The following is a 123,107-nucleotide window of genomic DNA, read 5'->3' as shown; positions in this document are numbered from 1 at the left end:
TCAGTAAATCGCAAGGGACCCGCCCACCACACAGGTGAGACTCATTTAGAAACAGCCGCAGTGATTTTGGAGAGCAGCGCGGAGCCTCGTGAGGAGCTGCAGAGCCACGAGGAGGAACAGCCAGAAGAGAGCCACTTGGACCGGGTAAGAGTCTTTACTATCGTTATGTGTCACGGTGTCCGTAACGTGTGCGCGGTGCTGACTAGTCTTGTATTTTACAGAGAGGGTTCACCAGCGCCTGCAGCTCCACCTGCAGCTCCACCTGCCCGGCCAGCAGAGAGGTCTCGTGACACGATGACATGATGTTATTATAGTGAAGCCATATTGTAAATAGTCAATAGTTGTGTTCTGTTTTCTATTTCACAACATGTATATAATGTAGAATTTTTTTTAAAATGTATAATACATATAAAAAAAATGTAATGGTCATTTTTTATTTGCACACACCCCATGAAACTTTATCTGCAATATGAAATCATTTCTCAGTCCCATCTTTATCATTTTGGTGAATGTGTGACAGACCACATCATTTTTACTAAAAAAAATGTTAATACAAAATTTTGTTTTCCTCATTTATTTAATTCAATTCTGTTTATTTGTAGAGCCCAATTTCACAAATTATAAATTTGTCTCGGAATGCTTTACAATCTGTACACATAGACATCCCTGACCTTTGACCTCACATCGGATCAGGAACAACTCCCAAATAACCCTTCAGGGGGAAAAAGGGAAGAAACCTTCAGGAGAGAACAGAGGAGGATCCCTCTCCAGGATGCACAGGTGCAATTACATGTATCTAGCATTGTATTCAGATATTTCACTGCTTTTGTGAACCTATGACCTTTGGTAAACCAATTACAAACACCAAAACAGTTCGTTCACATGAGTAAAGGTGTGTTTTCAGAAGAGATATGAAGAATTTTAAAAAATCGAACTTCAATTGTCAGCTTTAGGGTCATATTTTCTCGAGTAAAGCGCTGTCTGTGACGGGTTCATACACATGCTGACCAGATGATGACGCACATCGCCCTGACTTTAAAGACCCCTTTCTAGTTTCTGCTGCAGGCAGGATATTTAATACAGTCTATCTCTCAGGACAATCCGTCCATTATTTTGCGGGGTTTAAAACAATTAGAAATTATTGAGCTTGAGTATTTCGTTGGGTAATAATTTGTTTTGAATGTTGAAAGTGATTCCATTGATCTCTTTCCAGTAAATGTTGATTACTTTAACTTTGCACCTTAAATTGAAATGTATAAAAAAGACGCAATCTCCAGGTTTAATAAATTACATTGCGTGTCCAAATGCTCCTGGCCCGGCCCCTCTGTCACATTTTAGAACCGATTGTGGCCCGCGAGTCAAAAAGTTTGCCCACCCCTGGGCTAACCCCTAGTTGCATATTATTGCTTATTTAGTCGGCATATTGTATTTAACAGTAGGTATTCTAAATGCTGGCTGTTATCCATCGTAGACTGTCTTAACTTATTCTTATTATACAAGGACCACTGCTGGGTTAGTGGTAAAAACATATTATTGAATGCATTTATCTAAATGTAATATTCAAAGTAGCATTTTTACACTGCAGTCGGTGAAGCTCAAAAATACATAGCAAATATAGTGAAGTAAAGATTGCAATATTTCCCTGTTGGGCGTAGATGTAGAAAAGTAAAATAAAAACCAAACATGTCTGAGTCTAATGTTACCTTATTTTAGTGCATGGAAGTAACACAATATCCATACATGCTATCAGGCTAAATTACCGGTTAAACTAAGTGACAGATCTGAGCCTGAACAGGACACTCTTATGATAATGGAAACAAAACACTAAAATGCCATTTCAACTTCCTTTTAGCATCCTGATAAAAAAAGGTGGATTATTGTGAATAAGGAGGAAAGAGAGATCAGCAGTGGCTCATACAGGACTTCATAATATTTTGAGCTTATGAGTATCTTGACGCTTGATTTCTTTGTTTGTTTCCTGATATCAGTTTAATATTTGAAGGGAAGTACCATTCATAATAAAGCAAGCAAACGAGGATAAAGCTTGCCTTTGACAATAAATCCTGTTTGGGCAAACCAGTGGACAATGGTCCATCAGGTGATACAGTGCGACACATCTGTTGTCATATTGCCTTGTGAAAAGCTCGATGTGTCTGTGTGTCTGGGGTAAGTACAGTCAATATGAAGGTGGGCGATGAAGCTCAGAAAGCTTCAGTTTCCCAGTGACACATGAAGACAGAGTACATAACCTGACAGCTGAGTACACATCACGCTTCAAATGGCAGACTGCTTAGAAAATACTATTCACTTGTAATGTTTGATGATTGCATATACAGACGCTATCAGCAGAACATTCGCCTCGAACTATTGACCATCACCGTACGTGTGGAGATGAATGATCAGAGAGCGTCACATCCAGTGAATCGAAACAGAGGAGACCTGCTCCATGTTTTCTTCGCATATCTAGTAATGGATACAATAATACTGGCACACTGATGATTGTCGTCATCTGATTTTATAACCAATGAAAAATCGGAAGTGCAACATTTCAAGTTTCAACATTAGAATAGATGACTCAAAAAAAAAACATGTTTATGACAGATTTATAACTAGAAAACTTGACGCAGTTGATGATACTTATTAATCACTTGACACATCATTTTTTTTATGCTATAAACAACGACTGAAGCCGACATTCATACAAGCACTTAGTGAACAAGTTGCCTGTAACTTGTCCTGTCATTTTAGGGGTTGGATACAAAGAGAACTACTTCTATCTGAATGCATCTTCCTTTTTGTCTCACTTAGCAACTGAGAAAGGCCATCTCAATAGAAGTTTTAGATAAAACACATACAGTATACTCTGACACAAAAAAACATGCAAACAAGATATTCATCGTCCATACTAATTGGGATTACATGGATTAAACTGCAGTGAGAGACTGTTTGTGTCTTCTTGACCTCCGTCGGGGCTCTGCAGGAGTGATGGAGCCAGAGAGTGCATTCTGAGACTGGTTGAGAGTAACGGCCCTTGACAGAGATATTTATATTTTAGAAGCCATAGAGAAGAACCGCATGCAGACCTGCTAAAAGTACTTCCTTCAACAGCTCCACTTTTGTTTGACCTAAGAAAAGCCCAAAATCTTGACTACACAGCTGAAGAGGCGGCTTGTCTCAAAATCTCTTTCTACTGTCAATATGATATCTGTGAACCAGGAAACACTCATGTATAAACAGATGGCCCATGACGGACTGATGATGTGATGTGCAAACAGCCTTAGTTAGTGCCTCAAGTGACGATTTGAACTGTCTGAACCAACAAATGACTCCAATCAGAGGCTTTACTTTACAGGTGTGGGGCGTGGCAGAATTGGCAACCGCTGGTGAAATATTGGCTGTGAAACCCAAATCAGATTATAGGCAATAAAAGTTTTTTAAAATCCACAAATCAGGCTGTCAAAAGCTAAGATCCGGTATGAACCCTGTCCTAGATTCTACTAAATCTCTGAACTCTAATGTGTTACCTTATTTAAAACAAGAGCACATTTGTGATTTATGAATGTTGGGTTATAAAGATAAAACTGACTTGATTTAAACACTATTCCCAAGATAACACTTCATTTTGAGAGCAGTGTCCAACACGTTGGGTCAAAGATCTCCCAATCTTTTGTTCAGGGGTTTCATTTCAGTTGTCAGCTGTAGCCTTCGACCCCTCCGTGTCTTCTCATGGATCTCAGAGTGGTTATGAGACACAGAGAGTTTGGACAAATAATCCGAAATATATCTTCTTTTGATATGTTACACACACTAGCACCAGTGTCACAACATATTAGGCTTGAGTCTACTTTTTCTTTATGGTAACTCCAATACTTGCACTATCTAAATGTCTATATATAGTAAATGTGCACCTTTCCTTGAAAAGATCAATTGATTATACAAGGACATATGTGAGAGTCACTGTTGAGCACCATGTGAAGTCAACAGCAGTGTAATCTGTCAGTAATCTGATGGCACACAGAAAAATCCAGCTGTGATATTTGTGCAACAGGTTTATTGGTTTAAGTCAGCAATGGTATTCTTGGTCAAAGCTTTCTCTAGAATCTCTATAGCTATAACGTAAATATGAAATCACACACACTTAAAAAAAGATTTTGAGTCATTCATTTCAATTCCATCATCAACTTTTGCTTTCGCGTTGATGACTGCACGTGATGAAAAGTTGTCTCAACCTTTGAAGCATTCAAGATCTTTTTAAAAGTTAACCGTCTATAACAGTGCAGTAATGTGGATTATTGAATCAAAGAGGCCTCCAAATGAAATGACAATATGTGCTGACGGTTATTGAACGATCACGGTCATGTCAGTGGAGAACAGGAAGCTAACGGCAGTCTCTCGTGTCAAAGTCCAACATTTTGTTGACCCACGCAACCACAGAACTAAACATCTCCCTTCTGTGCACGAAATGTTTGATCAAAGAAAAAATGAACTAGTTGGTAAGTGTTTATAGCATTTAAATGTGGGGATCATAGTGGTTATCATCCACGTCATCATCAAGGCGTTCATCGTGACAATCGAGTCATTTGTACAAATGAGAAGTGACGGTAGTACTGTAATGGAAAAGAGAGCCGGATGAAAAACAATGTTACACTACTTCCTCCTTTAGAACTACTATTGTTGCTATAATATAAACATATAAAACCATCTCAGCCATTTGCTGAAAAGATGACATTGTTTCTCGCAGGGCAATTATTGTGTATAATGGCAAACAAGAATTTCAAACACTGGATTTTAATATATTTGTTCCTTTTTAATCGTTCAATAGAATTCACAGATTTACAGACATTAAAAAGATTTCTCTATGAAATCAAAAGAACAGAGGCTGAAGCTCAATGGCTGCCATGAGTACGTAACCTTAGGTCAGAACAGGTGATTTCTCTGTATCTCCTCTGATAACACTGTGGATCCAGGGCAAATACGAGGAAATCTTCATGTAGACGCCGTACTTGGAGCTCCTGCAGGACTTGTCATAGGAAAGGATCCCCGCAGCGTAGATGTCCCCAGTTTCAGCATCTGTGACAGCCAGAGCGCCTCCTGCATCGCCAAAACAAACGTTCTCCTCATACCTGGTGGGTCCGGTGCAGAACATGTTGTCGTCTACAACTGGTGTGAGCTCGCTATGTTCATATTCTGCCTTACAGTCAGAATGATTGGCTAGGGGAACTACGAGGTGTTTGAGTGATGTGGCCGGGGTAAGAAGGATCCCCCAGCCCCAGCCACTGATGACGCCTGACAACCCTGCGGTGTCTGCCAGGTCCTGTCCGCTCTGTGGCAGGGCTATGGGGGACACTTTATCGCTCTCAACCACAGGCTCCTTCAGCTGGATCAGTGCCAGGTCGTTGTCCCACTCCGATTGGTTCTGGAAGCCTGGATGGAGAACAACCTGCCGGAGGAAAGGTAAAATAGCAGAGATGATTGCGTGTTTGGTCTTTACTTTTTTCATTTTCTTTCAATGGAAGTGAAGTGGCACAGCTATAGGAATCATAATAATAATATTATTATATAACATTAAATGTTATATTGAATCATATATAAGTAGATGTATAAAAAAATACCATATTTTGACCCTGTCCCTTGTTTATTTTTAAATTTTAGTCTGGTGGTATTTTATATCTTTCAATGAATCCAATGAAAAGACCAAAAGTAACAATGATTTAGTTGTCATACCTGACCAAATATCCCAGCCTATCTGTAGCACTCAGTTTCAAGTCTGAGCTGGGCACTGAAGTTTTTAGAAAACATAACTCGAACAGGGATAATTAGTGTTTGACTGGGACTATTTTCAGCCGGGGATTAATACACATTTAGTGCACAAGTGAGTATTGCTGACATCAGGACTGTAAAGCAACTATTCCCAAGCCTCTGGGGACCTCAGAGCACCATCTAGTTTACCGCAGTGGTACTGCCAAAAGGTAAGATTACATTTCAAAGAAACATTTAGATAATCTAAATGTGCTCCAGAATAAATATGCAAAAGACAAATTGAAATGGATAATAATTTCAATAATCCAGTTATTATTGAATGTTGCCACGCCAATCACAACACATCATAATTTGTGACTATAAACGTGTCCCGCTGCTTTTAGCTCGCTAGCGTTCCCGGGCAGTGACACAAGATGGCTCCGATTTATAAATGAAAAAGTGATGTGGGAGCATGTGGTGAGAAATTATGAGCCTGAATACATTCGATTTGAATTCCCAACGGCATGCAGTAACTGTGAGGGTAAGCTAAATATTTGTTTTGGTCATTACAGATGACAAAGGGAGTACCACATTTTAATGTCCAGTTTATAAGTTTATTTCTCCTTTTTTTATCATGCTTTCCTTTTATTTATTTGGAAAGGTGATCCTCTGAGCAATCACAAATGGGCCTTTAGAAAGTAAAAGTTAAAAACGCCTGATGTAAAGTATGGTGTCTCGACTCAAAATAAACTACAGTGGCCATGTTCATAATAACGAGGCAAGGAATTTGTACATGTTGCTAATGGGATCAATTCATTCAGATTCATGGTCTTTGTTTGGGATTTGTCGATAGCAAGACTTATCTTTTAAAGGATGACATTCTCCTTTATGGTTGAGACTTACACTAGGCTCAATAAGGCCTAAATCAAGACACATCCTGAAAAACATGTTCACATAGGTAAAGGTTTGTATTTTTGGGGTGACTGTGGCTCAGTGGTGAGCAGGATAGTCCTTCAATCTGAGGATCGGCGGTCCGATCCCCGGCTCTGCTAGCCCATGTCGATGTGTCCTTGGGCAAGACACTTAACCCCAAAATTGCTCCCGTAGCTGTGCCTACGGCGTAAGGATGTGTGTATGAATGAACCTTAGCTCCTCCCATCAGTGTATGAATGGGTGAATGATGTCATGTAAAGCACTTTTAGTAGTTGGAAGACTAGAAAAGTGCGATACAAGCACAGGTCCATTTCAGATCAAATGTTTTTCCGGCTCATCTTCACCACAGCAACCTCTCTGGAGACATTAGCTTCTGCCCGCTCCGTGATTCCCAAGTAAACTTTAGGAATGACAGGATCTTGACCCTGAGTGTGCGGTCGACTCTTCCTGACAAACAGGTTCCTGCCAGCCGTCAAAACCCAGCGCTCAGAGATGAGAGCACCGCCTGCATAGCCTCCGTCCAGCACACTGTCAGCAATGTAGACCATGGCCTGCCACGGGACATGAGGAGCCAGGGTCCCCCCAACCATTCTTTTGGACCGGAGGGATGCTAACCTGAAGGCTGGGAAATACACAATGGGACATTTATTCATATTGTATTCATGGTATCTATCTCTGTGTCTATATACTGTTTTTTTACAACAAGGCTTTAGATGTCGTTGGTCACATTTAGTTAAAAATCATGTTTCAGTTTTGAGTATTGTGCTTACAGCTGGTTCAAATATTATCTATCTGGTCAAATTCAGGCTTTGGTTTAAAATCAATTCCCCCAACGGTTGATAAGGGGGATCCACAAGGACTACAATTAGGGCTCCTCGTGTTAACTCTCACCACCGTGCCGTCCACTGACTCCAGCACACAAACAAGACATTATCCTGTTTACAGTCGACTCTCTTTGATGGCATTTATTATTCAACTGAAAGCTCATCCTAAACTAGAAAGATAACTTGTATTTATTTCACAGAAAAAATCTCAATGAGTTCTCCTGAATATTTAAAGCTCATCGCTCGCTAACTAATTACTTAGATTCATTCCGAGACTGTAAAGATTAACTGTTTGATTATTAACGGAGTTGTTAGCATGACGGGGTTTATTTGCCAAGTTGTATTTCTGGTGTCTTAATTAAACCAATGTATTCAACACAGTAAACAATGGCTGACAAGCGCAATTAAATGAATGAATGACTAATTTGATGCAAAGTTTAGAGAGACTACATGAATAAGATATATGAAAATGAAAGATAGTTCAGTTACATTTAATGTTTTCTCTCATATGCTTTTGTCTTTTTAATGAAAGTAGCTTTGATTTATCAACATGCCTCCAGTCAGTTGTTCTCTTAGCGGCCTCTGACTGCTAAGGACCGTTTGAAGAGAAGCAGAGAAGCGATTTCCCTGTCAGATACTTCAGCTTTGAAGCCAAATGAAGGGCATTATCTGAAATAAACCGTTGTAGCCCCGCCCCCTCAGACCCTGCAAGAAAAGCCTGTGTCATTTCATGCAGGAATCATCCATCTGAACAGCCGCTATCGAGGAGCCGTTATAGTGTAGACCAGTAGCTTCAGAGAACTGCAGCATTTGGTCGCTTGGACCAACTTGAATGCATGAAAAAGGCTGCAGTTTGGTTTAGTCTCATAGACACATGTAAGGTTATATATTCTGACCGTATATAATTACAGCTTAAATGTCTTAGGATGTGTTTCTTTCTGTAGGATGTGTTTCTGTAAAAGACACAATAGCTGTTTAACCTCACAGTACACTATTAATTCAGAATCAGAATCAGAATCAGAATTGTATTTAATATAATTGTATTTAATATAATTGTTGATTGAGTTGGCTTTGGTCCAGACTCAAATATCTCAACAATTATGGGATGGATTTCCATGAATCTAACTGACTTTAGATTTCCCTGACTTTTCCTCTATCGCCACCAGCAGGTCGACATCTCCACTTTCACTTCACCTCTAGGGACAAATCTTCACTGCTGCTGATTTGCTACTGATTAGTATGGCTGTAGACTTTAGATAGTTATCACACAAATAGAATCTTGATATACAAACTAGAACTTGAACATTTTAAATAAAGACACCATGTGTATCACGTGAAGCATGTTTGTGTTTGTTAGCGCGTGCTACCTGAGGCTTGAGCCACACCGACTGCAGCCAGGAGCAGACTCAGAGAAACCCTTCAAACAACAACAAATTCACACGATTAACACACACGCAATGTGCCATCAACCATTTAGAGATTATGAATAACAAATTGTAAACAAATCAGTTTTTCAATTACAGAGTTACATAACAAAGCATTTTATTTAGTAGAGCTCACAAATCATTTCTGGATTATTATTCGAAAATTCCACCAAGTTCGAAAGCTTTAACAAATATATTAGAGCAGTCCTTGTAAACATATTATTACACTTACATCTTGTAACCCTTTTGCTGTTATACGTGCATACTATTTGGTTCTAAGGAAGATAGGTTTATTCAGAGAGAAATGAAAACATATTTTATTATCTAAATAATAATAATATTTGAACTTACCACATTTTGTTGATATTACTCATATTCTGCAGTGATGGCAACACTCTCTATCTTGAGTGTGCCGTGTAGAGCAGGGAGTATTTATGTTGAGATATTGAGCTTCTGCCAATGGAAAGTTGTCCTTGGCAAAAAAAGGGTTGATTCCTGGAATCTGAAATAAAGGTTTGCGAAATCACAGATTTGAATGATAAAGAGAATTCAGTTCAGTCTGTAGCACTACACAGCAATGTCAATAATACGACAACACAACACTTCTCGAGAATGATTTTGGTTTGATCGTGTTGTGAAAAACATCCTGATCATGATTTAATTCAGCAAATATTTACGTCTTTAAATCCTCTGTGGCGGATCCTGTTTTTTATTGATAGGATTAGGGGTTTTGCAAAGTAAAGCTTCTTCACAAGCTAATGTTTAATTTACATAACAAGACGTAGAGAGCTTATACTGGTTGCATCATAGTTTTGCATCACAAGTAAACGATGGCTGGCTGAGTCTAAAATTCTATCTCTTGTGGATGAGATGGTCATGATATTTCAACACACTGGACTGTTTAATTTGTTATTGCAAAAGATAACACATATTGCCTCATGTTACATAAAATTCCTGGCAGTAAAAGGTTATGTATGACGGCAATAAGTCAGATGTTTGCTGAAGGGAGGAAAGTCCAGCATTGCTGCTGTGGGCATTTACAAGGTCATAGAAGTGTATAATTAGTCAGAATATTATAATTAAATTATATAATTATTTAAAAGTGTGCTGCCTTGATGAATGTGGCATCATCATTTACCTTGTTTTACATTTATTCTATATGCAGTAGTTGTCAAATAGTTTAACATCAACGGCAATGTGTTCCTAAATATTCAATTTCAATTCAATTCATTTTATTTTATATAGCCCAATATCGCAAATTACGAATTTGCCTCAAAGGGCTTTACAATCTGTACACATACGACATCCCTGTCCCAGAACCTCACATCGGATCTCGAGAAATAGAAAAAAAACGTTCACAGGGTAAAAAGTGAAGATACCTTCAGGAGAGCAACAGAGGAGGATCCCTCTCCCGGATGGACAGAAGCAATAGATGTCATGTGCACAGAAGGAAGCATTACAGAGTTACATAAACACATTAAAGGAATATGACAGGTTGTATGAATAATTCATAGTGTAGGCATGGACCTTGATCCAGACCTCCACAAGCCATAAAAGTAAAGGGGGGGTGGGGGTGGGACGCATCAGCAGGACCATAGCAGGAGGCATCAGACACAGCCAGGTCCAATGGACCCTATGAGACGACCCTATCACAAAGACTCCGGGAAGGAAGCAGAGTTAGTAATATGCAGATGCAAATATACATCGGTTACAGTGTTTGGAATAACAATCAGAAAAGTGTTTGTTGCTCATTATCTTAATTTTCATTTTTTATCTTTAACATTTTTCTCCACTGGTTTACAGTTTTTCTATTACCAACAAAGTAATTAAACACACTCTCCTTTAAACTATTTCTAGTGATTTATATAATCAATTTAATGCCAAAGCAGATGATTAAGCATATGAAATACTAAAATGGGTAAATTACATTAAATGAATCTTATAGAAACATTGTTTACAAATGAGAGTGCATCCGTATATATAGGACTATGGAAGGCAAACCTCCCGTTCCCTTCCATGTAGTCAGCAACACACACATTCCCACAGGCAACAAGCCTGGCTAGGTTTCTGATTCATATCTTGGACTTGAAAGTTTCCGAAAGGTTATCTGTTGATGCATATAATTGGAAATAAATGCACCCTTAACTTGATCAAACACAGAAGCCAATCAGAAGGAAGCACTTCTCTTTTCTGGGTTTAATTTTAGAGCCAATAAGATGGAATATAGAGCCAAACTAGAAAGGTTTCCGTAGTTACAGACGACACAGGTTATCCACTGGTGAGTTTTTAGTACATTGGAAGAAAGTTGTAGAGATATTTTGGAGACTGAACACATATTATATGGCTATAGCCATACGTATTGTAGCTTTGGTGACTAACTTTTCATCTAGCATCACCAGCATGTCAAAGTTTCCAGAAAATTATCAGACAATTTCATACACAAATTCATTTAGAATTTTGAGAACCTTTATTTGAAAGTCTACCGTAGCGAGGCTCGACCGCAAAGCACTTACATGGTTAGCATGTTAGACATCGAGGCCACAAGGTCGCCCTTTCAAAGTAGCATTTAAATAAAGACATTTTGCTTTAGCCCCGGATGTTTTAGCCTAGGGACGCCACTGATGCCCTCTAGTTATGTATTTACAAAAGCCTTGAGGATTAAGTGACATAACACTGTTGGCATATACACTACCGTTCAAAAGTTTGGGATCACTTAGAAATGACTTTATTTTTCAAAGAAAAGCACTGTTTTTTCAATAAAGATAACATTAAATTAATCAGAAATACACTCTACATTGTTAATGTGGTAAATGACTATTCTAGGTGGAAGTGTCTGGTTTCTAATGAAATGTCTCCAGAGGTGTATAGAGGCCCATTTCCAGCAACTATCACTCCAGTGTTCTAATGGTACATTGTGTTTGCTAATCGCCTTAGAAGACTAATGTCTGATTAGAAAACCCGTGCAATTATGTTAGCACAGCTGAAAACAGTTATGCTGGTGATATAAGCGATACAACTGGCCTTCCTTTGAGCTTGAAGTTTGTAGAACAAAATTAATACTTCAAATATTAATCATTATTTCTAACCTTGTCAATGTCTTGATTATATTTTATATTCATTTGATAAATAAAAGTGTGATTTTTCATGGAAGACACGTAATTGTCTGGGTGATCCCAAACTCTTGAACGGTAGTGTACATCGCTGTTTATTCAACTTCACTTCAGCATTTATACTCGGAATCTGAGCTGAACTTTTACATTCCAGTTTCAAAGTCGTTGCTGTGAAATGATTTTGTATGCAGAGGTCGTGTCAGTGCAAGGGCAAATCAGTGATGTGGCAACATGCTGCCCAGTTTCTCAAATCGTATCTGAGGGCAGGGGTCTCACTTGAGTGCTGTGGTTTCTGCTCCTTGGGGGCCACAAAAAGGATGGGACATGTCCGTCGTTCCATACATGATTAAAGCCACGGAAACAGGCTGAGGCCATCGGGGGCAAAACCCGACAAATGCCCAAGAGAGGATGGATGCATTTTACCCCGCGTCACATTGTTATAGGGTCGCCTCTCGTTACTGCGATGTAGCAGTGTCTCTCTGCGGATCTAATTCAATCTCTATCTCGCTCATTCATTTTTTCATTCATTTTTTTTCATTTTTTTTGACAGGTTCTGAGGCTTAATGTAAAACAGACATTAGTTTGGGCACATCCAAGATACAAATAGTGAATGTGTCCAGTAAAAAAAGATGATTGAGGACAAAGTACAGAGTTAATAATTAAGCATGAGTTTAACAGTGATGGAGGCTGTAAGTTACAAAGCATAAGAGATGTTTGGAGAACATTTCAAAGTAGTAAGATGAGGCACATCAAAGGGTGAACGTGGGAGGAAGAGCGAGACATGAGCTGCTGTGGACTTTACCTTGAAGGGAAGAGCGTGTGCATGTGAGAAGGCTCTCGGAGGGGAGGGGGAAGCAAGAGCGATGGGACTGGAGGTTGAGCACAGAACGAGAGGAGTGGATGAGAGGCTGAATCACAGGGACAGAGAGCTGGAGTGCGTGAGAGGGTTTGTGCTGAATGAGTGTTTCTGAGGAGAATGACTACATCTCCACTCTCTTCTTCTCTGGATTTTAACTCTCCTGATTCGGCGCGTTCATACTGGATTGTTTTCCTTTTATCAACCTCTGTCTGCACAACTGCTCTGGTCCATAATAGTGGAAATGCCGGTAAGATTATCCCATCTGATTCATTTGTGTATGTGTGTGTCTGGTATTATATATACACACTCATGATGTGTGTACGGATGTGATGTTTGGACACTTCTCTGACCAACACAAGGGAAACAAACAGACAGAAGGAACAAGATGTGAAGAGAAAGTTGTCTTTCCGCTCATGTGCTGTGGCAGACGGCCTCAGGCGGCTTTAAGGCAGCCTGTCCATCATTACTGCAAATGACCCTTCTGGCCTGAGAACCCCGACAAAGCCCCCACAGTATTCCTATATGTATGGCCGACCTGTCACTCAGGGACACAGCCCTGTCAAAGGAAATTCACAGCATGCATGAACAACCTACACCTAAAACAGAGCTATTGCAGCACAATGGTCCCCGGAGGATGACAACTGTGATACCATTAAAGGGGCACAATTAAATATGAGTTTTATACTTGCACATATAATCAGATATGATGAATGAAACCATAATTAGCTAAATCAGTAGTCAGTTAAAGCTGATAACTTGATTTAGCCGAGCCATGTCAAGGAATAGTCTGGTCAGTCAGTTGGTCAGTTGATAGTCCCACGCTATGGTTTTAATGGTTTATGGTTTTAAGAGATGTTATTTGGTTTTTTTGGTATCTTAATTAAGATTGCATGTTTTAGCAAACACATTATTTCTACTCATTGTATTACATTACATTCATTTAGCTAACCTTGTTATTGAAAACAACCTGTAAAAAATGCATCGAAGAATTATACGAGTACATACATTTCAATAAATATGTTGAACTGTTACAACAACAATTATTATAGAACATTATTATTCTAGAACATTATGGCCCATGCTGTGCTGTGTTTGTATTTTACACAGACACAAGAAGGCCCAGAATTCTCAATCTGTACTAATTATGAAGAGTTATTGAGGTTGGATCTTTCTAACAGTTGTACTGTGTGTGTGTGTGTGTGTGTGTGTGTGTGTGTGTGTGTGTGTGTGTGTGTGTGTGTGTGTGTGTGTGTGTGTGTGTGTGTGCGCGCGCATGCATGCATGCGTGGGTGCGTGCGTGTGTGCTGTCTTTGCTCTCAGCTGTTGGTCTCACCACGCCTGAGGTCTTGCCACATGGAAGACTTCCACCTTTCATCTTCACTCAAGGTAAAAGCCAAAAGCCCATTAATGAGGTTCATCGTCTTTTCTCTCAAAAAAAAAAAAATGTTTTCAGTTAAATTAAAAGTAAAGGAATTGCTCTGTCAAAATAATTGATTATATATTATATATTATACAATAAAAAGCTGAAGCAAAGATACACTGATTTGTGCCAGAATATCTTGTCTTTCCCTCCCAAGCCTCTTAGTATTTTCAAGGGAAGGACTGTCACTTCAGTTTTCAAATACTCAAAAGATTCCTACAATGTTAACATTCAAAACACTATGTTCTAAATCTTTGCTTCTTGTCCTTGAAGTTATGAAATGTTGATGCAGTAGTATTACTGTAAGTAGTCAAAGGAGTGAAGTGTATATAAAAAGTATTGGTGGATTCTGCTAAACCCAGGATTACTTTTAGTTACAGCGTATATCTGAATTTATGCACCATATCCATCCAAGATCCGAAATTATTCTATCTATTAGGATTAGAAGAGGAGATTGACCCTGAATAGGTAACATCAGCATCATCACCAGGCCCGGCTTTTAGGAAAGGGATATTTTGCAATGATTGTTACTATCTACACATAAAGCTGTGGATTATATGTGACCCCAAACAATAAGTGAGTATAGCCATTCTCAACATAACGCAAGGGTTAATCTGTAGGGAGCCTAGCTGTGCCTTTAGTTCAGCATGCTTGAGCAAGATGTTTATAAAAGGCTCTGTACATGGATGCTGCTGTCTTTTGCCTAACAATGCACAGAGCCTTGGAGAAAGATCCATAACTCCGTGCTGTCCTCTCTGAAGGCTTGATGTCTAAGTAAAGCCAACACTATGCAACATATATAGAGCCTATAAACTATGGTATCAATCATGCAATCAGGTCATCCGACTCAACTGAGGCACAAATGGAGCTGATTCAATCACATAAACGAATGATGCTGACATGTCTGAAGGGAACATCAACATAAAAGTCACCAATGTCGGATTGACAGAAAGCTTCACTTGCTATGTTATATTTACTGTATTTATTTCATGTCTGAAAAGGGCTTCTGAAGTAACTTGGCGGTGAATAACTGTTAGAGGCACTTTATAATGTTTCAAGTAACAATTTCCACTGTATCCGTTAGATGTTCTCTGCTGTTAGCACTGCAAACAGATATCTAGAAAAAACAAAAAAGGATTGAAAAGTTGTATTATCTTTTACCCTTTTACATACAGATATGTTTTATTGGAGTATATTGATTTGACTCACTGTGTGACAATTCAGTGTTTTTACAATCAGCGACTTTGAATCTAATTTCTGGAAGGAAGACTGACATTCAATTCAAATCAATCATCTGTGAACTCGTTGTGGGGCTGCTGAGCTTTGAGGTTCTTTCATATGCAAATCATCTGAATCTTCATTAAATCCTGAACGTGTTGGTCGAAGACGACAAACCTTCAAGTGTTTGTCTTCTGCTTAACAACCTCTCATTATTCTAATCTAAATGGTAATTCACTGCTGATAGCTGGCAAAGGATTTCAAGTCTCACAGCAATGATGTTTAATTGGCTGTTCTTGCGCCCAAGGCCAGAGTGAGAACACATGGGGTTTGGTTGTGTTCTGGTCTGAATATGTCCATTCCTGTTACCCTGTGTATTCTTGGAAGTGTGTACCTTCCTGTTCTCCAGCCCAGTGAACGGCATAAATGATTGAAGGACCCGTGTATTTGGTTGTCAGATGAGGAAGACATGTGGTACAGAACTTTTTCTCTGTAACCGACAGCATCGACGTGCTTCAGAGCACAACAACAGCATGTAACCACACAATCACTGCACACTTTTTTCTTTTTAAATCTAGGATAGAAAAACTACCTGTTGTTGATATGTTGACCAAAGAGTTAATAAGGGAGTGGCCTGCGGTCTCAATAGTAAAAACATGGTTGATGTCTGTTGATTTGTTTTTCAGTGGGAGAGAGACTTGACATTAATGACATCAGTATATATTGCTTCTTACAATATTGGTTCATTATTTGAACGGACGATTTAACCTTCATATATTTTTTATTTCTCATCAGTATCGTGTCCCACTCAAATTCATGGTTTCCTGAGCGGTCTACACATCACAAGTGTCACAGTCTATCCCGGGCCATGACTGCCCAGCTTCCCAACACCAGTGTTCCTGGGAGTACCGCAGTTCTGCTGCCGACTACAGACTGTCCATTTAACGTCACTGCGGTTGATCAGGAAGGACTCGGTCCGGGCCAGTCACTGGCGCCGCTCTGCACCCTCTGCTGCTGTGGATTTATCAATCGCACTTTGGCAGTGGTGTTCATGGTGAGCCTGGCATTTGCCATTGTGGTTGGAAATGTGGTCACCCTTACTGTCTTTGTGCAAACAAGGCAGTCCCGAACACCCCAGGGATACCTGAAAGGTAAATGTTGTTCATCATCTTAGCATTCAATGCAAATCCATCATTAAACTAAAATAAGCTTATATTAGCGTTGAAGTAACACAGCAGAAGTTGAATATTCATACAAAATGCCATTTCATGTTTCTATTCAAATCAATATTGTTAACGAAGAAGAATACATCAACCTGCCAACAGCAAAAACCTTTAAAGGTCTAATTCCAAAGATCTAAGAAGGTCTTGGTAGTTTATTACTTTACCTTATCTAATTGAAATGTTGCCCATTTTGCACCGCCAAGGTTACAATTTAAATTCTAACACATTCTCACACTCATAGTGCAATTCTATCAAAGAGAGCTGAAAGTGTATTGACTAGACAGCTTGAATGTGTTCCTTAGCCCTCTTGTTCTTTCTCTCTCTCTCTGTGACAGTGTCTCTGGCCATAGCAGACATGATGGTCGGTGTCCTCGTCGTCCCGTTCTCCATTTACACTGAGATCTCACTGATGGTGACCAGCGCACCCCCCATTTGGTACCAGGGCAGCTCTGTTTCCCCGGCCGCCCCGTGGCAGCCCTGCATGCTGATTGGCCCTGTGTTTGCTGGATGCACCTTTGTCTCCATCAGCACCATCTTCCTCATGACACTGGAGCGAAGCGTGGCCATCCTACGGCCCCTCCACAAGGACGCCCTGGTGACCCGGAGAAGAAGTCTGTTCCTCATCCTGCTCTCCTGGGCTGCCAGCTTCCTGCTAGCTCTTGCGCCCCTCATCTTCAGCAGAAACTTCACTCTGGAGTACAATGAGTGCAGTCGTATGTGTAACTACACACCACTCTTGCTCGGCAGCCAGCTGCCACCCGATGCCAACATTTTGCTGTTATTCCCAACGTTTGACTTCACATTGCTCGGTGGCACATTGGCAGTGAACATTGTGTCTTTCACGAGCATCCGACGGTACTCCCGAAAACGCAAACTGCTGTCAGAGGGGAGTCTGAGTGATGGAGGAGGAGGGGCGGGGGTAGGGGGAGCATGCGCTCACAGGCCCTCCTTTTCAGACATCAAAGCTGCCAAGACAATTGGCATACTGACATTCGCCTTTACAGCTTCCTTCTCTCCCATCGCGGTGTTTGTGCTCGGGAACGTGGTGGGATACACCTGGTGTAACTTTTCTTTTTTAGCCTTCTGGATCCTGACAGGAAACAGTTGCTGTAATGTCATTATCTACAGTGTCAGGGACCACCGCTTCAGGAAGGGTGTGACTCTGCTCTTCCAGCGAGACCACTCCCCGCCACATGGCGAGAAGTCCTGAGGGATACGTAAACAAAGTCAACAATCACATGTTTTGTGGCTGCTTGCCATTCATTTTGATAGTTAACGAAATAGTATGACATGTTGGGAAATATGCTTATTCCCTTTTCTAGGAGCCTGGCTCTGCCTACCAGCACATCTAAAGCTCACCGTTGAACACTTATCTCCTCTATCTGTTATAAATAAAAATATAAATGTTAAAACAACAAACTGTATTTTTACAAGAGGTTATGTTGTGAACTATTTATTGGCTGTAAAACATTTTTTTTAACCTTTTTAGTTTTTACACTGTGTAAACTGTACAGATTAAACAAGCAAATGTAGTGTGCTAGTGGATATTAAAGTCTTGTGTTCCCTTCGGACAAAGTCAGGGTAACTTGCCCATTCCAGTCTTCATGCTAAGCTAAGCTAGCTGACTCCTGGCTCCAGCTTTATATTTAAGATATGCCCATAAGAGTAGTCTCATCTAACTCTTTACAAGAGCATGTCCCATACTCTCAAACTATTCCTTACATTTAAATGTAAACTCCATATGAGATAAACAAAAAAAGGTCATTGAAAAATGTAAATGGAAGATAAGTTTATAATCTTTGAAACATCTTTTCCTTGTACATTTGTCTTTCAACAACCTGTCACTTTCCACTATTGTCAAACCTCTTCTCTGAAGCTTTATATCAGAGGGCTTTTACAACCTTTTCAATAACTTCAGGGACCAAACCTACTTTACTGTATCTCCTGGTGCAGCACTGACAATCTGCAATAACCACACAGTTAACGTTTTATTTGTATGGCAGTGGTGGTTTTTGTCAATTATTCAATTACAAGGGATGTTGTTAACGTCTTTGGAATAATGTGGGTTACAATTGTTTTTGTTCCGGAAACAGTTCATAACATCGACTTGATTCTGTTGTGTTACAGACATTTATTTTTGAGCAACTAACTTCAATCTATTGTAATAATATTCTGCCTCAAATATCAGAAATGCACTTTATCAGTTACTATGTGAGCTACTTGCATGAAGCCACATGTCAGATAATGGTATTTTTATACAAGTTTTATTTTTCTCGTTTTATAATATTACGTATTTTTGTCAACCAAATGTGAATCAAAAAAGATCTGCGTATTCATCAGAAAAGACTAAATGAATGGGATGCTAACCACAGAGAATTAGTATAAAGAGCTTTTTGATTAAAGCAGACCTTCATATGGTGCTGGCCATATCTTTTCAGGGTGTAATGTACTTTTAACATATATCATTATCTATTGAGTATTGTCTGACAATATTTTAAAATGTTTAAATCTGTTTGAAGGGCATTTTGCAGCATGAGATGGATATACTTATATTCTTAAATTGGTTGCACTTCTGCATGTAATTCTGCCATAACTGAATTATTAATATTAACTATTCATATGGGAACAATTCAGCAACAGAAAAAAACAAAAACACAATAAAGACGTTCTTCTTGCTATAAATTGCTCTAAATTGTTTCCAAATCAATTGTATGACTCAAAAAGTGTTCTAATAATTCAACTAGAAAGTTGCACTTCTCAGCCAGTGTGTCAACAACAACAACAACAACGGCAACAACCACTGCTGTATTTTGTGATTGGATGAATACAACTAAACTAACTCCTCGCCTGAACACAAAATCTGAATTAAAAAACTAGCAGCGATGAATGCTAGTAAACCACTCAGTCATTGTCCGTCCTTAAATCTAATATGTCATGTATGGATGTGAGATTTTTTGTTTTGTTTAATAATCTGCCACAATCATGAAAAAGGTTGTAATCTACAGTGTCCTAATCTTCATTGGCTCTGTGTAAGAAAAAATAAATTCTTATTGTGCTAGTATTGAAAAACTGTACATAATTGTATCAATAGTGTGTTATTCATCGGTGGTGATTGCATCATATTTGGTAATAATAAATGTGTTTGGGAACATTTCATTTGTGAGTTTAATGGGGTTCAGTGTGACAGTAATGTACTCAGCTCACTGCTGTAACCTCAGCAGTTAGACAACCAGCTGTAAAACAACCTCAGCATTTCTGCATTTACTCAGGAGTATTATTGGCTTGATGCCAATGGGATTATATTCACCTTGTTATGTAATGAGGAGATCTGAGCTACAGTAACACCACAGGATACATGAAGACCCAGCTAACTGCTAACGTAGGCAATGATGTGACAGCAGTGGACTCAACCTCTCGTCCCAACATAACATGAATGATCTGACAGTTTACTGTTCATGTGATCATCATGTTCACACATGTTCTTATAATGTCATCAGAAGGAGAGCAGGGGATAAGGACAGAGACACTGAAGAGAGAGAATAAATCATGGATCCGTATATGGATTACTGTAACAAATAACCATATGAGTCATTTATACGTAATATATTATACATTTTTCCATTTTCATATGAACTGCCTGATTTGTACTTACAGTACAGACTAAATAATGAATCATTACAATAAATCCTTACATTAACAGTCCTACTAGTCCTATTCTTTGAACCTGGTTTTACATCTTTGGAAGGCTGCAGGCTGACACCGTTGTCCTCTGTCCAAAAGACTTTCATACACGGCGGCTGTGGCAGGAGACTTCCCACATAGGGTGGAACATTATGCTGCAGGGAGGTGGCAACTTTCCAAGATATAACTTGTTGTAAACTGATTCCATGTGCGCTAAGGATTTGTGGTAAAGTATTATATATATATATATATATAATACTATTTATATATTGAAGTTTTTCTGTTTTAAATCTGTTTTTACCTCATGCATCATCCTGTCATACATGCCACCAGGTCACCGGGTTTAGGCCTGTCTCTTTCAGCGCCTCTCCTGAAAAAGCCAGTCTGCTCTGATTGGCTAACGAGAAAAACACAAACGCACCTTACCAAAGGTAGTTCTCAAGCTGTGGGTGGAAATGCTCAGATAGGTGGCAGTATATTACAATGAGCCAGCATTTGAGATAGAAAGGGAAGCCAAATCTGAAATGGCTTGTTGATTCACATATTGTTATCAAAGTAGGACACCAAAAACTCTCTGGTTGTCTTTTTTGGACTGGTAATACTCCAGAAACCCATATATATATATATATATATATATATATATATATATGGGTTTCTGTATATATGGGTTTATATATATATATATAACCCAGATGTATGTATATACATATATATATATATATATATATATATTAACATGGCATATCATCATATATTATAATATATGAATACTATATTCATATATATATATATATATATATTAACATAGCGCTCCCAACCCAGTTAATCACTCACAAATCACTTCAAAGGCTCTATAAAGCTCCTTTTCATAATGAATATACTTGTGTAAATTGAATGTCAATATATTGCCATGTGTAACAGATTGTGATTGAAAACATTCATGAGAAGAGGATTCAAAATGGAAAATCCAAATATAGTTCCAGATAAAATGAGCTATACACAGACAGTAAAGACTAATTTGCCAGTAAACAAATAACTTGAAGATGGCTATTTGTTAGTCAGAATCATTTAAATGTGATCAAAGCCCATCGTGTGCGTGAGCTCAATCTCTTAAAGAGACCAGCTGCTTTGAGGAGCACCATGTCATGGCTCCTGTATAGTGATGTTTAGGGTTACAGCGGGGACGCCTTGTTTTCTATATTAGTTTCTGTATCTTTATAGTTACGCTACAACACAATCACACAGACATACATGCACACTAGTGCCACCAGACAGAGACATGTAGACGATAGGTCAGAGCACTTTGGAGCCTCAGCAAGGTTATGTATTGTTGTCTGTCCTATTTCTATTTTATCCTCTAGTTTCATTGTCCTAATGCATTTTTTATTGTCTCTTTCAGCACTTAAGGCAAGAGATGCGTGTCAGAACCAATAAAGCACAGAGACCACCTGTGGCTGGTGTCTGTTTTTGGCTCAACAGAGGAAAGGGCAAAGGCAGAGATGGCTAGGAGGGGTGATAGGAAGGGCTGGGTTTAGGAGTGATGCTGTGTTTTCCTCCACAGGGGGAACAACACGCTACGCCCACTTCAGGTTCACAGGAGGCTGACATATTACAATAATGCGTAAGATGATACCAAAAAACAGGAAGTACCTTCGTCTCTTTATCTTTCTATCCATACTATCCCGGAACTACTTCTAGTAAATGTAGTTTTTCTTCTGACAATTAAAGCAAATAATTATGTATGACAAGAGGGATATTTATCTTATTGTGCACTTTATTTTACAAATATATGCTGAGAAACTGTGTTTAAAACAGTGCACTCATGACATATCGGCTACACTAAAACGGTTCTCTTTGGGGATGATACAATATGAATACAGAAAATAAGAATTGTTATTAAGAAGCAGACAGCTTGAGATCTGGTATATGTACTGAATGTTGAAAATACACAGTATGTCAGTGTGGAAGAATATAATCTTAATGATAAAAGATATATTTGTATTGGGAAGCAAGCAACAAATTGCTTAGAAAGATGAAAACAGAAATAACATTTTTTATATAGACGATGCATGAAGAATTAATTGGCTGTTTCCTTGATATTTTGGAAAGATATGAGAACATCTGGCGGAGAACTGGATGAGAAGAATGATACCTTACCACTCAAATAAGAGCAGAATCAATCAAGTATTGGCAACAAAGTGGGTGAGTTAATTTCAAAAAGTATTTTCAAAAAGCCAAAGAGATAAGGAAGAAAAGCCCTTTATCACTTTAGAATTTAGATTTGAAAGACTGCTCTAAGAGAATTCATGATAATAAAATATATAAATGAAGGAAAAAAGAAGAACACAAGTTATTGTGCAGTTACAATGCATTCAAATTAAATTCAATAAAAGAAATGCAGTAAAAGTGCAGCAGAGCTTTTGAAGAAAGTCAAATCAAACTATCTGTACATTCACTGTGGACCACCTCCGCTGTTTATTATCTTTTGATTCAGTGCAGTAACCCTGAATAACCATGTGATTGATCACACTGCATCAAATCACCATTATTTAATTTAGAAAACACAAATCTTAAGCACTGTATCTCTGTCCCTGACCGATGTTTTGTTGATGAGAAGTTCTGTGAGCTGTAATCTTTGTCTCGTTATCCTGTGGATTGCTTTCTCTCACTCTCCTCACAGAAAGTTCATATCTTCTAGAAAAGTGAAGCTCCTTTAAGAGTCCAGAAACAGCAGCTCCATCACCTGCTGGCCGTCCTGCTGGCTCCCAAACCTCGCAGATATGCCCTCTACTCGATGATTCAGTGTGGCCCACGTGATGCCACCGGTCCAGCAGACCAAGCCACAGAGGAGTGCAGACTGCAGGTCTGGTATCAGGTCTACGTCGTCATGCTGACGTTGTAAGGGTTACAGGTACTGGAACCCAAAAGCACGACAAACACAGGAATGCAGGAGGAGGCGGTTTACTGTATGTTTCAGGCAGGGTCAAAACCAGGTAGTCAGTCCAACAAATCCAAAAAAGGGGCAGGCAAAATCTTGAGTCGGGTTAACAGGCAAACAGGGTCGTAACAGGCAGGTCAGAAATAAACTCTAATAACGCTGGACGGTTTGGCCGTGACACACAAGACAATCTGGCAGAGGACCAGTGGAAGTGAGGGAGCTAAATAGTGAGGGACTAATGAGGGGATGGGCTGCAGGTGAGAAGGGCGTGAGGACCAGATGAAGGGAATGAGGGACAATCAGGTGAGGATGACAGGATCTGGAATGACAGGAGAGTTAATTAAACGTGTAAGAAGGATGAATTTAACTAGTAAGGTGAGGAATTCGTGACAGACGTAGCCCTCTATGAGCCTCCACCTGTGCAGTTCATCCAGAGGCTCCTCAGTAAACTCACTGTTACACTTAACCTGAGTGCTCCTGTCACTGCAGCTTGTCCTCACACAGATGTTCCTCTGTAATATTTATCACAGGGGTTTTACTGTGTTTGAGGAAGGTGGGATAATAACACAGCAGATATTGCTCTTGAAATCATGAAGCAAGAAGCACAAAACAAACTTAGATTAGTTTTATGAATCTGTTACATCCATCCAAACTGATGATGCATTCATTACTATTACACACTACAATAACATATTATACTTGCATACATACATACAATGTACAAAGCCCCATCCTACTTACGAATGAATAGGGGTTTTCAGTGTTAACGTCTTAATAAAGGAATGCGTAATAACAATCAAACAATAAGAACAAAGTAATATCTTTCTTTGACGGAGTATATCAGGTTTAGCTTCTTATGTATATATGTGTGTATTTAATGTACGCATATGGCTGGGTTATCATTTTCAAGGGCTGTAGAGCCTAAGGTTGAATGATGGTTTTGCATTTCCGTTTACATGGGCGAATAAGAGCTGATGTCCCATATGGCTTCACTGCATGGCCGAGAGTGAGTGGGTGTGCGCTACACTTTGCAGAAGGTGTTGTGTAACACCTGAAGCAATTTTAGGACAATGCTAAACATAGAATAAGTGAACACGTAATATTAGGGAAGCATCTGAAGTGAGACCTTTGCACTTTTGCCTTGATACATACTATGAAGCTTATTGTGTACAGTTGATTTCATTCCTTCTTTTCTATATGTCCTTCTTTCTATCCTTCCATTTATCTCTTCTTCTTTACTTGATCTCTTCCCTCGTTTAATTTATTTCTCTCATGCTTTTTTCCTTTCAGCCGTCCTTCCTTATTTATTTTTTTCTATCTTCACATTCTTTGATTCTTTCTTTCCCTCCTTCCTGTATCAATCCCCTGCTTCCTTTGTGTTTTGGATGTAAACACACTCCCATCAGTGGTAATCGGTTATGGCAGCTTCGTGTGTTATTTATGTCTCTGTCTGCCTCGATCACACCTGTGACTTCCTGCAGCCAGAGGCTTCTCAGATTTTCACAACAGCCATCAGCAGAAGGACAGAGGGCTGTATTCTTCAGTCACAATACACGACAGACATCTTCTCGTAATGCATTACGGCTTTTTCATTGTGTCTTTATGCATTCATATTCAAAAAGGTCCGATGTAGTGACACAAAATGTGACTTATTTTTCAAAATGCTTTTGTATTATTTCATATATATATAAGAACAATGTACTGTTCTGTACATTGTGCATACCAAAGACTTTTAGAATAAAGCTTACTGAAGTCGAGATCAGAAAAAAATAATGTTTTTGGTCCTTGCAACGTGGCTGCATTGGGGAGACTCGTCATGTTGGTGCCTCTCAGCTCTTATTTGCATGCCGTGCAGTGATGTCTGAAAGACGAAGAGGGTGTGGTAACACTGGTGTTAGGTGTGGAGTGTGTACGGATGTGTTTTTGTTCAGAGGTTTAGCAAACTACGTGGCAGCATGCGGACAAATGCTCCTCTAAAAGTGTCAGTGCTGCCACCACAAATGATCTATATGAAATTGAACATGGCTCGTCATGTTAAAAATGTTGCTTAGTTTTGTTATATTTAAATGATATTTTTTATTTGAGTAAACATACAGAATGAAAAGTAAAATAAGCAAAATAAATCTACTCATGCTCGTATGAAGAAATACTGCCACAAGCTATTGATGAAGCATCCAATTCTGAAACATTGTACAGATGCAGAAAATATACATTATCCATACATTAATATTCATATAAACATGTTGACTATGGGGCCATAGATGGATGTAAAAACCAGCAATGCTAAAGATTACTTGTGTATCAGAATACTTTTTACAAACTGGTATACAAATGATTGATAATAAATTATTTGTATTATATATATTACATATACACATTTGGCGCTATCCTTAAGAATGCATAAAAATGGTTGTGAATATTATCGAGGACACTTTATAAATACCAATAAGCACAGTGACCTTTGAGGGTAAAATAACTTTTCATAATTAACTATAAATATATATATATAATGTATTAATAGTTCGATTTTTACTTACTAAATTAATTCCTAGCACAAAAAAAATGCAATGCAATCATCCAAATAACATGAAATCACAACATTTCAGCCATTTTGGTTGACCTGACTTGCAGCTGTCGTGACGCCTCCTCCTCCTCCTCCTCCTTCTCCTCCTCCTCCTCCTGGCGAACAAATACTTCAGACAGCACCTGCTGTACTCCAAGTTACATAATCACATCTCCTTGACATCAGCCTTACTGTTTTACCTGTTTATCCTAATTTGACAAGATTCATCAAGGACCCACCTTTATACAACGCCGTGAGATTTCAACCATGGTGTCCCCGTCTTTATGCTTTAGGCCATTTGAAAGTTAATTTGGATGGTGTAAGTGCCGTGTAAGATTGGATGGTACGAATCATGAGGCGTCTGCCAATGTTCACGTTCATTCTTTGCTTCACTATGAAAAGAAGTGCTACCAGCTGTTTTCCTTGATGTAGGAGAGTCAGACAGAGTGCTTTTAGTGCATGTGAGCACAGTCTGAAAAGGCGCTATAATAATCCAAATGCACTGCACTGTATACACTGTATACAGATCAGCCTCGACAACATTTTAAAACCCAACACTTTGCACACAAGAGGCTCCTTCTTTACGTTCTTTACAGGTTTTCAATGAGATTCAAGCCGGCATTGGTCTCTGCAGGGCGTTCATGTTTTTGCTCTGAAGTTAATCCAGTGAATTCGGTTCCATTGCAGGTTTCCTCAACATTTTCTTTTTGTATTTGTCTTAAATCACTTGTGTGTCAACTCTCACAGGCCTCCCCCATCGAATGAGGCTTCCATTGACACGATTCACAGTTAAATTGGTCCACGCTGAGCTAACCTTTTGTCTCTCGCTCTATGAAAAGTCTTTTCAAATGAAAATCTGACAATTGAGTTACGTAAATCTGTACCAAAAATACTGTGTTTAGATTTTTTTGTTGGTGATTATATGAACGAGTGACAACAATTATGAAAAAAACAAACTTATCAAAACAGGCCCACAAGCAGAAAAAACAGGGACATTTAGATAATGTTTTTATTTATCGGGGTCCATGATTTAACTGTATTATTTGTCTTTCACTTATTGATTATATTATTTTGTGCTTTGACTTGTTTTCCATATACTTTTAAGTATTTCTATTCCAGGCATTTTTTTATTATTTTTTATTAAATAAAAATGTTAAAAATAATTAACAAACAAATTAAAGGTCTGATGGGGTTAGATGGCTGAAGGGCACTCACAGGTATTGTCATTCTTATACATGTTTATCAAAAACTGCTTCCTCAAGCCTATAAAATATCCATTATTTGACTTAAAATAATGCTTTCATCAAATTTTACAAAAGATATCACATATTTATAAATGTCACCTACATAAAATAAAATAATAAACAATATATAAATCCCTCAATAGTCAACACTTGTAGTAATCACCTATTTGTTATTAAAGTGTCTCTGTCTGACACACACAAGCTTTGCATAATAAAACATATGAAGTTGACCGTGTTCACCATCTTGGCATGCTAACATGCCAGCATGCCGATTAGCACCAAATACAAAGAATAGTGCAGGCTTATGATAAAGTAATTAATTATTTGATCCCAAAAAAACAATTACACTTTTGACCTGAAGCTGCTGTTAATAAAGTCAGGGGATCAGTCATTATGATTCTTCCCGAGGGAGACATCAATGCCTGTACCAAAATCAAAGATATTTCCAAGATATTTTCCATCAGGATGCAAGATAACTTCAGGGGATCATCAAGGTGATGAGGGTGTATCCTCTTGGCATCAATAGTTGAGACCTGTCAACCTGGTGGTGTTGTCAAAAGAAAACTCAGGAGATCAGCAAAGTGAGTAGACGTCAAAGGAACCATACATTGGAAGGGATGACACCTCAACACCCTCAGCTCTTGACAACAGTGGGGAGTGAGGGTTCAGCTGATTTAAGGGCTTTCTCTAGAGCTTCCTGCAAAACACATTTCTGTGTAATTATTGGAGAAAAAAAGCAGTTGCACAATATAACCTTGTTTTTCTTCTGCTTTTATTAAAGTTGTACCTCAAAGCATATTTTCCGGTCTGTGTGATTGATTCACCTCAACACATGTTGACACACTGGAACAAACCTGTAATCTAAAGGATGGCACACCGTACAAGCACATTCAGATTGAAGTACATTACTCCAAACAGGCAGAATGTGACTCTCCAACAGGGACACATTTCTCTCACCAGCTTCAAGGTCTTTTGTTGCAGCAAGAAAAGGATGGTTCAAACAGCTCGACTTAACCTCACCAAACGCACAATGTAGGGATAATCTCACAGCACAATGCACACATGATAACTCAAGGATTGCGAACAGGAAATAAATCCCAATTCTTCCTCTGAGAAGCATTAAGTGGTCATCGTATCCTCATCTGACCAACAGATGTTGAGATAGTAAAAGAAGAGAAGTGACCATCGAGCCCTGGTGTGGTTCATCCTCTGGAGTCCAGGACAACACAGAAGTTCTTATGACTCAGTTCCGTCAAAACACATAAAGTGATAATTCAGTATTATAGAAATAACAAAAAAATCAAAGCTCCAGTTGAAGGTGTTGTTATTTTCTCACATGTGGACACAGATAACTTCTTTAAAAAGCATCATAATAGTAGTATGATGACAACTGACAAAACAAATGAAACAAATAATTCGTAAATACAGTTTGATCAAGGAAATATAGTGTTTCTCAGTTGCCAGGGATGGGACAATCTTATTTTTATGCAAATACCCTATTCTTAGATGGGAGCTCTGTATTCCTAAACAGAGATTTAAATTTGTTATATTATCTAAATAACATCGCGTCAGATTATTTTCTCAATAGTTTTTGAGGTTAGTTTGTTTACACTTTGGTGTCAGTATGCACTTGACAAACACTTTTTGTTGTTACACTGTAACAAAGGATGAACGTCTGAATCAGTTCCAAACACACCTCAGCTAATACAACATCAACGTTTTTCATTAACAACGTCCCCATAATGTTCAAGTGGAGGTGAGATGCCCTTCAGCATTTTCGCATCACAATTGCAGAAAATATAAACAGCCACCAGCTCGGACCATATTTCATCCTGAAATTAAGGCAGACGGCTGGACAGTCGCAATAATTCAGGATTCATCACAGTTCCTGAACGTGGAGGGTAACATGGCCTGATGGAGGAGACGGCAGCAACAGGTGCTGTGTGTCTACTTTGACATGTACCATCTCTTTCAGCAGGCTCTGCTTGTGAGACGACTTGTCTGCTCCCCGGTGATCTGCTCCAACGGCCTCTGATACGCTGCTGAAGCCTTGTTCTCTGTCAAAACAAAAAAACTGTTTGTAGAGTTTATTAGTGTTGAGAATTAAAAAGGACATTTGTTCCACAGTTAAAAGACAAAGCAATTGAGTTAAAAGAGCAATATGCCAACACAGATGCACCATCATTCATGCCAACTACAACACTATAAAGCTGATGCATAAACTCAAGAGTGGACATTTAACTCAGGATAAATATGACTTATTATGAACTCATACGCTAAGCTTGGGCTATCATTTCCATCAGTTATGATAACCTTAAAAAATTGCTGAGAACTAGGAACAATGCAACAACGCTTAGCCAGTTTATCTGAACCCATTTATCTAGTGAGTGAACTGACATGTCCGTAAGATTTAAAAAATCTGTGCACCTACAGCATTTGTTACAAATAGTTTTGGAAATAATGTTGTAAATTTTTTGGATGACCTGATGATCGTCCGACCGCTTATGTGAGTTGGCCTGCTGACTTTTAAGCACTCCAGTCACAGAGATGAGCAGCTTACTTAATGAGTGAAAATGTACCTTTCATTACTAAGAACCACTCTAAAAATCCTTCCACCTAAAAACATGTGTAACCCCCAGCCCATGTAGCTCTGTACAATATACGACGTACTCTGACTTTTCACGGAAACCCCTTTAAGTCTTAATCACAGTGATACTCACTTAAGAAGCTGTTCCAATTCTCGCTTGATCTTCGTCACGACAGGCGGACCCTGGTAAGTCAGAGCTGTGTAAAGCTGAACCAGTGAAGCACCGGCACGGATCTTATCCAAGGCATCCTGCCCACTGGCCACACCACCAATTCCAACGATCAGTACTTTACCTAAAGAAAATCATATGACAAGAGTATTTCATGTGTACTTTCTTCAAACTCAGGTCACCTGAAATTGACAGACAATGGTGGTGTTTAAATGAGTACCTTTAGTGAGGTGGTACATCTCTCTCACGGTGCTAGTAGAGAGGTCTTTGAGAGGCTGGCCGCTCAGACCACCGACCTCAGACTTATTTGAATCCTGAAGCGTTTCTGGTCTGGACACTGTGGTGTTAGACACCATTAAACCATCCACTCCCAGCTGCATGCACAAAGGAGAACAAACACCAAGCAGAAGGCAGGATAGTGCGTTACACATTTGTGCCTGCATCTTCAGGAGCAGAACTGATGTATGTAGTCGACTACGCATGAAGACCTTGAATGTGAAATGTACTGTGACAACAAAAGAGAGACTGAGTGCTGTTGAAATCCATTAAGGTGTGCCTCCTCTTCGCTCCAATAAGCACAAAAACACCACTGTGTCAGTGTTTAAAAACTAGTCAACGGGTGACACGGTTACTAGAGCGAAATATCTTTAAATGTCAACTTAAATCAGTGCTCTGCTGAGGCTGAACGTTTGCCAGTAACATTAGAGAGGAGCGAAGCTCAACTTTTAAATGAGAATCAGGATTCTCAGGGAAAGCATCAATTTTTTTTCTGTAAAAGCAGAATTATCCTGCATTTCTTGTCCGTAGACGTGTCCTTCAAAGAAACTAAGCAAGCCTCATTGTTTTGTCGAGTCACATTTATCTGGCCCCTTTGCATTGTGTGTGTGCAGTTTGCATCAGAACGTGGGATACGTGAGACTCAAGTTTTCCGTACTCAAAGTTTTTTTCCAGTGAAACATTTTCATGTTTTTCAAGGGATAAAATAACACACAACCACTAAAATAACACTTCATATTCAGGATTTACAATATAAAAGCAGAATGTGTAAACCTGAAATGTTTTTTTCTCGTAGTTTCTTAATTGCCAGATTGACATTCAGAATCATTTTAATTCGAATGTATCCCCCCCAAGGATAAACTAGTCCACAAAGACCTATTTGAATTAAAGCTGCACATGCTCATACATGTAAACCTCAGCAGAGATTATACATGAAAATATTATTCTTTGATTCCAATTAAATTAAATAAAGATATATTTTTTTAAATAAAATCAAAACACACGGTTAGGAAATAAAAATGGCATAAATTCAAACCTCAGTGACGACATCAGCAATGTCTTGTTTGTCCTGGGAAGTGAGGTCAGGAGCGATCTTTACCAGGACCGGTAGTTTGCGTTCTCCCTGCAGCGCATTACGCTCCTTCAACACCTGAGCAGATGTTATAAGAAAGTATGTTCATCAGGTGAGGGAGCAGAGGCCTGGTGGACTGTGCTGTACGAGACAAAGACTCTTGAAGCTCAGCCTTTGAATTGATGCATGACGGGCACACAACAATACAGAACAGTAACTTAGTGTAAAGAGCAGCTTAACACCACGTTGAAGCCTGAATGCATTCCCTCGACAAATTCAAAACACCTTTCAAGCCCGACGATGGGTTTGATACTATAACAGGTACAACCCCTGTGGAAAATAGCCATTTGCTAAAACCCCGTACATTAGATCGCTCCTTGTTTGAGATAAGTTAATGTTCTTTGTGCATTTTTGCTGCTAGAATAATGAAACATGACATAGCATTTTATTAAATATGAATCCAGCTCTAAATGTGCTTGTTACATTTAAATCAAATCCCTTCCCAAGTTTAAATTGTTTGGTGGTTGAATAAAATAGTCTTGTTTTTTTTTCACTCATGGCCTAAACCACAGATTCTACTGGGAATTAAAATACCCTGAAAGTTGAGTTAGTGTTGAGTTACTTCTTTCTTGTTTTCAAGAAGGGGCTAGTTGAGCTGCAAGTTGTCTACAAGTTGTCCACTGTATAAAACAATATGGCTTTGTGATTGATTGATTGATTGATTAATATTAGTTGATTATTGATTGTCTATTAGTAACATTAAGCCTTGCTCTTTTCTCTGTCAAGTAATCTAAGACATTTTTATGATCAAGATGTTTTGTATATGATGGTGACTTTACTTCTTTTTGAGGGGGAAAGGGTCAGCACCAAGGCCAAATAATGAAGTTTCATGGGTTTTTGTGTCACTGTGTTAGTAATTTAGTGAACATGTGGACAGTCTTACCGTATGTAGGAGCTGGCGGAGCTCAGCCTTCCCCTGTAGGTCCCGGAGACCTGGCGTATTCGGGCTGCTGATGTTGACCACCAGGTAGTCAGCCAGCGGGCCCAGCGCTCTCAACCCCTCCAAGTAATCTGCCCCTGCGTCCTGGGACAGCTTGTTCTTTCCCAGGTTGATGCCCAGGGGAAGGCCAGCTTAAAACACAGAGACAAGCACGCACACAAATGCAAATACACACACACAAATAAGGAAATTTAAAACACAGGCTGCATCATCAAACACATGACTCAACTGGGGCAGCGGCTGCTGATGAGCAAAGTAGGCTGGAAGCAGGTAAGGATCAGACACATGACACGTGAGACAAGGTCAGGCCAAGATCGTTCAAATAGACGAGAAAAGTCTATTTAACCACATACTCAAATTAGTATCTGGTTTCCCTTTGACAGATTACAGTAACTAATAAACACCAAATGCACACCAGAAGGGAAAAAAAAGGATAGATTTATATCAGAATATTATCGTAGTAATACAATTGAATGTTACTTTAATTTTTTTAAAGGGAAAACTAACAACAGGATGAAAACGGTCCCACTGAAATCAGAAGTCGCTGCCTGCTAACCTTCACTTCTCTGTTGCTGTGCGTCTCTCCTGGCCTCGAGCCTCTGTTGAGCTTCTGCCAAACCACAGCTGTTGAATCCATATCTGGTTAAAAGCACACAGACACACACACATGTAACATGTAACTACAGTTTTTACACTTTCCTTTCAGTGATAACTTGCTATGAACTAATTAATTTCCCCTGTAGGGAACACAACATATTTAAATGTTGCGTTTAGGAATTTGGTCAGAAGGAAATTGTGTGATTGTGTCTACGTGGGGATGAGATGCAGAGAGAATCCTCCCATAGAGACACTGCACATTGAGGGTGATGGATCATTACTCATGGGGCATCATATTTGTGTGTATTTGGAACTATGGATGAAATCTCAAGATAATATCTGGTTATTATGATTAGACATTTCTTGTTATAAAATACAAACGTTATTGTTTTTGGGGAATCTGCAGGCAGGTTAACTCATATTTCTTGGTATATCTATCCGCATGATGCTGTATGAAAGAAAATACTGCAATACATCAGCGAGATGTTGTCTTTCCTGAACATACTGATAAAGCAACTGTAGCACTCTCTCAAGAGTGTATTGTGGAAATACAGGTAATGTTGTATACATTCTATCTACTAGGTGAGCCTCAGCCTGAGCCTAATCAAGACCCTCGATACTACGGCCTCACATAACAACATCTACAGGATATGGAACATTTTAAATCAGATTGTTATTGGTGTGTTGCAGTAACTCATAAATATAAATGACCATAAATTACCAATTAAACTGTGCATGGAGAGAGAAACTAAATCAGGAAAGAGCTGGTAAATAAAAGATTTCCTTAATTTCACTCATTCAATAAAGTGTTACTAATTAAATCAGCAAAGAAAACGTAAAGCCATGAACTCTTATTCACACACAACTTCAGAAATGTGAATCCTTTGGTAGCAAACCTGTAGGAAGCATAATCTCTTTAAACATGCCGAGCGACTTGAGAACAATATACAGACATTACTCTCCTGCACTTGTTTTCTGTCTTAAATATAAACTAAGATTAGCATAAGAAGAGATAAGATTAGATATATACTTTATTAATCCACAAGGGGAAATTAGTTCTCTGCATTTAACCCATCCTAAGTTATTAAGGAGCAGTGGGCTGCAGTGATGCGCCTGGGAAGCAACTGGGGGTTCAGTGCCTTGCTCAAGGATGACTTGCAACTAATGGGGAGAGCGGGGATCGAACCGACAACCTTGGGGTTGCAGGATGACCCCCTTACCCCACTGAACTACAGACGCCCCCTTATGACTCGTATGACTCATTTATTACTGTCATTTATTACTGTTATATAAATTAAATAAACTCTTTGCGACACAAAAAAGAGCATTTAGCTACAGAACACGATCAATAAAAATAAGGAGAAAAAGTCATGAATTTCTACAATAAAGCAAGCAACTGAAAGTCAGAATCTACCTGATCCACTGAGCGATAGACTAACACAAATTGTATGTGCACAGTACCTAGTAAAATGATAAATCAAAAAAATTGTATGACATTGATTACAACCATATCACCAGGCCCAACACATTGTTGTGTACATTCAGCTGGGCAAACCTTTTACATTGTCTATTTCGTATCAAAAACGTACCTGTTAATAATTGCATGATCTGAACTGAGTCGAAACACGCGTGGTTTGGGGTTCCCCTCCTGAGGTTTGGGAGTGATTGAGCCCACTTCAACAAAGCCAAAACCCACCTTGTACAACCCGTCTACGGCCTCTGCGTGCTTGTCGAAGCCCGCTGCAATCCCAATGGGGTTTCTAAACTTTATTCCCAGGACGTTCACTTCCTGTAGACGCATAGAAATAGAACAAAGTCGTAAGGTGCCTTGGATCGATGGGAAAATATTGGGAGCAGAAAGTGAGGTCATGCGCTTACCAATGAAGCAGGGTCCTGGTAGCGGTTCAGAGGAACCAGACCCAGACCAATCACCTTCACCGCCAACACATGCGCCGTCTCTGCTCCCACAATCCTCTGCAGCAGGGGCATCAGCTGATTGGTATAGAAACGCTCATCTCCAACTGCAGTGAGGTAGGAGGCCAAGAGAAGGCTCCCCGAGCCAAGGATCTTCACTGCATCTTTTAGCTGCTTCTGTTGACAAGAGCATGACAAAATAACCCATTATACATGTCTTCAGAAGGACCAGTGTCTGACATTAATTACTGTGAATAGAGGTGATAGTTCATTAAAAACTAGTTTGCAGTAAAATAATGTTCACAATAACCTGATTTTGGATACATGTGATGACAAAAGGTCTATGGGAGGGACTTTGCTGGTGTTAAATCTGCAGTAACTGATTTTTGGCCACGTCAGTATAAACAAGTCTTTAAAAATGACAAATCACTGCGATTCAATTCACAAGAGGCCTCCTCTATGAGCAGCGAGAAGAGGGAATTTGTGCGTAAATTAATGTTCCTGTCATTTCTACATCACCTTCTATCATTAGAATAGGCAAAGCAGCCATTTAGAAGAGGTATACATACATCACTCCTTTGTTTTATGCATGTGTTGTTAAAAACATATACTTATGATAAAGACTTGGCGTCATATTTGACTCAGATCTCAATTTTGAAACCCATATCAAAAATATAATTAAAACATCTTTTTTATCACTTCAGAAACATTGCTAAGGTGCAACCGTTTCTCGCTCAGGCTGACACCGAAAGACTGATGCACGAGTTTATCACGAGCAGGCTAGACTACTGTAACTCGCTTTTGTCTGGTCTACCAAAAAAAGTCATTAGTCAACAACAAACAATACAGAATGCAGCAGCGCGAGTCCTCACTAAAACAAGACGGAGAGCGCACATCACACCAGTATTAAAATCACTGCACTACAATACTCCTACTGCAAGGGTCAAGGTCAATGGTTATTTATCAAATATGTTTACCCTGGAAAGGGGTACAAGACAGGGCTGCGCATGGTCACCAATATTATTTGCACTTTTCCTTGAACCACTTGCCCAATATTTAAGACAAAACAGAGAAATAAGAGGCATTCAACTGGCAGAAAGAGAGCATAAGCTAGCTTGCTACGCAGATGATGTACTAGTTTATCTTAGCCAGCCAACACACTCTTTGCCCCAGCTGATGCTGGCACTTGAGCAATATGGGCAATTATCAGGATATAAGGTTAATGTGGGTAAAACCCAAGTACTATCGTATAACTATAATCCAACATCAGAAATGGAAAGCAAATACCCATGGTCATGGCAAGCAAAATCCCTTAAGTACCTAGGCATAAATATTCCAAAAGATCTGTCAAAACTATCAGAATATAACTACTCACCTTTAAACAAAAAAATCAAAGAAGATATCACAAGATGGAACCTCGTACCATTCTTTAGTTTCAGCTCAAGAATACAATCTATTAAAATGAACATATTACCCAGATTGTTATATCTATTTCAAACCCTACCAATAGAAGTTTCTCAGGTCCAGCTTAATGAATGGGACAACATGTTGTTGAGATACGTGTGGCAAGGCAAGAGACCAAGGGTTCGTCTTAAAACACTGCAGTTAGTAAAGGAGAAGGGAGGATGGGGTCTGCCATCCCTCAAGGAATACTACTATGCCGCCCAGACAAGAGCTATAATATGCTGGTGCAATCCTTCATATGATGCACAGTGGAAAGACATTGAAGAAAAAATATTTCCCATTCCAATACAAGCAATCATAGCTGACTCTAAACTGCAACACTACATAAACAGTTCTGATAATCCATGGCTCAAATTGACCCTTAAAGTGTGGAAGAATATCATTAGAGAATACAAACTTGAAGGAGATCTACTGTGCCTTAAATGGTGTGGATATGACTCAGACTTCACACCAAATAAAATGGACACCAGATTCAAAAAATGGAGAGCTAATGGAATAACAGCTTTATGCAATATTATGAAGGGAAACAAACTGTTTAGTTTTGAAATGATTAAAGAAAATTATCTTTTAGAGAAACAGGACTTCTTTAGATACCTACAGTTGCGGCATTTTGTCAATGAAAATGTTAAAAAGGTAACAGAGGTAAACTCCAGTCTCATAGAACTGTTTAAAAGAGCATACAAGTCAAATTGCAATAAAGGGGCAATATCAGCCATATATAAATGCTTTCTAGAGCTTAAAACTCATTCAACAGCATACATTAAAGTAAAATGGGAAAAGGAATCTGGGATAGATATTTCTGAGGAAGAATGGACATTAATATGGGGGTATCAATGGAAATGTACCAGTTCAATGAGCTGGCGAGAGTTTAACTGGAAAAATTGTATAAGATACTTCATTACACCATCTCAGACATCTCATTATAGCGATAACATTCCTGTTTGCTGGAGAAAGTGTGGACACCAAAGCGCAAACCATTACCACATCTTCTGGGACTGTCCCATCATTAAAAACTTTTGGAAGGCGGTACACAATGCTTTACAGGACATCTTTCACGAGGACATCCCTTTGGACTTTAAGATTCTGTACCTTGGAAATATACCTCAAAGCTGGCCGAAGGGGACAGACTCTTGATAAATGCAATGCTGGTGGCCAGTAAAAAGTCTATTACCAGAAAATGGTTATTACCAGAGTGTCCTACAATCACATCATGGAGAGACATTGTGACAGAGATCTACAGAATGGAGCAGATCACAGCTCATGTTAACCAAAGAACGGAAACATTTCTTAAGCACTGGCTAAAGTGGTGCAACTATGTCACAGATAAATGGCCTGACTGTATTTCTTTACTCTATAGAAAATGATTTCTCCCTGCTTTATTTTATAGTTTTGTTACTATGGTATTGTTTTTGTTTCTTTATTTGCATATGTGTTTATTTTTTTGTTTTTTACTTCTCTTTATACAAAGAATCTGAAAAATGTCAATATGTGTATGTGAGATTCTGAACACTAATAAAATATAAATAAAAAAAATAAAAAAATCACTGCACTGGCGACCTGTTAGTTTTAGAATAGATGTCAAGGTTATCTTACTAGTCCATAAATAACTCCATAGTCATGCACCTGAATATATAACAGACATGCTCTCAAGGTACACACCCAGTAGATCCCTGAGACACTGAACTCCTCACAGTTCCAAACGCCAGGACAAAGAGACATGGGAAGAAGCTTTTAGTTTCTATGCCCCCATCCTTTGGAGCACTCTGCCAGAATACCTAAGAATGGCTGAAACGGTTGAAACCTTTAAACATGCACTTAAGACCTCTTTGATCTCCCCCAACAGCTGTCTCTTAGTTTGACGATGAACGTGCTGAGTAGTCCTTTATGGTGCCAGTGCGGTTATTACGTCATTTCCTTTTTATTTATCCCTGGCAAAATCTGTGTCTCTTTATAAGTGTTTTGTAACCTGTAAAATGTATTTATTTAAAATGTAAGTAAGATTTATTTATGTACTTATCTGTGTCTCTTTACAAGTAGTTTGACGATGACCGTGCTGAGTAGTCCTTTACGGTGCCAGTGCGGTTAGTACGGTATTTCCTGTTTATTTATCTCTGGCAAAATCTGTGTCTCTTATAAGTGCTTTGTAACCCCACCCTTTACTTTCCTACTTGGAGGCGCATTGTGTTACCTCCTTGTATGAAATGCGCCGTACAAATACATTTTGATTTTATTTGTTTTAATTTGGTGACAAGTATTCAGATTAAACTTCAAACTTAACCATGTAAATACCCCCAAACTAATCAGACGTTCCGGAAAATCCAGACAAAGAGCAAAACCTACTAGTTAGCTAGAAATTAGAAAACCTATTTTCACTATCCATCTACCTCACTAGGGGCAGAGTCTGGCACACTGGCACATCCTGGCACCTCACTGGCAACTGCTGCACCTCACTGTGCCAATTTACTGCTCACTTATGGCTCCACTGGCACCTCATACTTGAGATCTTAACCTAATACACAGACTTCACAGTAGATATTGTATTTTTATAGCTTACCCAAACTTGTTAACTATAATTATTATACCAACTGTTTTGTAAATTTGTTAATATTCTTTTTTAATACCATGTACGACTATTTATACCTGTTATATATAATTATATGCATATAATGCCCGCCTTTCTTTAATAATAAAAATATATAAAGTTTGCCACCTATTACTGCCATTGTATGCCGCATGAAATTCTCCTTGAGATACCACACTTAGCACTAAGTAACACACTGCACAAGTTAAAACGCAAAAATGCCATTAGCAACCAGCAGTTGCCGCCACTTGCCAGGTCTCGATGCCACTAGTGAACAAAGATCTAGTTTAGTGTAAAGTGCCACTACTGGTCAAGTGCCACTACGCCGTCAATGCCAGCTGCTGTGCGGGTGCAGACGCTAGATAGATAGATAGATGAATGGATATGGAGCTGCTTAAGTGAAGTAAATAGCTAAAATCATATTCATATGAATATAGTGCGGAGGGCTAGGATTTTAGTAGAGATCGATATATATAGATAGATAGTGCTGTATAGCTAGATACATTACAATATATATATATATATATAGTGTCTTCACTTGCACATATGCGCACAATATGCTGATAGTGCTGATAGAACTGTGCATACTATAGCTAATATTGTTTTGCTTCGATGGGGGGAGTAGTAATATATTGGCGACCCTGTAGGTATCTGTCAATCAAAGTGTGGCACCGTGCCGTTGTTGTTGTGCCTGTGATTTGGCGGAGTGGGGAAGTATGTTTAACTGTGGAAACTGAAAATAAGGGGTGTAATGTGGAACCGGTTGTTGCCTTGTGACCTACGTGCTAGAAGAGCGCGGCGTACGAATATCATAATATAATAAGGGTAATAAGGAGGAGTCGTTGTTAATGGAATGTGCCATCATAATAAATAGCGTTAGATATCAGTAATGTAGCACTATAATATTTCAGCTTAAGAAAAAGGTAGTACACAAATTAAAAATATGGTACTATATATATATATATATATTATAAATGTGTATATATATATATATACACACACATGTGTCTGTGTATCATATATATATAATTTTCTATCTGTATATATATACACATCCATATATATTCCATATTGTTGGTAAGTATCTATTCTCCTATCTTAGCTACTCCTCCATTTTGATATGTCGGACTCATCGCATATGTATACACACTTCTCTGTCTGTGGTAAAGACTGCATAGTCCCTGCTAACCATCAACTAGTCACTAGGCAACAATTTCATAGTTTCAACTGACTGCACTACGCTGACTACTGGATGGCAGTGGTGGCATCGGCCAGAGTGTGCTGCCGTCTGATGTGCAGTAACAGTGGCATGCTCAAAAAGGGAGTGTTCAAGGAAGGTATAACAGTATGACATGGTAAAAACTGGTATAAAAGTAAATTAAAAAAAAAGTATAAATTTGGAAAAAAAAAAAATATATATTTTATATATTATGTAAATATATATTATTTATATATTCAAACAATATAGTAATACAGTATAGTAACAATAAGCAATATAGTACAGCATATTTGTACAGATTATAATAGCAATATAAAAAAATGCATTATATATGCAATTCTGTGGCACTTGCCTGCCTTGCCATTCCAACGCAGTGAGTTGAGTTGCCGGTGACTTTGGTGCCAGTGAGTGCCCAGTAGCTGCCAGTGAGTTGCCAGTGAGTTGCCAGTTGCCAGCAGTGTGCAGCCAGTGAGGTGTGAGTGAGGTGCCAGTGAGGTGCCAGTGAGGTGCCAGTGCCACAGGTGCCACTGGCGCGGCACTTTGTGCCACCACTGCCAGTGCCGCACCAGGTGCCAGCGGCCGCTGAGGGAGGCACCATTTCTAAACAAAGGCTCCGAACACTGTGCGAATCACAATGTCGTGTCAAAAATAAATTCAAAATCTAAAAAAAAGAAGGAAATGAATACAACAAATAAACAAAAATGTGAAAACAATGCATAGATCGAATAGTCAAAATGAGGTTGATTGAATAAGTCGCTGCTTCCTCTCTCTTATCGTTCTCTTGATCACAACTCTAAACCAATCAAAACAACTCACAAGCCATCACTGTGTGTGTCCGTTATCTTGCTTAAGTCTTCGATCCTTCGATTTAAGCACTCCCTTCATTGTTGTTCTCACTTGGTTATTGTTTCACGCATTGGATTATTTTGAAGTCAGTTTGAAATGTTTGATCATGCGGCATTAATTATTGATTAGCGTGTGTTGCTTGGTGTTAACCGTGTATTCGTAGCCCAATCATTATTAACCATTATTACCCACTATTAAACTATTTTTATAGCATTTATATTCTTAGTTAAGCTCACTTAGCTATCTTGAGGCACCTCCTGTTGCCTGTCACATTACATTTAGGCTCCCTCTCCATTCTCATTTATGTTTCATGTAAATTCAAGCGATTTTGTTAGTGCCATTTGTTTCATCATGTAAGCAAATTTCTGCTATTAAAATAAAAATCATGCCATAAATAATGTCCTGGAGAGGTTCAGAGTTCTCGGGGGTCAGAGGCTGGTGGTCTGTCTGGCAGGTCAGGCTACATGCCACTGAGCGTCTTGTATCTTTGTGTTCATCCTCCACTCTTTCCCATCTGAGAGACACTGCTGTCTGAGAACAGATAAGTCTGGAGAGACGCAATATCCTAAGAGAGCAGAGCTACTTATTTATTTTTCTGCTAACTTGTTGATCCATACAATTGATGGGCGCACACTTCACATTTGCTGCTAGTTTCATTTTGGCAGCTCAGTTCATATACCTATAAAAAGTAAAAAAGGAAGGAGCACTGTAATTTCTAACATAAATTTTAAATTAAACAATTTATTTTTTTTATTTTATTTTAGTTGTTTAAGTATATTAATCGTATAAATGTTTGTTTTATTTTTATTTAAAAAATGTGTATGTATGTATACATGTGTGTGCAGCATTATATAAAAGAAGAATAATAATGTCAATAAATTTATTGCTCTTTTTTTGCACCCCCCCTTGCCCAATATAGAGAAGAGAATCGATAAGCAGGAATCGATAAGGTATCGGAATCGTTAAAATCTTATCAATTCTCATCCCTATACCTCACTGCCACATTTCATCAGCTGGAGTCTCTGCAGAGAAGGAGGAACCTTCATCTTTAACGAGCCGTGACAATGTATCAGTTGATTCTGACTTAATCTGAATCTTCAACATAACTAGTAACTAATGTTATCACATGAATGTAGTGGAATATAAAGGATATTTATTAGCTTCCACAATGTCAGGGCTCTCAAGTTTTGAAGACAGGCAAGGGTGACATTTCCATTGGCTGATAAGTACAGCAGAACTCCAGGGGAGCGCTTGATTCCTCCACGGTGAGGGCAGCGCGGCTCATGTTTGCGCGCTGCGGCACATTAAAACATTAAATAGCCGAGAGTTTTTTTCAGCGTGAGAAATACGATGTGTGGCGGGAGTGCGTGACTTAAGACCGAAATGCGTGAGTCTCACGCTCAATGCGTGACACTTGAGAGCCCTGCAATGTAGTGGTGTATAAGTTACGATCAGCAAAAGATTATTAAAGTATTACAAGCAGTTGTCTCACAGCAGAGGGCAAACGTAGTTAACTAGGTTAACTATCGTTAACTAGTAGCGAAAACCCCGCGCATGTGTTTCTGTCTGCAAAGTGACCTGCAGCGTTTCCTGCTTGAACGTTACTAACAGGCCGAGCACACGCGCGAGCAAACAGGAACTATCGCAGACAGTTTCATGACGTAGCTTGAAATAATTTCATGATACAAACAAACAGGGATATTAAATGCATTGCCTTCTTTAAATTACCTTCAGATGTCCCGCCATGGACGCAGTTATGTCATTGCATTAAAGGGCATTGGATGGATTTCCTAACATGTTACACAAACACACGCGAGAGCAGCTTCCTCCACATGGTCTCGCGATATTTCAATCCTGGGTTCGGTGAAAAGGGGAGCGAGGCGAGGACATTGGCCATTCAGTTAAGTCAGGGTGCTTCTCAAGAGGCAATATGATTTATCATTTGGGATGATAAATAAATCCTTATTTTGTTACAAATGATACAACATAAATCTTATTGTGTGATGTTCATGTTAAGTTGATACATCATGGGAAGTTCAGCTGACCTATAGAAAAAGAAACTTCACTTTGCATCTTGTTTGAGTGTCTTCAGTGATTTTCCTAATGTAATGAGAACCCATGCAGAGCATTTTCTGGAGAAAGCTCTCTGATTTACATGTGACAGACGAAGTGATCTTGCTCAGTCAGCTCCAGACGCAGTTCCTGCAGGATGTGCTTCAGCTCTTTAAATTATCATAGCTATGGGCATGTTACTCCAAACCTCTGTCTTTTTGTGGATTTCAGTTGGATTTCTATGTTTGCTGGGAAAGTCTGAGGCTTGTATAGAAAAGGAGTTCCCCCCACAGTGTGCATTTGTTTACAGAAATGTCTGTTTTGACTTTCTGGGGGGATCTGAAACCTGGTCCCAAGCCAGAAGTATCTGCGAAGAGCAAGGAGGGGAGCTCCTGAAGGTGATGAACAGCGCGATCAAATTGTTCCTGAAGAATATCACCAGAGGAGCAAACACCAGCAATATCTCCTGGTGGCTGGGAGAGATGGTCCAAGGGCAGTTCCAAATACCCATCTTAAGTGAGTTAAATACACACACACACACACACACATACACATACCCACGTACACACACACACACACACAAACACGCACACACAATATTAACAATTTATTGTATTTTTTTATTGAGATCCTTGAGACTTCTTTCTGCAGGCGTTGCCTGCGGAGTGATGAACAGTTCAAACACACACAAGCATTTATGTGTAGGTTGTTTGATTTTATTAATTATCCGAGGCCTTGTGGCTAAATGTTATTCACTTCTTCTTTTTCCCCAGAGAAAAAAAGCACACATTACAAATACCACAACATTGGACCAAGAGAGGTTTCTGAATTTCTTATGCAAATAAAAAGAAGCCTGGGTTTCAGAGATTAAAAAAATATATACAATATATATATATCGATATATATATATATATCGATATATATATCTCGTACATTTGTTGTATGTTTATATATATATATATAGTATTTTAATTTTGTCAAAGCAATGACACCATCCCTCTTTAATGAATATATCACAAACAGCTTTAAATATAAAACAAAATTCTTATTTAAGTCAGAAAATAAACTCTCAAACAACAATCAAACAAAACAAAATCAGTACTTGAGAGATTTGGAAATATGACACAAAACGTAACTTTGAGTTCGTCCAGACAGCACCGGGCCAATATGTCTTAACTGCATCATGAAATTACAGAACAAAGAATTTAGATCATGAAAGTTATTTGATATTGTTCAAAGCATCACTGTTGAGATGACTTGAGGTAGGTTTGACTGAAAGATATTTCTCTCTCGTCCTTTAGTTTGTCACTTTGAGTACTTGCGTCCTTACAGCGTTCACACTTGTAAATTGCTTGAATCTATTCTTGTGCTAGAAATTTAGGCCATCAACAAAAAATGTACGAGCAACGATGTTGATAATTGATCAATCAGGGTTTTCAGATTCCAGCTTCTAAAATATGCAAATTAGCTGAATTGTTTTCTGATCAAGAAAAATAGATGTTTTTTAGTATTGTTGGTTTGACCGTACACTGGGTGCTGGCGAACTGTAACTGATTTGCCATTTTCCACTATAATTGACCGGCCTGAATACCTGACAGATTAATTGAGAGTTGCTGCCCTAATGTCTTTGGCTTTACTGGGTAGTGTAATGCAATTGTAACTCAAACAATGCACTTTTTTGTTTTGGCAAAACAGAAAATGCCAACATTTCACAGGACAAATGCACATACATGAAACTGGATCCTCTTCTGCTCATCACAACATCTGACTGTAACCAGAGACGAGGCTTCATCTGCACCCAGAGTATGCATCAACAGTTTCCTAATCCCTGGTTTAACTTTGTTTCCTTCTTCTCTCTTATTAATAACAACTCAGTGAAGTTTATTAGTTTTCTTTTTTCATTTCACTTTCTATGCAATATGCAGATTGTTAAAAGTGTAATTCTTGTTTTAAAGATTTGTGCAACTCTACATCGAACACAAAGGTAAGAGACACATTACACGCTCAGTAAAACTCTGTATGAACGTCCATACCCACATGTTGCATTTGTTTACATTTTCTTTGCAGAACACAAGGGTGTCCAGTCATGCAACCAGATATCGTAAGTTGGATTGAAACATCAAGTTTCATCAATTCAATCAACAATGAAAGTTGGGAATAAAACAAACAGCCATGGTAACTGAGTTTGTGTTTCTTTCTCTGTACTTGTAAAACCCACTTTGATTTAAGGACCCAAAAGGGATGTAGATCTCATGGCTTTGCAAGTTGAAAACATTGAATCCCTTCTCATGGTGAGAGATGCCTTATTTATTTCACATGACCAATGAATCACGAAAGGCATTGAATAGTGATAGTAAATTAGACATCAAAGTTCTTAAGTGTTGTTTTTTTGAGGCAGGAAGCAGATAAAGAACTATACCGAATGGAAACCACAGTAGGGGAGCCAACAAACAACAACAGGGTGGGTACCTTCACTCTAGAAAGCGTGTTGTAAACAATCGTGTTGTTGTTCTTGTTGCATTATTCACCTTTTTAATGCTGAGTGTGTGTCATGGCATATCAAATAAAAGTCTGTTTTCCCATTCACAGGACAAATTTATTAAACATTTATTGAGTGGCACAAAAAAACTGACAACAGCATTTGCTTTGGAAAATGAAAACACCATCAGTCACATCATCAAATGTAGCACCGGCATCCTCCATCTCTCATTGGACAAATGTGACATCGATACTAACCCTAACCCTAAAGTAACTACTGCACTGTACTCATGTTGTTGTCATTATGCTGTTACAATCGGGTGATGTTGCTTTTATTTCCCTCTCCAGTCTTTGTTCGAGGATATCTTTGAGATCTTTCGGACAATCTCTCTGCTGATTGGTAGTGGAACCGCAAACAATGTGCTCTTCAGGCACCCACTAGGCACGATCTTTCAGAGCAGGTAAGACACCGTTGCAACATTTCTTTAATTTTTAACCATTCATAAATATGTCGGTAAGTATATATATTTTTGAAACTGCTGTATATTATTTTCCAAAATGTTATTTCCGTTCCCCAAGACACACACCATCTGATCTCAGCAACTCCGTGCTCGGTTCAGAAAAAGAGGGTGGGTTTGTCCAACTCCCCTCATTTGGAGCTCTTGAGTCTCAGCTTGGAAAGTACAACCCAATCATCGTTCAGGTCTGTGTGGTATCATCATGTGCATGTGTGTTTGCACCTTTATTTTCATCTGCAGCCTTTCAACAGAGCTTTTCTCCCTCTTAGCTGGCCGTGCTTACAATGAATCCCCATCCCTCTGAAGACAACATCACAGGAGCTATTTGCAGCCTTTTACTGAGTTTTGGAGATAAAGACTTAAAGCTGACCAACCTTTCAGGGAGTATACAGGTACAACCAATGTGGGAATTGTGTTCCAAATTGGGAAGAAAAAGTGGTACATATTAACTGAACCCGTCATGTCTAATAAAATGATGCATATTGTGAATTAAGTAAATTCTCAGCAAAGTTAGAAATATCAAGGTCAATCTCACCTTCTCCACATTTTTTAGCCAAATCATCTTCACATATGAATATTTCTCTTTTGTGTGTGTCTTCTCCGCTTTTCCATTGTTGTAAATACAGTCTTGAAGATAATGAAACTCACTTTTACACAGAGCTCACACAACTATACTAAGATATATGTCCTTGAGTTTCATTTGAATAGTAATACTAACTTGCATTCTTGGTTTCTCCAGATCTTTTTGTCTCGCCCAAATGCTACAGTACAGATGAACAGAACTATTGTGTTGGAGAAAAACACAGACGCTTTGACATCATTCAACGTCTCCGACACTAATATGACTATCATCATTAGTGTGACTCCCAATTCTGATGTGCCAGTAAATTTGAAGTTGTCAGCAGGAACGCCTCCTACCAAAACATATTTCAGCAATGAGATCACCTTGAACTATACAGGTAACTGTCAGTACAAGCAGGCACTTCTGCTGTAAAGTCATTGAGTTTAGACATCATCTGTAACGCTGTGTGGCGATAGGACCACTGTGATCGACATGGGTGTCATGATGACCCCATCAAATAGTAAAAGTAACATTTTACCCTGGGCATTATTAATATATAAGATATAATGTGCTTTATAAGTTTATTGGCTCTTTGATTATGAAGTCATATAATGGTTTATTTATGCAATAGGAGACTATCGCTGGTTCATAACCCCAGAGATGTTACAGCAAACTCCTGGAGTCTGGTATGTTTCCTCCAGCGTCTCTGATTCTTGGGAGCCAAACATGACGCTGACGATCACTTCCTTTACGACCAAGTGCTTTTACTGGGACATAGTGACGGAGACATGGAGCACTGATGGCTGCTCTGTGAGTTTCTGATGAACTTGGTTGTATATTCTTTTGACTCTACATGCACAACAATGTTGCATAACAGGAGGTGATGTGGTTTCTTTGTCTCAGGTAGGGAACAAAAGCACTCCATACCTAACCCAGTGCCTGTGTAACCACCTCACTATCTTTGGGAGCTCCTTCTTTGTCATGCCCAACCACGTGGATATATCTCGCACGGCAGAGTTGTTTGCCACCGTGACTGAGAACTATGTGGTTCTGGCCCTGCTGTGCTCTTTCTTTGGTCTCTACCTTATCACTCTGCTGTGGGCCTGCTATGCTGACCGCAGAGCAAGCTCTAAGGTCAGTCTCTGGAGTGGTGGAGAGTTTGTTTGGAAACTAAATTCTTCATATTCATTCCACTGACAAAACACAGCAATATATGCCCACACCTCCATAGTATGCACTACATTGTTTTATGTTTAACCATCAGATGAAGATGACTCTGCTGGAAGACAACCACCCAGGCGCTCAGTACAACTATCTGATCGGTGTCCAAACTGGCCAACGCAAGAATGCTGGGACTACTGCCAACGTAAGAGTCTTCTCTTATTGACAGAAATATGTTTTTTTTCTTATTAATGTTTCTGACAGATAAATGAAATAACTCATGGAATAGTCCTTTTAATGAGGGTACCATATATCTTGGCTTAAAGTATCACACGGTATGTTTAAGCCTCAAACAAATTATGTATACAGCACATCAAAATACTGAGCCTCACCATGCCCCAGCCACCACAGATGGGTTCACAATTCAAAAGTATGTCTTTAAACAATAGGATGGTCAGTATGGAGTATGGAAGGGGAATTATTACTTTTTCAGACTGACTTGAAAATTCTGATCAACACCTGAATGCATCCAAATGGCGGACCCAGACACTTACAATAATAGTTAATATACTGTATATAGTGAGGCAATTACTGAAAGTGAATACATTGAATGACAAAAATGGAATTTGATTTCTTGAAATTCTTGTGGATCATAACGTTAAATGTTAAAGAATGAGAATGAATGAAAACCAGCCGAAATGAATATGCAGTGTAAATCTATGGTTTGCTTCAGAAAATGGTCGTCTGTTTTGTCAAGTATACGCAGGTCACTGATGTGTGAACCCAGTGCTGTGACATCCGTTCGTTGTGCTGTCCTTTAGGTGACAGTGAAGCTGATTGGCTCAGAGGGCGAGAGTGGCACGTACAACCTCACGGACCCTGAGAAGCCTGTGTTTGAGAGAGGAGCTTTCGATATATTCCTGCTGGCCACACCCTTCCCACTGGGCGAAATGCGAAACCTCCGGCTGCAGCATGACAACTCTGGAGGTCACCCATCATGGTACTTATGAAAACATTTAGTTATATTCCAGATCAATGCACAGCGCTTCCCATTACAAAAATAAATGTTTTTAAACATAAAAAAGTGTATCTCCCAAAGTTATGAACATATCTTAAATCAGCATAATTTGTTTAGAACTGAGTATAAAGGAAGTTTGCTTGCAGCTTTATGTACTTTTTAGGTTGTACCTTGACGTTATGTTTACATAGTTGTGTGTTTTTTAATGCTTGTATTGATTCACCTCTACACTAAAATGTAAATAACTGCTGAGTGGCTGTCACACACTGTGACACTTTGAAATGTCAGGCCTGTCTCATCTTAGCAATACCGTGTTATCACGTCTCACAAAACACCACTCTCTGTTTACACACACATACACACAGATACACACACTTTAGTAGAAAATAGATTTTACCTATATTTAGTTCATCATAGAAATGAGGCTTTTCATGAAGAATCACATTAAATGCTTCGGTCAATTTGCAGTACTATACATCCGACAGGATGAGTGACGCACTGTCAGGCGTTCTTTGATATGGTCTTTGACAACAAGTAAGAGATATCTGGGCACAGTAAGTGGTAAATAGAAACTTAAAAGTAAAATATGTATGTATTATGGTGATATCATTATTTCCTTTTGTTTTGTCCTGTTTGCAAAGTTGCTAAGTGTAGCTTCTATATTATATAACATTTGTGTGCAATTATTGTGGTAAATGTGTAATGTAAATTGTATTTTACAAATACCCGTATAATAAGGTATATCAACAAGGTGACCATCCAAGACCTCCAAACGCAACAGGTGTTTCACTTCTTTTGTGACTGTTGGCTGAGCACTGAGCATGGAGACAATATGACCAAGAAAACCTTGAATGCTGCAAAGAACAACGAGATTGCCAGCTTCAGGTCAGATCACTTTACACCGCTGAAATAAACCGACTCAGCTCTTGAGAAATTCTCACTACGGCTGTTCTTCTTTCTCGCCAGAAATATTTTCCACAGCAGAACATCGACTGGCTTCAGAGACGAGCACATCTGGGTTTCCATAGTGGATCCGCCCTCACGTAGTCCATTCACTCGTGCCCAGAGGGTCTCCTGCTGCATGAGCCTGCTGCTCTGCACCATGGCCATCAATATCGCCTTCTGGAACATTCCTATAGATGAGGACTCAACAGTACTCTTCTCAATTGGTGAATTGTGCAGTCTTTAATTTCTTTAGCTGTCAATGAGGGCAACGTTTCATTCAAGGGGGAACTATAATCTTTATGTTAATTGAATCAGTGTGGTTGTTGGTTGATAATAATTGTTAGTTCGAGAATATAAGGCCAGTTACACAACAAACCCACAGTTTTATTAGTAAGTTACTATATAGATCATAAAATCAAACAAATGTAATATAATGAGAGGTCGTCTTTAAGTCTCAAAGTTGTGGATGAAAGGTCCAATGTAGGAGCCAATATGCGAGCTGGAGATAGAGAGTCTAATATGAGAAGATGTCTGTTAACTTCTGATGTATTCTATCTTCACATCTCCACGACCACATGTGCAGTAAATCAATGTGTAGGAGGAGAGACTGGAGCCACTATGACAAGTGGTTGCTTAATGCTGACCTTGATTCACAATGTGGATAATTGTGGGAATTGGTAGGGGGATGAGAAACGCCTCATGCAGCTATAGGTTTTTAGTTTTTAACATATGGTCAAAGTCAGCTTTATTGTCAATTTCTCAACATGGACCAAACATACAGAGGAATTGAAAAAAGGTTTTTCACTTGTTGAACAAAATAAAGGAAATACAGACAATAAAGTGCAACTCGATCAAAACACATTTCTAAAGACAAAAACACAGACAATATTTGAGACAAGATTTATATTAAAAAGAACTATCTTTCTCTATTTAGCAGTATTAAGTTCAGAAATGCTCCGTTGATGCGGACATGTTGATGTCGCCACCTGCAGGCAAAACAATAATAGTTTATTTGTAATAGTATAAGTGTAACACATGGACTGTGGTTTAACATAGAGCCTCCTGTTAAAACCTTTGATTTCTTTGTGTATCTTTCTCTGTGTTTGTTTGATATTTTATATTGTACACTTGTACCACCTGTTTAATGAAGTGACATATTACATGTACATTGAACACGAGCCACTATGTTGCACTTGTCTCCAGTAAAATGGATGGATAACAAATATTCAAACAGAAATAAAATTCAATTCAATTCAGTTTATTTTGTATAGCCCAAATTCACAAATTACAAATGTGCCTCATAGAGTTTTACAATCTGTACACATACGACATCCCTATTCCAGGACCTCACATCGGATAAGGAAAAAATTATATTAAAAAACTGAATAAACCTTTCACGGGGAAAAAAACCTTCCGGAGAGCAACAGGACTCACGTCAGACAATAAATATTGAGAATAGTTCAATAAAACATTTACTATATTTGCCCAATATCCACACTAATCTGAGTTTGTAGACAGTGTGTTTTTTTCAATTATAGGGTTCACCTCTAGAAAGGGTGTGGTGGTTTCTGTTTGGCTTTCTACCGGCTCCTGAGGGAAATGCCAAAAGCTCCACCAGCGAGTTGCTAACTTTGTCTGCATGCCGTTTCCTTGTCGTGCACGCACACACTGTACTGTATCAGAACTGTAATGAGGTTGAAGAGAGGCATACAACCAATTCAGTTGCATCTCATCGGTATCTGACACTGTCCTTGTTCTCGTTTTGTTTCTCCAGGTTCTTTGAAAATTACCTGGCAGGAACTCATGGTGGGGGTACAGAGTGGTCTACTCATGTTTCCAATCAACATCCTCATCATCACCATCTTCAGAAGCATCAAACCTCGCATGCTATCGAAATCTAAAAAAGGAGACTCCGAGGAGAACGTGAAATCCCCAGCAGTGACCGTAGCAGCCATTCTAAAGGTGTGTTGCATGACCGAGTCTTTATGGGTGTGCGTGTGTTTTTAATGAATTACACTTGCCTCATCACTGACCTTGTAACCCCACTTACTGTGAGTGCTCTGTGGCTTTGACTTTGGAGGACCTTATATTGTAAGCAATATGTCCTCTTCCTTTTCCATGTGTTTGATCAAACATTGTACATGTTGCGCATCCATGGATATCCCTAGGATATGGAGGAGGTGATTATTTCTGTGAGCAGTAGTCCTAGGAACAAGATGCCAGAGATGCAGAGACTGGAGACCACCACTGACCTCTCCCTTGCCTTGGACAGGGTGCATGACTTCATCCAACTTATGCAAGGTAGTTAAAAAAAAAAATCTGTTGTTTTTTTTCCACAAAGAAATAGCATTGACCACTTCCTGAAAGAAAGAAAATGGTTTTCTGTACTCTCTGTTCTGTACAATTTAAGAACAAATATTAATAAGTACAAATAACCAGAACAACATTAGACAGAAAACGATATTAGAGCACAGATACTGTAAATCTCATGAAAAGACAAAACCAACCATGTGCGTATCTGAAAGCTCTCCACCTCCCCCAGCCTGCCTCTCAGTCCCAAGTCAATGCTGAAGATGTGAATCTTGATGAAAACCAAGATGGGATTTGGTGCACGAGTGAGTTTCAGAGTGTATAAGCTGTGCAGAGAGATGACATGACACGCTGGTCTGTTTGTTCTCCTGTTAAAGGGGAGAGTGAGAGTGGTCCTCACTGGGTGTACTGCAGCAAGTTCATCCTGGCTGCTCTCTGTCACCTCCTGACGTGCTTGGAAAAACTGGATCAAAAGCACTTTCCGAGTGCAGAAGAATACCAGCAGACCCTCAACACCACCAACCATCTGGTTCGCAAGGCTGAGATGGTCTTCACCAGCCATTTGGCCTCCAGGTCAGCTCTCCGGCCAACACACAGAAACAAAATATCTGTATAAAGTAGATACACGATTGATTGGATTTGACTTTATTGTACTTCCTCTCCTCTTTCCTCCTCCTTGGCTCAGCCCGCTCCCTGTGGAGAAGAAGAAGAAGAGGTCGGCAAGCTGCTGGCTGCCTTGGTGGTGTGTGTTCTTGGGCTGGTTCCTGTTGCTGTCCATCAGCGCAATTTCCACTTACTTCACCCTGTTATACGGCTTTTCGTACGGTAGTGCAAAATCCATCAAATGGGTCATGTCTCTGGGCCTCTCCCTCTTCCAGAGCATCTTCATACTGCAGCCACTCAAGGTACTACCGTGTCATTTGCAAGTGCCTTCATCATTTCAAGTGTTTGATTATAAAAAGAAAGCTGGATGAAATTTTTCATCTTCAAAAGTAACTTCACTTAGCACATAGGCCTAGTCAAAAATGTTCCTTGTTAAACAAAGAAATGAAAAAGAGAATATGACTACATTTAAGACCGTTTGCTTTTTTGTGGATTGTTTTTTTTCACAGGTGATAGGAGTTGCTGTTTTTTTTGCCCTGCTTCTGAAACCTGTAGCTATGGAGGAGACTGACGAAATCAAGCAGGTGATGTTAGGTAAGAAAAACATAATGCATCCATTATGTACAGATTCCTAGCCGTAAGTAAAGTGCTGTGTAGAAAGTGCTGTGCTCCAAAACACATTTTTCTATATCTTTGATATTGTCTGTGTTCATCTGATTCGTGTAATACATGTTTATTGTAACCCGTAGGCCTATAGTAGTTTTTCATTTGTGTTGTCTTTATCTATGAATGAAAACAAGTGCTGGAGTTTAACAAACCAACATACAATTATCACCCAACTCTGCAGTTTCCCCCTTTAGTGCATTGCTTTGATCACTCTTTACGTGTTGTTTTTGGATGAAGCCTAAACTATGCACAAGCTGTTCAGCCCCAAACCTGCAGACCTAGCAACTAGCTGGGCAACAAAGTGCAGCGTTTAGAGTCAGATATTACACTCAAGAGTTGGAGGAGACCAAAAACAGAGCTAAAACAGAGGGAATAATGGACTTATATTAAAACCAGTTGCGCAATGTCTGCCAGATGTGTAAAAAGGCAACTGTTTGCTAACACGTCTGCCATGACAGCCTAAAGTTAACAATACGTCAATGTGGTGTTCACAGCTTGTTTCTGCTGCTCCCAAGTGGACAACATTTGAGTAAATGCTGGTTTAAAGACATTTAAAGAGAATTATAATACAAAGGAAATAACACTCAACACTAAGGGGAATAATAACCTGGTTTCAATTTGATTTTCTTGAAAATATTATTTCCAGCTTGTCACTTTATTTCCATTAAATAAAGATAACATATCTGTGACAACTGAAGCCTTACAACTTAGCACATTTCTTTTGTAATTAACAGCCTTTTAGGATAAACCTCTAAATTCCATGTGTTACTTACTTTATTAAGTCTCTGTATAATTCATAAAGCAGACGGAGGGATCCATTCTATGTGGTTGTTCATGCAGTGAGCTCTTATGTAATAATGCATATGAAACAGTAAAACTAGCTTAGACAAAGACAAAGGTATTACTCTTTTAGTTTTCTGCTCTTCCCAAGTGACTCAACGGGGCATCAGTGCTCGCTCTGTTTAGGAGCTGTACTGTGAGCTCACTGGACTGTCTTCTCTTTTCCAGAGCAACAAGCCAAGTGTCGACGCTACTCTGGCAGGGACACACTGTGAGGAAGCTGCATTTAGATGGAGATGTGGTCTTCTTTGTGGGCACAGCTGCAAACTACGGCAATCCTCTCTGCTTCAACACTCTTTTGCACATATTGGAAGTTTGAACTTTCTGAATCTATAATTAATTTTGGTGTTTTGTTTGTATACATATTTTCCAATGTTTTCAGAAACGGTGATTCAGGGTAAATGGGTAACTACATAACTGTAGCTGTTGCATGTCATTGTGTTGCTTTTCCCTAGTCATTTACTATCCGTGATGATGTGTGTGTATGCAAAGAAAATCTCTGGTTTCTTTCGTTCATTTTAGGAGGCTGTTATATTCATTGTCCTAAGAAATCAACCTCTATGTCTGACCCCGCATCAAACTCGCCATCACAAAAACTCCAACACTCATAACTTAGCGAAGAAGCTCAACCTGAAATTCTATGTTCAGAACCAGATCAGACCATTTATCACCCATTCTGTCTCAGACACATCAAGATGCAATTATTTTTTAAATAATTATCCAATTTGGTCCCTCACCAAAAAAGACACCATTGAACCAATAACAAGACTATAGCGCTCATGAGGTCCATTGGAACCCTCTCGGATCACCTCTTCACCGTAATTTCACATTTTAACGCCCTGCCGTTTCAGAGCTTTTTAAAAAATACATTATCTTTTGTAATAGTGTTAGATTTAGAGTTGTTAGAGGTTTTTTGTAATAATAAAGTAAAAACAATCAACTAGCAATGAAATATGGGCCTGCTAGAATGATTGAATATATTATATAAAAAGTATATACAAATATTACAAATGTGTTGCTATTATCTTTGAATCATTGATATGTTTAGCATTCAGAGACTCCTAGCAGCCACAGCCCATCGCTATCAACATGAATAGTGATCACAGTGTGTGACGTCCGACCATCGACTGCACACCAACATGGACTTGGTAGAGTGGGAGGGTGCTTCTACGTAACATATGGGACATACGGGAGCTGATTAGCTATTGATGACTTTTTTTATTTTCATATTCATGTCAATTTAATACATGCTGAAGGTGAATCTCACAACTTCTCATCATACATGCAGTCTTCTGTGAGATTCAGTTTGTCCTCCCATTTAATTATTTATGGCGCAGAACTAACTATAAAGTTTGTGCTTTTGGTTTGGGAATGCAAGCAGGCCTGAAGACACTTTTATGTCCTGTCACAAGCCATCTGTGCTTCTATCATATATGAGCTTATATCTATTCACTGATCTTTGTATTGTTTTCATTTACTGTGTACGTATTGTATGTGTGAACTTGATTAACCATATTTAAATTATCTAATGTCTTAGTGTATTTAATCTATAGAGCATTTTAACTGAAAGAGCTCCATTTATTAGCTGATAAGTCTGTAAACCTGACCTTTTTTGTTTGCCTCACTGTCACTACTATATTAAAAGATGTCTGTAGTATGTTTTCATGTATGCATATTGTCACAACCCAGCTCAAAGGCTGGAACATAGATGGGAGACCAGACAAATTAAAAGCAATGAGTAGACATGTATTTAAGAATAACACAACTCACTTAAACAAACAAAACAACGCCACAAGAGAGCAGCCAGCCAGGCAACGCAGCGAACAGCCTCGATATTCAGGGGTTGCGTCTTTATAGCTGGCTTTCCAATCAGGTTCAGGTGTGGCTCATCCGCTTTCGATGCTGAGAGCAAACAGGACCCAGACCCCTAGTGGAAGGGAGGGGTCGTCACAATATGTATCAGAATTTATATAAAGGAGAATTTCAATGTAATTGACAAAAAAAATGTAAATAGAAATAGTATATTTCACGTCATTCAGTCAATATCATTTCACGCTTGTTAGTAGTTGCATAAAAATGAATATACAACATCAAACATGCTTGTGTTTAAAAAAATCCATCACCACTAAAAAAGCAGTGGGAATGACAGCCTGGCCAATCAAAGTGAGACTTGGATAGTTCACCTGCATTGAGTCAGTCTTTGAGATCACATAGAAAACAAGTTCTTCTACGACATTATTAGATCAACATTGGTGAGATAAGCCAACAACAAAATTAGCTTGTGATTATTTCCTTTGCAGAATGCATCCTTTCAGTGAAATAACCTTTAAAGCTAAAATACACATGCTTGTTATTCTCACCTCACGTCAGCAGCCATCGTTTTTCCTCACAACATTCCAGTAGAGTAACTCAACGTGCATTAATGCCACAGTGATTGGCCTATTCAAAGAATGTGGTTACTTTGTCAATACCGCTGTATATTCTATACTACTGGTGAACAGTTTTCAGTTTATTGTGGGATGTTTAAAAGGAGCCTCGAGTAACCTCACAATGACACAACATTAAGAAGAGCAGACTGGATCTTTTTATATAGTCTTAAACATAAACCTGAATCTGTTTGTGTCACAGGGTCACCATATGTGACACACCAACTATTGTTCCAATGTTTACTTTATATCAGATAACATCCCGCTCTGGTTGTGCCTAATGTAATGCACCTAGAGTAAGACAAAATGTCTGAGAAATGCACTTCATGTAAACAAATCTGATTTGTTTATTTAAAAGAGCAGTTTAAAGAATGGTTGACCTTTCTAGCTGAACATGCCTTGCTCCTTTACGCAGAAAGCGCTTCATTGGACGAGACTATTTAAACCAAAATACGGTGTGAAATGGAATTCATTTAGATTACTATATAAAATTGTAAAAAATGTCAACTCCGCAATAAAATAAGGCACTTCATCTAGAAGTAAGTTTGTTGTAGCAAACTGCTTTTCCTTTACACTGAGGACCCTTACTGGCCACCATTTGACATTACATAATTATAAAGCAGAGGAAGTGTTGTAAATAATAAGAGCAAATAGTGTTAAAAAAAAAGAAAACAACTTCCAGTTCCAAATACTCTTATTAAATTGTTATTTTGTATACAGTGAAAAAAAACTTCCTTTTTTTTGCAACAAGACACAATTGTGTCAATGTTTAACATGAAAGAACAGTCCATCATAGAAAAGATAGCAGATCACAGTTCTGGAGTGTTAATCATCTCTATTTCGTCAACCGCTGAAAAGCCTTTATATTTGTTTTCCAGAGATTGCTGAGTCATTGTATTCAAGGCCACCGTCCATTTGCCATGCAAGCAGAGCTGGGTGTGGTTAGGTTTCAGCGACACGTCACGTCTGTACGACAACAAAACCCTCCGACTCCCATTTATCCATCAAAACATTCCGCCTCTATTGCCAGAACAGGCATTTCATAAAAGCTACAAATTTCACCTCAACAGGTTTTTAGAGAATTGTTTATGGGCAAAGCAAATATAGCAAGCTGAGTGTAATCTAAACAAATAAAACCCACAGATAACATAGCTTGATGAAAACCTAATGCATAATCCTAGGACAGATTGGCAAGGCCTCTGATGAGAAAAGGTACCTAAGGCAAATGCAGTGGTGCACAGGAAGTACGAGACACATGATCAGAGGTCAACACAAACTAATCACCTCTGGGGTCAATATTTAGATATTAATCTAAATCAATCAAATTAGTTTGTGTGGCTGCTCTCTTTGCACACATCAGCTTGTAAATGAAGTACATTAACGTTAAGACAGGGCAGGTATTTGGTGAGACCGAGATTCAAAAGGGAATTTCTTTTTCCTGTAGTTTGATTATTCGTGTCACTATGTCCATCTATATCAATGTAAATGTATTTACAGTGGTTTTTTTTCATGCAGTTTCATCACGTCTGCGTCCCACCACCCCTATAACAGGTTAGACATGTTTCACCGTGGACTTTCCCAAGAGGGCTCATACTTTTATTTCCTGGTATGGATGAATCTAGAAGTGTAAGGAGTGTTTAAAAACATCCTGCCCACTGGAACACAACTGCACACCTGAGCAAGTCACTGAAAATATGGCATAAATCTTTCTTCATACCTTTATGTAAAAAATAAATAAATTGCAGGCTGTTGGCGCCTCGTCTTAGAAACATATCCCAGCCTCTGTTAGTGTGAATGCCGGCTCCCAGTCAAACTGGGCCGGCCAGTCTGGCTTGTTTGACTACTTTGAGACTGAACTCAGGACAAAGTGACAACGATCAAAGCGAAGCATTTGGAAAGCATAATCAAGGCATGTCCTGCAATTATTTATTCATCCCCTCCTCTCCCAAAAAACCCCAGGGAGAAGCAACAAATTCAATCTAAGTTTGGTTAAATAGTACATTAAATAGACAAACTGGAAAAGTTAAAAGTCTGTGTGAACTTAAAGAGAAGTGAAGAAATTAAAACTCACCGCTACCGTCAACAGAAATCAGATTTCTGCCACAGTCATATTTATATAAATGAGGTAAGACTAAATGTTTAATTTCTGTGTAAGATTACTTCTCTGTGGAAGGACGAGAACTACCAAATCATTTCCTGTTTTGAGCTGCGTCGACGACAGCACGTGTGTGTATATATATACATATATATGTGCGTGTCGACCAGGGATAAAGCAATTAGGTCTTCTTCTTCAGCTCCTCAAACCGCCGCGTTAAGTCGTCAAAGTCGATGTCATCCGAGGTGGTGGTGTTTCTGCCGAAGGAGGTTGTGGGGAGTGTGTCGGGAACAGAGGGGAGTTCTGGGAGAGTGTTGTTGTCGAATAGCTGAGATGAAGGGCCAGGACCTGCGAGTAATGCATGGTATTTAATTTAATTTATGCAGCAGTATACCTGGCAGCTTTTACAATATGAAAAACACAGTGGTGGTGAGTAAAGGCCATGTGTGCTCTGACAACTATGTAAACGGCACATAATGGCAGATCAGAAAGCAACCTCTCATAACAGAACATGTAAATATACATATGAACAAATGCTGAGGGATAATTACAATAAAGTGATATTAAATATAATATAATTCATGGCTAAATCTTGTGCCATCTTTTTTTTTTTTTCATATAAAAAAAAAAATTCCTATGAAAAGAGCAAAGCCAACAATTAATAAATTTTTAAGTATTACAAAGCCTAATAGCGTATTCCTGTCTGCCAGTCTTACATTGTTGTTCAAAAAGTATTAATAACACGTCAGAAATATTGGCTCTGGTTTATTTTGAATCAATACCACGTACATCAACCTGCTGCAGTAAATAATCACCAAAGCTGCTACATGTGCACTTTGGGGAGATTTGTTGACAGTAAGAAAAATATACAATAAAAATACAAATAAACAACTGGTTGCGTAACTCACCTATGGCCTGGGAAGGACCAGATGAATTGTCAGTTAGATCATCAATCTTTAACACAGAGAAAATGTGTAAGAGGTCATGTCATCTTCATATTGAAATAAAAATAGTATACTTGTTAGTGTTGAGAAAGTATAAACAATTATGTTCAATAATTCGAAAGTAAAAAGTAAAGAAATAAAAAGGGAAAACTACAGGAGATTTTTGAGAAGGTATCACCTTTTGTGTCAAAAACTGACTTTAGCCCTTAGCTCTCTCTAAAATGCACTAATCTGCTCCCATCAGAGAAACTGATCAAATCAAGTTAGTGAAGTATTCATGCGGATGAGGCAGAATCTGGTACTACTCTGACTGAATTGGTGCAAAAAAAGTAGAAGACAGGCAAAAATACAAGCAAGCTGAATGAACTGCTCTTCCCTGAAAGATGCCCTGTCCGTCTGTCCATCTGTGGGAACGGGAAGGGGGCATGGATGGGAGGGGTTCAGTCACTTACAGACTCGTACGTGGGGGGGCAGGAGGGCAGCTGAGGGGGCTGCCCTCCTCCCATGGGGTGCTGGAAGTTGTTGTAGGTTCCTGCGGGATTGTTATACGGTTCCTGGAGAAAAATAACACTCAGGTATTATTCGGAGGGAGGCCGCTTACAACTTTAAATGTATAATTCTTATTTATTTCAAGCCATCCTAAGAAAGTATAACAGAGCACAATTGTTTTCAGACTATAAATCGTGTCTGGGTGCACTGCTGGTAAAACTACATCTTATCTTCACACAGTCATATTTTCACAATGACCGGCATCAAAAGTAAAAAGAATGGGAGAAACTCTAAAGGTCAAGGACAAAACAATAAATCATTGAAGATAATCCAGAGACCTCTTTGCAGGGAGATGTAGGAGGAAACAGTTTCAGAAGAAATATAATAAACTGGCCCCTGTGATTTCTATGGACTACTTTTTAGACCGGACATTGCTTTTGGTTATAAGGACGATATAGACCATGATCGAAGGTTTCATCTAAGACGCCCAATTCTACTTTACAAGTTTTACATCCTTAAATGCATGAATGACAGCAAAGTCATAAACAATGGAGTCAGTGAAAAGAATCTCTTACGGGTCCTTGAGGAGATGGATAGTTGAAAGCTGTTGGCATATGCATGGGCATGGGCATAGCCATATGCATAGGCATAGGCATAGGCATACCACCAGGAGGTGCAGTGAAATTACCACCACCACCTCCTCCACCACCACCACCTCCTCCTCCTCTTCCAGGCTTCCTGTCAGTGTCCACGTCAATCAGGTCTGCCTCCTCTCCAGGAGACACCTCGGGCTGTCCGGAAAGAGGGTGGATGAGCAAGTAAATAAACACAATGGATGATTTCATCCTTCAAAGTGAGTGATTGTTTATTTCTAAGATTATTTATAGCTCACCCGGACCATGGCATCAGGTTCATATGGCACATTATAGTTCTTGGCGATCTCGATCAAGTAGCGCTCCACTAAGATCTTAGGAGGGGCCTCCACACCCAGTTTGTGCATCAGCTATAAAACACATCAGATATTTGATGAAATGTCACAAGAAAAGTTACTAGGCTGAAGGTGAATGCATTCTTTAACAGACAGGAAAAAAATTGCTAACCCTATCGTTGACTGTGCCAATCTGGTTTGTCCTGCACAGCTTGCCGTACTCCTTGCTATATTTTGCACAAAGCTGCTCAGATACCTGATGGAAGCATTTAAAAAGATTCAACTGTCAAGACTGGCACAATAGGAATAGAATTGTTCAATATTGTTGGCAATGCAACCAGCACCATGTTCATCTCGACAGTACTTACAGTTCTTAGTTCAGTCACCTCCGCCTGGAGACGAGGTGCTGCCCAGATGAGGGTGGACACTGCCTCCTGTAAGCCGGGGTCCAGTTCCCTAATTGGTGAAACAGAAAAGGCCACAATTACAGCCGGAGTGAAAGTAAATAAAGCAAAAACCCACACACTCCCCACAATGAATTAATGCACACGTTACAGTGTGTTCAAGAGGCGTTGGTGCACCTAGTTGACGAGTTACTCACTTCATAGACTGAATGAGACCAAAGCGAGTCAGCAGCAGATCACAGTAGAGCTCCAGGATCTCCATGGCTTCCACCATATAGTCTTCTCTGATAATGTGCTCCACGCGGATCCGAGCCCGCTCATCCTTTCCTGATGACAAGTAATCTGCGATCTCCTTCCTTGCCTTTTGAGCAAGCTCAGCTTCATTTTTCATTTGTGAATGAGAGCGGGAAAAGGTAATCTGTCATTAGCTTTTAGTATTAAAAAAAATACACAAACAAAACAGATATCAATAATATTGCTAGTGAGTGCGCGCGGATGTGTCACGGCAGAGCGATGCGACCCGAGAAGTGTTAACGGGGGTGCTGAGCGATTAAATATATCTCTTGTTCTGCCTGTTTTGTGATATACATGCCGAAAAGGTGCCTAATATTTCTAGACTGAAATAATATCGGTATTATAATTATTATAACTGAGGATTTTTTTAGTTGCCTATTTTGTGGAGCCCCCTCAGGACTTGGTGCCCTACGCGCAGCGCGTAGTGCGCGTTATGGGAGCGGCGGCGCTGATCACAACTCTGATCAAAACATAAACTAGGGATGATTAAATGACCTTCAGAATTTAACCGATTAAAAATGTATTAACCGACAATGTATGTTTTGTATACCATTTTCTCCGGAGCTCATATATATTTACTTTAATACTACAAGAGGGCGCCCCATTGGACATTGTTTTGTTTGGCGGCGCCTTTTGGTGAATAACGACAGGCGGACAAGAGCAGCCGTTTCGAGCGAGAGCCTTATTGTTTTATTAATCTGTTCGTTTAAATTGTTTGTGCTTCATCAATTAATGTTTCACATAACTAATGTGCCGCTAGAATTGTTCAAATAATACTTAAACTAAGAAAAAGATGTACGTTTTGTATCTTATCAATTATCAATCGTTTTAAGTAAAATACAGACAACATTAAAAACATTATTTATTTATTGTAAATGACCTCTCGCGGCCCACCTGCAGTACCTTCGCGGCCCACACTTTGGGAATGGCTGCTGTAGGGGTATAGGACCAGGGTGTGCGTTTGTGTATGGACTTACTTTTCTTTTTCTCAAGGAGTTTGAGACGATTAATGACGAGGCGCAGGTTGACTCTCAGCCTCTCTGCTTTGAAGCCTCCTCCCAGCATGATTACTGACGACCTGTGAACACAGAGCCGCCTGAAGAGGACCGACTCCACACGGAAGCAACACAACAGCCCAAACCTGTGATCCAGTGAGTCACGTAGCTAAACATGTGAGCGCGACCAACCCGCCGCAACAGAATGACTCCGCAGATTTAACTAATACAACACACACGAGAACATGAATCCAGCATGCCAAAAAAGCAAACGTGCTGCACGTTAATTAGATGCTCTGAACAGTTAACGTTAGCTACAGACAGCGAACGCGGCTAAATTAAGGTGCGCTAATTTAGACTTTGCCATCTTATCTATTTAATGTCTCGGATGTCTGTCTGTTCACAAACCAGACTATGACATACCCGTTTGTAAACACAACCTCGGGTCTATGTTGCTCCGCCTGGCTTTTAGCCAGCCTCGGCTTTGTTTAGCTCTCTGTTCGCCCCGGACGAGCTAACGTCGACTAGCTATTGCTCAACGCTAGCGAAATAAAAAACAAACTGATCAAACATACTCGAGTAGTGTGGAGTATAGGACACGTTTGAAGCGAATGACAGTCAGGACAGATGCCGTGACTTACCTGGAAGTTTTAGCCAAGCGTACACGCCAACTTGTTTGGGTTTCTGTCAGGGATCTGTTGTCAGGGATCCGTTCGTTCACTTCCGTAATGATTTGTCGTGACGTCTTGGGAATACCTCGAGAGGGCGGGGCCTTTACGCTTTCTGCCGAACACGTTCGACCACAGGTGTGACCCAGGTACACCGAAGTACTATTATTTCTGTTAAGTAGTAGTATTTATAACTTTATTAACATATTTTTAATTGTACGCTATCACATAAAAAAAACAAGGAGTCCACTTTATGTTGCACAAGGTGGCAGGCACGTGCACAGATAGAGCCCTAGTGGTGCTCAAGCACCAGCCCTTTTGCCCTGATTGAGAAAAGTGCCCTTTCTGCTGGAGCCACATTTTTTCTTCATTATCAGTATTTAAGAAATAAAGTTACTCTCTGTCATCAAGTCCCCCCAAATATGTATGGATGTCTGTCAGGGCCCTCCCTCCTCCACTTAGAGCGCAGTAAACGCAAGAAAAAACACTTGTAATAACTATACTTACTAATTGAGAATGAGATCATGCCAGGAAATATCAGACTTCCGTGAAAACGTTATAATGCCTCAGTCTGATATTTCCCGGCATGACCTCACTCTGGGTTAGTAAGTAGTTATTACAAGTGTTGTTTTTTCTTGCATTTACTCTTTTCATCCGAGCGGTCGAGGTTAGTAAGTCGTTTATTATATGGCATTTTTTCGCTCCTATTGTTTTGTAAATAAAAACAAATTGTAATATGTCATTTTGTTCAGCTCTCATGTCTTCTCACGACACGATGTGTTTCAGGTGTTTCCTAGCAACCAATTACTTAACTTCAAGTTACAGTGATCAATAGAAAAATCATTTTGCCGATGGGTGCCCTTTTGGGGGGGTTTGAGCACCTGCCCCCCAAAATGTCTGTGCATGTGCCTGTATATATGTGTATATATATGTATGTATATATATAAATATATATATACATAGGTAGTAGGTACGTGCACAGGTAGAGCCCTAGTGGTGCTCAAGCACGTGCCCATTTGCCCTGGATGAGAAAAGTGCCCTTTCTGTATTCATGTCAAATACACATTATTGTGGTCTTCATGCTCCGGTTTATTTTTTCTGTTTTTTAGATGTGAGACGGGAGCTGTTCTTCCAGAAAGCCCGTCGGCCCAAAGATGAACGTTACGATTAAAGTCTCTGTTTGATTCACTCTACAGGTTGGAACCGACATGCCACGTTCAACGAGTCCAGAAGGCTGAGCCCTGTGTCCGGCTGCTGGGAGGCGAGGAGCTTCCAGGCGGTCTCTTCGGGAGCTGCTGGACGAGATGCCGGCTCATGTCTCCTGTCCTCAGACTCCAGAGGACGTCCATTCATGCTGGAGGTCCAGCGGTTGTGGAGACGTCCTCCTCAATGTTGTCTGTTCATTGGTTTTGTTTCAATGTTCTCCATCCAGTTAGGAGTTTGGTTTAAAAGCATAATTTCATATACTGCCGGGTTCTGTTACTTACTTTCCTATTTTTGCCAATGAAAATCTTGTAAATAGAAATGATGCATTGCTTTAGTTGTATTATTTAGAGTGAAGATATATGTTGGTATTTGTTACTGATGGTTGCCAACTGATATGACACGTTTTGCCATGTAGGATTTTTTGTACGATAAAATATCTTTGTGGTCATTAAATGACATGTCATGGCAACAGGGTCACTACAGTACTTATTCAGTGGTACCTGTACCAGCTTGTGTTCTTTGAGCTGTTAATTGAGAGGCTTCAATTAACAGCTTGTAAAACAGACTGATCCAGAGCAGCCTGTTGCACACATGATATCTGAGATTGTTACAGCGAGATGTTTGTTGTAATGAGCTCACAGACAATATAAATATGTAGGTCTCCATATATCAGGCATGAAAACGAGTCAGGGGTGAAAAAGGTGAGAAGGATAGGCGCGCGGGTGGGTGCTGGCGACTTCCACGAACATCGATGTCGGACGTTGTATAATAATCTGTAGGTCCTCCATTCTGACACCGTCAGTGATCGGGCCCTATAATAATAGTAATATTGTGTATAATATGGTCATTCATGAACCAACTTCCTTTTTTTTTGGCGTGAACAAGTCTTCAAGTCTTGTGCTCTGCTGAGCCACGAGTCTGTTCCTTGAGTCTGTTCTGCCTCTACCTGGTTGTCACGATCTTCTACATACCTTCCATAAATATCATGATACAATACCATAAAAACAGTATACCATAAATAAGACACTGGTATATTTATATATAATAGTAATAAATAAAATATCTGTAGGCCTATGGTTCACTTTTTACCAACTTTTTCAACACTTAACAAATGGCAGTAAACTTAGTATTAGCCTACAATATATTAATGAAACTACATGGAGCCATCATAGCATTGATTATACACTATGAAGCCGTTAGTCTGTATCTGACCAGATGATACAGAGTTCATCAGGATGAGCAGCTGTAGAGTTACAGAACTTTACAGACTGAACTTAAACATTTCACTTCTGGCATCTTTTTTTATTTTTATTTTTAAAGCCGAAAATTCCGCCACTTGTGTGCGCAGACAGCTTGACACGGAGCAGCGCGTGCGCTCTGATCCCGCGCTCTTTTAATGAAGTATCGATACTAAAAATATGCTAAATCACATCGCTCTTAACGTACGGGTACTTTGTTAGTATCGCTACACCGTGCAGCGTGACAGCAGCTGATGTAGCGGACTAACATCAAGCTAACCTAAACCACCAAACGCTGAAGACATCTTGACGCTGATTGGCCGAGACGTGACATGTCCCATCAAAGATGTTCTATTGCGAAGAGCACCCTCTCCACATTTTCTCCGTGTCCCACTCCAATCTCATAAACGCCGGCCGGCCAATTGACCCCCCCCCCTACCCCAAAACAAAAACTCTTCGGATCTACACGAGTCACGTAAGTCACCTATTTTGGTTTCAAAACGGCGAATTTCGCCGAAAGGTGAGGGATTCTCATGCCTGATATATCTTGTGATTTTTCACACAGTATATGTATATTTAAAAAATGTAAAAAATAAATAATAAAATATGAGCGAACAATCTTCTTCACACAGGCTCTGGACATTAATTTTCCAGAAAAAAAGTGCTCTGATGTTTTTTTGTGAATGAACATTTATTGAAATGCTTTACTCATAACCAAACAAACACAACTGGGCTCTCCATTTATTTGAATGAAAATGGAAATATTTAACAAGGACTTTCAGATTTAATATATTGCAGCTTTCTCATAAAAAAAAGAATCTGTACAATAAAAAGTTGCTCTTTCACGACAAAACCATCACAGTTGTTATAACTTGAGTTTGCTGACAGAAACCTCTTTGTGTTTCTTCTTCTTTGAAGACTGGTCCTTTGCACTTTTGATCTGACTTTTAACCTGGTCCTGCAGCTCAGAGAAGAAGGCTTGCGAGGACCGCAGAGCCTTGTCCTTCCCCTCATCCTGAAACAGAGGATTGCATTGAGTCACCTCAGGAACACAGCTTTATTTATTATCCAAGAATTCATGCAATGGTTATTTTAGCATGAAGATGGAAAGTGATGTGCCTGGATAGTGGAAGCAGTCATATGAAACTAACACATAAATAACCAAGCATTACTACTTTGATGTAAAAGTCCTGCTTTAAAAAAAATCTGTTTTATATATTCATATATATATATTAGATTGTTCATAAGTTGTGTGTAAAATGTTAGTAATAAAGTAGCTAGTGATTGACTAATAAATGACTACAATATTTCCTCTCATGTAGAGAATTAGAATAAGCATAAAATCCGAATGTTGAATTAAAGTAAAAGTACCTCAAAAGCACTAAATGAAAACTGACAACATGAGAGAAGCCACCCACCTTGAGTATCTTGGCTTTGCCTCCTTTTGTGAGTTTCTTCAGGTTTTCTGTGACTTCCGCCTTTGACTGCTTTCTGTTCTCCCCAGTTGCACTGGCCTCTTTAAGTTTCTGCCTCTTTTCTTTCTCCTTGATCTTTACACGCTTAACCGTCTTCTTGTGGCGTCTGTCGCGCTTCTTGTCCGTTGATGTCTTCTCAGTAACACCCAGAATATCTCCTGCTTTGTTCTTCTCCTTTGGTTGGAGGAGAGTATTGTTAGGACACACTTTGCAGCCAAATATACCTAAATAAAAGTTCATGTTTGAAAATTAATTGAGGACATACTTTGATTTCTTCTGGTGCGAGCAGCGTGCCATCACTGGCACTGACTGGAGCCACCTCCTCCATTGTGACAGACGGCAGATTAGACACCACTTTGACTTCGGCAACGGGCTGTGGACAAAGGGCAACATCAATTCAAAAACTGCACTCACTCAAAATAATCAGTTTACGTTTACAATTTATTAGGGATGCACCGATATCAGGCTTATACTGACTCAGGTAGCTGGATCGGTGACAAAGAGGCTGATCGATACAATTTAATTATATGTTTATATACAACATCAATTACATGTTCGTTTTGACCAATTTATTGCTACCTTTAAAAAAAGTTTACACTTAACTGTAATTCCTTTTAATTTAAAATATTTATTTTCATCAACACATTTATATATATTTTTGTTGTTGTTACATTTAGTTAACAAACCAATTTTTAACTCAGGCCTGATGTCACCTTACTCATGAATGATACCAAGTACTTCCATGCATTGAGGCATACAGCTTATTAATTAACCACTGGTATCAGATGTGTACAAAGTGTAGGCCAAAGCCCAGGTACTGAGACCGGAAAAGTGGGATTGGTGCACTCATTTGTATTTCATTTTATGCTTTGGCACTTTTTACAAATCACGTTTTTTAGGGTGATGGCACGTTATACATATACTTATGTCTCAACACTTTGAATGCATTAAGTACCACAGATTAAACTGAAGCTGTCAAAAACCAGAGTTCAATCTTGGGTAAAAATCAGGCAGGTTTTTGCGAAATAAGGCTGCGATTTCGGGTGAGTGCAGACACTTTAACTTCTACAACTTCCCGAAGGAGTCAATCTCAATATTTTACAAAACATTTGGCAGTCAGTGCTGTCAAAGTGCAAAACTTACTGGTTTGGGTGTGAAGTGGAAGTTGGAGAGCGCATCCAACTTTAGGAAGAGTGTGTCCATAAGCTTTTCAATTTCTACATGAGTTGGGTTTTCCTCCTCCTCAGTCTTTTGCTGAAATCAGAATAGAGAGCAAGGCTTCAGCACAGGTTCACGTGTGTTGGCACAGCAGTGAAAACAAGATAAAAGTCAAACCTGATTCTGCTTGAGGTATTCTTGCTCATAGATCTCCGCTAGACTCTGTTTGCTCTTCTCATGGTCCAACGTTAGCCTCTTCTTGTACTCAAACACCTCCTCTTTGGGTTTCTCTTTGCGGACCACGTCATCAAACGCCTTACAGAAACACAAGTCAAAGATACTGGGTTATAATCTATTATCACATTTGTTTCGGACAATATAAAAAACGTTGTGGGGACTAACCTGGTCTTTAATTCTCTGTTTGATGATGTCTTCCAGCTGTAGTGTGGTTTCCTCTGTGATACTAGGGGCTACAAGGCCAAAGAGAAAAATATGGTTATCCAATTAGAAGTACACATGAATAAATCTAATTTATTACAACATAAACATAATCCCAGAGTGAACAATTGTATAAATCAAAAATAACATAATCATCTGCCAACATAATGCACATCGCAATAGGAGAAGAATCACTCACCCATCCTGCCTGTCTGCTCAAACTCTACATCTTCCTCCAGCATGCTGTTTTCTGGACGAGTCTGTGCGGTAACCTCTCCCGTCAACTGCCATGATTTCTGTGCTAGAGCGGCTTTCTCCAACTCCTCTATCTTCTCTGACATCTGGAGGTTAGAGAAACAAAACAATAGAATAATTGCTGTTAGAGAGCATTCACACCAACAACCAAACTGCACTAAAACAACGTAAGGGGTTGCATTGATGAGGCATGTTGCTTCAGGTAACGCCGAGATATGAAAAACAATCCAGGAAGTCCAGTTTGAGTAGCAGATCTATGAATTGAAAGGATTCTCGGATATTTTCAGACATGCACGATGCACTCCTTCAATCTGATGGCAACATGTAGGTCTCTTGTTTGAGTAAGCGCCCATGTCACCTTAAGCAAAAGACGACAATCTTATGAAATTGGACTAAGTAACATTTACGTGTCACTTTCAACACCGTCTGAATTAAATGCCGTCCGATTGACGCAAAGGCTGCAGCAGAGAGAAACGTGCGTCTTGTACAGCCCGCTAAAATCACTGTCAAGTTCAACCACCATCTCTAATGCACATCAGTTTAATACGGTTGGAAACAATTTGTAATTGCTTAAACGATACCGCTCATATCAGATCAGCCTATGAAAAAACATTCATGGCCTACAGTTTAGCCTCAGAGTAGCAAAACAAATTAGCGAAATTAGAAATCTGATTACCTTGTCTTGCCGTTTTTCAAACGACGACTTTGATTCCGATTTTTCTGAGTGTGGAGTTTTTCCTCCAAAAATGTCCACTATGTCTTCTCCCTCGCTGTCCTCGTCCTTAGAGAGTTTAAAGGTGACTTTCTTATGAGATGTTTCGGTCTCTTCATCCCTGGCAATGGATAGACACAAACATGAGGAATCAACCATACACATTTGTAACACACAATTATACGTCTTACACAATTCAATCACACTTACTCATCGTCACCCTCCTCTTCACCATCAGAATCATCAGTCTCATCATATCTTTCTTCTCCACCTTGTTCCTGGCTTTTGTTAATTTCGCCATCCTCGCCATCTGACTGGTCATCTGCTTTAGCTGGTTCACGATCCACAGCATCAAAGTAATCCTTGTACTTGAGATTCCTTGAACTCTTTACCTGAAATGTAAATAATAATACATATATTTCCTATATTCTGTATCATCAGAACTCAGTAGAATGTGATATATTATAGAAAGTGATAAAACACATACAGTGATTTTCTTTTTCTTTTGAGCTGAACGTATTTCACCCAAGTCGAGATTGTCATCTTCCCCAGAGGGCAGGTCCTGAAAATAGTCTAGTTCATCTTCGTTTTTATCCTCCTTTCCCTCTCGCTTGTCCATATCATCCAGAAATGACTCCATCTCTGATAGTTTGAAGAATGTATCATCAACCTCAGAGGGAACCACCTTTGTTGTGGAGCCTTTCCTTCCAATCTCCTTCTTCTGTTTCTCTCGTTTCTCCAGAGCGTCCACATCAAAATCTAAATCTGAGTCTTCATCAGTGTCGTCCTCTGCCCCACCCTCAGTATCTAAAGCCATTTTCTGAGACTTTCTGGGTGGTTCCTCCTCCTCCTCAGCATCAGTCTTGACTTCTGCCTCTTCACTACTTTCTTCCTCCTCCTCCACCAGCACTGTGAGTGCGTCATCTGCCAAAGCTTCATCAGCTGCATTTTGAAAGAGTTTCATCACAGCGTTGTTCTGTAGCTCCAACTCCTGCCAGATCTGCTCGTCATCAAAGTGTTCCACCACCAGCTGAGCCAATGGGCTGCCTTTATAATTGCCAGGCTCTTCAGTTTTGTGGAGGTCATACAGGATCTTAGTGAGAGAGGTAAAGTCTGCTGCCACGCCATCTTGAAGGCTGAAAAAGTGGAAACACACAGTCAGTATGGCAAATCTGGTGGTGTATTAAAAGCAAAAGAGTGTATTTTTTTCACCGGAAATAGCAATGTATTTAATCTAAATATTGTGACAAGTTCAGTTCCTCTCTGATAGCACTGTTATTGCAGCTGGTTGTCTTGCAAAACATCTTCTATCACAATCACGTGCAGCATTTGATTTTACTTTACCGATTGTTTCTATCAACTGTTAATGTAAGCTATGTTTAAAATGCAGTAAACTATCAGTCTAGTTGTTTTCTGTGTTTGATTTCTAACATCCTCAAATCTTCTTAAATATCGAAGAGGGTTAGCAGTGCAGGCAGTTAGCTTTAGCAAACGGTTAGCTAGTTCAAACGATTCACTTCAAACAGGCGTTAACAACATTTCACATACTTTTCAACAACACAAACACACAGACAGCAAACACTTGCCTCAGAAAGTTCTCTGGTTGTGCTGTGTTCGCTTGTATTGTTTTCACACACTCCTCCAGCACGCTCAACATAGCTTCACTAGCCATCGTTTCACCCACATGCGCCGCCGTCTGTACTGCAGGTAAACAGGTCCGGCGAGAAACTCTTCCGATGCTGATTGTGGTTCCGACATACAAACATGGCGTCCGCAATGCTGAAGGTTGCAGGTTGGTAGAAATAGTTATTGTACGACCAAACGGATATGTTGTATTAGTTGCTTCTTCCTCGAATTATTTATTGTAAAACACTAAACACTTAAACACTATTGCAACATCATCAATATCAGCTACGTTACACAACGGCACTGTCCCTAGTTACGTTACATCATGGGTTGGTCTTCTTTCAGGGTTCGGGTTACGTTAGACGACACTTTTCCGTTTTTCTCTCCTAAAACGACAGTATTACTTATATCTGAATACATGCAAATACTCTTATATTCACCAATTTCTAGAAACGTTTTATTTTATCAACTCGGAAATGGTAAAAGTATCTCCATGAGACTCTAGAACTTTACCTTTTACAAATGTCATAGCTGTTCGCTGTAAAATTGCTTTAAAAAAGCTTAACTCCCCAATGAAGTGTTTAAGTTGTGTTATAAACTACTGTGTGTGAATCAGTCATTAAACGCATGCTATGTAGCCAGACTATTTTCAAAACGACAGACCTTTATTTTGAAATCTAGTGAAAATTCCTAAATGTCAGGCAGAATTTAGGGAATGGTGTGAAATAATGCACAAATTAATACATAGGCCTATAAACTATTTAGTGTTGCAGCCATATAAATATGTATCGTGTTTACTCTGTAAAAACCACACAGCTTAATTGACATTGTTGCAACAAATAATTGTCGGCATTAATTAATTGATGCGTTAACGCAAGATTAACGCGTTAACGTGCCCAGCCCTAATTAATATATATTATAAAGAGCCAACTGTCAGACAGTGTGAAATAAGACTTGTTAAGTATTCAGAAATCCCCTGGTGCTGAACCGAAGAAAATGTCCGGAGTCGAAAAGTTATAATAAAATGTATTTAATAAAAAGTATTACCAATCGTTGATAATAACTAATAACTGTTCAGATACAGAGTATAAATTCTCGGCCGAGGACTTCTAAGGCTTCACAATGCACAGACCACTCCTGGCTAAACCAATTGCAGTTAACTGTCTCTTGCTCCACCTAAAAAAAAGTGTCTCGGCATCATGGGGTGAAACAGTGGAATAGTTTAACTGATGACATCAAGGAAAGTAAGAATCTGGTGATATTCCAAAAAAAAATTTAAGACATGACTCTGGACAAGTACAGACGTATCAGCATTGATGACGCATCATAAGTAACGGATAATGGGGACAAGCTTTTTTTGTTTTTGTTTTGTTGATTGTTTTATGTATATGTAGGTATGTGTGTGTATATATGTTTATATGGGTGTGTGAATTTGTATGCATGTGTATATGTTTATGTATATATATATATATATATATATATATAGGTATATGTAATGGTTCTCTAAAATAAGTATTTTCATGAAAGCATAGGTTAGGGCACTTATAAGCTTGATAGCTTCAGCCTTGACCCTTTCGGTTGGCCACTTTCTTCTTTTGTTGAAATTTTGATTTTTGTATAGTATTGCTGATCGAAATAAACTAAACTAAACTCATCCGAAAGTTCATTTAGTATCTCCCGGGCAGGGTTGCCAGGTCTGTGTGACAAAACCAGCCCAATGGCCAATCAAAACCAGCCCAAAAACCAGCCCAATATCAGAACTCAAAATATGCCCGTGCCAAACCATATACACTGCTTTTAAAGTCCATGTCCATGTGTGTACGTGCTGATCTGGAGTCCGTTTTGTAGGATTTGAGTATAAATAATTTTTTTCATTTAAAATATGGATTTTTATTTAAAGATATTCATGTAATTTGCATGCAAAATAGGTCTACCCGAACCAGCGGACAAAAAATTCAACCCGCGGCAACACTTCAAAAGTAGCCCAATTCCGCGGGAAAACCGCGGACCTGGCAAGACAGGGGAGATATCCACTTCTTATTGGATACATTGTCTAGGTAACACCTTTCCCCAATTCGCTCATTGGCCGAGCCGTCTGGCTGTTGGTAGATTTGCATATCCACATGATGTCATCACTCCGGCCACCATTTGCCCTCTGACATGCGGCCCACTGCATGAAATGGGGTCTCCTCCAGGGGCTCCCCAGGGGTCCTCTCTCCATGCCGGGGGAAGGGGATCCCTTGCTGCCACTGATCTGTTTCTTGGCACACAAAGAGATTCATCTTTACCAGTGTGTTACAGTAATGCATTAAACAATAATCCACAGACATTCACCAAACAATATTGTAAATTATTAAACAATAACACACATTCTATAACAACATGTATGAAGTTATGGTATATTAGTAAATCCTAATTTACATATTGCTTTAGTAAATTGTCTAATTCAACAGACTCTAGATTAGAACTAATGTTCTAAAATAATAGCCACTAATAATCTCAGTATATTTGAATCTGTTTATTCAGTGGCAGGGCTATCCAGATGTTCTCGCCTCACACTCCTGAGGACGTATTCAACAAAACCACCCCTCCACCAGAGCCTTCCTGGGTCACTCTGGAAGCTTGGGAGGCTAAACCACATTGCCATCGCTGTCCCTGACATGGAGAAGGCCACGGCTCTGTATCGGGACGTGCTGGGGGCCACAGTAAGTGAGCAGGTGCCCCTGCCCGAGCACGGCGTCTACACAGTGTTTGTGGAGCTCGGGAACACTAAGCTGGAGCTGCTCCATCCTCTGGGGGAGAAGAGCCCGATCGCTGGCTTCTTACTGAAGAACAAATCTGGAGGGATGCACCACATTTGTATTGAGGTGAGACAGCATTGATAACTTGTCATAGAGATTACACTCAGGGGGTACTTTATCAGGTACATCTGATCAGTATTATGTAGGACTCCAACTCTCCCTCAGTTAAGCTCAAATAGAACTTTCTCACTGCAAACATGATCTGTCATAGCAGAATACCCACAAGTATAGCTAATAACACAGAACAAGGCTAATACCAGTGCACTGATGGCAGTGACACACCTAAATGGAAAGTATCCATTAACCATTACTTACTTTGCCTGTTTGATAAGTCAAAATCTCTGACCTGAGAATGGCATTATGTTACAAAAACATCTGTCCAGAAGCCCAAAGGTGCTCTTTTCGGTCTAAAGTCTGGAGACACTGAACTCCAGCGTTGACCTTTTCATGGAAGACTTAACACACACTTCATACCTGAAGTAAACCACCTGAAGTGGTTTAGGGGAATGTCGTGTATTTGCACAGTTGGTTTGCTTCTTATTTGTGTTCCTCAGTAAAAGCTACGCTAAACAATAAATAAATGTTTTAAATAATAATTATGCAATAGCCCAATTGATAGATGAACTGTATTTAGCTTAATACAGATATATAATTACTTTTGTATATGTTAACTACGAAGTAACAAACATTACAGAAACGATTAATAAATGTGTGCTCTAGTCATCTAGTAGTAGAAACAATATAATAGTTTGTCCACCAGAGAGCACTGACATGTCTGGTTGTAAAATGGCCCTCTCAGTAAAAAAAATGACGTTATGTCAAAATAGAAATTGTTGTCTGACTGGTCAATTATTAATACTGGTGTCGGTCTCTAATTCTTTATTGTGGCAGTAAAACTCCATTAAACAAAATAAACTGGCATTTGCACATTTCAAACCTTATGTTAACCACGATGCCCTCTTGGTTACACTTTAGAAACCATTACAGCACATTTCATACGTTCCATACTTGACGGTGCGTTGAAGGTTATCCGTATGATATTGAGTGTATCAGACTCGCCAACATTAAACATGAAGGATTAACGTTTTCCTGATGTTTGCAGGTAGACAACATTAACAATGCAATAGCAGACCTGAAAGCAAAGAACATCAGAACTCTGTCAGCAGAGCCCCGGATAGGTGCTCACGGGAAACCGGTGATGTTCCTCCATCCTAAAGACTGTGACGGTGTGCTGGTGGAGCTTGAAGAAGCCTGAACACCTCAGTCTGGCAGGAAATGTGGGAGCTGTTAATTCACATTTATATATTCCAGTCAGTTTTCTGACAAATGTTGATTTTGTAATATTGTTTTTTGTATAAATTTCGATCTCAAGTTGCCTTAAAGTTGTTCAAGTTCTGTTCTTTACTTTTGTGTTGGGACTACATTATGGTGTGGTGTTCAGTGAATATCTTTTTGCAGCTGACTTTTTTTTTAGTCGCCACACCACATCTACGTTGTTTGATGAAATCGTAAGCTTTTATAACTACGGTCTTTTGATTTTAATAATAATAATTAAATAATAAATCATATTTATAAGTCAAAAATAGTCTGTATATATACAGCCTATTTTGCATATGTGTTTTAATTGTTACTTAATATTTTTCATCGCACCACATGAACATCTTTAAAAATGTTGCCACTTGAATAAAGACTTTAAAACAGGGAGGGGACCAATGGCTGACCAGCTTGAAAAGGACCAATCAGAATCGGAATCCGTTTATTGCCAGGAATGTTTACACAAACAAGGAATTTTTTTTGGCGAAAGGTGCAACATTTGACATGACAAACAACAATCAACGCAACAGCAACAGTGCAAAGTGTATATTAACTTAAGTATAAGATAAGATAAAGATAAACAAATCAGATAAAGATAAATAAAGATAAACAAATAGCATTAAAGTGTTTAGGTGTGTATTTCAAGAGACATGTGTGTTTAAGTTAAAGTGTATGTTACATGTGACGTGTGTTTAAGTTAAAAGTGCATGTTAAAGTCACATGTGTGTGGAGGAGGCCTCCAGGAGGGAAGAAGAAGAAGGAGGAGGGAGGAGGAGTAGTAGGAAGAAGAAGAAGAAGGAGGAGAAGGAAGAGGAAGGAGGAGAGAGGAAGGAGGTAGTCCTGGGGGTGACAGTCAGTCAGTGGGGGACCCGGGCTCCATTGATGAGCCCGACTGCCGACAGGAAAACATTTTTGGTGTGGCGGGGGGTCTTTGTCCTGATGGACCGCAGCCTCCTACCAGAGGGGAGGGACTCGAACAGGGAGTGTCCAGGATGGGAGGGGTCAGTGACAATCCTTCTGGCCCGCTTCAGTGACCTGGAAGTGAACAGGACCTGGAGAGATGGCAGATTGCAGCCGATAACCCTCTCGGCCGAGCGGATGATGCTCTGCAGCCTGCACTTGTCTTTGGCTGTGGCTGCAGGGTGCCAGACGGTGATGGAGGAGCAGATGATGGACTCAACGATGGCCGTGTAGAAGTGTACCATCATTTTCCCTGGCAGGTTGAATTTCCTCAGCTGCCTCAGGAAGAACATCCTCTGCTGGGCCTTCTTGGTGATGGAGCCGATGTTCAGCTCCCACTTGAGGTCCTGGGTAATGATGGAGCCCAGGAAGCGGAAGGACTCCACAGCGTCGACGGGGGAGTCACACAGGATGAGAGGGGCGGGTGGGGCTGCATTCTTCCTGTAATCCACAACCATCTTAAAGTGAGGAGTTTAAGGAGGACCAATGGCTGAGCAGCTTGAAGAGGACCAATGGCTGAGCAGCTTTTAGAGGAATGAATAAACTGAGCCATCAGGAGGAATGGGTTGAACTATTGCACAATATACGTGATACTTATTTTAGCTGAATGGTTCAAAAGCCACAAAATACAAAAGAACAAGGTATAAGCAAAAGGATGAACTCATTTAAGGTTACTGGGCCAGAAAATGTTCCAGTAATATAGATGACCTATCGATTTTTAAAATGGCAAATTTCACAGAATGGTGAAAAGTTTGCAGGTATGACTTAAGTCCAATAAAATAAAACTGTCTTTGTGAAACATCCTTACGTTCAGAGTATAATGACTGCAGTGGAGTAAGATTCATTTTGGCATGTACAAAACAAACAAAAAAGTATCAATAAAGTGGAAAAATCATTTTTAAAACTACCACCACTACAAGTGTGCATTTCTGAAAGAAAACAAATGTCTGATTACAAACTCATGTTGATGCAAGTCAACGATCAAACATTTCATTTACAGCTCCTGTGTAACGTTTGAGTTGGAAATCCCCTGATCATAGATATAACATTTTAAAACTTTGGCACCATCGGTTGATGTCAACAAGTCACAAGTGGCTGTTGCCAATGCCTTCAGATGATAATTAGTTTCACGTCCAGCTGCTTATTTGGGATTTTTGGTGTATATTTTCTGGACACCACAGGCTTTGAGGAAACCAGTAGTCATGTTCTTCACATTCAGGTAAACATTGTGATTATTTTCTTGATTACCAGTCTGTGGAGTCTGTCTGACACCATTTAGCTGTCCGTAAGTTTAAATACAATGGCAATAGGCAGAGCGTTAAAACCACATCATTTTCCATAAACACAGAACCTACAATAGAAACTCACTGCCGAGTTCTGTTTTCTCAGGTTATGGAACTGAAACCAATCATTAACATTTTTAACCATCTGTCAGACAAGTTTAGCTGTTTGACAGATACAAACTGTCTTGTTTTTAACTTTGGGACATGAAAGAAAAAAATAAGAGACTTGTCAGAATCCAGAGGGTTCGTTTTATTTGGTTTCAGGAAGAGCTTGTGGAATAAAACACAGCAAATTCATAGTAATGAGGAAGGCAATGCCGACAGAATTGCAAGATAAAAGAGTGGGCGTGGAATAACTCACAGCCCTGGGGTTTGTTAAGGAACTCATGTTGCGTAAATGGCAACAATGTAGTTAATATAAACCGGTTTAATTACTTGCCAGTACAATGCAGATGAGATAGCTTCATATTTGAAGAATGATAGAAAGCAAAATACAAATATGCACATGCAGAAAGCATTTGTATGCGATTTGGATGATTTAGCTGCTTTCTTTGCCCAGGGTGTGTTTGTCAAACAGGTACTCGGCCATGCCGTTCTGAGGAGCTCCCATGCGGCGCAGATTGGTCACCCAGTCTCCCAGCTCTTTGATGGACTTCACCTGCTCGTCCAGGTAGTGGGTCTCGAGGAAATCACACATCTGAATAAAAATAGAGTTAAATCAAATTAGAGCTGAAACATGGACTCAGTGAATTTGTCAGTTTTGTTTTACCGTCTGAAATATTTTTAAATAAACATGAACAAATGTTACACGAGAGTTAGCTTGACACTAATGTAATGATTCTATTGCAATGGTAAGATTACTTAGATATATAACTCACTAAAGGACTGCAAAACAGTCAAATCCACTAGCTTTAAAAGAATTTACTGAATATTAATAAAAACCAAAAGAGGTAAAGCCTCCAGCATAGTACATGTGCTTTAAAACACCCGAGGTGCACGGTGTAAATACAATATTAGGCAACATTAAAGTCCATCTTATGTTTTTCACATCTTGCAGAATTGGCAGCTCATTGCAGTGAACAAATCTCTTTACTTCTAAAGTGTAGGTGCACAAACGATGTGTACGTCTAAAGCACTTGGTTCTGATTTTTATTTTATATTCTGATACATGGCAATATGTATGGGTATGCAAGAGGTAACTGGATAAGTCCGTGGATTTGCTAATCAACTAAAAAAAGCTTGATGGTTATTTTAATTTAGAGAATGTGGGATTGATGTAGTTTAGAATGTGACATGCATGGGAAAAAAATCCATTGGTTTGCAACCACCAAGCCACGAATTCAATACTCACGTGTGGGTCATTGTGATCAGCGCAGAGCTTATGCAAGTCCAGCAGTGACTGGTTCACGCTCCTCTCAAGCTGCAGGGCACACTCAAGGGCCTCAACTCCACTGCCCCACTCATCCCTCTCTGGCTTCTGCAATACAAGCAGAGAAACAGTGAGACACTTAATGAAGCCGACGACCCGACAGACAAGACTTCTGAGTCAGTTTGCAGTTTGACGTTCAACAGGTTGTGTTGGTGAAAGATAAGCAGCACAGCACTCAACCCTTTGTATCTTTTTGGCCATATGTTGCCCTCCCAACATGCACGACACGATAACGCAGAACAGGAAATCCCCACCCGCCCCCCCGGTGCTCAAGTTAAAACCAATTCATTTTCCCAAAATACACATTCGAGCAAATACGAGCGTGTACCTTGACATCTTGTAGGAAGATCTTTCCCCCCCTCTGGTTCTGAAGTTTCATCAGCTTCTTGGCATGCTCGCGCTCCTCGTGTGACTGATCAAGAAAGAACTTGGAAAAGTTGGCCAATGCCTGATCATCCCGGTCGAAGTAGTATCCCTGTGAAGAGAAACGAGGGGAATGTCTGAGGTTTAAAGCCTACATCACAATACACGTGGGGTCGATGGACAAAAGGTGCGAGTAAAGTGAAGCACTTTAAGGTCAGGCAATGCACTCCATGCCCCGTCTCTGTAGATTATCTCTAAAAGGAACTTCAACCTTTACTTTGTTTGTGACAAACCTAGAAGCTCAATCACATCGTTGAAGAGTGACTTTTTTTAAATGAAAATGGCTGCTCTGATGGTGGCTTTTAGACACAATGGCAGTTGGCTACCTGACAACCACAACTCTTGGGACAGCAGTTACAACCACACTACAGTCAGGGTCGCAAAATAAAAATCACTTCTCAATAACAACTGACACCTGTATAACTGATAAGACACGGTTCCTCTTATGATTAGTGCCACCCACTCTGGGTTTACGGCTCATCTCTGTTCACGCATCTGTTTTCTCTTTTCATTGCCTAGACACTTCTCTATTACACTCACCATAGACAGGTAGACGTAGGAGGCATACAGCTCCAGGTTGATCTGCCTGTTGATGGCAGCCTCGCAGTCCTGGTGGAAGTTCTGTCTCACCTGGGAAGTCATGGTTCTGAAACAGCCAACACAATCCTTACTAGACAAGCCACAATGATACAACTCAGAATAAGCATGTGTAACAATACACATGTGATAATCCCATATATCACATTTAACGTTTCAGTAAATAATGGGCATTTTATATGGTAAACATGGAAATAATTTATGCCACAATTATTTTGGTAAAATCTGACTCAGTAGGTGCACTGCTCTATACGTTTTAAAAAAAGCAAAATTCAGCGGAGAACAAACGATTTACATAACACTTGATATGCCAATCGATGGAGGTATCATTTTTCCAGAGCACACTGCACCAAACATAACTATCACCGCAGAATCGCGGTGTTTGACGCAGAATCGTTTTACGTCATGTGGAAATTGTCAGAAATAAAAATGTAAAAAAATCTTTAACGATTATATTTTATAAAACGGCTATAATGTTGCAGACCGTCAAACGTCGCATGGACGTAATGCTTAGGAGACGCTTGAAGCCCGACCGTTTAAACGCATCGTTTAGTTTATGGTGTGCCATGTCTTGTCGGATGTAGTCAACAGATATCACTCCGCGGCACGAGCCGACTGCGCGAGGCCTCACTGGCCGAGAGATAAACCGCACCAGCACACTTTTTTTAAGTGTTCGTTTACTTGCCTTTACATTGAGCCCACATCCACGGAGACGTCGGCCCGTCAGCGGCAGCTAAACACACATGAGAAGACGACACGCGTCGAGATTTAGTCTTACCAGATTTCAGTGGCGGGTCTTCTCGTGAGGAGGAAAAGCAGTCCCGAGCGTCGTCGACGAAACAAAGAAGTTCAGCTAGCTAGCAAGCTAAAGGTGTTCAGAATATCTCAGCTAGCTGATGTTTCAAGGTAAAATAATTTTGATTTTGATGTTATCAATTGATTTCTGAGCGATCAAATCGATTGTTGGGGTTCCGAAGACAGTTGAAAGGTTGCCGTTCAAGCACTGTTGACGCAGGTAACCTTCACTGTCCGCTAACGACTCGACCGACTAATAAGCAGATTGTAAGGGCCGTGACGTCACTGCTCGGAAGAGGCGGGACCGGGAGGAGGCTGAACCTCGCGCTGCCCGCCTCGTGCATTTCTACGATATTGTACTGAAATACATTTTTTTTCAATGGTGGCAAAGTTCATTTTAAGTACATGTTTAAGGTATGGAACTTTATTTGAGTAATTCATTTTTCTGCTACTTTATAATTCTACTAAAATACAGAAGGACATATTGTACTTCTTATATTTTATTTATAGTTACTTTGCATATCAATATTATGAATACAAAGTAAGCAACTAGAAAAGCTTCAAAATGTCCGCATGAAGCAGCAATAATCATAATCAAATAAACTATCCAGCATAATAAGTACTTTCGATAATTTTGTTAGGTATTTTGATGGTAATTGTACTTTATATGATGATACAGTATTGATGAGTATTTCTACACAGTGGTATTGCTACTTTAACTTAAGTAAAACTTCTGGGTACTTGTTCCAACATGTTTATATTCTTCTAAGAAGATATTTTACTTTTGACTCACTTGCTGATTAAGAATATTCATTGAAAACATCTGATTGGTGAATTAAATATAATACATTATAGATCTATCTAACAGATAAATCAGGTGAAATAGGCCAATTGTGACCAGCTATACCATCGAAATGCTGCCTCCATTCTAATGTATCAATAACACTAATTTAACGCTCTAAAAATAGCTTTTCAGCACAATAAACACTTCTAGGAGCATTAGCGAGTAACAAAGGGATCAAGTTTATTGGTCGAGCCACACATCACAAGTTATCAGAGCAGAGGACTAACCATATCTACAGCACACAACATCCTCTATCCTCACACTGTCAACACGTAGCTGACATGCTGACTCAGCTTTGAATATCACTCACTCTTTGGAACATTTGGTGATTAAGTAATTTTTAGAGTCACACGCATGACTAATTGATTTCTTGAGACATACTGTGTGAGTTACTTCTTCATAATGCAACAGTGTATAGTTTAATCTTTCACAAGGTTAGATTACCAAGGAAACTGTCGCTGGGCACCCAACCCCCAGGTTTACAGTCACAAAGTAAAATGAGGTTCATAAAATAAATAAATAAAGTGAAGCACAATTTTCTGTATTAGAGCTGGAAAAGGGGGTTGTTTCTTGCTTTGAAGCTTAGTCTTATATCACCCCCAAGATCCCTTTATGAGATCATTTATATTTAGGGCCTGCAGTCAGCGTAAAGGAGGAAGGGTTTGTAGGCCTTGTGTTATCCAGAAAGCAAGTGCTGTTCAAACAGGAAACAAATGTACCCATAGCGGCTGTAGTAGGATACATTTAAGTAGTATTTTAGTAACTCGGTGATTGTCAACTGTATTGAAATGGTTTTATGAGACACCGTGGGATAATAAGAGGAGGAATGCGTATCAAGAATTCACACTAAATATTAAAATAAATGTTATTTCTACGTTTCGTTGCTGTTGTAAATAATTGACATCCAGGATGTTGACCTTTGAACCAATGAATTGGAAGCACTACATTACATGGTTTGAAGTAAAACTTCAGTCAAAGTGTTTCTCTTCTCTTCTACTTCACTTATTGCAGTTAACACTAAAAAACATATAAATGCATCTTGTTATTGCATTTTTCAAGGCAACCCGTAAGAATACGTATCTTTTTTTAAATAGAGTGATATAATCTTCAATTTATCATCTGGGCCTGCTGCCTTCCTCGTCTTCTGTCTCTGAAAGAGCCGGCACACATCCTCTTCACAGACCGTCAGTGCCGGTGGGGGGTCAGGGGGGAGGGGGGAGGTGATAACAGGGGATGCAGATGATTGTGTGAAGTCTGAGTTGGAGCGGGTGAGGGGTGTGAATGTGGGGTGGTCAAACCTGCAGTAAAACACATTCAGATCATCAGCCAGTTGAGGGTTCTCCATGGAGTGGGGGGAGGGTTTCCTATTGTTGGTGATGTTCCGCAGGCCTCTCCACACAGGGTCGTTAGCTGAAAACCTGTTTTTCAGCTTTTCAGAGTAGCTTCTCTTTGCTACTCTGATCTCCTTAGTCAATGTGTTTCTGGCCTGGTTGTACAGGATCCTGTCCCCTCATGAAGGCCTCCTCTTTGGCTTGACGAAGCCGCCTGAGCCCTCCTGTGAACCACGGTTTATTGTTTTTAAAGATGCAGTACGTTTTGGTGGGTACACACGTCTTAACAAAAACTGTTTCAGTGAGTTCGTCAAGTGATGTAGATGCAGCCTCAAAGGCACTCCAGTCAGTGCAGTCAAAGCAGGCCTGTAGCTCCAGCTTCGACTCGTTGGTCCATTTCTTCACAGTTTTCACCACAGGCTTTGCAGATTTAAGTTTCTGCCTGTAGCTTGGGAGGAGATGAACCAGGCAGTGATCAGAGTCCCAAAGCTGCACAGGAAACAGAGCGGTATCCGTTCTTCAGTATTGTGTAGCAGTGGTCGAGTGTGTTTTTGTCCCTGGTGGGACACTTAATGTGCTGCCTGTATTTCGGAAGTTCGCGGCTGAGTTTTGCTTGGTTGAAATCCCCAAGGATATTCATGTGGATTGTAGTTATATCTGGTCCGTGGTCCTGACCGACAAATACTGTTGTCATTATCAGTGGCATAGCTATTATTGCAAATACCATTACTGCGTTTATTACAAGTATTCTAAATCCAGAGTTCCATTTTTTTTGTTTTGTTGCAACTTAATTTATCACGACTACTACTCATATGAATAATTTATGTTATATGCATCAAATGTGTGATAACTTTGTAGTGTTTCATTCTGTACCCACATCTATCCATCCTGATGGAAGGATCATCCCATTTTTCTCCCTCAAGTTTCTTCTTCTTCTTCTTTCTGTTTCCCAAGTTTTGCTGATGCGAGGTCCCGGGACAGAGGCGGTTGCATTTGTGCAGATTATAGCCATGAGGCAAAATTGGGATTTTGGGCAAAACTAAATAAATTAAAACCCTTAGGTAAGGGGAGGCTTTCTAATTTTTTCAAAGAGGCAGTTCACATTGTACCTCAACAGTGACGCACCTTTCTTTTCCTAACCTATTAAATACCAGGATCACTTTATGTACTGTACTTCTGCAAAGAAAAAGAAAATTCAAATGAGTGTTTTTTTATAAATTTTATTAATATCCAGAAAAGGTTTAGTCGAAGAGGCCGAATCCCATGTCGTCATCGGACCCCTCAGACTCGTCCTTCTTCTCTTCCTCCTCAACAGCAGCAGCAGCTGCGGAACAAAAAGCACTAAATATTATTTACTGCTATAGTCACCATAACATATTAGAATATCTCTGCTCACTGTTACTTCAAGCAATCATTAACATTTGTCATGACAAATTGTATAAATGTGAAGTCACATCGTTCTCTTTAAAATATGCAACGCATGACAAGTTTATCGAAAATGGCCCAAAAGTCAAATTATTGCTGACTAAATGATTTGTCTGTTATCATATTAAAATATAAGGTGGAGGCCAAGGCAGTTTGTGCCAAGCATCATTAATGGTGACAAACAAGGTGATAAGCTGCAACGCTCACCTGCAGGGGCAGCAGCTCCACCTGAGCCAGCAGCCGCAGAGCTGGCAACAGCTACAGCACCACCAGCTGGCACGCTGGCCAGTTTACCATAACCTGAGGAGACACACATTGGAAGACATCAGCTCAAGCGACAACTTTGACACTCAGCAGCCAGAAACAAGTCAGATCATAAGCCATCATTAGGCAATTTAGTATTAGATTAGGAACACTTTCAAAAATTAAATCTAAATTAAACACTAACCTGTGGCGATCACCTCCTCCACATTCTTGCCTGCGAGCTCAGAAATGACCTGTTGAGGCAAACATGTGTGAATATCACGAAGAAACTGACTAGCCATGGTACAAAAACTGCTGTCCCCGACATTAGATAGTAAAGTACAGGATGCCCGATACCTTGGCCATGCGCGTGTCATCGGCCTCAATGCCAACACTTTCTAGGATCTTCTTGATATCCTTGGATGCAGGCTTGTCATTGCCACTCAGGGCAGCGAGCAGGTAAGCAGCAACGTAACGCATTCTGCCAAAAATATAAACCAGGAAGGTTCAAAAGGTGAGCAGTTGTGTTTATGGTCGTCACTGACAAAACATCTACACATTTGGAAACTTAACATAACATTAATATAAGAAAAAGTAACCTCCAAAATAGTAGTAGTTCCAAAATCATACATTTAGGAAATTCTTACAACATATTTAGACTTTCTAAATAAACACATCCACAACTCCGTCTTTAAGTACTTGGAGGCACATTATTAGCAAAAAACAGACCAATAATTGTTTGTTACCAGCTGCAGATGTTTCTGACCCAACCATCTACAATGACTTATTTTGTCATCCAACACGCCAGATTGTATGAACAAAACGCTCGAGTTGAATAATTAGGACATGGTCACAAAACAGCGTGATGCTGAATTTCTGGCCATGAATAAAAAAAAGATAGAACTCCGTATCAAATATGAGCATCTATTGACCAGACTGAACAGCGCGATCCCTATTTTAATAATTTAGCATAAACTCTCTGGAGTGAAACTTTGACTCAGACAAATGTTATTTTAAAACGTGTGATATTATTTGTTTCCACCCATGTGGCGGTTCTTCATCAACATTAGCTAACGTTAAGCTAACCTAGCCACCAAAGACATTGCGGTGTTGGAAATCGGAATAATATCGTTAAAATTACGCTCTTTAATACTTTTAAGCTACTGGGGTGGATGGTGAACTCATTATTATCAATAGCATGCGTGTTTTCTCTGTGATTAATACATGTATTACATCTTTAAATACACTCACTTGAGCTAGACGGTGAACGCGTGTACACTCCTAGGTTAGCACGGATAGAAAGGAAGTTACGTCAGGCGATGAAGGCTGAAGAAACCTCTTCTTCTTCTGTGTTTAATAACAGACAGAGAACAGGTACACCGCCACCTGCTGTCTCAGAGAGTGTAGTGCACACTGGGCGAGTTTATAGGGCTGCTTTAAAAGAAGAGGAAGAGGCCTCCATTTCAACTGTGTAACTGATTTTACCGATATTATACTGCCAGAAACTAAATATCCATAGATAATGTTTGAATCTTATAGTGATTGTAAACCTCTAAACAAACCGACAATGATTTCATACATGATACAATAACATCTAAAAATCGAGAAAATACAGAAAACCATCGTCTATTTCTATTATCATTTCACTATTTCGATTTAAACACCAACATACAAAAAATTCATCTGAATGTGGAATTTATATTTTATTTGTATTTTATTGTATTTAAGTCTTTATATATGAAATGATAAAATGTTTGTATTATATATTTTATTTTTATATAACAATATTAAAATGGTTGTTCCATGAAATTGTACTTCAAACCAATAACATGGATACACATCATTCAAGCTGCTCAGGGGGCATTTACTGACATATTTGATATCGTAGAGCAATATTTTCAAATCTCTTCAGTTTGTGCTAACAACAGTACTCATTGCAGACATCGAATAAAAAAAGTGAAATAAATTCAAAGATGTAGACTGATTCCCAGGTGTTCAATTCCTTCCTGTATCATTATATTCCTCCAACAGTATTCGAATGAAAAATGTCACATGTGATGTGTGTCGTGTACATGCTTTTGATACAGATTGTCTATTAAACATCTACACTTACATGACAATTATCATGAAGAGTGAAGACGATGTTGCAGCCTGTAATGACGTCTTCTATAAAAAGAGACATGACTTACATGGTTACATGCCCACAGCGCATCTTATTGTTTTGATTATGAATTTGATTATCAAGTGCCCTCTCTTTTCGACCACCTTTGGTGGTTGCTCAATGTTTTTGTGCTTAAAAATAAAAATTAACGTTCAAAATACCTTTAGAAGTCAAATATGTAAGCAGTTTATTTAGTCTTTAATCCAACTGTTATTTTATTCTACATCAAAACATTTTACATTCCACATCAATGAAACACAGTAAACTGGGTAAGAAACCAGAACACAACATAACACAACACGGCCTAAAGGTAAAACTCTGAAACAAGCACAGACTTACATATTTCCAAATATTTCCAAACATTATCAAAATGTTCACAAATGTTGCAAGTTTGGTCTTGGTACAGGAAAGAAAAGACGAATCAGTTCAGATGTGCTGATGGAGGAAAGTTCATCTCCAACGTCGGGAGATCTCAGTCCAAGAGACTTTGCTGATATGGCCTTGGTACACAGTCAAAATGGAAGTACCAATTATTCCTGGGATTTGTTTTTAGGAAAATCACTTAGAAAAATTGAGAAAATATCAAAAGAAAGCTATTATAAAAAATACTCTATTGACCATCCCAATATATAGAGGAGGGACATTGGTAGAAAGTTAAAAGTTACATCACAATGTTGCAACCAAGTTCGACAATGTTCAGTGACATTCAGTGGTGAGTGTGACTGTGCAATACCAACACCAAGTCTCATTACAAGTGTTCCTGATATACTATTCATGTGTGTAAGCAGTGAATCCAGCTAGCTAATGTTTAATAAAACACAATCAATACATTATATTAGGTCATTTCGACTTCCATGTACACCCAGACTCTGCTGCTAAAATGTCTGCCTCAAAAATAAAGTCTGCTCACAGTAGTCTATGGAACGGTCTATTGCTAACCACACTTTTACATGCGCCTGTATTCGGGCCATCATCACTTAGAAAGCAAGGCTAATGTCAAAGGGAGACCGTCACCGCAGCTACTTGACAGTGATCAATATGAGAAAGTTACAAAAATTGCAAATGTCTCATAGGATAATTTAACTCCGATATGTCTAAGTGCAGTGTTCACAAACTGAGACATTTGTCCACACAGCCTGAAAGCAGTAATTTCCAATAACATTCTGCAAAAAAATGACAACTATTATGCACCATTACAGGATATGTCCAACGTTTTTTAAATGAACGTGCATAGATAATTGATTTTGCATTCAGTTTTTTGCAGTGCGTTTTTTTTATAAATACTGCATCCCAGAATTCTGCATTTTTCTTATAGTAGTGGATTACAGGCAGCACACCCACTAAAATAGAATAGTGCTCTACGTGTGTCATCATGTTTGTAACGTACAATCTGTCAAAGACACCGTACACCGACTTGAGTGAAGATAAAACCTGACATTTAACAGCAGACTTTAAGTTGACGGTAACAAAGGACATTACGTAGGGACTGTTACAAAGAAAAAAAGCTAAAGAGCGACATGTTTGCTCTAAAGTTTACTTTAGTCAACAGCCATTTTAGTTCGAATTATTATAGTTATTATTTACTTCCCTAAATGTATGTTAAGAGATGGTGGCTAACTTAACAAAAACACCCAAAGAAAAAGTAACTATCACCAAAGCAGCTGCACAGGCAATCGGTGACCACATTTCAGATGCATTTTCCTAAGCAAAGAAAAGTCTCATACTAATTTGTTTGAATGAAAAAGAAATTCAAAGAAAACGGCAGACTTTGTTTGATTGACACGTTGCATGGAGACACAAGTTTAGCATTTGAGCTTCTCCATGACGAAGGTCTTTAAAAGCATTAATATTCCACATTATAATAAGGAACATCGATATCATAGCTCGGTGAGGAAGGTCTTCACATACTGCATCTTGGGGCTCATTGACACCGTTTTGACATTAGCCGGCTTAAACCCGCCTGTCAGTAACCAAATGTCATATCATTCTTGTTTTTTAAATATTGTGCCGATTGTATTTTACATACAAAGTACATAGGTGCCATTCAAATGACGACTGAGTGATGACAAAAAACTAATGACAAAAAGATTTGGAAATAAATCACATGTTATTACATTTTTAAGTATGGGATTTTTTGAGAGAAATCATTAAAGAAGTAGTTATTAAAATTGTTAGAAATGTTTCTATACTTCTGATCCCAGCACCAGTTAAATATGTCAGACTACCAGGATAAAAAAAGGGTTAGTGGATTCCAGCTAAGTGTTGTAGCTCGTGAAAAGAAAAAAACACAACATATAGTACATTCCTGATTTATGCCAAGACAACTTAAACGGAAGTTGAACAGGTTTTATATTGTGTCATGCCAACAGCAAGGCATTTGCTTATGAAGGTTTACTACTTTACTAAAAGTAGAAACGTTAGACTCTGTGGCGGCCGCAATTTAGATTAAAAGTTGCTGAGACCCAATTACATCACTTCCAGTGCCTGCTGAGCTTTTTATAGCATGGTGTGACGTTAGAAAACAATAAATGTAAACTCAGAGAAAAATAGATAATCCATCATTTTAGTTTTGAAGTGTCCTTTCAGTGGTTTCCCTCATTATCCAGCATACTGTCTCTTTAACTGATTAAAACCTTTATAAACCCACCGAAAGCGTCCCTTCAACAACAACAACAACAATACAATTGCACCTCTTCCAAATTTGCACAATTAAAGGGTTTCTAAAGATACCACCATGTTTTTATCTAAATTCAGATCTTTGAAAATAACAGGTGCAAAGGATTTAGTAATTCCTGTCACAAGCATTTAATTACCAGTACTTGACTTTAAACCATTAAAAATAAAAACATAACGGTGAACACATTACATAAGATAAACATGTTTGCCCTGAGGCACTTGGTAGTGGCTGTGATAAAAGAATAAAAGACTACCTTTCCTGTAGAAGGAATTGTGTCGTTGGTCTCAAAAGCATTCGGAGTTGCATTCAAATTGTCAATTCAAAAATAATGCACACGTGTGAGTGACCACCTACACTGACAATCATGATCATTATAATGGCTAGAGTTGGAGTGTGCAGAGTAACAATGGTGAATATAAAAAAATGCTTCAGAAAAGGAAAGAAAATTTTAATAAAATAAAAAAACATTATTGTTTTCGGTTTATCAAGCTCGAGAAATGAATTTTAAAAACCAACCCGAACACACACGGCAAACCGAAAACCACACAACATTATTATTTTTATCCCTGGCCACCGACGATCAGTGAATAATACATATTTTATTACTGAAACTTACGGGTCCCAGCATTAAAAAAGGGGGGAAAAAATGAAAAGATTGAATAATGAACCCGGGGAGGGAAGTGCCCAAAATTGAAAACCCTTTGGAGGGGATGTGAGGAAGAGAGAGGTGGGATAAACCCTAATAAAGGGATTGCCCCAAAACGTTAACACCTAATTCTAAAAGCCCCTTCGCAAATCCAGTCAGTAATTTTAAATAAAATAGCGCTTCAGAAAAGTAAATGATAAGATAAATATTAAACCGAAAGTATGAAAATGAAAACCGTTTATATTTAAAAGAAAACGTTTGAAAAATTTCCGCAATCTTAACCCAAAAGATTAAGGAGCGATTTATTAAAAAACAATATTACCAAATTTTGAAACCCTGTCAAATACCAAAGAACCCGGTCTCAAAAAGCTTTTTGGACTTAATAATAAGCAAAAAACATTGATCAATTTAAAATTCGGGGTTTTTAAACCAGAAATTAGATGCCCTAAAAAATGGATAAAAAAGAAGCAATTTAAAAAATTTTTTAGGAAAAGGGGAATTCAGAGAGGTCACGGAGGGGGAAAACAGAGATTGGAGATGGGCGAATGAGAAATGCGTGTTTACCAGGCGCCACCAATCTTAACCGGGCCCGGAAAAAAGACCCAACCAAAACACGAGAGAGGCAGAAAAGATGGAAAAAAGGATAAAAAATTTGCATTTTTTAAACCACAAGGTAAACCCCTCCCGTTTGGTTAGTAAAATTTTGGATAAAATCGCAAGTTAATTTACGAGTGTTAAAAGCGGTTTAAACCATTCGATTGGAATAGAAATAAAGTTGAAACATTTAAAGCCTTTTAACGATTTAAAAGTCTTTTTTTAGTTAAAAACTTTCCCAAATAACTTTGGTCTTCATTTGAGTAAATTTTATTGACGAGGCCAAATAAAATTATTAAGAATTTTTGCAAATACAGTAAAAGGATTTGGAAAAGAGAAATTGTTCCGTTTCCATTCTGGTGGTTTTGACCAGTGACGGTATCGGACAAAGATCTGGTAACTGGAATAAAACCCCAAGAATGAACGGATGCGGGGGAGAAAAAAGTTTTTGGGGAGGGAAAAATTTGGGAAAAGAAAACCGGGGGGGGGGGAAAAGTAGGTAAAACCAGGTTAATTAGAAAATCAACCTAATACCGATGTAGTGTGTGTGTGCATTTTCAGTTAAGCCCAACAATAACCCGCCGTTGGCGAATCGTTACAAGCCATCAATTGAACTTTGAAACGGCCTTATTCTTAGGAAACCCAACCCGACGTTGAATCCAACACTTATGTTTTAATGATACAGACAATGGAATGTAAAAGGCCCCATTTCTAAAGAAAAAAAAAACAAAAGTTTATCAATTAAGCTGTAAGCGAAATTTTTATTCCCAAAACCGTACGACAATGAACAAGCCGACCAGAACCTCTGGAAGCCAAACATTTGGGGAAAAAGCCTAAAGAAACCAGAGGTCTGAAACGGTAGTAAGCAATGAAACTAATGTTTTCCGAGGTGTTGACAGCACAGCCAACAGTACGGGGGGGTGACACAGAGTTGATAAGAAACATGAAGACTACAGTCCTAAACACATGTAATGCATCGAGCTTAGCATAGACTGATAGTCCGTGTATTTAAGATGCATTGTCATCTATTCAGTTTCACGACACATTGAGCAACATTAAGTCGTTTAGATCCAGATCCAAGAATCTTACGAAATTCGTTGAGTCAGTGAGCATGAAAACGTCTCAGCTTTATCAAACCGTCAAGCTTTGTGAAAGCATCACAAGACTAAAACCCCTTTTAAATTTAGAGCTACAAACTTTATAAACTCATTTATAACACTGGTACTTTAATGCTCCTAACATATCCGACGATCTTGTATAAAACTACATTGCCAAAAGCGAGCGTACATAATGAGTCACTGGTGTCGATTTGCGTAACAGACAAATACAAGGCGGTCAAGATTCTGGTTAAACCAAATGTGAAAAAGGCTAGCCCGAACAAGACTGCATGACAAACTGACCTACTGTTTAACCGAATGGAGTCAGATCTAGGACAGCTTGTTAATCAAATTTACTGCAAAAACATTTGTAATCATGCTTTAATCCGTAGCTTTACACAACACAAACATTCTCTAGATTTAAGATCCAAACCTTCTTCCCGTAGTACAAATGCTTAAAATACTATTTTCTATCCGTCCAGGTTTAGCGAAGCAGAAAAGCAAAATGCTGCTCCCGTTTAAAAGCACAGCTTCTGGTTGCTGTCAGTTTCGCAAACCACTGTACGAGCCAGATCTTGTAATGTGTCGAATTTTGCATAAACCCTTTATGCCGAATAAGCTACTTCTTTGTCACTACCAACCAAATTAAGCTAACCAGTCCCGAAGACACGTGTGACACTTGCTATTTAGCATCATCGAAGACTTGTCTGTTGCCAGAAATAAACTTCGATAAAGAGCTATCCAATACCCGTAATGTCACAGCTAAACCCACCACACCTTGCCACACACTAGCATCATGCATAGTAATGCATTGCGAAAATTACATGACAATTGCTAACACATAAATCAAGCAAGCCATACTGCTTACTGCAAAAGCCATCCAAAATCTCACACTGATCAAGAACACACAACCCTCCATCGCCAACATCAACTATTGGGCAACATTAATTGCAACATCCCTTGCATATGCCATATGCTCACGTACGCATTGGCTTTCCACTTCACACTCCTTGAAGGATGTCACACCACTTCATAAGATGTCCATGTCCAGTCAGTCAACATCAGAACTTGCGTGCAGTTATGACACTTTTCTGCATTAAACCCTTCTATTTCTGGAAGAACTGTCTAACATGCAATCACTTAGAAATGTTATGTTTAAGTTCATGAACTTGACAGCTAGTCAGTATCGTCCCACCTCGTATATGATCAAAAAACGGCGTGCAATCTCTGGAATACCTGGCTGACAGCCTATGCTAATTGCATACAAAGGGTCACATGATTAAACTTAATCATAATTATATCTCCTGCTGACACGCCTATTAGATTGCATTACTATGAAAAAATTGCAAGATGTTACGTGACGTCGACATGTACAGAATGTGATCAACCATTTCAAGTTTGAAAGTGCTTCCATGTAAATTCCACTTTGTTGACAATTCTATACAACCAATGCTGATGTTCGCTGATACAATTATTCTGTAAGTGCGACAAAGAATGCACTCCATAAACACCTCTCCATTGTTTATTGGAAACTCTATGGCATAACGTTCAATTTTGTAAGTAAAGCGCCACGACAAATAAAAAATAATTAATCAATCTCAATCGGATATCTGCAAGAAAGATTTTTAGCTAGTTGTAAATGAATAATCAATAATTTGTAAACTTAGCAATCTTGATTTATATCAATTGCTAAAGATAACCAAAAAAATCTTTGTCACGAAGAATTGCTCATTTGCCAGTTAAATTACATGTAGTAATAATGCACTACTGAAAACTTTGCCGCACCAAATCTCTCATGTGGTTCATAAAGGTTTGACTGATCGAACATCTTCACATAACAGCTGTCTAAGAAATTCGGATGTTACAATCCTGTCCCACAATGTATAATTTTATCAGAATGCAGGCATTAAATAATAGCGAATAGTCTTAATATCAGAATCTGATTTTCATTATCATACAGATTAAAAATTAAATAATGCTAATTTTATTGTTTAATAATTTAAATCTGCATTAAGTATTTAAAGATAAAATAAATTACTATTCGATGATCGATCAATGTTTATTTCATTATAAAATTTTAAAGTATTTGGACGATTAAAAGGACTACTATTTCGCTTGATGAGTGCGTGCAAAAAGGAACAATAACTCGTGAAAGTATTGCTTGTGCAACATTATCTCCTAACTTGCTACACTGATTAAATATTTCTGGAAGTGTTATTAAAATGTACCTCACCTCAACGGGCAAAATCGACATGAATTGCTAAAATTTTCTGACATTGTAACTTTGCCTAAACTGATGGCTTTAACAGACTTTATTGAAAAGTATTTTAAAACCCGATCACTCATGCGGTACCACTACTTCATGCTAAAATGCTGTACACCACTAAGCTTAAAATGGGGTAGGAGAGGATCTACACTCCCTGTACACGATGGTGTCATCATTCCTTCATCGCCTCCAGTATTCAATCTTCTACTGCTCGCCTAACTTCAGCTCCCCTTTAATACATTCTTTGCAATTTCATCAATTCCTGTTTAAGCTGCCACTTGATTATTGGCTCTGCTGCTTCACATTACTTGTAGTTCGGAAGATAGTTGATTCATTCTTGCTCGACTCATAAATGTTAGCTGAGGGGATATAGTCTTGCAGCATAACTCTTGTTGGTTGTTGCGAGATTCATTTATTGAGCAGCTAGCCCCTGATGATATATGAAATGTTATTAAACTGTGCTGAATGAAAAATGCATGTGCATTAACCGTGGTTAAAGCTGAGCCCATGTTATATGAATTAATTACTAGTTAGTCTAGTGAAATACTCAAAAGCGCTACACTTGTTTACACGAAATTCCAGCCTTGATCTAACATTAGTCAATACCTGCTAAATCTCTTCACTTTCCCTTTATAAATAGTCAAATCCCGTAACGTGGCTAAATATAATTGCCTTCTGTTCTATCATAATTGTAATCCCAAAAGTAAGTCTGCTAAAACAATTAGTCGCTTATGGACCTAGTAATAAATAGCTCTGATCAAGTAGCATGTAAATAAATGTAAACTACCTCTGATAAGTACTCTTAAATCTACTGCGTACCCTGTATATAACAAATATCTGTATAAAGGAATAAACAGAATCCTGACTCGTATAATCCTACTAGTCATAACCAAAATATGCTATAACCAGCTAAATACAATGCCTACTTCTTACATTCTTTCTACTACTGTCTTCGTTCAGTCATAATTATTCTGTATGCGATAATTTCAGTCTCTGTTGTATGGTCGGGCTCTAGAAGAATGAGCCTATAATGCTATGCACCAAACTATGGCCTGCATGACTGCCACATATTACGATGTGATGGGTGCTGAGTGAATTATTTATGTTAGTGCTTGGCAGGGGAAGTAGATAGTCTGGAGTGTATGAGTTCCTGGCTTGGGACAGATCATGTTGTCTCTGCTCTTAGTCATTAGAGGATCTGATTTGCTGACTATCTGAGGTGTGAATCAAGTCATGTGTGCACTAAAGTCTGAGATGTGCTCTTGTGCTGCGGGTGGTGCTGCTGCGCCTCGGGTGTCCCGTGGCCCGTGTGGCCGCGTAGCCCTCCGTCCGATGGCCCCGCATGCCCGGGGCGTCTCTCAGGGGCGCAGCTCTCATGCAACTGAAGTATGAAATAACCATAGTAAGGAACAGGATGGTCATCACTCTTCTAACCTGGTGGAACTGGAGGGGGAGAAAAAGACAGGAAACAAAAAAAGGAAGGGGGCGAGAGAAGAAAACTGTTAGTCAATGAGCATTTTCAATGAAATTAGCTTATTATTGATCTATCATGGACCATGTAAGCCTTTATTGTTATTTGCACCATCTCGTCTTGTTTTTCAAGCCAAAACAGAGAGCCAGTTGCTTTGGAATCATCACTAAACGTTTTTTGATTCAACTGAGTCATTTTTTTCAAAATATTTGCTAACTGAAATCACTCTGTCCCTACATGAGGTCTGGCTTAGATTTGTATTCGTTGGCAGCCGCTGAGCATCAAAGAGATTGCTTATAACAAAAGATAAAATCACACAAATAGATGTCACTTCATCCAAACAGCCTTGTTATTATCATATCATAAGCTCTGTGTTAAACTGTGCAGTGTGTTTCTAGAGCGAACCAGCCATTCATCACTCACTGCTTCAATCATGTTGTTTGTTAAAGCTTAGACTGTCCTTTATTTTATTTACTTTATAAAGGAAATGGCATATATATATATGTATTATTTATTTATTATTTAAACATTATGTCACTTAGGGAAAGTTGTATGATTTTATAATACATTGTGCTCCAAACACGTGAGGATCAACTGTAAACTGGCACAACATTAGGAGAGACTCTGCATGTGTTGACATAAGGATATGGTTTTGTTTGTTTAAAGAGCTCCCGTATTATCTTTCAGCTTCGACATTACCTCACTAACAAACTCACCATTATCATGGACAGCACTTACTGGCTGACTGACGGAGCGGGAACATGTTTGCGTCAGCTTTGACAAACACCGCTGTTGCGGTATTATTTATCTTTCCTTTTTTCCCTAAACTGGTCTGCGCTGTCGGACAGGTCTGATACTAATCCCTTAGAGTCACGTATGGGCATCAGGAGTTTGTTGAGTGTTTCTGGTAGACGGATGGCGGGAGCACTGCACGATGAACAAGAGGATGTCATGCGGAAATTGAGAGGCAGAAAGATGTGTCATCCTCACTGCACTGTCAAGCACCAATCTGGAGAAACTCAGATGAGTCAGAAGAGAAGTAAAGCATAAATATATGTGTATATATAAACATATATACATCGCCTGAGCACAAATGCATCCCTTACCTTTCAGAAGCTCTAAGATTCACAGCAAATCAATGATATGGACATCCAACAGCCCGAGATATAAAAGCAACCATAATGAAAAGAAAATCTAGATCTTGCTTTCCACAGGGGCTCATTTAAAAATAGCCTGACCGAGGCTTTGACTGCACTCCGCATGTCCCAACTTGATACAGGAAAAAACTGCAAGCAATACACTCTGCCTCCACTCAGGATGGACATGAGGACCTTTACAGTAAGGGAGGAGCAAAACCCCACCTTAAAAGCTTTTGTTTCATTCTTAATTGGTATCAGGGGCCGTGGCTGCAATTAACCAACACCACGGTGACTGCCATAGAGATATCTCGTCTATAAATAGATGTGCTGGGAGTCTCACAGTCTCTATTCAGAATATCACATCCTTCTTCTTAATGAGCCACTCATTCCCCGAGCTCAGTGACGTGCATCTCCAGAGTGTGTGAGTGTGTGTGTTAGAGGGAGGGCATGGGAGGGGCTGGTTTGGATATGTTTGCAGGGAGATGAGGGTATTTTTCCTCTCACCAATTAAAACGACAATGAGAACAAAGGAGCTAATTATCACATTTTAATTAAATACTGTTCATGAAAGTCTATTTATCATCCTTTGCAACCCTCAATATTGCTCAGGTTTCAGTTCTGATGAGAAATCTCTGTGAGGCTTCCCAGCACAGAAAACCACGTAGGTTTACGGGATCGAGGCAAAACCACGTAGGTTTACGGGATCGAGGCCAGTCACGAGCTTTATGTGTAGGATGCATTTAGGCTGATATTATTATCAGCATCACGCTAAAATGGTTCCGCTTCCACGTGACGGAAATGAAGGCAGAGGGCTGATTACTGTTAGGCGTCAAACTTCATGCTGGAAATGGTGCAGACGATGAGTGCTGCATCTTCCGTAACAGACCACAGGGGTAATATTGCAGTAGCAGGGGGTGGAGAGAGTGCCAGCGTCATTTCGCAGCATAACAACCACAGATGACGTCTCTTCCAGGTCTCCATAGGGGAGAGAATGGAGGGGAGGAGGTTGCTGGGGGTAATGCCACTCAACAGTGTGCAATTGCATGCGGCTCCCCCGGGAATCCTCACATCGGGAACAACAAATGATTTTATTTCTATCTCTGTGATTTCCTGTTTCCATCAGGACAATCAATATGGCTTATGCTCTCAATCAACATCCTGTTAAAATGCAATAAAGCCAATGAATCATTTAATTGCTGTGGGACTGACGGAGATTCTCTGGCTTATATCTACTCGAGGCTGAATGTGACAACTGATTGGTTCGCTCTTGTTTTATACATCCAGTGAAGGAACATTTTATGTGCACTGCTGGATTTCTCAGTTAATGAAAAAGCGGCTTGCGAGTTAACACAATGAGCATGAATAATAGAGCGAGGGCAGAACAACATATGGAGGAATGTTGGAAATCAAATGTACTTTTTTGCAGCCTCAGGGCCAACTTTGTGACGACTGGTTTGATAATAAAAGAATCTAACAAGGAGGTGGCTGGGCACAGCGCCATTTCTTTTTATCTTGTCTTTTGCTGTGTGTTATTATTGAAATCATATCATTAGATGAAATCCAGATAGAACCCAACATTCCAGCCGTGTCAGATAATAAAGTAAGTGTCACGGATGTCCGAGTTTGACAGTTCTTTCACCTTTAAATGCAAATCACTCAACATGAGATAACAGGAAGATAAAGCCTGCAATAACCGCTGCAAACACGCCTTTATTCCAGACAACACACCCAGAGCACGAATTCCCCAGAACAATAGGAGCAGGTGAGTGTGCGGACTCTGTCTACTGTTTGGCTTTGACGTCTCTAGATGACCACCTGTTCATCTGCTTTGAGAGTGTGGCTGTATGGTTGGGATATGTAACTTATCCTCGCATTCATTCTTCGTGCCAGGTGGGGATTAAAGTGATAAATACCGCCTTTGACAGATGCTGAAAAGTTTCTCTAAAGCATGAAAGGACTGGTATTATTACACATTCAGTAACGTTCCCAAGCCTCCAAGCACATGTCAGCACACTTTATGGCTTCATCTTCATGAACAGCATGCATAATATTGTAGGAACTGTTCGAAGGGGAAATAAACATCAAACAGAGGAGATGAAAGAGGGAAATGTGCCCAGTGCATTTGAATAGAAATGTGCGACCTATAGCAACATTTGTTCCTCATTCTTGCTCCCATGGGCATCCGTCTTTGTTCAGTTCCTCAAGAAGCGTGTCGGGTTAGAGCTATTTACCTGGCAACGTGTTTTGTCACGTTCAAAGTGCACAGCACACACTGCCAAATGTTCAGGGGGAAAACATGCAGCACACGATATCAAAATTCTACCTGAGTCTGTGCCACAATGCAGCACTTAGAAAAAAGGCTATTAGAGTTGTCTGCAGTCATGGCTGACACATGTGGAAGCTTGCCTTCTCTAGATCTGTTTTCAATCTGACACAGTTTCAGAACATGTTTACTAATAGATGAGCATCACTAAGGGATTATACCTGGCCTCATGGCCAACCCTGCAGCCACGGCCACAGACAGCCCGGCAATCAAATAGCTGCTGAGTGATGTGTGCTATCCAAATGAGTGCTGCTTCCCTCCCACACTGTGTGCAGCAGTGGGCCAGGGAGAGACCACAGCAGCAACACAGGAAGGGGGGTAAAAGCCTTAAACATGCTGTGTCTGTGTTCATGTGCTACTCTTACATGTCCAATAAAGTGGGAACACAAATGAGTTCAATTTAACCCACGAATCACCGATTCTGCAGAAACTGACCACTAACATAACCAACCATAGCTCCAAATGAACAGGGCTGCAGTTCCACATATTGTCCACTAGATGGTGTGTGAGACCGTGAAATAATGAGAGCTCCTTCTCTTTCACCCTCCCTCCTCTCTTTCCCTCCCTCCTGAAACACGACAGACAGACAGACAAACAGACAGATAGACAGACATACAGACAGACATATAGACAGATAGATAGATAGATTTCCGCTGCATAATACGTCCTAAAGTTCCCTTATATGGCACTTAGTCACAACTCTGACAATAAACGTGGCTCTAGTGTGCGTTTGTTGAAAAGTGCATAATTATTTCATCATTAAACCATCACATCTACGTGTGCGCTGCTATGATCCAGACATTTTTACACAGAGTTTTCAAAGCTCAGCCAGCTTTCCACCACTCAATACATGGGACTTTACGTTAATCATTCTGGCCAGTAATTTGAAGATTCAGTGCACACAACACCAAGAAGTAGACCCAGCAGTGTGTGTTGGTCGCCGTAGCTGGGCGTCAGGTCTCGGGTTTCCTATAAAGTCTTAATGAGTTCATCAAAGTCCCCCCCCCCCCCCCCCATCCAAAACAACCATAGAACAACTCTGTGTTTTTCTTGTTGTGGATGCGTTTACAGCGCAAATGGGTCCGAGACTATATTATACTACTGTACCAACACTCTCAACAAAGAGTTTATTGAGTTCTTTAAGTGGCAGAAAGTTGCACTTATACATTTTCAAACCTGTCTGATTTCACATGGAGGCGCACTGCTGGATTGTTACGAGAAATACCAATAATAAGGCACGTTTACTCTAATGATTAAACAACACCCACCCCACCCCTAGAGATTACATCTGCTGAGCTCGAGCTCTACTCTGGAAACCCAATCAACATAATAACTCCGTTTTTTATTAATGAACGCGAGGATAAGGTTACACATATCCCCTCTCGGGCTGCGGCGCTGTCTGTTCGCGGGTTAACCTGACTTGATCGAGCCACTTTAAGACCCCCCCCCCCCCCCACACACACACACATACACGCGCGCTCGCACGCACACACGCGCACCACTATCTTTTTTTCCTGAAGCAGCATCAAACAAAGCCAAAGTGCTTAAAAACAATTCATCGAGAAACAAACATACCTTTTACTGCCCAGTCGTAAAACAGACCATTCAACAGGACAGCAGTGTCATCTGGGATGTGTTGAACAACTCCTTGAGTAATTTACTTAAGCGATATTTTCCTCTCTGTACTCTCCCGACAAGCTTCAGGATATCTCTTCAGCTTTGGAGCAAATAGATTAAATTATTGATGGTGGAAATTGCATGGATGAGGTAATGCACTCCCATGGCTGCACGGCTCCTTTGGAGATGGTCTGAAACTGAAGTTGTCGCATGCTGAAACGCCGCAGCAGCAGCAGCAGCAGCAGCAGCAGCACCACAGGATGAGAGACCTCTGGAGCTGAAATGAGGAGCCTCTTTGCAACTACAGTAACTTTACTACAGAATGACGCTGCAACATGTGACCTGCCGCTGGCTGACTGGTCGCCGCCAAACTCCTGTTTAAACAGCCCCCAGGCGGAACTATTAATGCGCTTTCAGCGCGCATTGTGTGCTGTTGTTCCTCTGCATTCCGCGCAGCCTGCATCCTAACCATAATGTCTGGCAAGATGCAAAGCAAGAGCGAAGACTCTCCTCTTCCGGATGTCTTCCGAAGAGGTGGCACATCTTCTGCCTAACAGCGCGCCTCCACCAAGTTGTAACACATTGCGTGCCATTTAGAGTTGGCCTCTTTTTTTACATTTAGATATTCATAGAATTAGAATTCGGAATTTATTTTACTGGTCTGCAGATTGTGAGGAGGACATGTACTTTATATCAAACTACGCTGAGTGTAAAGTATATATTTGTTAATGTTTGTCCCCACTAATTATTCAATTGTAAGCATTCTGATCCAACATCCTTAATATAGCCCAAGAAGATTGTCACACTCTTTTCATATAATGTCCTCTATGTGTGATCCTGAGTCATTTCTATAATAAACTTGGCCCTGAAAATGATCTGAGAGAATAATGTTAGCGCTGTGTAGTGTTAAAACATTTGGATGGCAACAGGCACTGGAGGCTAACAAATATGTGAACTGACTGAAAACAGTTCTGCTTCTCCTTGCTTTTAAAGTGAGCCATCTCCACAACAGATGGATGACTCCCCTGCAAGTGCTCTGCCGTGTAGTAACCAGCTTTCCCAGGTTATTATAACCAAATGTCAGCAAACACGTTGAAATGATATAGGCGTACACAGAGCTCACTCGGAGGGTGAAACTGCTTTGCTTCTTGATGGTCTTGTTTCACCTCGTCAGGAATGAATCGAGAACAATTCAGTCGCTTTATAATGCAGAATTCAAATAAAAATGTCAGTGAAGCCACAACCTTTCAATGGGTGATGAACTGTGGAAACTCCAACTCTGATGAATACAAGAGTGAGCATAATGGGGAAATAGCAGCTCATTATCCTCGTGAGTTGGCCCTGGTCCAGGACAAAGATTTATTGTGATGTGTTTGCTATATTGCCATCATGATTCTTCCCTGCACGAGCTTATGAGCTGGAGAGCTATTGTTTGGCATGCAGTATGGGAGTGGATGCTCACACCTGCTTAATGAGTCACTCCCACCTCCAACACACCCGGGACATGCCAAGATAGATATAGCCCTCCCGAAGGCTCACAGGAGGTGAGGGCAAACTCTGGATGACAAAGAGTTGCATCAGCAATCACTGAGCGACATGACGCCAAAGAGGATAAAAAAATAATGCACACTGCACAAGGGGGTTGTTCCAAACAAGTAATTCATAAATAAATCACTTGGCATCTCATTAGAAGAGCAAAAACAACAACATGCTCTCTCATTTCTGCTAATACAACACAACCGAAGGTGGCGTATCAAGAGAAGTCTTTTGGCTTGTATGTGGGGACTGAATTTCTGAATGAAAATAATAATGTGTCTGATAGCTGGAAGCAAAAAGGAGATGTGAGGAGCGTCCAGGATGTTTATGACTCATTCGATTGAGGGTCAAACCAAAGTGTGGCAGCAGCAACGAGCGGCGGCCTTTCTGAAAACGACTTAACCGTTGGTTCATCCGAACTGAGATGCACGATTTCTTTAGGCGTAGGATTTCTTTAGGTGTAGGATTTCTCCACAGAGCACCACGAACAATGATTCAAACTGTCCGAGAAGTTGGGAAGGAACCACGTTATGTGGCACATTTCTCCAGGCTTCAATCCCCCGTACATGGCCAAAAACACGTGAACACAGTGAAGTCTCCCCTCACATCTTACCCGCTCACAACCTTTCGCCTGTTTGTGCAGCAGAAAGAAGAACCAACCACATGGAGCCGACGATACGACACACTTGTATAACCTTTCAAGGCTTCTCTCGCCGAATGCAGCTCGATCCTGACAGTTCCGCACTACCGAAAGCTTCACTTACCAAGTAGAAGGATGCTTCTTTGTGCCAGAAAGGAACCGTGAAACGCAGACAACATGACATTTTGTGAAATATCATTTTCACTTGGTATAAAGGAAGACACTAACGGTATTTTGATCAAAGGGAAATTGCATTCCTCCTCCGAGAAGCAAACACGTCAACCGAGAAAACATTTTGTGTAATGACGTCAAACGAGGGTGAGGGCGAGCTGGAGAACAGTTGAGAAGACTCTAGACTGGAAAACAGGTAAACCCAGTACAGACCCTAATCACATGCTGGAGTGGTCGAGTTAATCTCATCCCACCCTGTGATGACAATAACCTTTATTGTAATCATCAGGCAGAAAAAAAGGACCAGTCTCCTATAAGCTTCATATACACTCCAAGCTCACAACCCCACGCAGCTGCTACATTATTTCTATACAGCACAGACTGCAAATCTCTCCATCACCTATTAAGTCTCTGTCTGTCAGTCTGTCTCTTTTATTGGCTCCTCCTCCTCCTCCTCCTCCTCCTCCTCCTCCATAACCTTTGCATGGTTTACTGATGAATGAAAACACACCAATCATGCCAGAAAATGACTTGGAAATGAAGAAATCTTTGCTATGAGAACTCAAGAAGCAGCATTTTTCATTTGCTCCTCGAATGAGGCTGTAAGGAAATTAAATGAATGGCTTGAATATGCCTCCTGCTCCCGGTTAACACGACATATCCTGCCACCATGTGCAACAAATAAGGGACTGAAATTTGATTATAAAAAATAAAAAACAACTATATATGTGTTATTGTTTCGGGGAGTTTTATTCAATGCTGCATGAGAGACATACTTGAATGGTTTGGGCATGATCGAACACACACGCGCGCGCGCACACACACACACATACACAAACACGCACGCACGCACACACCAAATCATGAATCCTTGTAGTCCCGCAGTGGTCCGACGTATCAGATGTCTTTACAGTCAGAATAACTACATCCACTGTGTATTAATAACTTATCGTGGGCTCCATCGCTATTAAATCACAATCACGCCACTGTGACGAATAACTGATAATTAAAGGTTTGGAATTAAAGGTTGAAGCCTCCGCCTCGTGCCAGAAGTTGCTTAAACAAGCCTGCTAATTGGACGACGCTGTTGATGATGAAGATGATGATGGTGGTGACTAAAGCATTAGCAGCAGCGGCGGCAGGCGATGTATACAGCCTACATTTCCATTATGATTAAGATGATTATTGTCCGCTCTAAATATATCGTGGCGTAAAGCCGTGACTAAAACTGTCCGCGATTATCGCCAGAAATAACCAATAGTCAATTTATAATATTATCAGACACCAGCTTGGATGAACAGACAAGTTATTACATTTCATGAATGAAAACGTTGTGGCAACGTGTGGCAAGCATAATCCGAAAACGAGTTTTGTTAAAGAGACACACCTCTGATTTATATTTAAAGAAAACTCAACGTCCTTAATTTAAAAAAAATTATTCCGCCAAATCTCTTCAGCTCCCAAAGTGCACGAATTGATCGCAACGGATACAATACGACACACAAAGCGACATTATCCAATAAAAAGCAACACACACACATATGAAACAACCTAATACAATATCAGTGTCAATCCGTATTTCTACACAATGCATTTATTGTTATTTGTTTCGTTAAATAAATTGGCCTACCGAAAGAATTTCATCTGATTTTTTTTGCAATGAAACCTACCATCAGGTTTGTTATTGACGCCCACCCCAACTCTGCAGAGCTGAGAGTGCAAAGAGATAGAGAGAGGGATAGAGCGAGAGGGAGAGCGAGAGAGCGAGAGAGAGAGAGAGGGGAGATTCTCGGTAAAGATAACACACGCGGAGACCCACGCACACAGGGCGAGCGCACGCAGGCGCACGCCCGCACACAAACACACGCAGCCCCATTTATGGACTGATCCGCTGACGTACATTGCAGAAAAGTGCTATAAAAAAACCTTCATACATACAAAGTGTGTCGTGCCACCCCACATACCCCTCCTAACCCGCCTCCGCTCATCCCTCCCCCTTCCCCAACACGCCCACGCCCACACCATAATCCCACGTCTCAGTAGAATTTTTTGTTGTAATGAAAATACTGCTATATGGCCATAAAATAGGTATTATGCGAAAAGATTATTACATTTATACATTTTTAAAAACCGAAAAAGATGATGGAATAGAAATACTCTAACTCGTTTGTGGTTTATGTGAATAAAAGGCCGAGTATTTATTTAATGTATCACAATTTGTACTGATCTTATAGAGACTTAAACGCGTATCGTTTCGTTAAATAAATTAATGATTGATCATTATTTGTGGAATAAACGTTTATGTGGTACTGATGAGCCGGAAACGTGGTTCCGACGAAGCAGTTATTAAAGGAGCATTTTTATGAATGTCGGGAAGTATAATAAGTAATATGATCTATTTTGGTTTCACTCTCAGATGAAATGAGGAGCAATATCCAGAAACCGATCCGCGCGCATTACATTGGTGGGTAAAAAATGACCGAAAACACCAGTGGATAGTCCATAAATTCAGATACAATTAGTAATTTACTGGGTACATTTGTTTTGAAGTATTTATTTGAAAAAGCAGCCTGCCAGAGAAGTCTTGGTTAAAACAGGACTGCCAGTGGGCGTTGGGGATTTTCTCTTCTCTTGCAGTTGTTTTGCCGTCATGCTTCGTATTGGATCAGAAATCTTAAACCGTTGGTCGGAGGGAAAAAAAAGAAAAGAAGACGATCGAGAGAGAGCGAGAGAGAGAGGGGGGACCAAAGGGGGAGAGAGATGGAGAGAGAGAGAGAGAGAGGAAATAGAAAATATCCACCGTTTCTGCATCGGTGCGGGACGAATTGTGAGGCTACATGTCCTTCAGTTGAGCAGAGAAATAAAATCCCAGAGCAGTTTTGTGTGCTGATCATCTTGTTCTAACAGCCACGCACGACGGATTGAACGCGCCTTCATTTGGAATACAAAATAAAGAGAAAGACACATCGATGCCTCCTGAACGATTGCATATCAAGCCATCTTATCTCTCTACATCGCATTCAGCCATAACATCTGACGGTGGATGCACTTTGACCACGCCCATCATTATTGTAATTTCACAGAGGAAATAATAGAACAATTTGTGTACTGTAAAAGAGACTCGCTCTGGCCAAACCGAATTACGCGAGTCAAAGCGATTGAGAATTAATTAATTTGATTTCCCATTATTCATTCGTAGCCTGCGTTTGACAGGTCGACACAGAGCCGTACGGACAAAAGAGGGGGGTAGGGGAGCAGGTGAAGTGAAAAGCACCTTATGAATGAAACCGTGGAGCAGTCGTAGTAAAAACACAAGTGATTTGATGGCGATGACGGGAGGGGGGCGATGGAGGGAGGGAGAGGGGTGGGTGGGGGGTGGAGGGGTAAAGAGTAGGGCTATTTTTGGTCGATAACAAAATCCAGAGGGTTTGACATCAAGACAAAACATGAATGCAGCAGACCAAACATGAACAATAAGCTCAGATAGATAGATAGATAGATAGATATAGTTGTTCCTGATAATTCTACGATGTGCACCGTGCATCAGTAGCCTCCTCCAGTTCGTGCAGGCTGACAGCATCACTGCGGCGTCTTAAGTCCCATATTGGGAGCATGATTAGGCACAACGCAACGATTACGCAAATTATGTTGCAGCAGGCGGTGTTCGGAAACTCCACCAAAAAAAACCGGCTTCAAAAAGCTCTGTTTGAAAAATCCCAAGCACGAAAACGAGTCACATTTTAAATGCTTCCCATAACTCAAAGCTATTATGAATGCGCACGCACAAATCTTGTATAAAAATAGCCGAACTTTAATTTTTTTTAAAGGAAGATGGTTTACGAGATATTGGTCACTTGGATCGGATTTCATTTCGGAGTTATTTCGGTCACTGATGCACACAATGAACACAGTGCCGGGCGAAGGCTGCATGCTGTAGTTTTAAAGCCGAAGTTCATTTGGGAAAAGCCAGAAGAAGCCCGTAAAGACGACAGCAACAAAAGAGTGACATGAAAACAATGGATGGTGCTCTTACCTTTACAAGGGCTGACAACCACTATGTGCGTGGTTAGATCTCCGCGACCAAGACTTGCATGTCCCAAAGTTTAACGCAGTGTGGGGGGGCTTAGGTACCGACAATGTGGTGTGCAAAAGACCAGACGACCTGACATGTAAACTTTCACAATGCGCTACAAAAACACATCTTAAAGCACGAGCTCTTTTAATGCCAAGCGCTTTTTCCCCGTGTAGTTTAACAAAAATTAAAATTATTTTTTTCTTTATTTTCTCCTCTCTTTAGAATCCCGTTTATTTTCCGTTTACAGACCACAGGCTTCCTCAGAATAAGCTTACCAAAAGTTGAAAAAACAATCCCAGGTTTGGCAAAGGGGGGCTGGGGAAAGAGAGAAAGAGAGTTGGCGTCCAATCGGCGGTTTAGTCCATGCACGACTCCGGTGCCTCTGTCCAACGTGCTGAAAGCATAACACAGCCTGGGTAACGATGAGGGGCCGAGAAAATATCTATATACTTTTGTTTGAGCTCCCACTTTAAACTGCTTTTTCTTTTTTTTAACTCCGCTGCTTCCCCGCGTCTTGTCACGTGTATCCCCAACACCCCCACCCCTCTTGCCAAACCAGTCCCGTTAATATTTGATCACATGTTGGTCGGACATTTCCTTGCAGATAACAGCACCTATATCACAAAACGCCGGTTCGATTCTGTGTACAACCACCGAAAATAAATAAATAAATAAACGGCTCCACTCTCACGCCGAAGGACAACCGGCACCGCTGATACTGAACACTATTGTTCTTAATGTCATGCGAATGGCAAGTGTCACAGATATTTGGCACATGTTGCTTTAAAAAAAAAAAACACCGCACAAAAAGAGCATATAGCCTATACATGCATAAAATATAAAGCCCTCACTGCCAACACACACACACAAACACACACATACACACACACACAGACACACACAACCCTCCATATACCCAGCCTATACATCACATTGCGCGCCGACACAATGTAATATTTCCTTACCTCTCTCACTGTACCGGCATATCCAGAGCCAAAGAAAAGCCACACAATCTGTCTTTCCACACAGGCTTTGTCAACACCAGCCTCATCAGACATGGGTCTCGACACTGAGTTTCTCAAGTAGCCACTGAGTCCAACCCTTCCAGCAATGCGTTGCCAGACTAAATGGCAAGCACGACTATTTACTGGTAATCATCCTTTATATGCTGTGTGTTTCCATTGCTACTTACCATTTTCCCCTACGCTGTCCTGGAGATAGAAGTGTCTTAATATCCACTCACTCCAACAGATGCTGGTAGGTAATGTGGCTTGTTTGAAGTCATCATATGAGAACTTCTGCTGTGCTCAGTAGATCGCCCACCACTTCGCTGACTTATGAATCCAATAACCCTTCGCAATGTCGGCGTGCTTAAACTCTCTCAGGCAACACCTTGGTGGCTCCACCGTACAGACACATATCAACAAGCCGGGCTTGTCAGAAAAGCTTGTACAGACATACGTAACACATTCGTCCGGTCAACGCCATTAGGGGTCTTACGTGATTGAAATAAACGGCGGCAATCCAAGTTTATGGGGTGATCAGTTCCTGCCTGATCGCTCGCTCACTGCCTCAAATCTTTAAGAACTGCATTGAGCAACATTGACACACATCAAACTTCTGAAACATATCCATATTCACGTGTTTGTGTTATCGACTGTTCACAACCTCTTTGGCGAAGGGCCATATTGGCCTATTAGGCATACGCACAACTGGTCATGTAAAGATTGTCCTCACACGGACACATCGCACATTTACAGCAACCCTGTGTCTGCCTGTCAAGTTATTGAGCAACTTGTTGCCGCTCCAAAAGAAAACACCCCACCACTTTTTTTTTTTTTTTGCTGGAAAAAAACTCTCACATAGGCTAATACTTACGTTGTCAAATTATATGTTAAAGTAAAGCGCCCCCCCCCCCCCCGAACAAATAGAACAGATAAACAAGTTAATCCACGTCCTCCAAAAGCGTGATTACTCTGAGAGAATATAGCGACCACAGCGTTAACAGCCAGGAATGATACTTTTCGCTCAGGGGTATTTGGAAGTTCAAAGATGAGACTTGTTTTCAGTCAAATTCCATCAGTTGCACTACCAACACTTAGCCATCTGATTGTTATGCAGTGACGAAGCGCTGTGCTTCCAAGTGAAACCCCAAATGTACTAAGTAACATGAGTAATAGGTGATATTTGCCTGACTCTTTGCCAGCATCCCAAACTTTCTCTAGAGTGTTTGTAAGAGAAGTGACGTTCCCATGAAAAAATACTTTTTTTGGTCATCGTTTATTGAAATCATGCCGCATGTGTGGCGCGTTATTGGAACCTGTAGGCGGCTGCAAGGAACCAATGCCACCCATCTGACACATCCTTGGACTCACACAACACAAACAGCTGCTCATCAAAGTGTTCAAGGTAACTCGAGGCTCGTTAAGACCTGTTACTCCGGCACAGGGAGTCTATACACTTTTTTCATCAGAAAAATGCACTGATTTAAATATATATATATACAGGACTGTCTCAGCAAATTAGAATATTGTGATAAAGTTCTTTATTTTCTGTAATGCAATTAAAAAAATATTAAATATTAAAAGAATAAAAGGCTTGCAATATTTCAGTTGATTTGTAATGAATCCAGAATGCATGACATTTTTGTTTTTTTAATTGCATTACAGAAAATAAAGAACTTTATCACAATATTCTAATTTTCTGAGACAGTCCTGTATATATATATATATATATATATAATTGTCAGCAACGTGACTAGAGGAGAGAAGAAAGAAGGAAAGAAAACATCTACGTTTCTGTGTTGTCAGTGTCTCTTGTCAATATTGTATCACCAAACTTCTGACACATTAAAAAGTATTTTCTGGGCAAACCGTTGATTCTAATTTGGTCTGACTACGCATGTACTCTGTCATCTTGCTTGTAGAGGCAGTAGCCCAAAAAAATGAGGAACAAATAAATAAGTCAAAACTTATTTTCTGAGCAGTTTGTGTCAATACATTTCTGCCTAAAAAACACAAGATGGCATAATCTGATAAAATTAGAATCGTGATTAATATTTGCCAAGAAAAATAAATACTTCTTCACGCACCAGACAGGCAACAAGTGCCGGATTTGAGATTCACATGTAGTTTATAATCCTTGAACTCACTCTTTGAGGCTTTCCACACGGCGGCTACTCATTACAGGCTCCTAATAAAAGGGAGTGACGTAAAGAGAGCGGTAACACATATCAGCTCTGCGTGAACAGCATGCTGTGGATGAACAATCCCCTTCATTCGCTTCACATGATTAAATGATCAGGATGCATGTGTGCCATCACCTCTCAGGCTCCTACCATCCTCCTCCTCCTCCTCCTCCCAGTCCTTTCTCATTCCTGACGTGGTAACTTGACTTGCTCCTACTTGTGATGTTGTTAACACTTCTTCTGCTCCCACAGATTTTCACAGACTCTGTTACTGACTCATGCTCGTCCCTTTTCCACTATCCATGCCCTCCCCCGCACTCTTCACCACAATATCTTATGGCTGAGTTGGAGGTCACAGATCAAACACTTCATCCCCTGGGCTGCATATGACTCCATGGCATTTTGCTCTATGGCCTGCCAAGGTACTTCACCTCTTTTGAGCTTCCTCCTGGAACTTTTAAGTGTTTGAGTGGAATATTGTTTGGCAGAGGGAGTGTTATTAAAATGTGTAGCCAACGGGCTGCACCGTGGGATAAATATGGAGATGAATGTGCACCATTACAACCCTCTGTGGGTTGTAAAGAAAGACTGAGATTGGTATATGTATTGATATTCATTAGGTACATCAAACAGTGCTAAGAAGATGTATGATGTAAGAATAATGGCAGGAATGGAAACATTACCACTTGTTGGTGTTTAGTGACACAGTGTTTACTTCGAACGCAGCAGCCCACCTGTGATTCTAATCCAACAATCTGCCTAAATCCCAGCTCCACCTTCTCAAATGACAACTGTGCTAAATTAAGTCATCATACTTCCCTGTTTACATCTGCTAATTACATTTGGGCCCTGTCTGGTCTCTAGAATCATTACGTAAATGTAACGTGCCGGCCTAAAATTCTGAGTCTATCAGCACTTTCCCCGTCGCCTTAATGACAACAATTAGTCGAGGATGGATCCAGTCGGTGGCTATGAGTATAATTACTCTGTCTTAATCTTTGTTCCATAAATATTGATAGCAAGAGCCCCACGTCATGTGTAAGTAGTACCTGCGGTTAAAAATAGAAGGCCTGCTGATGGCGGGTTACCCCCCCCCCCCCCTCCTCTTGTATATACAGGAAGTTGAGCTCTGGGACAAACAAAGAGCAGGGACAAAACAAGAAATACTCTGATTACACAGCAGTAAATTAAACCTGACCTCACGTCTCCTGTATTTAACCTTAAATAGTCAAATAACAGCTTGTAGAACATAATCTGACTTGTATATAAAGTCTTCATTTATTTACATAAAAAAATAAACATGTATTCTTCATCAACCAGTCAAAATAGCTTAATCCAGTCACCCTGTTTACAATGTGCTTCTTCTTGTACATCTGTCATTCTGTGTTGCAGCGTCATAATATTTCTGTGAAGTGTGGAATTAATTATCAGGCTCGGTCAGTGACTCAGAGCTCAGGTCTCCAGAAAGTAATGGAGCCCGTAAATAATCGCCCAACTGCCACCATACTTCACACTGATGGTGAGCGCTGCATTTGTGCTAATTTCTCCATTCTATGTATAGTGTGATGGACAGTGTGAGGAAGAATGATATTTGGGTTGCCCCAGTGGCTTGGCAGGCGGAAGTTGGACTGAATGTGCTGGAGTGATATTGAGGGTTTCTCTCTGGCTTTGCTAGGGACAGTATCATCCGTCCTCTCCTGACCATCTTTTCCAAGTTAAACACATCTGAGTATGTAAAGTCTGTCTTTAGTGCCTGAGGGGAGAAGTCTGGAGCTATGGGTGTGACCAACAAGTGCATTGATGTGCTATTTCTGACTAACCTTTGTCTGCTCGGGTGGAGGGTGCTGCCTGTCGGCCGTCTGGGCCTGCCGCTGGACTGATGGCCTGCCACTGGACTACAGTATGCAACCACGAGATTAAACACACAATTCGGAATTAAACTATCTTTTAATATCTTTGATAATTTCATTGGACAACCAAAAAGGTAAACAGAAATATGGATCAAAACTTTTCTCAGATCAAATATTGCCCCAGGACCGTGACTTATTCATGATCAAAATGAATGCAATGTATTTTAATTCTGCAGCGTGGGGCACTGAGACGAGATTGTGCGTCTGTGTATCGGGTAGTGTGGATTTGAATACATGTATTTGCATCTTGTTGCTTAGCCAAAGGCATTATTGGTTCCCAGTGGTAGTGACCTGAAATTTTGCATGCACGGCAACTCTGCAAATGGTAGCCCTTTTATGATCAGCCAAACATTGCAAAGTAGAAGTAAGAGGCACTGACCTTCAACGCAGCACATACATGTAACACACGTCGACAGAGACGTTTACATTTCATGATTGTCTCTCCTTCCAAGTGTTTCTGCTGAACTCTACGAGGAAAGGAGAAACAATAACATTTAAGTCTGTCTGCATTTGGAGTGGGATGGTTCAGATTCATACGGTGACTCTGGTACTTAGAAGTCTTGTTTTCACGCAACAATGCCTTCGAGAAGTCCGACACACCGTAATATAACAAATAAAAAGACCAAAACGTCAAATACCAAGAGTGTGGTGATTTTAATGGCATGCAGATGTACAGAAGTCCGACCAATGCAATGCTGCATGCATGTTGAGGGGTGTGTTTTCGATTGTGCGTTCAAATATTCACTTTGTGTGATACAGTCTGACACCAGTGAGGTCGACTGAAGCAGCACACGGCCGGCGACCTTGTAATATATTTCTAAACTGGACCTTGCAATCGCAGGGTTTGTCAGAATAGTTAATCAGTGTATATAATAAAAATGCGGTTCCAATATAAAAACTATTATTATTCGGGAACTATTGTTGATATGTGTATTCAAGCAGGTTTAGGCATGAGTGTATGTTTGATCTATGTTGTATGTGTGCGTGTGGATGGTGATGCTGGCCAGTGTATCGTGTGATGCAGCGCCTCGGAGCCTAAGACAAATTTCCCTGCGGGACAATAAAGTATATCGTATCTTATCTTAACCATTGTGAATACCTTGCTGTAAATCCCAGAGGAAGCCAACTTAAAAACACACGTTCAGACGAGGTCAGCAACCCTGCAAAAATCAGCAGTGCTCAGGCTTTAAAACAAAACAGGGTTATTTTTATGTCAAAGCTCTATTTTCGGACCCCCGTATAAAAATGCCTCTGTGATGAATATAATCGTTATCTCCTTAAGCACTTGTGACGATGATAGGCAGGTTAGGTTCGGCTGCAGGTCACAGCTGAGACAGGAGTCTGCTAAAGAGTGCAGGCCTGCTTGGAATGGCGTTTGAAAGTCCGGACTGACTAAGCTCTGCTCAGCAAGAGTTGCTGCCCAACAGAGTCAGTAAAGTCCCAAAGAGTACTAAAGTCACTGCGAACAATGCCGTGTGGTCTTTCTTCTTTTATTGTGTTAACTTCCTTTTAATAAACGTTGTTCCCTTAAAAACTGTTTGGATCTGTGAACAACTGTAAAAATTTTCCCCCGATGTAACCAAAGCCCTAGACTTCAAAGTAATAGGCCTGTTGCAAATCAAATATTTGTGTTGTTGCTACAGAATCTTTGTTGATTTCATCCTTATTTTTTTTTGACAACTTCTGAATGGAAATTTTACCGAATGAAATTAAAAATCAAACCCAAAAGAAATGGAAAAACCAATTGTTTGTACAAGCAACCGGTTGTTTTGGGGGTTTGGTAGCAATTTAGCCAATGGGTTTTTTAATAATTAAGCAAATTAGTCAACTTTTTTAAATGCTTAAAATTCTAAAATTGCAAACTTCTTTAATTTTCAATTGGAAAATCCATTCCAAAATTTAATTGATTGTTCAACTGGAAAAGATTTGTTTTAACTGTTACTCAATAGTTTTACTTTCAACTTTAATTGTTCAACACCCAAATGTTAACGTTACAAATCGTGTTTAACTGACTGCTTTCCGTCCTTCCACTCCCCACATTGCCCATGACATTACGCACATAGCCACAAAGTTAAAATACATTACAGAAAAGTTGCAGTAAGTGAAAGGTTTAAAAGGAAAATAGCTTTGGGGGAATCGCAATTGTTAAGGGAAAAAAAGCAATTTTGTGAAAATATGCTGCAAGAATCCCAGCCAAATTTTAGGCAACAAAGCCCTTATTAAACCCAATTCAGGAACAAACCCTTTTTACCCTCAAAAAATTCATCAAAACTTTGGTTTCCCTGGGGCAGTCTTTATATGACTGCAGTCCCTTTTTTTCCTGGTAAATCTTTCATCCCTTTACCCTTTAAAAATCCGTTAACCTCAAATCCCTATCCCCTTTTTCAACAAAACCTGATGCACCAAAACACTTCATTCGTCTAACCAAAATGAGTCCGTCAACTTCAGCCTAGGAAAATCCCAAAGTCTCAGGAAATTACGTTTTTTACAAATTTGAAATGTTCGTCCCTTTTAAATAGTTGCCTTTTTACAAAATTTAAAATTTTTTAAACTTGTGTGCCAAACAAAAAAATAATTACCCCAAAAACCAACCAAAAACCAATAACTACCAACCTACACCCAAAACCACCAATGTAAATAAACACAAACATCAGTCTTAAATATCATTAAACAATTAACCTGATTATTTGGGTTATGTATACATTAATTATTATTTTGGTTATTAAAGGGTTTTGTTATTTTTTTTGTGAAGTTTAGATTTTTTATGTTTTATATTAAAATTTTGAGTATAAGTTAATATAACATTATTTGATTGAAATAAAATTTCATTATTAAAACATTTTTGGTAACCAAAATTTTGAATTAAAAACCCTTTATTTTAATGAATTAAAATTAATAGTTAAAAAACTTAAGTTACAAATAATGAATGTTGAAGTATATTGTACTTAAGCTCAAAGAAGGCAGTAATTTATCAGCATAATGTCGGGTGGCTTTAGCTCAGGGGCCGTTAACCAAGGTCGTGGCATCGTCCCCTAGCTGGCAAAGGTCCTTAGAGGTCTGTCCGCTCTCCACTAGGCATCACTTATAAGAGGATGAACTTTCTTGGGCGTTAACACTTTTATAATAAATTTTATGCGGAACTATTTCCGGGTTATAAAGTAATTTTCTTTAGTATTTCATTCTAACATTGCACAAGGGTATAATAGAAATGTCTTCTAAATAACATAATCATTAGAAACTGTTATTATGGAAAGGCTTTCACTTAGATATTTATTGAAACCAAGTTTTCAGAAGAGTTTTACATTCATGTTTGTTTTTTTTCTTTCTTATTAAAAAATACTTTTCTAAAATCAAGACATTTATAAAACTTTAACGTTGTAATGAGTTTTGATTGTAAATTTTTCTTCTGAGTCTTGATTTTCAAATTTGATTCAGAAATATTTTAAGGTACTTCATATATTGATATTGTTATATAGGGAAAGAAAAGGACTATTAAAGCATTATGTGAAATCTGTTGATTCACAAGATTAAGGATATGTTGTTTGCTAACTTTTTTGTTTACTTGAAAGAGTTGGCCTCACCCAAAGAGGCACATGATAAACGCTTTTTATCTGTAAGGTTTTGGGGGAAAAGAGCCAGGGTGTGATGACCATCCAGGTCTTCATTAGAAATAGTGTGGGTGTTGTATTGTTGTGTGTATATGGGTTTTTTAATTGGGGAGGGGAAGGTGGAGGGCACCTAGTTGTTCTCCTGAACACATGAAGAAGAAGGGGTGCTGTGTCTGTTTTGGTGGGTTTTATTGAGCAGAGCCCATGTTTGGGCTGGGAAAACATTTGCACCTGACAGCTTTTTTTTAAAAGCTTCTAAGTCACTCCTGATTGGAAGCCTTTTGTCCGCTCTTAACCCTTATTTGTGAAGGATAACAAAAGGGGGGAGATATGAAATGTGCTTGCTCTCATGCCTGATCAAAGTTAAACTTAATGGTAAAATTTTCCCTACGAAAACAGGAAAATTTAAAAAATTATAAAATCAGGTATGTGTAAAATTAATTAACTTTATCTCGAAGTTCACGCTGCTCTCAAAGATTAAGTTTTTGAATCCCACACCAAAAAATGTGAAAGGTAAAATTTATAATTATTAATGATTATGAAATTAAAATCAGATATTTATACCCCAATTTCACACTTATGCAAAAAGTTTCACCTTTGAAAAACATCCATGATTCAAGAAAATTTGGTGGCTTATAACTGATTTTGCCCTTGAAAACAATATTTACATTGAAATTCACCCAAAAAACTGCGAGAAATTTTCTCACATCATATGACAAAAACATGGTTAACTAAGGAAAAACATTGCCAGGCTGCAACCCCTTGCCAAAATTCTTTGAACTGTGATAATTTCAGATAAATTGAATTTGGATTACATTCAATACCAGATAAAATTGGCATCAAAGAATGATTTACCGGTGAAGAAAAATCAAATGTGGTTCTTGGGTTTTTGTGAATTGCTAGACTTAGTGTACACGCTAAACACCAGAAAGATTAAAAATGATTAAACAAGCGATTTGCATAATTTGGTTAAAAACAAAAACTTTTTCATGAGCATTGAAAACATTTTCACTTTCCAGTGACATGTTAACCTGCCCTGCTACCAACAAATTTGACCAGTGACAATCTCTCAAAAAAATTTAACAAATGTGATGAATTTCAACTAAGCGAAACATACAGTTGTTTAAAATCCAAAACAGTTAAAGGATTGTTTACGAAAATGGTGGCTCTCAGTGAAACATTTAAAAAAATTTCTGAAATTTGTGAAATATTGAACTGAAGGCTCACACGGTTTGTTACACCAAAACACGCTCAAGAACTTGGAAAAACCACAGCCGGAGGGAAATCTTGAAAATTACACTAGTAGGCAGTGGGTGTATGCGCATCGTTCGCAAGGGGAAAAGTTAAGGAAATGGATTGGAAATAACAGTGTTCAGCCACACGTCTGGGAGAAAAACTGGTTAAAAAATGAAATTCCTTTGCCCAAAAGTTACGCCGCGCCTTTCGTGAAAATACAAATTCTGAATGGACTGTTGTTGGGTTAACAAGGTTCCCCGAAGTGCCCCTGTAACCTTGTTAACGACAAAGGTTCATTGTAATCACCATGCAGCCTGGAAATTTTTAATTTCTTGGATTAGGCTTAGCCTTCGAGTGTTCCCAAAAAGTTGACATTTTCACCTGGGGTTATGTAACGATGCAGGAAAACTGAAGAACCAGAGACACCGAGAACATTATTCCTTGATTGTAATCATTAATGCAATGTGTCCATTAAAGAATTCGAAGTTAAATTCCGGGTTGCGGGACCACTTATATTCGGAATCAAAACCTCTACACCTTCAATTTCAAATTGCTGATCGGATTGTATCATCCTAGCAAGTGGCCTAAAAAGGGAAATGGTCGGGAATATAGGTAAAACTATTGGATATAAATGCATTAACACTTTCAATTCACAGGGTTAAAAACTATGTCATCTTGCCAAACAATGAGATCTCATGAAAAGGGCTCAATGCATGGGAAATGTAATTTTGGAAAAATTAAAGGGGTGGTCAAATTGGGGAAAAGGGATTAAAGGTTGCATATAAACCCAACTTTTAAATAATCAAATCCCTCATGTCCATTTCTGTGCCCGAACGTCATGAGGGAATATGATTGCACAACACAGGTTGGCCCTTAGCTGCAGCACGGAATGATGGGAATTTTGGGCAATTTAAAAAATGATCAGAGTGGGATTCAGCATTTATGCTGATCCTACCATGGGAAAAAGGTATACAGCAGAGCAAGTTGACGGCAAGTGTAAAGAATGAAACAGAAGCTTTGGCATTTGAAAAGGGGGCATTTCCCAATTATTAAATTTATTTAACACCTGAGGAACAACATCGTGGCAGGTTCCTGGATTGCAAGGTAGTGAGACACATGCATTGAAAACGTAGTTTGGACTTAACCCGTTCCTGAATTGCTGCATTGTTTCACATTTGGTTCAATAAAATAGACAAATTTGGCATCGCTACCTAGCTTGTTTTAGCAACTGTATTACATGGGTGACCGGGAGATTTTCCCCCGGTTTCCTCAACAAACATTAATGTTGGAGAGTTTAGGGGAATTGTAACATAAAGTCAAACGTACTTGAACTTCACATTAATGTATATTCAAGGTACTACAACAGTTTTTCCAAGCACCACCGCAATAAACTTTGAGTGGCTTGGAGGATTGAGGCAATACCCTGAACATCCCCTACTGATTTTTGTCACATTGTTTTACAACAGGAGATCTACGAAAGAAAATTTACCCACGCTTAAACCACCCAAAAGGGTTTTCATACCCCTTGTATTATAATACCGGGACATATGTTTCTCAACATTTAAATGTCGAGAATGAAGGAGATATTAACAACAATGTTAAAAAATGAATGTCAAACCACGTGTACTTTAACTTGAGTTTATTAGGTTTCCCCAAAAAGAACCCAAAATTTTGTTTCAAAATAGCAAACAAAATTTAATTTTGCAATTCGATACTGCAATGTTAACATGTTGACAACATGGTTTAAATGTAAAAGTGCAAAATCCAGGTATTCCAGAATCCGTCACTTTGAGTTCCTCCCAATCTGATCAACCACTTAATTATGTACAAAACTTCTTTTCCTTATGTCGGTGATGGACACAAAGTTATTTTAAACACTTTCTTCATCTTACATGCAAAACAGGTGCAACCAGGAAATTTTAAACCCCAAAATTGCATCAATACGATAAATAAAGGCAATCCATTTTTATGGTGCTATTTCAGGCTAAATTAAAAATAAACACTTTTTATCTCTTTTTTTAAAAAGTATCGCATATCTCAGTGCCCAAAAGATGATGCCAGGACAAAAGAATAATCTATTCGACTATTTAAAAGAATCCTTTCAGTACATAAATGAGGCAGACATGCGTATTTTAGGAAAGAAAAGTCAACCCCTTGTAAGAATGAAACACTTGTGTCAGCACTCCAGAGTTATTACTGGAATTTTATGATGTCAGAATCGGAGGAATAAAGCTCAGGAAGTCGGTTCAATGGGGTCAAAGCACATGTTCATCTCCCTTTGGGACAACCCGCAGCCTTCAACACTGGATTTCCCCAACATCAGTTTCTTAATCAGAATTAACAATAAGTGCAAACTTGTGGTATGTGATTTAATGATTGGCAGTCAAAGCTAAAAAACCTTTATGTTCCTTCGTGTGATCTGTTTCAACACTGATCTCTACGAAGTCAAAAGGTATTACTCAAAACAAAAATTAAACGTCAATTCTAGTGCCAAAGGGCAATGGGCCACATGGAAACAGAATCAAAAATGCTCGACCGTGATATCCTTTAAGCAACATCAGCTTAACTGCAATAGAGTTAAAACTTGTAGCTTTCACAGGTGTTATAAAATTTAAACCATATTCTGTCTCTCGGGCAACAACAATGGGCCTATCAGAACTTGCAGTTGCTGCAACAACTGAACTTAATTGCCTTGCAAGAAAAAGACAAGAGCCTCTGTCAAGAAAGTTAAAACTTTAGCAAATTTTGTACATCTCTACATTTTTCTCCTCACACAACAAAATGAAATCTTTATGAACAGAAGGTTAGGGTTCAGTAATCTAATTGCATTAGCTCTGGGTAAAACTAAAAACTAATAATTTTCAAATTGCAAGACTAATGAATTTGAAATCTGGTTCTGCACAGGGAGTCACCTCTCAGAGATCCGGAAATTTTGGAGTTTATTGACAAATTAATTAATGTCTTTCTTCCCTTGTTCAGGTAAATGCAAACAGGAAGGCTATATATCTTGAAACAATCAAAGTTTTTGCATGTCCACCTGTTGCAGCTCATGTTTTAACTTTTTAATAATTTAATCGAATATTACTTTAGCTATATTAATTCATTATCATTTTTCTTACAATGAATTGAGTTTCTTTAAACTATGCGTTCCTGACTTAAGTCAAATTTCTCTTTAGCTGTAATCTCGTACCTTTCCAATTTAGCATTTATTTTATACCAAATTTCAAATTATTACCTTTAGTGGTTTCTACTTCTTTTTTGCGTCATTATTTTTAGCTAAAACCGACGGTTACTGATTTAAGTCGCTACCTCACTTTACAGTATATGCTGTGACTGGCCCAAAAAAAAATTTATCCTGCCTTTAGCGATTCTACTTTCCGCTAACTTGCCCACAGAAGGCTCTTGCGTACTTTGGCTTGTGGCCATGGAGACTTGGCTATGTGCAACCCCACTTTAAATGTTTAGCGCTTGAGTTCTTTGCTCCCATCATCCAGTTTAGATTGCTTTGAAAAATTGTATCTTTCATAAGTCTCGATCTTCTTAGAGGAAACTAAAAGTTTTTTGCAGAACTGTGATCTTGCAAGTTTATTGTTTTCCATTTATTCACCAGGGGCGTGTCTTTTACGTCGGAACTCTGTCCCAACTTTTGGGAAGCATAATTTCTAAAGCAAACAAAATTTTTTTAAGATAAACATTAAAAATTCTTTGGAGTTAACTGTTATTAGGTGTAAATTTTTAACCATGTATCACCAACTCTGTTAGCGTTCCTTTTTAAAACATTTGTATTAAACTAATGAAGTCAACAACAAAACCCTTAACAGTTACTTTGAATGGATTTTTAATTGAAAAACAGCCAAATTTAAAAGGGTATTATAAAAAACTAAACCAAATCATAAATCAAACAATCAGTTTTTTAAGGTAATTAATGTGATAAAAGTAAAATAAATACGTATTAATTACATTTTCAAGTCTGGACTCCCATAGTATATTTGGTTTTATAATTTTACAGATCTAAAAGGTGGAAAAGGGGAAATTGCTCTAAAAAACGTAATTCAATACATGTTTTAATGGACAATCCATGTGAGGTTAATGAAAAAGGTATTAGGTAAAATTCATTCAATTCCGTGAAACCTCGGTTTTTGGACAAATCTTGAAAAGGAAAGCGAAAAGGTAAATTTTGAAAAGCAAACGTGTGTTCAAACATGCGCAGAAAGTTTGGCAGCAAAATCTGTTAGAAAAGGAGTGAATATCCTTAAGATTTTTAAAATCCATCGTAATTGATGTCTGTTTCCTACCAGAAAAGACCAGAAAAGGGTTTACAGGTTTATTAGCGTTTGGTAGAGAAATAGAAATTTAACAGCCACAAACATTTGGAGACAAATCAAATCTGTGAATGAACCATTAAAAAAACTCATTAATTTGTTTTTTTCCATTGGCCAACTTTAGTTATCATGTGCAAACAAGAAACCACTGGATTTATAGGACTAGGTCCTATAAGATTGAGAAAACCATTTTACTTTGTCCAGACCCAAAAAAAGAGTAATTATCCTCAATAAAGATCATGTAAAAAAGAATGGCTTATTGTGTAGGGGCATGACCATTTTTTTTCAAATTCCATAGCAGTTTACTCACTGGTATTAAATAGTTATTTACGTACAAAGGAAGCACAATTCAAATTTTAGTTCGTGGCGCGAGTCATGTCCAAGTGGACTGTTGTTACTCTGAAGCGACATCTGTTACAGCAGAGGTCCTTAGATGTTCAAGGACTCCCATGTTCAACTGATAGTAAATAGCTTTGTTGATTCAAAAAGTTTTTTCACCAATTTTGAAAAGATTTAAAATTGATTGAAATTTGTCGTCATAATTTTACCTGCACTCCAGTTACCAAAGAAGAATGAATGTGAAGTGTTTATTGACGTCTCGGCCATGTACGCTCCGACGCCTACTCCGTGCAATAGAAAACCCAATGGTTTTGGTTTTACTGAAATTGTTTGGGTTTACAAACTTTAAAAATTTTCTAATTTCAATCGACTGTTTCCTTTACAGTTTACGCAGTACCAAAGGATGAGAGTTCAAAACGTGTTGTCAGACCCATTCCTGACCAAAATAACCGCCCAGAGACTGCCATACCCCTGGTTTCACCTATAAAGTTCTAGTTCCTTCATAAAAGTTACTTGAATATTCACAAAGGCCCGTTGATGCAACCAATAATCGTTCCCTTTATTGCCTTTCTGGGGTCTTAGTCTTAGTCTGGGTTAGCCTGTCTGGCAAAATTTTGCTGGTGCAAAATGTCCAGTATCCTTTCCTTTTGCGATTTTGGTTCTTAGTTCAAACATTAACACCAATTTCAATGGACTATGACATTTTCAGCAGGGCGTGATGTTTTGTAAATTTAATCTGTTGCCTTACCCTAATTCCTGGCCCAATGTCCAGTTTAAAATTCTTGTGGATTTACGATTGCAATTTCCTCTGTTCTAATACTTTACCTTTTCATTCTGATTGCCAGAAAACTAGAAAATTTAAAATTTATTGCTTCAATTTCAGTGTGAGCAGGGTGTTTGATATGTTAAACTTTAAATTGCATATGGGCCTTAAGGGTTTCAATAAAATTTTTTAAGCAATTTTTAAAGCAACAACTTTTATAATTTTCTTAAAAATTTTTATTTAATTTGGTAAAAATTTTGTTAAAATTTACATCAAAGACTTTAATTACATGCTTCTTTAAAAAGTTTTTAAAAAAATAAACATTTGGGAAAAAAGCATGTTTTCCTTTGCCAATTCCTTTAGAAACACCAAGACAATTATTAAATAAAATGCAATTTGTAATTTTAAAAAAAAAAATTGAAGATTCCTGGTGAAGGAGTAAATACCAATTTTCAATTCAAGGTCTTACCAGTTGTGAC

General features: G+C 39.3%; 9 protein-coding genes and 3 long non-coding RNA genes across 13 annotated transcripts; 6 read left to right on the top strand and 6 right to left on the bottom strand.

Moving 5' to 3' along the window:
* Nucleotides 1-77: 77 nt before the first annotated feature.
* Nucleotides 78-423, top strand: LOC130192215 (uncharacterized). The gene is made up of 2 exons (XR_008831351.1): nucleotides 78-144; nucleotides 222-423. It is a non-coding gene; the product is annotated as an uncharacterized LOC130192215 (long non-coding RNA).
* Nucleotides 424-4,782: 4,359 nt separating this feature from the next.
* Nucleotides 4,783-9,308, bottom strand: hp (haptoglobin). The gene is made up of 4 exons (XM_056413743.1): nucleotides 9,272-9,308; nucleotides 8,864-8,913; nucleotides 7,013-7,294; nucleotides 4,783-5,442 (listed from the first exon to the last, which is right to left on the bottom strand). Exons 1-4 carry the CDS (start codon nucleotides 9,292-9,294, stop codon nucleotides 4,913-4,915), a joined length of 885 nt encoding a protein of 294 aa, XP_056269718.1. The 5' UTR covers nucleotides 9,295-9,308; the 3' UTR covers nucleotides 4,783-4,912.
* A 7,044-nt stretch (nucleotides 9,309-16,352) lies between these two features.
* Nucleotides 16,353-19,814, top strand: LOC130192908 (beta-2 adrenergic receptor). Its single transcript, XM_056413102.1, has 2 exons — nucleotides 16,353-16,678; nucleotides 17,086-19,814. Exons 1-2 carry the CDS (start codon nucleotides 16,396-16,398, stop codon nucleotides 17,958-17,960), a joined length of 1,158 nt encoding a protein of 385 aa, XP_056269077.1. The 5' UTR covers nucleotides 16,353-16,395; the 3' UTR covers nucleotides 17,961-19,814.
* Nucleotides 19,815-27,926: 8,112 nt separating this feature from the next.
* Nucleotides 27,927-42,713, bottom strand: dhodh (dihydroorotate dehydrogenase). Its single transcript, XM_056413006.1, has 9 exons — nucleotides 42,630-42,713; nucleotides 34,756-34,968; nucleotides 34,467-34,666; nucleotides 32,837-32,919; nucleotides 32,224-32,411; nucleotides 31,245-31,358; nucleotides 30,153-30,306; nucleotides 29,897-30,056; nucleotides 27,927-29,233 (listed from the first exon to the last, which is right to left on the bottom strand). The coding sequence occupies exons 1-9, from the start codon at nucleotides 42,645-42,647 to the stop codon at nucleotides 29,056-29,058; spliced, it is 1,308 nt and encodes a 435-aa protein (XP_056268981.1). The 5' UTR covers nucleotides 42,648-42,713; the 3' UTR covers nucleotides 27,927-29,055.
* A 2,492-nt stretch (nucleotides 42,714-45,205) lies between these two features.
* pkd1l3 (polycystic kidney disease 1-like 3) lies at nucleotides 45,206-52,774 on the top strand. Its single transcript, XM_056412751.1, has 16 exons — nucleotides 45,206-45,244; nucleotides 45,780-45,892; nucleotides 46,011-46,134; nucleotides 46,219-46,341; nucleotides 46,689-46,908; nucleotides 47,143-47,321; nucleotides 47,415-47,645; nucleotides 47,776-47,877; nucleotides 48,494-48,672; nucleotides 49,429-49,575; nucleotides 49,657-49,859; nucleotides 51,410-51,597; nucleotides 51,804-51,936; nucleotides 52,323-52,518; nucleotides 52,631-52,664; nucleotides 52,727-52,774. The coding sequence occupies exons 1-16, from the start codon at nucleotides 45,206-45,208 to the stop codon at nucleotides 52,772-52,774; spliced, it is 2,259 nt and encodes a 752-aa protein (XP_056268726.1).
* On the top strand, nucleotides 52,774-54,326 carry LOC130192839 (uncharacterized). Its single transcript, XR_008831458.1, has 3 exons — nucleotides 52,774-52,850; nucleotides 53,058-53,142; nucleotides 54,223-54,326. It is a non-coding gene; the product is annotated as an uncharacterized LOC130192839 (long non-coding RNA).
* A 2,830-nt stretch (nucleotides 54,327-57,156) lies between these two features.
* Nucleotides 57,157-63,373, bottom strand: ist1 (IST1 factor associated with ESCRT-III). Of its 2 annotated transcripts, none has more exons than XM_056413008.1 (10): nucleotides 63,271-63,373; nucleotides 62,612-62,712; nucleotides 61,538-61,718; nucleotides 61,305-61,392; nucleotides 61,109-61,192; nucleotides 60,901-61,011; nucleotides 60,584-60,799; nucleotides 59,972-60,073; nucleotides 59,484-59,529; nucleotides 57,157-58,923 (listed from the first exon to the last, which is right to left on the bottom strand). In XM_056413008.1, exons 2-10 carry the CDS (start codon nucleotides 62,697-62,699, stop codon nucleotides 58,757-58,759), a joined length of 1,083 nt encoding a protein of 360 aa, XP_056268983.1. In that variant the 5' UTR covers nucleotides 62,700-62,712; nucleotides 63,271-63,373; the 3' UTR covers nucleotides 57,157-58,756. The 2 variants fall into 2 exon arrangements, with proteins under 2 accessions (XP_056268983.1, XP_056268984.1); XM_056413009.1 differs by having other exon boundaries at nucleotides 62,612-62,775; nucleotides 63,271-63,311.
* Nucleotides 62,697-65,017, top strand: LOC130192838 (uncharacterized). Its single transcript, XR_008831457.1, has 2 exons — nucleotides 62,697-62,785; nucleotides 64,494-65,017. It is a non-coding gene; the product is annotated as an uncharacterized LOC130192838 (long non-coding RNA).
* A 1,453-nt stretch (nucleotides 65,018-66,470) lies between these two features.
* mphosph10 (M-phase phosphoprotein 10 (U3 small nucleolar ribonucleoprotein)) lies at nucleotides 66,471-71,475 on the bottom strand. The gene is made up of 11 exons (XM_056413005.1): nucleotides 71,366-71,475; nucleotides 70,267-70,915; nucleotides 69,990-70,171; nucleotides 69,744-69,900; nucleotides 69,012-69,153; nucleotides 68,777-68,844; nucleotides 68,552-68,689; nucleotides 68,360-68,470; nucleotides 67,482-67,589; nucleotides 67,160-67,390; nucleotides 66,471-66,756 (listed from the first exon to the last, which is right to left on the bottom strand). The coding sequence occupies exons 1-11, from the start codon at nucleotides 71,449-71,451 to the stop codon at nucleotides 66,607-66,609; spliced, it is 2,022 nt and encodes a 673-aa protein (XP_056268980.1). The 5' UTR covers nucleotides 71,452-71,475; the 3' UTR covers nucleotides 66,471-66,606.
* Nucleotides 71,476-71,526: 51 nt separating this feature from the next.
* mcee (methylmalonyl CoA epimerase) lies at nucleotides 71,527-75,588 on the top strand. The gene is made up of 3 exons (XM_056413011.1): nucleotides 71,527-71,571; nucleotides 73,932-74,272; nucleotides 75,309-75,588. Exons 1-3 carry the CDS (start codon nucleotides 71,544-71,546, stop codon nucleotides 75,459-75,461), a joined length of 522 nt encoding a protein of 173 aa, XP_056268986.1. The 5' UTR covers nucleotides 71,527-71,543; the 3' UTR covers nucleotides 75,462-75,588.
* Nucleotides 75,589-77,986: 2,398 nt separating this feature from the next.
* On the bottom strand, nucleotides 77,987-81,258 carry LOC130192834 (ferritin, heavy subunit). The gene is made up of 5 exons (XM_056413010.1): nucleotides 80,991-81,258; nucleotides 80,156-80,261; nucleotides 79,521-79,667; nucleotides 79,115-79,240; nucleotides 77,987-78,460 (listed from the first exon to the last, which is right to left on the bottom strand). The coding sequence occupies exons 2-5, from the start codon at nucleotides 80,255-80,257 to the stop codon at nucleotides 78,302-78,304; spliced, it is 534 nt and encodes a 177-aa protein (XP_056268985.1). The 5' UTR covers nucleotides 80,258-80,261; nucleotides 80,991-81,258; the 3' UTR covers nucleotides 77,987-78,301.
* Nucleotides 81,259-84,386: 3,128 nt separating this feature from the next.
* rplp2l (ribosomal protein, large P2, like) lies at nucleotides 84,387-86,203 on the bottom strand. Its single transcript, XM_056413012.1, has 5 exons — nucleotides 86,102-86,203; nucleotides 85,208-85,331; nucleotides 85,056-85,104; nucleotides 84,815-84,907; nucleotides 84,387-84,506 (listed from the first exon to the last, which is right to left on the bottom strand). The coding sequence occupies exons 2-5, from the start codon at nucleotides 85,328-85,330 to the stop codon at nucleotides 84,424-84,426; spliced, it is 348 nt and encodes a 115-aa protein (XP_056268987.1). The 5' UTR covers nucleotide 85,331; nucleotides 86,102-86,203; the 3' UTR covers nucleotides 84,387-84,423.
* Between the last annotated feature and the right edge of the window lie 36,904 nt (nucleotides 86,204-123,107).

The sequence above is a fragment of the Pseudoliparis swirei genome, chromosome 4 (genome assembly GCF_029220125.1).
Source record: "Pseudoliparis swirei isolate HS2019 ecotype Mariana Trench chromosome 4, NWPU_hadal_v1, whole genome shotgun sequence".
NCBI lineage: Eukaryota > Metazoa > Chordata > Actinopteri > Perciformes > Liparidae > Pseudoliparis > Pseudoliparis swirei.
The sequence above is the reverse complement of the archived record's forward strand: the minus strand, read 5'-3'. Positions and strand labels throughout refer to the sequence as shown.

Coding starts and splice junctions, on each gene's coding strand:
- hp (XM_056413743.1), bottom strand. CDS start 9,294: ATGAGTAATATCAACAAAATGTG. Junction 7,295..8,863: donor CGGTGTGGCTCAAGCCTCAG/GTAGCACGCGCT, acceptor TGTATTTCCCAG/CCTTCAGGTTAGCATCCCTC. Junction 5,443..7,012: donor CAGAGAGGTTGCTGTGGTGA/AGATGAGCCGGA, acceptor CTTTCCTCCGGC/AGGTTGTTCTCCATCCAGGC.
- LOC130192908 (XM_056413102.1), top strand. CDS start 16,396: ATGACTGCCCAGCTTCCCAACACCAGTGTTCCTGGGAGTACCGCAGTT. Junction 16,679..17,085: donor ACCCCAGGGATACCTGAAAG/GTAAATGTTGTT, acceptor TCTCTGTGACAG/TGTCTCTGGCCATAGCAGAC.
- dhodh (XM_056413006.1), bottom strand. Junction 34,667..34,755: donor ACCAGGACCCTGCTTCATTG/GTAAGCGCATGA, acceptor ATGCGTCTACAG/GAAGTGAACGTCCTGGGAAT. Junction 30,057..30,152: donor GATGTACCACCTCACTAAAG/GTACTCATTTAA, acceptor GATTTTCTTTAG/GTAAAGTACTGATCGTTGGA.
- pkd1l3 (XM_056412751.1), top strand. CDS start 45,206: ATGGCTTTGCAAGTTGAAAACATTGAATCCCTTCTCATG. Junction 45,245..45,779: donor ACATTGAATCCCTTCTCATG/GTGAGAGATGCC, acceptor TTCCCTCTCCAG/TCTTTGTTCGAGGATATCTT. Junction 46,135..46,218: donor ACAACCCAATCATCGTTCAG/GTCTGTGTGGTA, acceptor TCTCCCTCTTAG/CTGGCCGTGCTTACAATGAA.
- ist1 (XM_056413008.1), bottom strand. CDS start 62,699: ATGCTGGGAGGAGGCTTCAAAGCAGAGAGGCTGAGAGTCAACCTGCGC. Junction 61,012..61,108: donor TTGGCACAGTCAACGATAGG/GTTAGCAATTTT, acceptor TGTGTTTTATAG/CTGATGCACAAACTGGGTGT. Junction 58,924..59,483: donor TGGTCCTTCCCAGGCCATAG/GTGAGTTACGCA, acceptor CATTACTCGCAG/GTCCTGGCCCTTCATCTCAG.
- mphosph10 (XM_056413005.1), bottom strand. CDS start 71,451: ATGGCTAGTGAAGCTATGTTGAGCGTGCTGGAGGAGTGTGTGAAAACA. Junction 69,901..69,989: donor GAAGAGGAGGGTGACGATGA/GTAAGTGTGATT, acceptor ATCCATTGCCAG/GGATGAAGAGACCGAAACAT. Junction 68,690..68,776: donor AACAGAGAATTAAAGACCAG/GTTAGTCCCCAC, acceptor TGTTTCTGTAAG/GCGTTTGATGACGTGGTCCG.
- mcee (XM_056413011.1), top strand. CDS start 71,544: ATGGCGTCCGCAATGCTGAAGGTTGCAG. Junction 71,572..73,931: donor CGCAATGCTGAAGGTTGCAG/GTTGGTAGAAAT, acceptor CTGTTTATTCAG/TGGCAGGGCTATCCAGATGT. Junction 74,273..75,308: donor TGCACCACATTTGTATTGAG/GTGAGACAGCAT, acceptor TGATGTTTGCAG/GTAGACAACATTAACAATGC.
- LOC130192834 (XM_056413010.1), bottom strand. CDS start 80,257: ATGACTTCCCAGGTGAGACAGAACTTCCACCAGGACTGCGAGGCTGCC. Junction 79,241..79,520: donor TCTTCCTACAAGATGTCAAG/GTACACGCTCGT, acceptor CTTGTATTGCAG/AAGCCAGAGAGGGATGAGTG. Junction 78,461..79,114: donor CTGATCACAATGACCCACAC/GTGAGTATTGAA, acceptor ATTTTTATTCAG/ATGTGTGATTTCCTCGAGAC.
- rplp2l (XM_056413012.1), bottom strand. CDS start 85,330: ATGCGTTACGTTGCTGCTTACCTGCTCGCTGCCCTGAGTGGCAATGAC. Junction 85,105..85,207: donor ATGACACGCGCATGGCCAAG/GTATCGGGCATC, acceptor TTGCCTCAACAG/GTCATTTCTGAGCTCGCAGG. Junction 84,908..85,055: donor GGAGGAGGTGATCGCCACAG/GTTAGTGTTTAA, acceptor GTGTCTCCTCAG/GTTATGGTAAACTGGCCAGC.